Source organism: Glycine soja, chromosome 4, assembly GCF_004193775.1.
Source record: "Glycine soja cultivar W05 chromosome 4, ASM419377v2, whole genome shotgun sequence".
In the NCBI taxonomy this organism is placed as follows: domain Eukaryota; kingdom Viridiplantae; phylum Streptophyta; class Magnoliopsida; order Fabales; family Fabaceae; genus Glycine; species Glycine soja.
Genome location: NC_041005.1, coordinates 5,704,060 through 5,836,981, shown reverse-complemented (window position 1 = coordinate 5,836,981; position 132,922 = coordinate 5,704,060). Strand labels below are relative to the sequence as shown.

Genomic DNA, 132,922 nt, shown 5'->3' with positions numbered 1-132,922 from the left:
CAACAAAACTCTCCCTCAAAATTCATATGCAAAAAAAACCAACTCTCCCTCAAAATTCATATGCAAAAAAAACCAACTCTCCCTCAAAATTAATTGATGTTGAAGCAGTGAAAATATTTTTTTTTTCTTTCATTGTCTCCCCGTCTCCCTTGCAAAAAAATTAAAAATATATTTTATTTTTACTCTCCTTTTTACTCATTTTTCTTTTGTTTTGCTTTTTTTCTTTCAATCTAAACAAAAGTAAAAACATTATTATTCATGGTTATTTTTATTTCCACTCAACCAAACTTATAATTAGAGAGAGAAAAGAAGTGAAGAAAAGATAAATAATTAATATTATTAGTGATATAATTAAATTTACAAGACAAAAAGAAAAAATCGTGTAATGAATTGGAAAACTGTGTGGGTGTTGAGGAAATTATTACTGTGTAGCTCGTGTAGCTTTGTATATATCTCTATAGGCTATGTCTCTCAATCAAAGTTAGTCTAATTGATAATGAATACTAAACTATGATCGAGCCCTATTCTATTCTTAATAATTCTTTGAGGTTGACTCACCAAAACTACTATTAATATGTAAAAATAAAAAAGTTTAATTACATTTTTCATATATAAAATATAGGTTATTTTTAAATTATTATTTAATATTTATTTTTTTAATTAAGTACTTAAAAAAAATATTTTATTTTACTATATCTCGTTAGTCATTTTCCGTTAAGTGATGACGTGACAAATAAAATGATATATCATAACGCCTTGTCACAAACACTTCATTATCACGTTATCACTTTTAATGACGTGACAATGACATGTTAGTAATTGGGTGTAATGACATGACATTCTGTCTTTCACGTTATCACTCAGTAGAATAAGGAAACTAACGGCAGGTAGTAACTTGAAACATAAATTTTTTTCAAGCATATATTTAACAAAAAATGAATTTTTAGATAGTAATATGAAAATGATTTACTTTTTAGGTATGAAAAATTTATTTAAACCATATATAATTGGTGTTTTAGTGTCTATGATTAATGTATACATGTAACATGTTACGTCTTTCATCGCTCTTCTTTCATTAATCTCTGAACCCAAAATATATATCTCACCATTTGACCTTATTGGTTTTCTTTTAGTTTTGTCTAGCTATTAAATGTATGTATTTTAACTCTTTAATTTCACTTTTAATACTATCTTATTAATCTAGTTAAGTTAATTAAACAAGATAAATTGATAGATGAGTTTTGTAAATTTCAAATAGTGTTTATTTTATTCCTACCAATAAAAAATATCTTATTTATTTAATATATTTCTTATTTTGAATGAGAAATTATCTTTAAAAATAATTAGGATAAAGTTTCTTTAAGTCTATATAAAAATAAATTTCATATATGTTCATCGAATTATTTTAATTCATTTTAGTTTTTTGACAAGTTTACAAATATTTGATCAAATAAAAGTATTTGAGAAACGATTTTTTTTATTAACTTATAAGATTTATTTTTAAACATAACTTAAATTTATTATTATCATTTTTATTTTCATTTTCAATAAAACAATAAAATTTATCATTTATCGTTTTATATGAAATTAAATTATTTATCTTGATAAAACTCTTCATTATCATTTGTTAACTTAAAAATTATTTTTCAGATTGACTTAATTAAGTTTTTTATATCTAAAAAATATACCTTTTTCAAATTATTACCTATAAATTTATTTTTTGTCAAATAACTTTCTATAAAAATTTTATGTTTGAACTTATTATCTTTCTTTAGTCTCATTCCGTTAAGTGATGACGCGACAAACGGAGTATTACGTCATCACGTTCAATCACTGACATGTCATCACCTTCAATGACGTGTCAATGATTGGACGTGATGATGTTACACTCCGTCTGTCACGTCATTACTTAATGAAAGACGATTAATAACAGGTAGTAAAATAAAACTGAAATTTTTTTAGATACTTGATTGAAAAAAGAAATATTAAATAATAATCTAAAAATAATTTATATTTCAGATATGAACCCGATGTGGGACCTCACCACACACTTCTACTCCAACAATCTCCCCCTCAAGTGTGAGTCTCTTTCACATGGTAGTCTCTCCCTCGAGTGGAAGTCATTATCATCCACGAGTATAGTCATCCACATGCTTTAGCTACTTGCGGTACTTGCACCGCCGCTCCATCTGCGGGACATGTTGCCTGGACCCACCGCCAGGAAGACTTTCGATACAAGGGATACCTAAGGCCAAGATTCATTGCCGTCATTTTACTTGTCTAAGTCGGTCACCAAGTTGAACCAGGCTCTGATACCAGCTGTTGATGGGGAAATAGGCCAACACAATAACAAACTCTATAACAGAGTAATAAGTAACGAAAATAAATTCCCCAAAACTTGCAAGAACTTGTGAGGAGCACCAATAAAGTATAGAGAGCAAAATAGAAATTAAAGAAAACAGATACATAATTTATTTAACGTGGAAAACCCCTCAATGCAAGGATAAAAATCACAGGTCGTCCAGACCAAAGAAATAACTCCGCTATAATCAATGAAGATACAAGAAAACTTTTAACAAGTGCACTGAAACGTGCTACAAATAGTCAACTCAAAACAGACCTCTAATTGGTATAATAGAAAGAAGAAAATAAAACCCCAAAATATAGAGCAGATAATGTGAAATACTTATCTCTCTCCAAATATTTTTTTTCCGGTCTAACCGGATAATTTGAAATATCACGTGCGTAGAACCTATTATTCAAAAATCAGTCCGATTCAACGGTGAACGAATCCACAATTGCAATTTGACAAACACTCTCTAGTGGGTATGTGAAAATCACAATGATTTTCTCTGTTCTTCTTTCTCTGTGAATGATTTGTAACTGATTTTCCTCTCAAATAACATATGGGCCTTCTCATCCGGACCTTTACTCCATATAGGAAGGGAGTCCAAAAAACCCAACAAATGATTGGACGTCATAACGTTAAACAACATCTATCACATCATCACTTAACAAAAGACAATTAACGACAAATAGTAAAATAAAATTGAATTTTTTTTAGATACTTGATTGAAAAAAAATAAATATTAAATGATAATTTAAAAATAATTTATATTTTAAAAAATAAATATTAAATAATAATCTAAAAAATAATTTATATTTCAGATATTAAACAAATAAAATACATGGACCATGCTTAGGGGAGGGCATTGTTTTGTTTCCTCACGACGTTGAATAGTGTATACAATCTACTGAATCAAATAGAATAAAACCATCCAAAAGCAAAATATTCTAGTCTGCCACCCAACTCCAAGTTCTCTCTGTCCGAGACTCAGTACGTACTGCGATGGTAAATAGGGGAGAGAGAATGTGTGATGGGATAATAATTAACACAAGAAGCGTGCTTCGAAGGCGTGTGAATTGTGATGATGGGAATGGGATAGCATCTGTGACTGTAATGCGATCATTTTTTTAGAGAAATAATATTTTTAGACAAAGGGACAGAAAAAGGAGAAAAGATATTATAAGTATTTCATGATTATCTACAAATAATAGTTAGTTCAATTTTTTATTCATTGAAAAATTCATATACCAGCATGTAACGATTAATTATTTATTTGGTTTTTCCCGTTACTGTATATTTTGTATAATAAAGTGAAATCATTAATAATATATATTATAAATTTATGTTATGTTTTGTCTAAGGGTGTTAACAAAGTATTTTTAGGATATCACTTAAGAAACTAAAAATATATATATTTATTATAGAAATTATTTGAGGGCGTAAAAAAATTATAAATAACATAATTTTATACCTCTCATTAAAAATATTTCTTTTTAAATTTTTAAACTAATATCTTTAGGATAATAATTAATATTTGTCATTGTTTAAATATAGAGAAACCAAGTAGAAGGAAAGAGAAAAAAAATAATGAACAAATTTTTAAAGTATTTGAATTGATAAATTAAAGGTTTAATTACTTTACGAGTATCTAAATCTATCTTTTATCAATTTTTAATTAGGTCTTTAGACTTTTTTTTATATAATTTAATCTTTGAATTTGATTTTTTTTTAATTAGATCTATGCTAGGTTCAATAGAGACATGCATATTTAAAAAGAAGAATTTCTATGATGTCCTTGATAATTTTAGGGATTTTCATACTGTTAGTTTTTTAACCAATTACATTATATGTGAACTTTGTATTAATTTTTTTTTCAAATTAGTCTTGACTATTAGTTTTTAAAATTGTAACTTTTTAAAATTAAAAATATTATTAAAAATAACTTTAGAAGTCTGAACCCTAATATTTTTTTAGTTGCAATAATTTTTATAAAAAGAATATTTTGGGGTTTAGGGTTTAAAAATTTCTTATTATCGTTTCTTAAGCATGGGTTTTATATAAAGTATTGAAAGTAATTTAAAATATTTTAGGATTCAGACTTTTAAAATTATCTTTAACCATATTTTCTAATTTTAAAAAGTTACAATTTTAAAAATTTTAAAATAATAACCAAGGACTAGTTTGAAAAAATAAAAAAATAATTAATGAAAAGATGACATATAATTTAATTGGTTACAAAATTAATAATATCAAAACCTCTTAAATTATTGGGACATAATTTAAAAAATTACGAACCTCTACATACCAATATTCTCACATCTATAAGCAAGTATTTCCCCTCATGCAAATTCTAAGGTTAGTATTCATAAGTTCTTCAACCATTTTAGAACATGCAGGAATGAAAAACTGCAAAAACTCACAGTACTTATGTTCTTGAATTATTTGTTGTTTTTAAATAAGTTCCTGAATTTTTTTAAATTGAGTATCTAAACTCTTGTATTTGTTTTTTTAATTAGGTTTAAACCTAATTAAAAACTAAACACAACTGCAAGGGACTCAATTGAAAAAAAATCGTCAACTTAATTAAAAAAATGGTAAAAGTTCAGGAATCTTTAGAATAATTAAACCTAAATTAAATTCTTATTCCACCTATATATTGTGATAAAAAGAAAATAAAAATACGTTAAATAATATTTAAAATTTATATTATTATAAAATGAAAAATAAAACCAGTTATATTTCATTGAAAAATGTTATTTATATAATAATTCACACCAACAGCTTGTACAATAATATTTTGAGTCTATCTTTTTTTTGCACATAATATATTACATGTCATAACAAAAAAAATATAAGCGCAAAAAATATGTTGTATAAGTTATTATATAAATTGTTTTAAAAATTTTATTATATAAATTGTTATGTATATTATACATCTTAGTCTGAGGATAATTGATCTATTTTTTAAATATTACATGCTTTAATTCTATTAGAAACAAGTTATAATAATCAAATAGTTGAACATAAATAATTAATTTATTAAAGTTAAAACTGAATCGTTTAATAATATTTAAGTTTAATTTTTGATAAAAATATTTATTAACAAGATTTTATTTTTTTACTGAACTCCAAATTAGTAAAAAATCATTATTTTCTAATAAATTGGGGTAAAGGCAAAAAAAAAAATAACATATTTTATATTATAACTTTTTTTTTTTATCGAGATACTATGTTGGATAGAGAAAGACACGCACAATACCATGAACTATGTTTAACACGGACCATGTTAATTTTGGCATGTGTGGTTCGCATAGTCATTTGGGGTGAGTTTGAGTGTTTGACTGATGAATTGACCCTGCGTTAACGGACAACCACGAAGATTCAAAATTACAAATTCAATCGGTTTCATTATTTGATAGGTTAAGAGTAGTATAAGTGTTATTCTAAAACACCATCATGCAAATTTTTACACTATGATTAATAAATCTGCTGACACCTTAAATAGATGCCTTAATATTTTTTAATTCTTTAAACAATATATAAAAATATTTACATTGCTATTCAATATAATAATAATATAAAAAATGTGTACTACAAATATATTATAAACTAATCTCTAAATGTGACTTTATTCTACAAGCAAAGTTGGAGGAGAGCCAATTAAACTATCTTTTTTTTGTTTGTAAATTTTATTATTTTAGAAATTCCAGTTAAGTCAAAAACTTTATCCTCACATATTAATTAATTAAATTTCAAACTATATGTGTTTCCCCACACACACACGTGTGTGTATACACTCACTTTTTCTCTCTCAAATTAAAATTAAATAACTAATGAGGATGTTTTAGTTAAGATGTAATTTTCATATCAATGAAATATTTCGTTGTATTTAAACCCTAAAAATAATAATATCTTCGTAGTTTTGAAATCGAGGAGCGATTTAACTTCACATTCCTTTTTCAAACGTGCAATTAAGCTTGCGTTGGACTAAGTGATCCTGCATGTTTGAAAATAATTATTAATAATTATTTTTGTCAAAATTTTATTAAAAATTAACAAAATAAATCAAACCAGAGACAGCCCAAGTCAAATCAAGTCGCACCATGTTCCGCCAAAATAAATTTGTTAGGCTTGATTTCGTTGTTATAATCAACCATTTTACACTCACGTTTTTTATTTTAAAACTTATTATAGATCCTCAAAAAGGCAATAAAATAAGAGAAATTAGTCGATGTGATAGTACATAAAAATTTAAATTCACAAAATATAGTATAAAAAATGATAGGCAAGAATATCATGCCTCATAGAGGCATACCCATAACCTACCAGTTTGTTGTCCTTTCTTTGAACAAAGATAGCATTTCATTTACGCAACTGTTTCAAACGAAGCCAATAGGTGAAAAGTTTAGACACAAGAATGCTGCTGAACTGAAAATACAAAATTGTACATACACAAAAAAATAAAAATAAAAAACCTCTGTAAAGAGGTAGAAAAAAAAATATCCAGGACAATATTACAAGATTACGCACGTGATCCTATGTACTCTTGAGCAAGATGATGTGGGAATTACGGTATGATTTGTCCTTAACGGTCATCCATTGATCAGCGATGTCTTTAGCAATTTTTACGGCATCTGATGCAGTTCCAAGAAGACCTCTTCTCGTGAACCCCACTGTATATAATCCGTTCTCTCCCTTCCAACCCATTGGAAACGGAGTTTTCGGCATTCCGTCTTTGGTGAAAGATTCACAGCTCTGCAGTTTCACAAATAAATAAGTAAATAATTTTGAATTTAATAGGCATGTTGATTATAACAATCAATCAGAAATTATAATAATAATAATAATTTTTTTTATCATAAATGGTGATGGAGTTGTAAATTTTGTCATTTTAGTGATGGCATTGCACTGATGCACCCAAATATGGAGAGGCTTTTGCCTGACCCAGAAAAAGAAAACTCATAAACTTGTTTGGAATAACAAATTAAAGCAGAAGGAATGGTGAGAAGGAACAAATCAGATTACTGCAGTTTTTCAGCTCGATCAGAAGCATTACACATCTCGAACGACGGAAAGGAACAAAAGGGGCATTGTTTTAGGTGTAATTTTACAAGTAGCCAACGGGATATTTCACATGAAACGTCACTAGAATGAAAAAGTTTCAAATTTGTTAAGCGCAAACCCCAAAGTCTCTTTATCTTTCTTTCATTGTTGTTGCATGAAGAAAAAGAACCCCTTTGTTGGTTTCTGCTATGCAAGTCCCAACTCCAAAACCACCCACTGACTCAACAAGTGCATGTACGTTTGAAATACTAGTTATTTGTTTTTAATTAATAAAACAATTAAAACTGAATAAAATGCATATTAATGTTTGTTCACATCTTCAAAGAGTGTACTATATGCCTTCAAGAAAATAGAGAAATAACTCAAATAAGAAAAAAGAATAGTTGGAATTGCTGATACGCAAGATAGACGTAAAAATGCGGAAGGAAAGGTAATTTTTTTTTACCTTAAGCCAAGTGGGCACGTTGCTTTTGTATCCCGTTGCCAATATTATAGCGCTGAACTCCTTTTCTTGTCCATCCATAAACTTGGCACCATTTCTTGTTATCTCCTTCACACCTTCCATCACCTGCAACAAACCCTAACCAAACTTAGAAATAGACTCTAGACATGGCAAAATTGAATATATATATATATATATATATATATATATATATATAGCTGCTTAATTGGTTTTTAAAGTACATTATAATCAGCAAACGAAGCATGGTGATATAATTTGGTTGCCGTTAAATTAATGCAGACGTACCTTTATGTTACCGGATCTTATTTGAGCCACTTGTCCAACATCAAGCACAGGGGTTTTCCCGGTTACTAGTTTGAGCTCTATAGGCCCCGTTTTGGGCCTCCTAACGCCATAACGAGCGGTGTCACCCAACATTAACCTAGCCGCCGCCAAAACCAACTTGTCTACTACCTTTATTGGAAGCCATTTCAAGAGAGCCATAGCTATTCCAAACGTCGAAAACCCAAACATCTCTCTAGGCAAAACATGTACCTGTATCATAAAACCATGAGTCAACAAACACACTATTGACCATTATTTATCATATTTTAACTATATAAACTCAATTCTTTTTATTGACAAATATTTATTTGTTAGAATATCAATTTTATTAACGATATAACTTGATGTAATTTTAAGTCTGAAATTAGAGTTTGAACTTGATTATATATATATAAATTGATTTTTAATATAAATATTTATTAGTGTTGATCTTTAATGGAAACTTTTACAATAAAGATTTAAACTTTAAAGGTTTGTATTAAAGATCAATAGGAATTCCCAAAGTAAAACTAAATGTGATCGAAAAACAACACCAAAAACAATTGAGTAATTGCATCTAGGTTTTGTTGATCATATTTTAAGTAGTTACCCAAATGAGAAAAACATGCATGGGAAACAACAAGAACATAGATGTATATACTATAGTTGTAAATAGCGTTCCTCAAACGCAAATATTGACCATAGTATCAAGTTATTTTGTTTTACCACAACCTTAATTAAAAAACATGAGTATATAGTTAGTTAGTTAGTTACTTACTGTGTTTCTTGCAACCATGTAAGGGTTGGCGTTGTGGCGGCAAAGATCCAAGCTAACTTCCATACCGGAGTTGCCGCAGCCAATGACCAAGACCCTCTGGTTATTGTAATCAGAACCAGATTTGTAGACGCTGGTGTGAACAATGGGACCGTGAAACATGTCCATGCCAGAAATGGAGGGAACAACAGGCTCAGCATTCTCTCCGGTAGCAACGACGAGCCACGGGGAAATGTACTGAAAACCGTTGGTTCTGACGAGCCAAAGCTGAGAAGAAGGGTCGAACTCGGCGGTCTGAACGGATTGGTTGAACCTGGGGCGGATGTTGAAGCGAGAAGCGTAGGAGTTGAGGTAGGAGATGAACTGGTTCTTGGAGGGGTATTTTGGGAAATGGAGGGGGAAGGGCATCAGGGGGAGTTCGCAGAAGTGTTTGGGGAGGTGGAGTTTGAGACGGTCGTAGGTTCTGTGTTGCCAGAGGGAGGTGATGCAGTGGCTCCTCTCGAGAATGACGTAGGGCACTCCATGGTGGGAGAGGCACGCGGCCACGGCTAGCCCTGAGGGTCCTGCTCCTACGATGATAGGGCCCTGAACCCACACGCACTTTACTTCTTCACCCTTTAAGGACTCCATCTGAGCAAGGAATTAAGGAAACAAGAAAATGATCCTAAGCCCTCTTAATTTGCTTTTCTTTTTCCAGGCCAGCAGGGAGTGTTGCTGGAGGGGTGTGTGCGCCTTTTAAATGCATGGAAAGCACAATTCTTGAGATAGAAAGAGAAATTTTACCACACCAACCGCACAAGACACAATAGGGTCAGTAATGATAATTTTTACTTTGAGCCATATATAAATCATTCTTTATTTTAAATATGAGGGTTTATATTTAGACATTTATAACTTTTAAGCAATTAGTTGATGTTTCTCTCTTTTTATCTAATCATATTATATATATATATATATATATATATTCTTCTTTCTCTTTTTTAAGATGTCACATAATTATGAATGTCTATGTATTCTTAAATAGATCATCAATATTCCTTTTCTTATTTCTCTTCTCCTATGATATCATAATTCTGATTATATTTATATTTTTTTCTTGTACTTTTCTTTTCTCCCTAAGTATTGGATAATACATTGAGTCTATCAAACATTTTCCTAATAATTTTTATCAAGAGGTGCATTATTTTCTTTTTTAAGCATAAGTAAGAGGAACAAATGAATTACACTCAATTATACTCCTTTCTTTCGTCATCGAATATAAGAAAAAAAAAACATTAAGTTTATCTTGAAAATATTTAATTTTAATTAATTTATCTTATTTAATAATCTTTTCTTTATTTAATCAAGATTTTAATTTTAAATTTTCTCTTTTATTTTCCACATAAAGTTTTAAAGAAATGTAAACAAGAAAAAAATGGGAATAATAAGATTACATTATGGTAATTAACAAAGAATTAATGACATTAATTTTGGAGTTAGATTCACCTAAAGATTAACACATTGATCGCTATGCATTTATATTGTCAGTTAATAAAAAATATTATTCATCTAACTTTTAACATAATTATTATAAAATTCAATCAAATTATTATATACCAACTTATTTGAATAAATTTCTCTAAAAGAATGTACAGAATAACGAAAAATAAAATAAATTTTTCCATGAAAAATATCTCATACATAAATTAAAATGAATTTTTTGGACGACAAGTTAATGTAAAAAAACTCAGAGTTCCAAAAAATATATGAAATAACGTATATAAACTAGCTTGTGAAATCTTTATTTTATTTTTTTTCTTAGAAATAATGATGGACATGTTTATCTAAATAATTTCATGATAAATTATAATTAAATTACTGTATAAAATAACTTTACATTATTATTTATATAGTCTTTTATTAAGAATTAATATGCAAATACTTTTTTCTTAACAATAATTCATAAACAAATTATATAATAACACCTTTTTTATATTTTTTCATTGCATCATTTATTATATTTTATATTTTTCTGTTAATTGTATACTTTGTCATACAATTTTTTTCCCGACAAGATTAGTTCATTTCATTGCAGCATAATTGTGAATACATGTTTCCTTGGTATTGAATTATAAATTCCTAATTAACATACTAAATTTGTTATACTAGTTATTGTATAAATAACATTTATTTTTAAATACATATGAACATTTTCATAATATATACACTTAATTGATATTCTTTAGTTCTCTTTATCTATCTTCTTATTATATCATATTATTTATTATTTTCTTATTTCTTTCTCTTAATATCTCTATTAGGTTGATCGAAAGGTAAAGTAAATAAAACTTAAACTTTAGATTCACAAATAAAAAATATTTTATTAATCTCTATAAAATAAATAAAAAAACCCACATATTTTAACAAAACTGTCCAACATATAACCTTCTTAAAATACATTTAAGTATGACATAACTTTTGGTCAGTTTCATCTCTATTTATCTTTAGTTATCTAATAGCATATTGGTATTTATTTGTCATTTTTTTCAATAATTTTAAATCCTCCGTGGTATCTCATCATAAATATTTCTATTTAACAAATATTAATTAAATATTTTAAATTATTTTTAGTTAATACTTAACAAATTAATAAAGAATATATTAAAAAGATATAGCATTCCCCAATAAGTGAAAGAGCCGGAGGTAGGGGACTACTGGGACTGGGATATGCTGTAATTGACACAAAGGAAAAACTATGAAAATCTTTTAAGAAAAAAAAGATGAACCTATACTTTTTTTTCATGAGTTGAAGGAGATAGAAAGAAAAATATTAATAAATGTAATAAATTATGTGATAGAAAATAAAATAAAAAAGTGAAATGTAAATAATAATAGTAGTAGTAGTAGTAGAAGAGTTATATAATTTTTTGTACTCCTTTTTTTTATCGCAATTATTATATTAATATTTTATATCATTTATAAATTTATTATTATTATTCACAAAATAAGTGTGTGAGAATGTTTGAACTGTAGAATATTTTTAATTAATATTTTAATTTTTGTATTATATAGGATGAATGTTTATTTTTATATAACTTATAATAGATGCATATTTTAAATATATAAGTTATATTATAAATAAAATTTATAATAAATAAAATAATCTATAGTATAATTTGGAATTGGTGAAAAATTATTTAAAACTGGGTAGGAAATGATGATAACTTGAAATAAATAGACAATTTAAAAATATAAAATAAAAAGATAAAAGATTAAATGCAAATTTAAAAAAGAAAAAATATTAAAAATAAATAATTTAATAGGTTAGAAGAGTACTTGGGAGTTGTCTATTTTGTTATTAATTTATATATCTATCTAGCCATAGATATATATAAAAATCGTCCAGTTATTATAACATGTCAACAATTGGACAATTTTACATTTTTTAAACATTTTTATTTAAATAATCGTGCATTTACGTACACAGGATCCACGGCTAGTATAATAAAAATATATAATATAAAAGGAAAATGATTATTGGACACTGGTTGGATATTTACACTTTGATAGAATAGGAAGAAGAAGAAAAAAAGATGAATATGGTTTGTGATGTAACGAGTCAAGACAAAAGAAATAAAGATGAATATGAGTATTTGTAATTTGTGAACAAGTATGTATCATCGCCCAATATAAAGGTAGGTACTCATTTAGAGAACCGCAATCTCATCACACTACTGAAAGCAAGGAACTGATGAGGGATCTTTACTCGTTAGTCTTTACCATGATCAAACACATTGCTACTAAATTCAAACTCAATTAAAAACCAAAGAAAACAAAGATTCTGAGAGGTTGTCCGGCCCAAAAGGGAAGATATATAAAACCCTTTTTTTCTTTCTTCAGTTGTGTGAAAAGCCTCTCTTAGCATATCAATGCATGCATGGCTCCCTCTCTCAACCCTTCTCTTCTTGGATGCCGCTCATGATCAGCTTCGTGACAAGCCAATGCTCCAACTTACTGACCTCTGCAATGAATTATACATTCCCATTGTTGCCTTGTGTTTTATAGCCTAACCTCAATCACCACACACGTTGTTATAGCATTATGGGAAATTGTAGATAAATATGTTGTAATTGAGGAGAGCTCAAAAATCTTGATGTTGTGGTCAAAATCGTAGTCGTCGGTGGAAGGATTCCAAGCATATGTACTTTATTCACGGGCAATGCCAAGATCGACTCCATCGACCCCTCATTCTTTTCCCCTTTTTCGATCTCTTGAAGAACCATTGGGTATATAGTTCTATCTTCCTTTAAAATCCAAAGGGGACGAGAAGAAGCAATAATTGAAAGTAGAATTAATACCACCCACGTACGACGATATCGGCTTTCCAACAATAATATTTGCCGCTACTCACTCACAGTGTTCATTTTCACTATGCTTCTGCTTAACTTTCGGATATAGTTTTACGTTTTGCTTACAAAATACGCAATGCAAAAGCCTAAAGATTCAAAATTACAATTAAATTTGGATTAAATATATTTTTAATATTCGGAAATTAATATTGCTTTTTGTTTATCATACTCTCTATTTAAACTTTTTTGTTTTAAAAAATATTTTTTATGACTCATTTTTTCTCTATCTCTTATTATGTAACTTAGTTTATCTCACACTTTTTTTTCTCCTTTTCTTTATTTTCCATTTAGTTCAAAAATTTTATTAATTTTTAAAAATTATAAACAGAGCATAGAATTATAAGTCATTTTAAAAAAATACAAAATACTCATGTGTTACAAAATGAGTAAAACACGTGAATGAATGGATAGAAAAAGATAATGTAATTGTTATTTCTTTTTTAAGGAATAAAAATTTAATTTATAATATTCCTTTTTTAAGAATGCATACTCTCTGATTGAAAAAGGGTATTGAATATTGAGATGAGAAGGTAAAAAAAAGAGAGAAAGGAATTAACGGGTGGTGAATGAATCCCAGAAAAAGAAAAAGAGAGAGAGAGTAGTACAGTGTAAGAGAAATAATATTTAATAATTTGTAGAAAAAATAGACTATTCTAATAAATATTAAGACATTGTTAATAGTAATTTCTTTTAGAACACATTTTTTAATATTTAAATAACATTAAGATATTAAATATTTTAAATAAATTTTATGAATACATTTTCATTATAAAATTTATTTATTTTTATTTATTGACTTCTTAATTAGTGTCACTAAGATATTTGTTAGTAAGACTCCAAAAATATTATCTCCGTCGACTGACAAATTTGAGTGGGAGACAAAGAAAAATAAACACAAAATGGGAAACATAGTTTTGAAATTTTGTATCTGCCGTCTTTAGCACGATTTAAACAAAATATTAATTTGAAAAAAAATAAAAAAATATTAAATATTTAAATTAATATGCATAAATTTTCAATACCATGGAAATGGTATTGAGTATTGAGTTGATAAAAAAAGAAGCAAATAAGATGTACTGAATGGATCCCAGAAAAAGTGTAGTGCATGGTCTTAAACAGGAATAAAATTTAATATTTTTTCTTAAAAAATAGAGAATATTAGCTAATTAGATAATTAAGATATTGATTAAAGAATTAAAATTAATTTTATTTATGTAAAATATAATATTTAATGTAGTATTAATATATCTTCATTGTAAATTTTCAATTTTTTAATTGTTGACTTCTTAATTAGTGTCTATGAAACACTTGTCAATAAGACTCAAATATTTCTGTCGACAAATATGAATGGAAGACAAAAAAGAAAAAAAGAAACACAAAATGGGGAACATTGATTTGAAATTTTGAATATTCGTTATTTATAGTATGACTAAACTAAACAGGAATTTACCAAAAAAAACATAACATTAAATATATATTAAAATTTGTAGACATAAATTTTTCTATAAAAAGATGCCAAAACAAAAAGACATTTTTTAACAAATTAAACTGTTTTGTAATTAAGTAGTTTTAAGGATATTTGATTTTTTTTTTTGGGTAGAATAAAGGTATATACTACTCAACTAGCAAGTTGTCATCAAGTTGGAGTTGACGTTTGTGCGTGAATAAAGATTGCGTTAATAATAGACCTTTTGATCCAACCAATTAGATGTCTGCAGAAGAAACACCTAAGGAGCATTACGAAACTTGAATCAACGACGAAATGAAATCCGCATACGTGACTTTCACTGAATATATTATAGTGTTTTGATACGGGGATCTACATTAACATGCATTTTAGATTCACCTGCCAGAAAATCTCACATGGAAAAGGATTTCTGGGCACTAGGGATCGACAGGGATCTTTCATGGGATATATACTTAGTTGGACTCCATCAACTAGCTTCCTAAATTAATAACAAGTGATATTATTATTTAAACAAAAAAATTCATATAATTTTTACGTTAACTAACTTGTTAACAAGTATTTTTCAGCAAACATAAAGCATAAAAATATACATACATGTCATTTTTTATCCCTTATCCGGGCATAAGAAAAAATATATATTGAAGTTAATCTCTTAAATAAATTTTAGTATTTTAATAAATTAGTCTTTAACTTTCAGTAAAAAAAAAAAAACCCCACTAATTCATCCAAAATGTACGTCATTTATAGTTGTAACAGGCCTAGGGCATGTTGCAATTTTGCTACATATGGCACGGCACAAGAACATGTATATATGTTGAAGACGAAGTGCATGAACAGGACAAAAGATATAGAGGTTGATATTGAAGACTCTGAAGTGTAGGCTGAAAATTATAGAAAAGAAAAGAGTCAACGACGGCAAGCAGCCAAGCACCCTCTAACCCCAACAAGCTCCTCCTTGATTGGGGCATGCAAGTTGTAGTTATGGTGACATGGACTGACAAGAGAACACCTATTTCCCTTTCCGTAATCATTTATATTTGAACAGTTATATTAATTATTCCTAGATATACTTTATACTGTATCCTTCACTCTATATATATATATATTAATTACCTAAAATAACCTTATATATTGCTCCTCTTGATTTTGACAAACGTAAGCAATGATGGAAAGATGATAACAAATTAAGAGGAGGTAGAGATATAGAACCTGCATGCTTTAATTTGAAAAAAGAATTTAATGAAAGGGAATTTTGAACAGTAATGTGTGGGCTGAGACTGAGCAAAGGGAAGTTGGAGGCACAGTTTGGTCTGCCACAATGACGATAACAAGCCATCAAACATTCAATAATTAATATCATAAGTTCCCCACATCACAGCTCTACATAGCTCCAACTTGAGAGCTAGGAATCTCTCCCTCTCATGTGTGCACGAGACAGCAAGAGCGGGGGCTCTTGTTTTGTTTTGATTTGGCTGTCACTCTATCTGTGATCAGATCTTCAACGATTAAACATGTATCGAATTAACATAACATCACTTTGGGTGCACATAGTCTTGTGAAGCATATTTCAAAATTATAAACTGTTTTAGGTTGACTCCCGTAAAACATGGTTCACAACTTCACATATATATTTTTAAGTTGAATTTCAACAATTTGTTAAAAAATGGAAAGAAGCTTAGAAAAGAAAAATTAATGAATAGTCATATATATATATATATATATATGATTAAAAATAAATTAAAATTTGAACCTTGCTTTGCATTATCAGCCATAGATTTCTTTTTTCATGAAGATACACAGGAGTTCTCATAACGGGGATCGGATCCTCTCCTTTAGAAAATAAATCTTACTCCACCAAAGTGTATATCATTTCTATTTTATTTATTTTTTCAAAGCCTTATAAAATAGAAGAAATCAAGGAAAAAAGAAATATGAAGAGGATCCATTTCCCTCGCAACGATATTGATGATATGAAATACGAATCCTCGCAGGAATATCTCTACCTCTTTGAATCAGTTTTTCAATCTTTTTATTTATCCATCATTTGTTTTTTTCTTTTCATTTTGTATGTGCTTGGGCTTTTAATTTTTCTAGGTGTGGAGATGGAAAAGGATCTTTGATATGAAATGTGGATATCATTAATTAGTAGGAACACAAATTGACATGAACGAAAAAGTTATATTTGATTTGATATTGCTATCTATAACTCTCCTTACACTTCTTAACATTAATCATGCCATTTCGTACAAATAAACCTCATGAGAAAAAAATTGAACTAAATAAAATTACTTATGAGATACTGATGACCGTCTTTAGCTTTTCGTCCATACAAAATTCCCAAATATTAAAAGAAAAAGTGATAATTAATTGTTTCTTTTTATAGGTTATAATTAATGGTTTCTTGATAAACGAGCACTAAGCTTTTTTTCAACAGAAAATCAAACACGTACGCACTACATTATTAAGGGCTTAAGGTGAAGTTAGACGTACGTTTGTTCATATGGGGCCTATGACCAGTCTGCGTTGGCGCGTTACACCCCTGAAGATCGATCATGTGTTGGTGATTAGTCAATTCAATTGCCAATCCTCCTTCACTTACATATATATACATATAGGTCGTCACACATAAAAAAATGTACCTATAGGTGGTGAGAAACTAATGTTAATAATATATTTTTAACAAACGTTTTTCATTTATGTATTTGCTAAAAGTCAATTAAGTATATGAAATATTATTTATCAAGATTTGACCCAATTGATAGATTATTATATTTTTTAAGTATATTGACAAAAGTTCAATTTTGTGAGTGTACGTATAAAAAAAAACTTTATTAAAATAGACAATTGATAGTCTCATAATTTTTTTACTATAAAGATATTTTGTTTTTAAAAAGAAAAAAAAATATGAAAAGCAATCTATTTCATATTTAAATTATTGTTAAAAAATAAATATAAACAAATTACACTCACATTCCTTAATAGAAGTTAAATTAAGTGTGATATGCTTCCTTATATAAAACAAAAAGAAAGAGTGTCAAATGAGTATTTATGATACATGAATGTGTCATTATTCTTTTTTAAACGTAGGCTGGTCTATTGAGAGAGATGTATGAAGCAGGTATGATGTCATCCTTCCCATATTGCCTGTACGAACTATATATATAAAATTTTGTAATTGCAGAATGATGCAGAAGGGTTTGGAAGTGTACTTAATCGCATTGAGAGTGGATGCAGAAGCAAGTGGCTCCGCTCGTTCAATCTACTGGCTGCTTTTTGCTCTGTTATAAGAAACCACTTAGCCACTCACTGCATGGGCATGTCTTGGAATCTCTAGTGGGATATCAGTACATGCATGAGACAAAGTGGAATTGAACAAGTAAAAAGAAAATTAATGAAAGCAAGCAAGGCCACATGCCACATGCCACATGAGCGCTCAACACAACTATATATCCACGCACGGTAACGGTATTGTAGTCAGGTTCCAACTTCCAAGCCCTACTCCACTCAGAGCTTCAGACATCTAATACTAATCGCTGATCACATACCATCTAACTCTTGAAAATAATAGTAATGTTCAAATGCATTTATCATTTTCCAACTCTAAAATGCAGGTTTAATTTAATTATTTCTAGCTACACTGTGTGTAATTTATCTCTAAATTGATATATGCAGCAATACACACACACATATATTAATTCATGACCTGCTTGAATTTCAGGAAACGGTGTGGATTTTAACAAAAAACGTTAGTTTGGTTGTGTTGATTGCATATCTTCAAAAATAGGGAGATTTTCTCCATTTTTTATTGTATTAACTTTTTCTACGATGTATGGAGGGTAACAGCATATATATATTTGAAGGAGTTACTATATTAAAAATTGGAGTATACATCCATTAATTTTATTCATTTCATAAAATATATTTCTTCGTTTATTTCTGATAAGTTATTTATTGTATTTCTTTTTTGACATAAAGAGTTCATTATTAAAGAAATGTTATAATAACAAATGTTAATCATTATTATTAGAATATTAATTAAAAAATTAAAAATATTAATCTTTTTATTAAAATACACAAAATTATGATATTTATAATTTTTTTTTACCCTCGTATGATTTCTATAATATTTTTTTTAGTTTTTTAATTAATGTTCTAAGAATATTGCTTAACAAGATTTTATGATGATTATATCATTTATATATTTGTGTACTGATTGTTTATTTTTGTCATTACTCATAAGAAACATATATCAAGTCCTCCCTTGTTACTTTTTTTCTGCGCACATGGCAAACTAAGATCTTATGATGGATATTTGAATCTTGAATCATGAATCATATGAATTCCCCCTCGCACCACCCCACCGAGTCCCCACCCCATCGAAGCAAAGATGGTAGCCGACAAAAGAAACAAAATTTAGTTTCCAGGAAATTATGTATTTTGCACATATATTATGACTATAATAAGTATTTGACATATGGAATGACTATGTGAGGCAAAGGCGTGAGGCCCCCCGTGTTAAAGTTGATGCATATATTATCAATGTGATGTTGCATAAAAAGGTTCAGTAAGGACAAATTAAACTAAATATGTTGTTAATAGTTGAATTTCTGTATGAAATAAAATTATATTATAAGAAAGACAATATTTTTTTGGTGATGATGATCCTTATATTTTGAAAGAATTAGTCACCAACTCTCTGGGTTGAGAAATATCCCGGTTTAAAAGGATCACTTAGAGATGAAGAGTGATCCATGTTGCTAGTTAGCAGCATGAATTTCTAGTTATGCTATATAACTCTTCCTTGTTTCAGTGTTATTATTTGTGGCATGGCAAGTTGGCAACTTTCATATAGGGACGACAGCGTACTATCAAAAAAATTTGTTTCCCACTTGGTAGGTACGTATTGCGCACTATCTCAGTAGCTAGCTAGCTACCGATTCTTCGTGTAAACCAAAACAGAAGCTACTGATACTTGGTTCTTTTATCAGTTTGCTTTTTCATCATTTCATGCTATTTCCATATAAACAATCATGCATGTGCATCTATCAATCATTGATAATTTTGCTCTTTTTCGTTCGACTGTGTATTGTTTGGATTAGGTGACAAACACTTAAGTTTTTAAATTTTTTATCATTTAGTTAAGGAGGAAAGGAAAACAAGTAAAAATAATAATATAGCCAACAATATGCCCCATTATACATAATTGTGCATATTTAACCCAAAGTAAATAAATATGAAGAAGAAGAAGAAAGAATATCCAGAGAATTCCTTATGGGTTATACAGTAATTCCTCTTTAAAAAATTGTCTTACCATTTAGACATTGAAAGACTATCGTCACATGGTTTGTGCCATTCCCATACTTAGGCGATACAGGTGTTTGCTTCATAACGAGTTTGGCCCCATGTAATGTAGGGGCCAAATTACATATTCGAGCCATGTTGTTGAATAAAAATATAAAATATTAAATCAACAATCATAAGGCATGTGTTTCGATCTTGAATGTACTCATAATGATTCAGTGAAATTATGGAAGCAAAGAAAGTTCTGTGCAGTTACTTTTTAAATTCTTTATGTCGATTTTATTATTTAATGAGTATTAATAAATCAACTTTCTACATATACTACAGATTTGAGTTTGATTCTGAATAAATCATTATTAGGTGACTTGTAATTGTTTCCTATTAAGTTTGTTTTTTTTATTAAAAGGGATGGTTTTGGGGCAGTTACATGCGATGTGTTTTTTCACAAGTTAAAGTCGTAACCAAAATCAGATCTCTAAAACACATTTACAACTTAGAAAGAAAATATAAAGAAGTACAAAAGGATCATAAGTTATCATTTAAAATGCTAAATACCATATATATATGTCTTGTTAATTAGGTGCGATTAGTAAAGAATTTTTTTGCGGCAGTCCACCAAATAAGAAACAAAACCACTCAATGTTTGTTTGGTAGAAAAGAAGTTTTTTCATCTTTAAAAATTATGATTCCTAAAAATCATAAATCTATCAATTATGTTTTCCGTAAATGAATTAAATTTATTTGATTGACGATTAAAAAATTTTAAAATGAATTTTTTAGAAATCAAAAGAGTTACACATATTTTTATAGATTATTTATCACATTATAATAAAAAATAATAAAATATTTTTATTATAATAAAATTAAACTTGAAAAAAATAAGATTATCACATTTTCATAAAAAAAAAATTATGAAAAAACTGATTAAAAAATATTTCCAAAAAATACCATTTTCCATAAATATAATTTTTTTAAATACATATTAAATATGAGAAAATAAGTTTCCTAACATATAATTCCTAAAAAATTAACAAATTTCTCTCTTATCCGCTTAGTTTCACCTCAAATATTACATTGTGCATGTCTACTGTGGTTAATTAATTAAAGGTCCCCCGCTAGTCGCTACGTAGATAGGTAGAAACAAGTGAGGGAGATTCGAAATAAATTGGACGAATCATGGAATTGACTAGAAAAGGATACAAACAAAACCTAATGGGTGTTTGGTTTGGTTGTTTTCTGTTTTCATTTTTATTTAAAACAAAAAATGGTAATGAAAATGTGTTTGGTTTGATTTCTGAAAACAAAATGAAAACAGGAAACAACTAGAAAATGAAAATAATAAATTTTCGTTTTCACTATTTTCAGTTGAGAACAGAAATCTCATTTTAGTTAAAATGAAATTGCGGTGACAATGAATGTAGTTTTAAGCAAATCTAAAAATACAAAAAGAAAATAAGTCAATATATCATAAATTTTCAATATTTTTATTTCATGAAAATAGAAAACAAGAAATCAAACTAAACATATTTTTAGAATTCAAATCTTTTAAAAATGAAAACAATTTTCAGAAAATGGAAACAGGAAATGAAAATGCAAACCAAACACACCCTAAAATATGTAGATCTTGCCTAGTTTACATCCAAAGTCTAACACAATGATACTTTTCATTCTATCTAATCTGGAAAAAAAAATCTTTAAACATCTAAAATTAATTGAACACTTCAGAGAGATAAAGGAAAAAAAAATTAATATAATAAATAATAAAATGTGATAGAAAAAGAGAAAAAAAAATAATATTATTGAACACTTCAGTCATAGATAATTATACATTATAAGTTTGTTTATTTTTAGAATAATTATTTTGAATTTATCATAATGATTATTTTAAATTAATTGTCTGTTTAATTTATTTTTTTTGCAACAGTTAAACTCGTAACATTATCCATAACTTTTTAATTCAGTTAAACTTTTGTAAGTAACGTGTAATTCTACTTTCTTTCTTTTTCCCCATCTATTTAGCGGGTAGAAGAGTCTCCACTGATTATAAAAAAAAATTAATATAATTTCTTGAAGGATTTCTTAAGTAAAAAAAATTATTTCTTATAATTTCTTTTCTATTGGAGTAAATCTATGTGGTGAGAAGAGTTTCTTACAAATAAATATGTATTTTCTGTAAGAAATTGTTTCTTAATAATAAAAATAGTATTCATCTAACACAATAATATTATAATTAAACTATAATTAAGTGAAAATAAAAAATATAAAAATATGGGTTTTTTTAAATTTCTTAAAGTTTTTTATTTTTGGACTTTTGGAGTGAAATTGTATATAAATTTCTTATCATATCATAAAAAATAATATGAAACCTATAAAAAGTAACTTAAAAAAATTCCATTGGATATACTATTAGTATGATTAGTTGTTTAGCTTAAATAAGAAATTTAAGATATTAGATAGATAATTTTACTGATTCGACGTAATTAAATAATTAATTTGATATATATTTTCTAACTTTAATTTCATATAGATCATATTATTAACTTAATATTCGTACTCTCACTCTTATCATCTCACGTATTTTAAGAAAATGCATTTTTAACTTGGGGAAAAACCACAATTATTTTTATATTTTAAACATTTTTTAAATATTTGATCATCTTTAGTATATTTAAATAAATTCTTATAAAAATACTTTTAAAAGTATACAAAAGATTGCTTAATATTGTTGGATTCGATCAATTTAGCTTATTCTAATTGACAGAATAAGAACCTTCCCAACCACACCTGACAAACTAGTTATACAACATTTTTTTTTGTCCATAGTTATACAACCAAGTATCCATTTCAAAATGGCTTAATTATGAATTTGGTCCTCAAATTATTTTAAATTATTTAATTTGATTCCCAAAATTTTAAAAAATTTAATTTGGTCCTCAAGTTTTTAAAAAGTTTAATTTGATTCTCAAGTTTTAAAAAATGAATCAATTTAGTCTTTAAATTATTTTGAACTTTCCAATTAGGTCCTCAAGCTTTTAAAAATTTGATAATCAAATTGATTCATTTTTGAGAATTTGAAGATCAAATTAAACCTTTAAAAAATTTGAGAATCAAATTGATTCAATTTTTAGATCTTGAGGATTAAATTGAACCCTTTTAAAATTTGGAGACCAAATTGAACCATTTAAAATGATTTAAGGACCAAATTGATAATTAAGCTTTTTTAATAACTAATTACATGACATCTTTTAAAGTTTAACAAAATTGATTTAATTTTCTAACTTTTATAAATTAAGCCAAAGTAACTAACATAAATATTAGTCTTTTACTAACATAATTATTCGAGTGGTACTTAATTCAGACCTCTTGAATAAAATCTTGTGTTTAAGTATTATAGATGAAAAAATTAATTAAAATGATAGATCCTACTAAGTTATAAATTAGATTTTCTAACAAAAAAATAGTCATCAATAATATCAGTAGATATTTTGTATGAATATCATGGTATAAAAAAATATAAATTTATCTCTTAATTTTATATTTTTAGGAAACAAATCTTGATCTTTACTCGTGAACCATTACCCTATTGTCTATTGAACTGGAAGGGCTTTGTTGGGTCCAGCCAGAAAAATTAAGGACTACCAGGTTTCATGTGAGGGCGTTGGTACCAGCACCTAGCAAAATTGTTGGTACACCTAACAATTATGCGTGATTCCCATTTTGTTCTTCTGTGAAATTAATACCAATTAGACAATTCATAAGTCTCAAACAGATTTTTTAAATTTTTTTTACGGATAATTTAAAATTAATGACCCAAGCATAAAGGATAAATTGGGATTCGCACACAATTTCTTGGTATATCAGGAATTTTACAGGGTGGGCATAGCAATGCCAGTCTCGTGGTGATTGCCTCAGGCTTTAGTATCTTGATTGAGATGAGGCCAGGCCCATTTAGCCTTGTTCTAGGTATGCTCGTGTCCGACCTATATTTAGCTTAAGATTGGTGCTTTTTTTATTTTATTTTAGTGTACTTTTAGCTTTTACATTAAAGTATTAATCTCGAGCAAAAGTAATTCTTAATGTCTTAGAGTGCGGTTACATGAGATTATTTTCAAAATTATTTATCTGTCATGTGAAATAAGTTTAATATTTAAATATGCTAAGTGGAAAATAATTCTAAGATAACTTATTTCAGTTAAGTTTACTAAAATAACCCTTTTCATAGTTAAACTACAGAAAAAGAGTATGAAGTTAATTATTATTGTTAGTTTTGAATTTAAATTAATGAATAAGGAGACAAAATAGCTCTCATTGGAATGTGATTCAAGAATTACAGTGCAACACAATATTGTGTTGTATGGGAGAAATTATTAAGTTGTTTTGAACCACAATTGTTCTCTACTTTTGATCATTCGTTACATAGCACATAATTAAATGTTACTATCATAATATCCTGTGCACGGGTATTAAGTTTATAATTTATTATTTTCTTATTTTATTATATTTTTTATAATATATTTATCAATTATTTTTAAATTTTTATATATGTTAGTATATATGTATGTATGTAAAAAAAAAGATAATTATGAATATCCATATATATATATATATATATAAATATAAATATTTTCATATTATAAGTGGCTTATTGAATTTTTTTCTTAAAAAAATTGAGATCGTGCCAAGGGATGACAATGGGCGAAGCGGGCACATACAATAATAAACTTTTATCGGCCTCACCAAATAAATATTTGTCATGTACTTGTATGTTAACAGCATGATACACATTAAATTAAATGGATACCAGTGGATTTTTTTAATATCCGGAATATCCATAGATATTTTTGCCAAGATAAGAAAATAATTTATAAATATTTTAACAAACATTTTTATTGTAATTTTTAATATTTTCTTGAAAAAAAATAATTTTAATTGTTACAACTAAAATTATTCAAATATTCTACAATCTGCACAATTAAAAATGCCCATGAATAATTCTAAATAAATAAATTTAGTGTACTCCAAACAAAAATATCTAAAATTTACTCTTTAAAATATAAACTCAAACAAAAATACATCCAAATATAAGTCCAAATAAAATTATACTCCAAAACATAGGTAAAAAAAAAATATTAAGAATATTTACATATTTAAACATAGTAAAAAAATAAATAATATTTAAGTATTTTAATATTAATGGACAACACATATTTCTAGGTACAAATACCATGGTACTTGCCCCATGTCCATTAATATACAGGCAGTGAAAAAAATACATATATAATTGTACTCATTATCCGTGAGTCTTTCCTAAAGATACTCATTTAATATTTAATATGAATTTTATCAAGGAATGTCTGTGAGTATAAATTTCTTTGTTAGTTATGCATATTATTTTTAATTAAATATGAAATAATTTACTATACATTTTTTTCATAATATTTTTAACTAAATATGAAACAATTTACTATATTAAAATATATTTTTAAAATTTTATAATTAAATGGTTGACCATGAATAAAAAATTAAAAAATATTATATATTAAATTGATAATTATATAAATCTATTGATATTTTAATTTATTACAATAAGAATTTTTAAGTTATGAAAATTAAGAATTTAAGATATATATTTAATTAGAATAAATATTGATTATATATTCCTATCATGTTTTTTTTTAAATGTAAATAAAACTAAAACATAAACGAGAGAGATAAATCACATGTAGAATAAACATATTGATAAAAAAATTCTATTTGATTGAATATAGTATAAATTATTAAAATCATGGTTAATGTAATTTATTATAATAAATCTTGACTGTAAAAAATATAATAAAGTTTAAAATTAAATATATTCAATGTATCACTCGATTATCAATGTAACACAAATTTATTAGTGTTGATTATTTTTTCATATATATCAATATATTTTGCATATAACGTAACTATTAATTCTTCTAAATATTTCAACATGCTAACAATTCACGTAATGTATATTTTTCATATATGTGAATTCATAAAATGTAAAAAATCAAATTAATTTATGTATTGATAGCTGAATGATAATTAACTTATCAGTAATTAACTTATTATATTAATATATTAACATCAATCTATTGATTAATTAATTATTAACTTGAATTTATTATATTAATGTTAATTGATTGAATTTAATTTGTAATTATATTTGTTTGAATTTAAAATAAAATAATCTTATTCAATAATTTTTGGAAGGAATAAATATCCAATTATCATGGAACATCATTCCATGAAATAAAATTTTCATATATATATAATAGATTATTTTTTAAATTAAAAAAATTAAATGTATCACATAAAAATGAGTTAGAACCATAAATAGGTGATCAATGACTATCTAATAATTGCTCCATGTATTTGGAAATTAACTATTTTTTTTATAGACAATGGATTTAGAATATATGTAGCAGCAAATGAACGAGTGTTGCTAGGTGCACCCAACATTATTGTTGGTGCACCCAGCATTATTTAAAAATGATAAAATTGTCCTTGCTAATTTCTTCCCTTACGATTAAGTTGATCCGTAAGTTGATTTTTAAGAATTACGGATCAACTTGATCCATAAGTCTTTTACGGATTAAGTTGATTACGGATCAAGTTGATCCGTAAAGGATATTTCTGTCTTTTCGTGGTTAGTACTGGTGCACCAGCAACAATAATGCTGGGTGCACCTAACAGCACTCCAAATTAACGAAGAATGTGTGTCAGCGATAATGGCCTGATGAACCAATCCAATAGAAAGCGTGTAGGGCTTTAGGCCTATAAAATTAGTGGGCTTAGGAAGGCCGAACAAGAAGAAGCAGTGTAGTACAATGCTTGTGCATGGTTTAAGTTGGATAAGGAATTAGAAATCTGTACTACAATCACTAAAACTGCATAAATCCAATCGAGTACTACTATTCATTACATACAATAATTCGTTAGATATTTTTGGAGTTTTCATAAATGAAAAAAAACAAAAAAAAAACGTGACATATCAATATGATTATGAAATTAAATTTGTGTAAAAGGGCAAGCAATTAAGTTAACAATAGTTATGTACAAGTAATTGATTTGATTGCGTATTTTTCACATGGAGAAGCAGCTGCCCTTGTTGCTTTGGACTATGATCGGGGCTGAGGGCGGTGGCACAGTCTTGGTGGAGGAACGAACAGCCTCGTATCGCCGCCGTGCCGACGGCCGGGGAAGGTTCTCCGGCATGATGGTTTCGAGCGAGTTGCCTTGCCAAGGTGAGCACGTTCTTTTCTGGCTCCATTTGGCGCCACCATAAGAATTGCTATTTGATACTACTTGGTTACCAATTGGCATAGTTGTGATTTCAATTGCTTCGTGGGCCAGTGCCACTAAATTGCACATTTCTAGTCCAATTATGGATGCCACTCCCATCATAACGCATTGCCTCTTCCAACATGTTTCGTTTTTCACCCTTTACAACGCACACGGTGTCATTTAGTTGTGTTAAAATGTTAGTGACATGAGTCACGTACATGACATGTAAATTGTGACCCAACAAAAGAAAAAACATATGTAGAAAGAAACATTAAATTAAACTTACGATGAAAGTTGAGGTGGCTTTGCGGGGTTGAAAGAAGCGTTGGAGGGTTGGTTTGAAGTAAGAGGGGGAAGGCTTAGTAAGCAAGTGGTCCTCATGGTGAGAGTTGAGACAATTAAAAACCTTCCACGAACACCCTCTTACTTAAATTATAAAGTCTCTCGACTTAGAACTAAAGGAAGGAATATAGAGAGAGATACTATGAGGAAGCAGAAAAGCTTGAAATGTAAAAGGAGTAAATAGGAGAAAATGGTTAGAGTTATAGGTTGGACCCGTGAAAGAGGCAAATCCATCTTTATTTACTTTTAAATTAATTAATGGTTGAGTTTAGCATCTTGTTTTTGGTGCTTCCTATTGCTTGCCGTGTTTGCAGCAATCTCGCCTTGCATAGTAGAGGACACACTTGTCGCAGTCTCTCCATGTATCTTGGATGAAAATTTGGACTTCCTTAATGTGAGTTTCAAATAAGAGGATTCATTCATTTCCATAAGTAACGTTGTATGATTATTCTAGTTTTCAATTATTTTTTTATTAGTTTTGCAAATAATTGCCTTGAATGTCTGATTTCTGATTGGTTTTAGTATTTAAGTATGTTATTATACAAAATATTTACCAAATTTATCAATAACTTAAATCTGAATTTTTTTGTCATATTACTTTTTCAAGGGTACACATCCGAAAGAACAATTTATGAAAAATGAGTTGTTTATGAATTTTTGTGGGTCAAAATTGTCCCCCTATATTATGAAAAAAAATATAAAGATTGGCACCATTCGGATATAGTACCATGACGCGTTTAATTTCGTTTTTTCTCTTTCCTCGGCTCTTACCATCGCACCTGACCAAGTTCATTGAAAAAAAAAAAGAGCTACACGTGGATGGCGAGACAAAAATTTTAGCTTAACATCAACTACTTTTCCAAAGTACTTCTAGGGTTACATTCATTTATAGAAAGATATGGGTAATTGCTTACAAAACAAGTCAAAATTTTAGGATAACATGTGAACAAGATGCTACTTTTATAACCAATTTAACAAATTTGGAGCAAAAGACGAAGAATAAACAACTAGTATTTTTGGAATTTCGTTGCTGATAAACATGCTTGCAAGGTACTTCTTATCCAACGGAACTAATAGCTTTGTCGGCATAAAGAGAAGTAGGCTTTGACTTATTTATCATAGATAACTACCTATTTATTTATGAATAAACTCTAATAATAACAGTTTTGTTACTGGTGGTTCTAAAAAATGATGATTGAGTAATTAAAAATAAAAATAATCGTTGGAAAATATTTAAGTCCCACATCGTCTAAAAATAAAAATAAATTAGAATATATAAATAAGGAGTAACCCTCACCCTTAAACTAGTTTTTGAGGTTGAGTTAGATTTTTTATATTATTCATTATAACAATACTAAAAAAAACATAGCATTATTTTACGATATCTCTATTTTCTATTAAAAAAATACATGATATCTCTACCATGCTTTCTAATAATAAAAAAATTAAAACTAAATATTTAGATACAAATAATTAATGCGTTAAAGTTAATATTAAATTATTTGGGTATTATTTAAATTCAATCCCTGACCAAAATAATTTTTGATTTATTTATCTTTTGATTGATCTCCAGGTTAGTCAGAGTTTTTTTTTTTTTTGAACCAAAGGATTAAGATAAAAAAAATAAAATTAGCCAAAAGTAGATCATATACTTCACCAAAATAAGTAACTTTTTTCTCATGTTGGTGATGATTTGAGCTCAACTTAAAAGACAATATTAAAAGCCCTAACTCTACAAGTATATTTTTCTATCTAAGACATTTATCCAATGTTTGGTATTGTGAAGAAAAAGAAAAAAAATAATTTAATTCGAAAGAAAATAAAAAAAAAAAGATTATTTCTTTTTAGAAATCAATATTTTTCTCAAGCAAGTAAAAGAAAGCACATAATTATCTATGTTTTGTTTTCTCCCAACTAAACATATCGTATATAAATTTTGCATTGAAATAACGTAATATAGTCGTAGTTAAGGAAGCCTCAATAAAGAGATAAAAATTTTGTAGTATTTTTTTTTTCATTCACAAAAATTAAAATTTAAATCTTAAGAAAAACTAAGCTCTTTATCACTTGAATGAATAAGCTTTGGTCTAATTTTAACGGCAATTGAATGTTTTTTTTTAATGACAATTGAATATAATTCTGAAGAATTATGCTGAAAATGTTCACTTTTGGGACTTGGCTAATCTTGTTTGCATCAATTTGTGTTTTTAGAGGGAAAATATTGAACGGGTAAAACTTATTTGTTAGAATGCTTTATACAATTGGTAAATAATGTATTACTTAGATATATGTATTTATATAGGAATGGGTTACATTTACTACTCTTATTTTTTAATTTCTAATAATTTTGAATAAAAAAACATTTTACTAGTATTTTCTACATGACTATTTGATTCAACTTATCTGTGATTTTTTTTTAGAAAACAGTAAGTGAAGTAAGTGATTTTTACTATAAATAATCATGTTTGAGTCGGGGTGTAATTATCATAGACAATAATTTTTTTTTCAAAATATTTAACATATATTTACTACTCAAACTTACCAATACTTATTAAGTTGTAACAACCATATGCTAGTTCATTGGTGGTTTAGAACAATTAACTAAAGTATACTAAAAAAAGTATGGATCAATGAATATTTTAAATAATAAAAACTATTTACATAATAAATATAAAGAATTTGAATTTAAAATTGATAGAGTTCCAATAAGTCAATCCAAAGATTCTTTGTGTGATATTGAAGGTCTTATGACTAAGTCTAAAACTAAAAATACGAAGAAAACTTTATAAAATCTAATAATGAATATATAAAAAAAAGCTTAGCCCAAAGTAAATAAGATGTTTCACTGAAACAAGTCACTTGTTTCTTGTGTTGGTGATGATTTAAGCTCAACTTTTTTTTGACGATATTAAAAGCAAAAAAATTCATAGTATTAAGAAGTATTCATGGTTGTAGATAATTAGTTTTGTAATTGAATAGTAAATGAAGACTTGTTTTGTTATTTTTCATGTAATTTTCTTAATTTAGATGGGATATGTTTAGATGTTTTTTATATTTTCTAAGTCATTTTTCTTTTATCTTTTTAAAGTTTTCTAAACCATTATGATATCAATGAGACTTACTGAGTCATTGCGTTAGTTAGGGGAAATTGATTTTTAGTGAGAATTTGTTAATCAGTGCAGTGCTTATTTTGAATCCTATTTTTTGTTTGTCTACTTTTGTTTATATTTTTTTTATCATAATTTCAAATGATGCAAGTCAATAATCATGGTAGATTTAAAAAATGAAAATAGTATAGCAATAGTATCTCCTATTCTCCATAAAATGTAAGTTTTCTTATGATTTTGATTATGACACATGAATTATTTTAAATTTTTGATATTATTTTTTATTTTTATTATAAAAAAATGTTTCATGTTCGATGTTCATACGATGTTAACTCAAGAAGGGAATCATGATTGGAAAACAAATTTAATCATCATTTTAGTATATTATTATTGAAGCTTGAAAATGCATCTCATCAATCACCCCGCATTCAGATCCCCTTGAATTATATTTTCACACTCTCAAAAGGAAAGATATTTATTAATACTTTAATGTGTTATGAAAAAGACGTGCGGCTCTCTGAAAAAAAGAAGTCCCTTGCCGTTAACAAAGCTCAAAACGTTACATAGCAATACGACGTCGTCACGAACCTGCCATCGCATTTCAAAAGTTAAAACCCCACACCAACCACCGACCACCGCTTTCAGATACGACGGTGAATCTCTCTCTCTCTCTCTCTCTCTCTCTCTCCAACATTTTTTGTGCAAATCCCTTTTCACCAATCCCTGCATTTGCGATACCATGTTCCCCTTGAATCGCATAGACCGACCCACCAAACCTAACTCCAAAAAGGCCTAATTTTTGCACTCGTTACAGCTACCCAATAGCTTTTTGCAATCTGGGTCGAACCCATTTCGATTTGTGCTCGCTGGAATCTTATGGTGGAGAAGCATGGAGGAAATTGAAGGGGTGAATTGTTGCAGTGAAAGTGAAAGTAGGAGCTCCAGTGAGACTCGACCTCCCAATCCCAACCCACCTTCATATCGCCAATGCAAACTTGTTCGCCACGCTTCCCTCGTGAGTTATTCCTTCACAAAATTGCTTTTCTCCTTTAAATATGCATTTTTTTAAATTAGTCTAGTAGTGTTTGTTAGTGTCTGTGCTTATTTATTCATTTAGACAGGAAGAGGGTGATTTCTGCTTTTGTTGTTTGAACAGTTATGGGAATTTCTGAGTTTCTTAAAATGGTTATAATATCTATATTTGACAATTTTTAACACCGTTCCTCTTCCTTTCCATTGCCATTTTGATGCAGTGAGAGATTTTGGAAAGTTGTTGCAAAGGAAAGTGATCGAGTCATATGTGCAACTAGTTTTAGCTTTTGGGTTATATTTTTTTTCCTTCTTTATAAATGAAACCTAGGATTGGGATTTAGGATAGAAGGAGATTTTGTTGGGAGAAGTAATAATGTAAAACGCCGATGGTGGGGTTGGTGTAGTCAGATCGTGGAGCTAGTAAATTAAATATAATCATGTAAATAATATTGCGCTTTATTCCTTCTTGTCATTCAGATGCGTACCTCGAGTGTGCTAACATTGTGGGGCTCTTCTGAATTTGTCCATCTCGTTCGTTTATTCTATTTAGTTTTCTTGTTGATATAGTTTTCATTAGTCAGTAATTACGGCTGTTGGTATCGTTATTTCTGGAGTTCCCAGTTCCTTTCTGCACTGAAAATAAATGATTTTCTTACCCTTTTTGCCCCCCTGACTTTTATGGCCAAATCAGCAGATGAAAACAAAGTTGTCTGATGTATCTGCTGAGCCGGGGCATGTTACTGAAGATTGTCAGTCTGATTTCTTTCCAACGCTTCGTTCTGGAGCTTGCGCTGATATTGGATTCCGGTCTAATATGGAAGATGTATATGTTTGTGCTGACAATTTTATGGTGGATTATGGACTCAAGAACCATATAGATGGACCCAGTGCTTTCTATGGGGTATATATCTATTTTTGGTTCTTAACTTAATTAGTACTGATTATTGTATTAATGAATTTTAGTTTTTTCTGTGTGGTTTTTATTCATTGTCATTTTCATGCACTGTTATTTTCTTTTCTTTGTCTTCCTTCACTCTTATGTTCCACATATTTGATGAAATCTGTTTGGAATTTCTTTGCAAATCATAGTCACAATTCACCTGCGAATCTTCTCTGGTAGTAATGCATTGTTTTACCTATTGTATGGACTACTGACGAATGCATATAAAGACATTTTAGACATAATATTGCTGATCCTGGAGTTTTTACAGCTGACAAGAATAAAGAGTATTGTGTTTGTTTCATGCATTTGTTTGAAAACTGTTGTGAAAGTGAGGTAACATATTATGGTTGATGGCTTGGTCAGGTATTTGATGGACATGGTGGAAAGCATGCTGCTGACTTTGCTTGTCATCATCTGCCAAAGTTCATTGTTGATGACGAAGATTTCCCTAGAGATATTGAAAGGATAGTTGCTTCAGCATTTCTGCAAACAGACAATGCCTTTGCAGAAGCTTGCTCTCTGGATGCTGCACTTGCATCTGGCACCACTGCATTAGCTACACTTGTTATAGGAAGGTTAGGATTTTGATGTTTGATAATCTGGGTGTATATATATATATATATATATATATATATATATATAGAGAGAGAGAGAGAGAGAGAGAGAGAGAGAGAGAGGAATCAAGTTACTCCAAGAGTAACTCTAAAAGAGATATTCCTCATCCTAACCATTCATTTTCATGAAATCTAGCTACTTATTACAACCATTAGATTTCAAGAAAATGAATGGTGAGGATGAGGAGTAAGTTTCCACTGTTTATTCTTCCTAATAGTGTCAAAATTATGCTATTTATTTTTCTGAGTAAGTTTCCATTGTTTTGGAGCAAGTACAAAAGACATAAATTATGCTCAAAATAGTTGGCACAGTAGTTGGCTTCAGCCCAAAATTCCATTTTTATGCTCCTCCTTTTCCAAAGTAAAACTGACATGACATCAACTGTATACCTTTGATAAGTTGAGTGATGACCGTAGTTTCTGATTGCAGGTTGCTGGTGGTGGCAAATGCTGGAGATTGTCGAGCTGTGCTGTGCCGTCGTGGAAAAGCAATTGAAATGTCAAGAGATCATAAACCGGGTTGCAATAAAGAGAAGAAGCGTATTGAGGCATCTGGGGGGTATGTCTATGATGGATATCTCAACGGACAACTTAATGTTGCTCGTGCACTTGGTGACTGGCACATGGAAGGAATGAAGAGCAAAGACGGTGGACCACTGACTGCAGAACCTGAACTTATGACTACAAAACTGACCACCGAGGATGAATTTCTCATCATAGGTTGTGATGGGATTTGGGATGTATTTAGGAGCCAAAATGCAGTGGATTTTGCTCGGCGCAGGCTTCAGGAGCATAATGACCCGGCCATGTGTAGTAAGGATCTGGTTGATGAGGCTTTAAAGAGAAAAAGTGGAGACAATTTGGCTGCAGTTGTGGTTTGCTTCCAGCAGCAACCTCCTCCTAACTTGGTGGCACCACGCTCTAGAGTGCAACGGAGCTTCTCTGCTGAAGGTTTGAAGGAGTTGCAAAGCTTCCTGGACAGCTTGAGTAATTGACTTAGTGCAACTCCTGCTTCAATTTTCTTTTTGAGAATTAAGATTCATTTGTAATTGTAGGTGTAGGCTGAGAGAAAACTTTGACTGTAACATATGCGGCATCTAGTCGACATTTAACTTTGCATATTTAGAATTACCGTCATTGCTTTATTTGTTAGATTTTTGCATAAACAAAACCAATCATACATAGCTTCAGGGCTTGTGTGGTTCTCATTTCTGACTATGAGCCGTAAGGGGCACTTCCTTGCGGTTTTGCCTGATTAATGATGATTGCTCTTTTCTTTACTTGGTTAATTGAAGATTTTATCATGTGGGGATCTCAGATACTGCTGCCAATTATGTGATGTGATGCATTTGAACAATTTATGCCTTTGCCCAATATTTGATGTATTTGAATAATTTTATTGTAAAAGAGAATGCATTTTAGTTTAGTAATCATAGGTAATTTTTTTAACATATATTTCATGAACAATTAGTTCCAGCTACTTTTGTTTCTTATTTAAAATTAAAGTGTTTGTGCAAGTCTCTGGTACATGAGTTCAAATCTTTACCTGCTAATAATTCCGTGCCCTATTTTTTTTATAAAGAGCATGTCCTATTTGAAAAAGATAGACTTTGTAAGTTGTTAAGACTACACTTTATGCTTAGAGGATTATTTATTTATTTATTTTTATATGTAAATAAGGTTGGTGAATTTCCTTGCGAGACTTGTGTCTGTCTCTTTTATTACTAAATCCCTTCCAATAATAGTGTGTAAAAGGGGAGAATCCTAGTCGTTTGCTCACATCTTCTTGACTAGTGATATTGTCTTTCATTCTTCGGGTACACTCTTTTTTATCTGTACCAAAAGACCATACTTTTTTTCCTACTATAAAATAAAGTCACTTCCAAGATGATTTTTATTTTTTAGTTAAAGAGAATGTACGGAAAATTAAGTAGTTTTTCTTTCTTTTTTAAATCAAATATATTTCTTGCTAAAATTTCAAGGTTCCAACATAATATGATATTTTTTGTGCTTGTACTTTACAATAATTGTTTTTATATTTTTTAATTGTTGATTTTTTTTGGAAATTATATTTAGGGAGATAGTTTAATAAAATTAATTGACAGTTGTGTAATGATCTAATTTGAAGTTTAATTTAGGATTACTTGTAAGGAAATTAAAAGGCAAGAACATTAACATTACATTTGAAAGAAAAGAAAATATATGGGAGAAAGATAAAACATTAGAGTCGGTTTGGTGCTAGGACAATTTCATTATTGATTAAGACTCAAACTCAAAACTATTGGATAAGCTAAACAAAAATCTTAGGTTAAGAGATTTAAGTATTCAATAATTATTAAATTCCATTATATCATTGCAGATTAAAAAAAAAAAAGCCGACCCTCTCCCTTTTTGAGTGAAAGTGGGGAGAAGATATCCTACATTTTCTTTATATTTTTAAAGTTAAATAATTTTTAAACATAAAAAAATAAAAAAGGTAATTTCATGTTAAGAAGGAATAAGAGTAAAGGATTTACATTTTTTGAATTAAATTTGTTTTTCAATTAGTATAAATTTTTTTATGCAAATAGTTTATTTCTTTTCACTTATTATTTCACTCATTTAAATTACCAAATATAAAATTTTCTACTTTCTTATCTCTATTATTCAAATAATACATTTTTATTTTTTGTTTTTATATATTCTATTTCATTCTTTCATTAATTTTTATTTAAGATTTTCAAATGATTCTTTTTCATCAATTATTAACCGATATTTATTTTGTAACGAAAAAAATCCAATATTCAATTTTGAGTCAATTAGCACATGACGTCACTCTTGTACTAATAATAAACAGTGAGTGTGACGTAACATCGTTAATTTAGTACCTTTTCCCAAATAAATGGCACGTGGCCGTACAGTTATCATGGATCAGATTGGTTAATATGAAATCATTTTGATCAAGATGGGTAGATGTCCCATAAATTATTTTCGTTGCTTTTGTTGGCTTTCCATTTATCTCTTGGTTGAGTAAGTGTATGTTTAGAAGGAAAAAATAAAGTAATTATTTTATAAATTAAAATTAGCAGGTTTATATATAAAATAATTCTTTTTAAAAATACTAATACAAAAGAACTTCTATATATTAATTTATGCTTTACTCTTTTCACAAGCAGCAAGAGAAGTAGCGATAAGATGGATGGCAAAGAGAATGTAGCTATGGTTTCTATATATTCGTTTGTTCAACAAAATTCAGAAATGTGATCATTCATTTACAAGTTGCATAAAGTAAAGTGGTCATCTCTTTTGGAAATTGAATGCCTTGATTGAGAAGGCAAAGGTAAATCCAAAAAGCAGTGTAAACCCAACAAGCACAGCTGCAGCTACTCCTACAAAGTCATCTCTATACCCAAAATAACTCCTAACAAACTCTTCCACAGTCTCTCCAGTATCTATACGTTCCTTTATGTCACCAAATTGTGAAGTAACCAATCCATATAAGGTCCAAGACACAGGACAAATCCAAAAGTACCATCTCCACCACACTGGCATTCTCTGTCACATACAAGGATCACAATACCATTTGTGAGTTGAGTTACTAACTTACTATCTAAAAGTTACATAGTTCAGTGTTAATTAAAAAGAGGTTTAATTACTCATTCGTTATATGTTCCAACACAATCTTTACGTTTTAATACTTATACATTTACACTTAAAAATTTCTCATTTTAGGAATATATATTTTTTAATCTGTTTTAGTTCCTACAATTTTGATTTTGGACAATAGAGACTAAAACAAATCAAAAGTATGTGTACAAGTAATTTCTAGGCGTAAAGACTGCATGTATAAGAACTAAATGAGTAACTAAACCTTAATTAAAGGGACACATAAACTTACGGTTCGTGGAATGACGAATCCTGAGAAGAGGTTCCATATCATGTAGAACCCAAAGGAAACTATAGTAGCTACGTTGTGATCCGGGGTAAGACCCACAGCCATCATGCCATAAAACGTGAAGTATAAAAAGGTAAAGAACATGAAGAAGAGATACCAAAAGAACTTGCTGAACGTCCAATCAAACCCAATCATAGCATACACTATGACTCCATACACGAGGGTTTGTATGAATATGTATGGGATCTCAATAGCAACCTGAATATTTCAAATGTGGAGTGAGTTGACAATATTCATTTTCATTCAACATCATAATTAGTGTTCTAACTAAGAGAACTCTTTGTTAATTAATTGTTAATATTCTTTAGTCATTACATGAGCAATTTCATGTGTACCTGTCCAAATGCATATGGTAAAGCTGAGTACATTCCAGCAGCTCTTTCTCTATAGAAGACTGTTCTCTCAATGGCTACAACTGGTTGCACAGATGTAGCATTTTGTATCCCAATGAAGAGGACTGCAGCATACATGGATCCCATTGCATTAAATAGATCTTGTTTTCTTTGCCTGCATCAGAAGAATATATAAATAAAGGTAATAAAATGAAAGACAAAAAAAGGGAACTTAGAAACGATGCAAAGAAATTAAGGACAGTGGTTGCATGTTGGTACCTTTTGGAGCCAATATCCCAAAATATTGTCCCAAACAATAAGGCTATGATAGTTGTGAATAAAAGTCTCACTGCACTATATGGGGGATTTCGCCAGTATGATAGGTGCTGTTTCCAAAGGCAAGCCATGCATTGGGTGATGAAAGTCTGTGAGTACTTTGTGGGGAAGTACAAGTCTTTGAAACCTGTTGTAGGTGTGCTAAGTTCCCTGATCAAGGCCTTGTTTCTCCTGAATGTAATTGTGCAATATTGGTTAACCATAGAAAAGCATATTAATTAACAGCAACAAATGCTTAAAGAGCAATGATTTCATATGGGGTTTTATTTGAATTTCAAGTTGCTCCTACCTATATAGGTCAGAATTCTTGTATATTTCAGCGAAGTTAAGTCCAAGAGCTGCTTCTTGTGCTTCTGAAGTAACCTCCAACATCCAAGTAGCAGGATTATAGCCCTTTTTAATTTTTGGCACCCCATTAATTCCCTACACCAAGCACAACTTACTTGATGAACAAACTGTTTGATAAAAGTATTTACCACTAATTAGTTAGTAATTAGAGATGGTGCAGACCTCAAAGTAATTGATCAGTTGAGAACAACACTGGCCTAAAGGTCCCACATATATTTCCTCACCTCCACGCTTCAACAAAAGTAGCTGTAATATTACAATATATATGTTCAGCCTTGAGACACTGAAATTTTGTTGGTAAGTTAAGAAAAGGAAAATGGCCACTGACCTCATCAAAAGCATCAAATATATCAATGCTAGGCTGGTGGATTGTGCAGACCACAGTTCGTCCGGTATCAACTGTATTCCTCACTGTTCTCATTACTATAGCAGCAGCTCTGGCATCAAGGCCAGAGGTAGGTTCATCCATGAATATAATAGATGGATTGGCAACAAGTTCAACTGCAATTGTTAACCTCTTGCGCTGCTCCGTGGAGAGGCCATTCACTCCAGGCAATCCCACCAAGGCTTCTCTTAATGAAGTCAGCTCTACCAGCTCCATAACTTCCTCAATGAACATCTACAATCCATCAATAGGATTCGTAAGCAACTAAAATTGAATTGAACACATGGAAGAAGGTACAATACTACAATGTCATTGGTTGTGTGTGCAGTAAGCAATTCTAACATGAGCATGAGCACGAGCACAGTTCTTATGAGGCACAAGTGCACAACCAATAAAAAACTCAATTTCCACATTTCTATCAGTGATTGGATTATCCAACTTTTGTTGTCTGTTAATATACTATGTATGATCCAATTTCAAAAGTTTACCTGTCTGGTGACAGAATCAACCTCAGGGGGTAACCGAAGCCATGCAGAATAAACCAAAGACTCATAGACTGTAACATGGGGAGAGTGGATATCAGTCTGCTCACAGTATCCTGCTATGCGCGCAAACGTTTCTTGCTTTTTAGGGTACCCAGATATAGTGATTTGCCCTTGAACATAACCTGCTGTTTTTCTTCCAGATAACACATCCATTAGAGTTGTTTTACCAGCCCCACTTACACCCATTAGAGCTGTAAGAACTCCTGGCCTAAAGACTCCATTAACACCCTTCAACAGTTCAAGTCGATCTTCAAGAATGCCTTGGCTCTTCATTTCCTGCAAAACATATATATAGGTAAATCTTAATCCATTGCCAGGAAACTGTTGGAAATATATCAGGAGGGAGATTACATATGAATCTCACTTTTTTATGATTGATTTATAACCTTCATAAGCCACTATCTTATGCTATGTGCATGTAGGATGACTTATTCTAATGCTCTATTACAGAAAAGGCTACTCTATTTGAAGTCAATTATTGTACCTGTGGCATCTCCACCGAATATCTGATTTCATCAAAAGTGATGGAAAGGGGTGTGAAAGGAAGAACCATCCCTCGTTTCTTGTTGTGTTCACTTGCACCAATGCTACCCACTCTTGCTGACAGTGTTCTGGAGGACATATTTCTACGACTTTCATTCCCTCTATCTGCATTGAAATTATACACTACTTGAACAAATGCAGTTAACATAGAAAGAAAATGCGACATGTGAATGAACTTGTAACCCACCAGAAGAGCCTTTGATTCTAGATGATAATTCAATGATGTGTTCGTTTCTGCCAGCATTTCTCTCAGCTAAGGCCTCTTCGGATATTAGAGCTTGGGGTTTACCAAATGCTGCAGCAAAATGTTTCAGTTGTTAGAGCACCGTGTCAGGTTCACAAATTGAAAGGTACGTGTACTATAAGATACTTACGGTCAAGATAATGTAAAGCTAAGGGGAAAAGGAAGTTGAACAGTAACATGTATCCAATGGAAGCTCCAACTCCAATCCAATACCAGTATGCTTCAGGGAAGATCCCACGTGACTTCAAGACCTTTACTCCTAATGGTTCTGTTGAATTAGGTGGAACCTGCGCAATGCAAAAATATTCACATATTGTTATAGAAAATGATCAACACTCTTCACTAGTAACACATTTTTATTCTCGTACATGTTTCGTTCATGAGAATGTGATTTTATTGCTTACATGTGACCAACTCTTTCCAAGGAACTCATTCACAGCTAGAGCATTTTGTCCATACATCATGGGCGAGAACCAGTAACCCCACAACCACCACTTCTTCACATCAACTGGTTCAAAAAGAAGGTAGCTGTGTGAGATTTTGATATCAAAATGCCTTGGAACATGGAACATGCAACATGCATATTTTGAAACAGTTTAATTTTCATGGATTATCAATGTAAAGACTTTTACACAGATAGTGCAACACTTTCAAAGTATTACCCTGTCAACTACTTAGAAATCATCATTGTTGTGACTTTTAAAGGAAGTATTACACAAGTCAATCATATTATCATACACAATAATTTATGATAATAGCATACAAAATCTTTAGGCTTTATGGTTCTAATTAAATTTATATAAAAATAAACTGCGTTAATATTAATTAATACTTCACCTCTAGATAGGATAAATCCACCCATGACCATAACTGCAAGTAAAGCAAATGACCCAACTGTGTTTGCAACAATGATGTTCCTCCCAACTGCCCCCATAAATCGAAAAAGTCCTGATGCCATTTGGTTGATACAAACAAGTAGAAAGTATTGCTTGATGAACCTGCCATGAAGAGTTACTAGTAAGCACACTACAAAGCAAACTCTGAAGTCTATACATTAAAAAAAAGAATGTCACCTCTCAATACTAGGATCAAATCCTATAACATAGTAAGTCATCACAACCCAAATACCAACTTCCACTAAGGTGATAGGAATCTTAAGGATCCATGTAGGCAGAGAGTATGCCCAACAAGGAAAAAAGAGAAGGTCCCTTTGCTTATAGAAAACTGGGAGTTTCATGATGGACATGGATAATTCGGAGTATCCATTAAACATAATCACAATTAGTACGAAGAACAGTGCTCCCATATAGATCCCACCATCAGTTTCTGTATCCCGGTGCATCTCAGTTCTCAGGAACAATGTCATTGTTATGAACCCCGTTAAAATCAGCTGAAAATGAATGAAATCATACATGAATTAATCTAGTTGAACTAGTTAGTGCTAATGATTGAGGAAGGAAGAGAAAAATATTTCAGCGAGAACAGTACTTACTTGCCACATCTTGAAAATATAGACAAACGAATTCCTTTTCATAAGTAAGAATTCTCTGGACACACAGGCTTTCAGAAGTTCTTTCTTGCAAACACCATACTTGTTTTTTGTCAACACAGCAGGGTGGCCTTTGGACATGTCAAATGGAGTGGCAAGTTCATCACCGAGTTTTCGACCAACGTGAAACGACTGAAATGCTTCAGCAAACTCTTTAACAGTGACGAAGGAGTATGGCTCATCTTTATTTGCCCAATACTGTTCTTGGTCTTTTCTTGATGTTACCTGTCATATACATGAATAAATAGAACAACTGAGTGGTGTTTCTTTTAAGGATGAAAAGAGGAAAACAAGTACAATGAAGCTTAGAGTTACTTCTTGTAAAAAATCTGCTACTCCTTTCCTCTCTGGACATTTGAACCCCATGTATTCAAAGAACTCGAGAACATTTTCCCTTGGACCCTGATACACAATTTGCCCATCTGAGAGGAGAATTATATCATCAAATAACTCGTAAGTTTCTGGTGCTGGCTGGAGAAGAGAGATCACAGCTGTTCCATTCAGAATGTGGATAGATTGTCTTAAAGAATTAACCATTTGGAATGTGGTAGAACTGTCTAAACCAGTTGATATTTCATCCATGAGAAGTGCTCTTGCTGGTCCAACTAGCATCTCACCTATGATTCATTGGAATCAAATAATAAATCAACTTGGTAATTGGTAGTCACTTATAGAGTTTCACAAAATATAAAAATAAAATCATTTTATGTAAAACAAACAACAGTTTTTTGTTTACCAGTTGTGACTCTCTTCTTTTGTCCGCCAGAAATACCTCGAATCATGTCATCCCCTACCATGGTATCAGCACAAATTTCTAGTCCCAAAATCTGCCAAATGTTAGAAACAAGAACAACTAAGTTTCTTCTTTTTTTTTCTTAAAAAATTAAATCACCTTACAAATTTGCAAAATTTACTGTGCTACCTTCATTATATAATCTGTAACAACATTGGTTTCTTGGCCTTCTAGTGCTGCTGCCTGAAAATTCAATATGTTTAGATTAGCCACTTACATTTTTCTAACATATTCATAGTGGAATTAATTCGAAAAACTGCAAAAGAGGTTATATCAACATTTAATTTTGATCTTATGTCACCTTCATATAAATATCAAGATCAGGATCTGGCTTAATGTTTGCAGCCTTCTCTCTTCTTGACAATTCCGCCAGCATCTCTGCAAGTTACACAAATCGAAAACCGTTCAATCAAAGTTAGGTGACATAATTCCTCAAAGTCCAGACATCAAGGTTGGCAGTGTTGTTTTTGAAGGGCTAACTGACCATTACGGGTTCCAATCCCTTGACACCTTGCAGAGAAGGCCAATGTTTCTCTTACTGTCATTTCTCCTATGTGTAGATCAGTTTGACTTATGTAAGCTGATGTTCTCTGAGGTACAAATTCCTCCATCCCATGACCATTATACGAAACTCGCCCCGAAAACTGCAATTCATCAGCAATAGAATTGAATGAATCATAAGCCTTAAATGATTCTGATTCTAATTCATCAGTGAAGTTGTTGAAACAAAAGCAAATCTCATATGCCCTTACTTTTAGATCTTTACCAAGTCTTCCAGCTAGTGCCAACAACAATGTGGTCTTTCCAGAGCTTGGAGGGCCTAAAAGCAGTGACATTCTGCATAAGCCAAAACAAAAATATATTGAGAAAAAGATAGTTAAGTTCCCCAACAGTCCTACATACCAATTCCACAAAGGTCAACTCCACCCTATTACCTTTTAGGCTTGATGATTCCACTGACATCATCAAGAACTGTGAATGGCTTCTTTCGACTTGGAATAAGGTGAAGAGAATTGAGGAACCCCTTCAGAAAGAGAGAGCAAATGCACACATACATATGAATTTGTCAGTGTTCTCTGCTTCAAAAACAACTGTTGTGACAACATCCAAATCTATAGACCATTTACAATTACCTCCAACAAATTAATGCAGAAGTTAAAGATTGTAGGTAGTGCCCTGCTTCCCACATGAGCTTCTGCCTCAACATTCAAGTGCTCAAAACGGACTTCAATCGCCGGAATTTCAAGTCCAACACTGCACTTTCAACACACGTTATAAATTTCTTTATACACGATACAACAAGCACACAAGGCCTAAAAGATCCATAATTTTCTTCAACAAGTTTAAGAGCTCAAAACTAAAACACACACATGTGCACATGCATGCGCACACACATGTTAGTAGCTTACCTATCAATGCGATCCCTTAACTTGAACAAGAACTTCTCATTGTCTTGTTCTGCAATCTTGACGAGCCTCTCCACCAAGTTCTTCCTCTGAAGTGGACAGAGTTTGTTTATATCAATCTCTGTAGGTTGGCCTTCAGCCTCGGTGAGAATGCCCCTAGTCATACGTAGATAAGTGGGGAGTTTCTCAATTGCAGCCCATTTAAGCTCTTGTTCATCATCATCCCTTCTTGAAGACCCTGAAAACACATCAACGCCACCACTGCTCCTCCACACGCTGGAGCTCCCTATGCGTGCACTTGCCACTCTCAGTTCACCACTTTCCATCTCCACCTTTCCCTTTCAATTTATGCAATCAAGTTAATTCTGATATATGATTAATGTATTATAAGCTTGTCATATGCAATAAATGCAACTATTGAATGGCTTATTCCTGGTTTAAGAATGAGGTGATAAGTCACATAAATGGTTGTGTTGTGTCCTCTCTTTCTGTTGTAGCAACAGGTAGAAGAGGATTGATGGAACTTTAGGAATGGGGGCACCTACTTATATAGTGCTGGAAGGGCTCTCAGTCAATCCTACATGCAATCTTCTCTGTTGGCTCAATAATGTGCATTTCTTATTGAAGAGGACAGGTCCTCAAAATCATACCCATTTGAAACCTCTCACGTTAGTCACTAATATGTTGACAGTGGGGAAGATATAAAAATGAAATCAATGAGATTTATATAAGAGTTTAATCTTCGTGCATTAATAGATGTAAAATCCTGTTATCTAATTACAAATTATGGTTAATATAATTTTTAAAATAATTATCATAAAAATAAATAAATTTATCATATATAATAGATTATGATAAAATGACATTATAATAATGTTTCACACTTTGTAATTAACATTTTTTCTTTTTATAGGAATAATGACAAGTTTTGTTGTAGCATATTCGATTAGTTATTGAATCAATATACCTAAAAAGAAGTGTTCATATATTTAATGTCTGAGCATTAAATAGAATTGTCTCAAAAAAAAAATAGCTATCTGAATAAAAAATGAATGATTTTAATGTATATTTTCTTTCTTTTTTTTACAGGTAGATGTATTTAAAATAAATATTTTATTTTGGACATATTAAATACTAAAATTGTAATCAAGTTTAAACAAGTCCACGATTATTATTTAGCACAATCAAATGCATTCTAAATCAAATTTTCCTTCTTTTTTTTTGTTAAATAGTTTTTTTTTTCAATTATTGTTAATTTAGTAGTTAACAATCAAATCTTCTCTCTTTCATATTATTTTCTTCTATCATAATATTCGTGTAAAGTATTCATGAAATTAAAAAAAAAAAGGAATAAAAACAAAAAAAAAAGTATCAAATAAAGCTACTACTTATCTTAACTAATCTCCCTCCAACAATATGTACGACCAAATGCAACGTCAATGATTTTCTACTTTTTGATGATTCTCACATTGATATTTCACGTGATGATACTTCATTCAACATTCTTGTTGGATAGAACCTTCTGTATCTAATCCTTTTCAAGATCTCGACAATCAATCACTCTAACACTGCTTGATTGCTCCCAAGATCATTTACTTTCTCCATAAACTAATATGAGACTTTTCTGTGTGTTTTATCCTCACTCATATGCTTGGGAAACTTTTCAAAAAGTCATCCATATCATAACTACTTCAAATCAAACATACTTAATTATGAAATTTTTAAGTGATAAGTTATCGAAAAATAGATGTATTTTGTTAATATAAGTAGTATCAATTCATTTCTTTAATCTCTTATCTATATACAAGTTGGAAGTGTTACATTTAGAAAGAATTGAACATCATAAAATCATGAAATTCATCTCTTTCATTTTCAAGTTGTTGTGAATACAATTAAGTCACCTGAAAAATTATTGTTGTTTGGAATTATATGATCTTGACTAATTTCTACGACATATGTTATTAATTTTCTGAAAATATAAAAGTTGTCTCGTGTAAATATATAATGGGTGTGCTATAAAGAATGGATCCTCTTAATTGATTAATGTTCTGACTTGAACTATAAAATAAAATGTTCAACCGGAATCTATTAATCATTTTTGCTAGTAATAAAGCAATAGACGGGGATATCTACTTAGAATACAGAACCCAAGAACCCAAGAAATTTGATGGTATTTAATAAAATTTGGATTCTCTCAATTAAAAATAAAATAAAATCAACAGAAGAAAAGGAAATATTATATAGTTTTATTTTTTTTATACGAAAAAATGGATGATAAATGTTTTTAAAAGTATGGTTTTCTAGATTCGGGAAGATTGGCTTCGAAGTTTGGTCCTGCCAATAACAAGTGCAAATATCCATCTGTAAATGGAACTCCCAAATTATAAGCAGAACTAGTTTGCCGACCTCACATATTTTATTCTATAAAGAGGATGGTTGCTTAAGCAAAATACATAATATGCGGAAGCAATTAAAGAATGACTTTCTCTCAAATAATTTTAAAATTGGACCAATGATTGCATCAACGAAGATACTGATTTAAAGTTTAACAATTCAATTATAGCTGAATTGTGATTTCATCGATTTTATATTTTTAATAATAAAATAATATAGAATTATAAAAATTAGGATTAAAAAATTATAAATTAATGTAAATGAATAAATTATATGTTTCATAATATAAAAACTAATAATAGTTAAGAAAATAATTGATGCTTATGTGAAATATTTAGTATGTATTTTTATTTATCTTTAAAATATTTAAGACTACATAAAAATTAAGAAATATATATTTTTTTTATAAAGATTGGTTCAATACTGGTTCTCTATATTGGTTCAACAGTAATTTTTGTTGATTTTATATCGATTTGACTTGTTCTTGATTAATTTTTTCTAATCATGGATGTTTCGATTTTTCAAAACTCTTGGATGATAAATGTTTCGATTTTTCTAATTAACGGAATGATCTGATCTGATTTTAACATGTATGTTTCCTCCTCACACTATTATAGCAAATTTATATGTTTGGGTAATTAATTTAATTTTTAGTAATTTTTTAGTATTGATATTTAAAATTAATTTCTTAATTTTTAATTATTATATTTAAGTTATAATAGTCAAGATTCAAAGGATATCATATCATATAAGAAAAAACTCCTTTCTACTGTATCTTTGAATATGAACAGCCTAACACAAAACAGCACACGTTAACCAATCAGACAACAAAGAAGTGATAGAAGACAAATTTTGTTGCAGAGGAAAGTTGTTGGAGATCAGCAGCAGCGAATTTGCGTCATTTCTTACTTCACTTGTTATTATATCACAAAAATAAGACAATAAAATATGCTACAGTATATTCATATAATCTATATACATTTATACATTTGCAAAAATGTGATATATATTTGGTTCGAAACAAACCGGAATACATTTGACTTGACATAATTGTTAATATTTAAATGGAACAGTGTGTCCCATGACATAATATTTTCCACCTGGAAGAGAATAGCTATACATGTAATTGGCACAATGTTGTAGGATGTGGATTCAAATCATAAAGGGAAGATGAGTTGTGTGGATCTAGGATGAAAGAGATACCCATGTGTACCAAAAAACCCCATGGATCCGGAAAAGATCTTTTGGTTCATGGGTCAACGGGTATATATCATCATACTTACTATATATTACTTCTCTTAGTATTATTCTACGTATTCCCCCCACATTCATGTGCATGTGCTGGGTTGGGCTTTGCTTGACCTAAAATAATGTTAATGTGTCATGGATCACCTTCATGATTAATTTACCTCACAGATAACTAATTAATTAAAATATTTCATCAGAAGTGATGAGACGAATTACAAACGCACGCGTATTATTATATATATAGGATTAATTAATATTTAAAATATGAGATCTATCGACAAGCAAAAAGCTTTCAGTTTAGGCAATTGAAAGGGTCTGTACGAAGATAAATCCTGCAATAAAGCAACAGTACTTGAGGATCGATGTTAGTATCTTAAAAACAAATATTAGTCTCGTCCAAAAGGTGTTTAATTATTTAAATAGAGAGGCACGGGACAGTAAAAGAAAAATGTTGACATGTGGCAGTGTTGTTGGGTTATGAATCCTCATTGATTAGCACTGCAGCATAAAGATATCATACTGCACGTTTTTGGGTGGAGGGGGATGCGTGCCATTACAGTGGCATTCTTAAATCGGGGAAACAAGGCAGCATAGGTGTATTAGATGGAGATTGACTTCACTTCTGTCTCTTTTAAGTTATTCTTGTGTTATTTTTTTAAAATGGTATCGTTTTTATGATTTTTATGAAGTGAATTTATGATTAAATATTAACACAAAATAAATATTAATATAACTGTTATGCAATTTTATTTTGAATGAATAACATAAAGACAAATTAAAAAAAAGATAACAAAGAAAAATCAGATCCGTATTAGATTATAGGGGTCAATTATGTTCTTTTGTAAAAAAACAATAAAAATGGTTAAATATAGAATGATTGATTCTCTTGTAAGATTTTAAGGTATTTTATAAATTTTAATCTTTTGAACTGTAACTAATTTTTGATATTTTTTAAAAATCAAATTTATATATTTTTTTACAAACTAAATTGTTATATCGGCTGAACTATACTCATTAGGTCTCTTTCTTAATTTTATATATCCCAAGCATTTAGCAGCAAAAATACAATGTTTCTTGGACACATCTTGTGATTGACATTTCTTTATTAATTAAATGTGCCTTCCTAGCTTTAAAAAAAATAAAGAGGATTATTTTTATTAATTATATATTGTTTAAATTTAACATATACCCGCGCGTGCAAAACCTTTTTTTTATGTCATAAGTGAATAATTATCACCCAGATAAATAAATAAATAAAGTTATAAGTAAAAATAAGTTTAAATGTTTGAGTAATTCCCCAATCTAGTTTCTAAAATGGTAATAATTAATTAAATTGGTCCTTAAATTTAATAAAATTACAAAATAGTTCCTAAAGTTATAAATTGTTAATGAATTTAATTTTTAAATTATAATAGACGGTCAAATTCATCTGTAAAATTAATAATATGGAAAAATAATGTTTTGTGTATTTGCTTCATATAAGCCTCATTTTGATAAACTGCTCAACCTAAACAATCATTTGATTTGTGTATTTGATTCGGTAACTTATTACTAGACTTACATATCGATCATTTTAATATATGTATAAAGATAAATGTACGAAGATAAATGTGAAGAACTTTAAACTAGGTTAATAAATGTATACATATTATTTGATGGGTGAACATACTTCTAGTTTGGTTTAAGAATAAGCTATAATTAATAATTAAATTAGAGACAATAATTTCTTGAAGAACTTTAATCTAATTTGGTAGAGACAAAAGCAAGCTCTAGTTTATTTTCAATGTGCGGGGGATGACTGAGGAAAGATGATGTGTATTTTGTGCAGACCATATTTTGATAGAAATGTGTTAACTAGTTAGGCTAACTCTTTTTTTAAAAAAATTGGGAGGATAATACAAACTTGGGAGGAAGAGAATCCAGTTCCTTGAGTTACAAATATGCTTTTGAACTAATGAATTGTGACTAAAACAACTGATATGACATATAAGTGAGGTAAGTTACGTTGATGTTTGTCATTTTTTTAAATTAATTAAACAGCAGTTCAGATGGAAAAGTTTTGCTTTGTTTTTTTCTGTTTCCAAAAGAATTATTGTTATTGGCCACATAAAAGAGATAGTTAGCCAGGCAGATCATCAATCCCTATCATGGAAAAGAAGAGTTTGATTTTATCAAGCCATCAAGGTATTGGGCCGAAATCGGGAATTTTATGATAGCATATTCCATGCATGCGTTAGTGATTCGTTGAAAATGCTAACTAGTTTTATAAAAAAAGAAAGAAAATGCTAACTAGAACATTAGGATACAAACAAAATATGATATCATTTTAGTGGCACTAGCTAGTTAACTACTTTTGTTCCATTTTGACAATGGCTTGAGAAAGCATCAAGCAGGAGAATCAAATGCAGTATTACTGCATAAAATAAAATTAACAACTGGGTTTTAAAAAGTTAGATACTAATAATTATATAAACCATTGTTTAATAATCTGCTTAGGTCTGTTTGGATATAATAATAAAGCCGTATTTCAATTAAATGCTAACAAAATAGCGTCAGCAGTCCAACGGTTAGGATAATTAATTGCCTTCCAAGCAATATATATTAACCTATTAATACTATTATTATTTTTTTCTGTTTTTTCAAACTACTTTATAATTAAAAAACTATAAAAGTCTACTCTCTAGGTAGTGCATTTTTTCTTATTACTTTTAGTAGTAGGTACATTAACGTCCTCCAACTATATTCCCTTTTGGTTGATTCATTATAACATCTTATCACAATCATACACTTTATATACAACGTGTATATATATATATATATATATATATATATATATATACACGTTAATATTTATACCATTTTACTTTTCTTTTCAAGCAATGTTTTATCTTGGTATAAAACATAAAAGTATGCTTCCTATATATAGGTAATACATTTAATTTTCTCTTTATTCTTTTTGAGAGCAGGAACATTAACGCCCTCCAACTATATATTCCGCAAGTTGACTTATTACAATATTTTATCATCATAATCATATGAGTTATATACACAATACATGTATATATGGATTAAGAAATAGACAGCACATATACATAACTTATAAATAATACGACAGGTAAGGTGAGAAGCACAACAGAAAGAAAAAAGAAAAGAGCAGCTATGATCCTTTGTACATGGACATGGTCAACAACTTGGAAAGTTGATATAAAGATAGAAAGGGAGACACAATCAACAGGGGAAATATGAGCATTGGTAGTAAAGTACATGGCAAGCTCTGTCCCAATGCTCAATCATTTAAGATTGCGTACATGATGACAACCTCTAGCTAGCTGGGCTTTTTAGAGCTAGACCTTCCCCTCCAAGGAAATCTCACATTTCATTAGTGGCCCTCGACAAATGAGGCAAATCAATGTTTATAAAATTAGATTTTCCATTCAATCAATGAAGAAGAAGGTATTAGTTCAAGATTCAATCATTCAACTACAGTTAAATTAATAATAATTAAATCATTTTTATAATTTTAAATATAATATGTTAAACAACTGGAGTTTTATATAGTTCCATTCGATTCATGAATAAGTTTAATATATATGAAAACCAATTTTCATTGAATAACATGGCCCATTGTGTATCTTAATAAGATTTGTCGAGATATATGATGGAAATATATTTCCATCAGGTAATGCATTTAGATAAGATCTTGCGAGATATACAACATAAATATATTTCTGTTGTATATGTAGACAAATCTTGTCTAGATACACAACAAAAACTAATTATTGTGAAGGGTACTTCTGTAAGAAAAATTGAAAAAAGTTAGAGGTGAGCTTAGCAAATACGAGGAGGAAATAGCAAAACCCCCTTCGGAAAATTTTCTTTTGTTTTTGGGTCCCTGTTGTTCACAAGCCTTAAAGGGTGATGGGCTGGAAGCACCAGAAGAGTGGGCTATGGAATCTTCCAAGCCAGCACCACCTCAAGGCTTTCCCTCCATCTCTCTTTTGTTTCTTCTGTTTTGATGATTAGCCTTTCATGATACATTTTTTTTCTTTTCTCAAGGGATTTATGTACTTGTACCCTTCAGGTAGAGATTTTGCCCTTCTCAAGTCACTGTTGATGTCATTGTTGGTTCCAAGTATTCAACATGAAGTTAGTAATTACAACTTGGGATTTTGTTATGATACTGCCAACGAATGTGATCTTCATCTTGGCCAGTACCTGCATGACCGTATCATTGACATATGTTTGAACTGATTTAGTGCAATGCTTCATGATCATATGTAGGTTAGCATACAAATAATTGCAAGTAGTTGTGTAATGTCACATGCTCATAACTCCTCTCTCTTTCCAAGATTCTTGTGATTCAGGTCTTTGGTGGCGTGCTTGGAATACTTGGTTGTATTGTGGGAATTATCATGTCTGTTCAACCAACAGGCATGGTCCTCGTGTTTTTGCACTTGTAGCGATTAAAGTCTTCTAAGTTTACCCATGCTTTTACTAATGTAAAATTCTGCATATAGTTACTGGTCTTCACTGCACCTTTAGTTTGTATCGCTTACAGTTGAATTGTTACAAAGGCTTGTGTGTCTTCAGGAATCAAATATTAGAGAATATCCCAGCTACATATGGTGATTAATATCTTGATTGGAGAATATCCTTATGTAAATGTCTTAAAACCCTGATTATAATTTTGAGAAAGTGAAACGGGATGTGTTGAAAACGGAACGTGAAGTGTCCAATACGTGTGAAAGGGAATGTGATAATGATATAGGCTGAAATTAAAAACAAAAATACTAAAAAAGAAGAGTAATTAGGCAATAAGCAGTGTGATTTTGGTAGTATTTGAATGGTGTCGCTTTAGTTAGTTGCACTTGTTTGGTTTCTTGTTGGTTAGTTGGGCCATCTTTGACCCGTCTTCACACAACTAAACAGAAGAACAGCCACGTGATGTAGCTTCTGAATTGGCAGAACTGATTCTAGCACCACACAAACGTGTGCCACCGTGTTTTATCTGTCTTAGTCGCATCCAATGAGGTGATGATGAAAACAGAATCACACACCCCAGTGTCAATTAGAATCTGTCTCACGCAGCTGTTTGCATCTTTCGGCAAGCAATTGCAAACGATACAATTTTAATTTCTAGCTCATACACATATTTTGTACATACATGGTGTGCTGTGATGTAATTTCTATTAATGCCATACAATTCCCTGCAATCTAGGTTGCTCACATTCTCAGTGTTGTCAGATATCAACACGATTGAAAAAGAGTACCACGAAAAGGTAATATAAAACTTTGAAACCATTCTACAACTTTGAGCTCCAAAAGGTCAAAGGATAAGTTAAGGTTTTGATTAACCAAGGGCCAAGAGATTTTGAACCATTCTGTAGTATAAATGAATCAGACGACGCACAAGATGGTGTGTACAGTGCACAAGTATACAGATGTGAGCATAAGCATTAAAGTATGCTAGCTCCTGCAACATTCAGCAAAATATACAAGAATGTTTACATTTGATTAGCGAGGACCAATTATATACACATATTAACAGCTGAATTTCTTACATATGTACACAAATTTTACAGATTAGGATAGTAGTTGCAGGAATGCAGATCATTTCATGCTTTTGACAGTGGAACCTCACGAGCCTGATTCCTGCATTAGATGACTTTCAATATGCTAATCCACCGGCAAATGTATCCGTATCGTGAAGCAGAGACTCTGTTAACCAGTAACCATCCCAGCATCCTCCAACCTTCTGCCAGTGACAAACAAAGATGAGATACATACTTGGGTTAAATTAAATTAAATCAAACAGATAACAACAGGCAACTAATGATATATACTAAATTTATGAAATCAACAACTCAAATATCTATTAAGAAAGGTACTATCAAAATTAAACACCATTCCTGCAGCAATCCCCAGTTCACAAACTGCCTTAACTACATATCATTGTTACTTATTTTCCAAACAAATAAAAAAGGCATAATTTTTTGCAAATAAACTGAACCAAACAAACACATATTAAATGGCATGACAATTATGACTATGATATGAACTATGAAGTAGTAGAAGAAATTATGATCAAACCTGAACCATTGTAAGTTGAAATATCTCCTCTTCCTCTGGTCGACTTCCACGAATCCAAACCCGCTGCTTGTATTTGTTCTGCATGAAGTTCATCAACCCATAATTTCAGTTTAGACAACAGAGAAAAACTTGGAAAAAAGATGATGAAGAAAAACAAAACATTGTACCTCCTCGACGAACAAAGTGCTCATGATCTTTCTCTCCTTGTGACCTAGTAAGACCCGATAAGTAGAATGGTGAAAAATTCGCCTAAACCGTTCAAACTGAACACACACGAGAATAGTTGTACGGATTAGCATCAATTTCAACATTAACATATCTCAGTAACAGTATGTATCTATTAATTAATTAATAACAAATTAAAAAGAGAATATGAAGATTATGAGTACTAACCTGGCCCAAATCAAAGAAAGGGCCAAAATAGGGAGACCTTTCAAAGGGATCAAATCCAGCAAACCTGTACATAACCTCGATTCCATAGTCTGGACGAGGCTGGTCATTATACTTCAAGGCTTCAAGCTGGTAATGCACCGCATCTTCTGCACTAAACTATACCAAACATTCATTTAGCAAAACTAAAAAAGAAAAAAAGAAAAAGAGGATTGGGGTTAGTGGTTACATCTAATCGTGGTCCAAAGGGTATTTTCTTGCGCGATTCAAACCTGCAAATTGGAATGAATATATATATATATATATATATATATTAAAAAAAAGGGAGGATTGTGGTGAGGAACGGAAGAAGAATAGTTACCAATCTGCAGAGAGGAAATCGGGAACTTTGGCAGTGGCTTTGAAGCGGGAGGTTCTGTTTCTGTTGTTGTTGGACAAGAATCGAAGGGCATGCGAATGAGACAACAGAGAGGACCCAAACGACATCGTCCTGGACTTTGATACTGATACGGGAACCAAAGGGAAGGAAGAAGAATTCTATTCTAATTTGCAAATTCGGAATCGGATCAACGTTTTCTCTTCAAACCTGGTTCTGAGCACGACGTCTATGGTCTCTCTTCCTCCGTGCCCGAGCGTACCTTCTACTTTCTAAAACAATTATAATTATTAGTGACTTTCAAAACAAAAATACCAAACGATTATTTGAATCATATTCTTACATGATAATTAAAGGGGTGGTTAATTTTTTGTTCCGAAGACAAGAGAGATATGTATCATGAGGTTTTGTTTTTATTGGTAGAATTAAAGACAAGTATTGTTATAAAAATTAGATTAGTCTTTTGGGTCAATTGCAATCCATGTCTTGGATGGTCCGATTAAGGTATAAGATTGGAAATACAATGACTCAGATTGATTCAGTTAATTTTGATCAAATCCAATGATTTGAATCGAGTTAGCTCGATTTAACTTGGTTGAGATTTTTTTTCCCATTTCTTATATCATTTTAAGTTTTTAATAACTAATTATTGAATATCATATAATATGTTCCTTTAATATTTTTTTTATCTTAATAATGATATATAGTAACTAATTATTACCAAATGTATTATAATATAATTTAGTATTTATGTGTTTTTATATATTTTCAGTAGACTTGTTTATGGTTATTCGATAATTTTTGTATTTAGTCCTAGAAAATAAGAATTTTCTAAATAAATTAATGATAATACTCAATTAAATGACTATTTTATAATTTCATCATGACAATAAATTTAATTTTGGAATGTAAAAATATGGATTAATCATATTATCTTAAGTTAGGTATATAAATCATCAGGTCAATAAGTCGGCCACTACTCTAACTTAGTGCTTCTATTAAATTAATGATTGAACTGGTTTTCATAACACTGAGATTTACAATAACTCAGCTTCCTTTATATATATAATGATGATTTACAATCACTTACATATTTGTTCAATAAGTTGAATTAGATATTTAGACCCCTTGATAAATGAAAAGTGGCATTAATGTATCTTTTATTTGACTTTTTTTTTATATTAGTATAAAATATTCACCAATTTTATTAATAACTAATTATCATTCGAGCATCAAGTTAATGACTTTTAATGGGAGGTTTTCTCTCAACCACACTTTGTTGTCATTGACTCAAATTGAGACTTTGCTCAAATGATATAAACTCAGTTCCATTATCAGTTCCATTCAAGTGTGGTAATAGGTCAGATCATTTGATTGCAGCCTACGGCCAAGGTGAATAGCCTACACCAAGTCTAAGTCAGGTCAAGTTTTTTCAAAAGAAATATATGATACACATACAACAAGTTTGTACAATAATTTATATATTATATCTTATATGTATCTCTCTACTAAATCCTATCATTTATTATAATTTAAATTCAATTTTTTGTATTATCTCTTTCTCTCTTAATTGTATATTTTATTGCATCAGTATCATTGCTCTTTAAAAAAAAATAAAAATCAAGCCAATAAAGTTTTTATTAAAGCCTATTTAATTAAAAAAGATCTTGACTATTTAATTTTTTTTAGCCTAATAAGTCGACGTATTTAAAAAACATAAAATAAATATTATTATTATTACATTAAATATTTCATTTATTTGGTATCTAAAAAAGCTTACATTTATTTTATCTTTTCAAATGTTAAATATATCGATTAATCTACGAAAAAAAAATCAAACTAAAGCTTATAATTAACTTTTATTAGATAATAAGTAGTAATATCAGAATAATGAATTCTATACCCATAATAAATTATATATATATATATATATATATATATATTAGATAATAAATAGTATATATTTTTAATAAATGCCTCGACTATAAAATAAGTCATTGCTATCATGCAAAGAAGGAGAAGAAAGAAAACAACACTCAAGAAATCACGGCAATAAAGGGATGACCAAAATTAATTGAATTGAAATGATAAATGTGAATATAGAAAGGAGAAAAAACAAAAAGGAAATGTAATAAAGAGCCAACATGTGTGAAATTAATTAAGATATTTAAAGCTCAATTGTCAAATGTATAATCACACTATGTTAAAAAAAAATTATAAAAATAAAAAATAAGAAAGGAAAGTAATATACTCTGAGTGCATTAAATTCATTAATAATACGTATGTGATATTTTTACCCCGCATCATTTTGTAATTAAAGTATTATTAAAAGAATTTTTAGAACAATAATCAAAACCCAAAGTTTAAGGGTAACACAATAACAATGTAAAATAATTTAACATTATCATTCCATCATAAATCACAATTAATATGATTTTTAAAATAATTTTATAAAAGTTAATAAAATTATCATACATGAAAGTTTAATAATATAAAATTATTTAATATTCTCAATATATAACTTTACTCTCCAAAACTAAACCCTTGCTGTATATTGTCATTAATAGATTTTAGACATTTAAAATAATTTATTTTTGCATATAAAAGTGATTGTTAAACTTCGTATATATATATATATATATATATATATATATATATATATAATTTATTTCAATAAGTTTAATTTTAATAGATAAAACAACTTGCTCAAAAAAATATTAAATAATTATTTATATTATTTTAATAAATCTCATATTCAAACTTATGAACTCTTTTTGTTGTTGAATAAGAACTTGGTAAATAGTAAATACTAAGTTAATAAAATTATTAGCCTCCTAAGGGAATGAAAAATGGACTTATCGGATGTATCCGAAGGGTACGAATAAAAAATGGACTTAAGTAAACGAAGTTAATACGGCAAAGGCATTATCATGTGTGCTTGCAAGGGATACGTTGCTTTTGATGACTCGATTTTTTCTAATGGGAAAGGCTGAATTATTTGGAGTGTTACATATTTTTGCAAGTAACGTGATGGCAACGAGATTTAATTTTAAACCTATCTAAGTATATCTATCACTCCTCTCTTTAATATAGTAGCAATTTTCAATTTGCATACAAACGGCAGAAATTTTTGAATGGATTGAAACCGTGGCCATGTCAAAATCTTTTTATTTTGACTTAATTTCATTTTTGTCCACTTTATTTTTTAACAAGTTGAATACTTACATAATGTTACGTATTTTTTTCATCTCCTTTTACAAAACAAAAATATGATTCTATATAAATATGTGTATTTTTTTTTTCTCCTTTTTCACAAGGAAACTATACAACGAAAACATTTTCCTATTATAAGTGATATTTTGGAAATAATTTTTTAAGCACATGGGGCGAGGAAGGCAAAATTAGAGTTGAGAATAACAATTCTCAAAAACTTGCATTCACCTTTAACTTGTGGGTAATTACTTCCTTCATTCCCTATTTTGCTTACTACACCTCCAAAAGGACCAAAACATACAAAGCTGATTTTTTGAAGGTGCAGAAATAATTTCCTAAGACATGATGAGGTTTAAATGGGCCATTCGCGAGCCTTAATCCATATATCCAGGTGGTGTGTATACACCACCCTCTTCTACTTAACACCTTTAATATGCTTTCAATAAATTATATATGTGTACTTATTCATTTCAATTTTTTAGAATTATTATGAAATGTATTTTACTTAAAAATAAAAAATAATTTGTACATAAATTTATTAAAAAAATCAATTATTACACATGTATATAAATATATTTGTTATGTCATTCTATTTGTTTAAACTAGTTGATTATTAAATTTTATTAAACATTTATAATTTCATCATTTAGTTTATCAGCTTTCAGATTTAAGTTATAAGTAACATTTTAGTTTTCATCTAGTTATATCAAACATAGTTCTTATGATACATTTAGATACATAATTTAGTTAAACACATTTCATATTCTCTTACAATATGCAAGTTTCTTCATCAGTTAAAAAAAATGAAAGTTTCTTCATAGGCTTGACCCTGAACTTATAAAAATGCCATAAATTATCTTTATAAACTCAAATAAATTCCTCCACGTATCCTTTTAATAAGGTGAGTCACTCACTGTTTGCTTCTTCCAATGAGGTGCCAGTAAAATTTAATATCACTTATGAAAAAACTGGGTTAGAGCTGGAGGATTGGTCTTATCTAACGTGTGAAGCTAATTAATTAAGCACCAAACGATGAAATTGGCTTTTCTATCCTTTTTTCAATTATCCCGTGTTGTCACATTTTTGTGTTAATATTTAATTTTATAATTCAATTTAAAATTATATGATTTTTAAGATATCATATTAAAACCGTTGAAAAAAAAATAATAGAAAAATCAGATCCCAAATAATTACTCATTTCTTGGTGGATTCGATGATTCTAATGATGTTATCGTGGAACCACTCGGAGAACGACCACAAACAAATCAATGAAGACTTAACAACTTGCTAAATCCCTTTCTTGTGCATGGGTCTTTTCTGAATGAAAATCTGGTGGAGACTTTCAGACTATGAATAGACTGATATGATAGATAAATCGCATCATCACCATTGGCCTGAAAAGTGCACATTAACAAATAGTGCAATGCAAATAATTTTGTTATTATTAACAAATAGTGCACTACAAACACACATTTATATAGTAAACATTTATTTTTATGTATATTTTTTTTATTAATAATTCTCTCTCACACAACACATTCAACGTAAATCTTAAAGCAATCGCATTACTTTGTGACTTATAAATCACGGATTTAGTTAAAGCGATTTGTTAACACACACATTTATTTTTTAGTATGAATTAATTAGCAAGTTAGGTTATTATTGTATTTTAAAATATTTTTTAGTTATAATTTATTAATACACTTATAAGAGTATGTAAGTTAGCCAACCCTACAAACATTTACTAACACATTTATACTTAAGGATGCATATATTAACAAAATCCTTAATTAAATTATGGAATGATCTCTCTATTTATACAAGTATAACTTTATGTACGTTTATTTTTCTTTGACGCTATTAGATGAGAGTTTCTTACACTAGCTCGTCTTAATTCTAATATTTTTCTTGCTTAATGTATTCAAAGTAGAAAACTAAAGATCCCAATCCATATGACATTGACTTATGTGATTTAAGTAAAACTAATCTATTTTTTTTCAAGTTTTCTTTCTCAATAGAAAAGTTAAGTCAAATACAATAGTTATTGGATATAGGAAATGGAATTTCATTGACTAATAACCTAAAAAATCACCAGGTAGAAATAACCCACATTTAGTATATGAATGGCTTGTAATCTATTTATCAAACTTTCACTTATGTAATTTTAAAATTTTTAGACAAGTTTACTTGTCCAATTTAATATTAAATTACAAGTTTTTTTCTTCTTTTTTTCTTTCCAAAAGAAGAAGTCAGACTTTAGTTTGGAGGGAAGATTACATTGAAGATGACCAACTAAATTTAATTAAAAACATTAATTATTAATAAAATTAATAAATATTTCATTCTAATAATATAATATATTTGTTCTCTCTGTTAAATAACACTTAGGTTGTCCACGTAAAGTTTCCTTACAGTAAGTATAAATTATATTTGGGGTGTCCTTGTAAAAAATAAAAGACATTGTATAGACATTAAATTTAATATAAATAATAATAAAACACTAACACTAAAACTAAAAGTGGTGTACAAGAGTCGGCGGTTAGATTCCAGGTCGTTGTCGTCAGGGCCTGATCGCTATCAGCCTTTGCTTCGTTTTCTACCACTTTCAGTAATCCCATAATATCAAATTTTCCTCTTTTTTTTCATTTTGAAATAAAATATTTCTGGGTTCATCATTATTCATGGGAAATACTAATAGCTCCAACTTCTGGAATCAATAATCATGTGAATTTTGAAGATCTCAGTTACTAACAACACTTTCTCCATGGCTGCTACTGCTCCTTCATCTGCATACCCTTTTGGAATCCCTTTCCACTCCCACTCTCGAAGAGTGGATTGCTCAACCTCAACCTCCATGTTCCCCATTCACGCAGACCTCTCAACAATTTCTATGTGCCCACGTTCTGCTTCAAAGGTATCTCTCTCAATTATGTTGTTTCACGGATTGCAGACACCTGAATTTCAACAATTTATATTATCCATGCTTGTGTGAGAGCAGGATTTGTCTAATTAGTTAAGTTGGTTAACTCTTTTTAATATGATGAAATGTTACGTTGATTAATGAGATATGGTTTCCTTAAAGAATTGAGGTGCCATGGAACATAAAGAAAGAGGATTTGGGCAGAAGAAAGTGAGTAATGTTGACTGTTGTATTTTTTCATACAGAAGTGATTGGCTTTGTGAAGTTTCTATGCTTTCTAGTTCTTCAAAAGCATTCTTTATGTAAATGGGATAACTTGGGTGACTTAATGGGTGTTTAACACAAAAGTGCAATTGGAGGTTTCAATGCCTTATACTTCCATACTGTGTTTGATTGGATTTGGAGGGAAATGAAAGGAAGGGGAGGAATTTTTCTCTGTTTATTTATTTGGTTCAAAACTCTGGAGGGGAGGGGACAAACTTTTACATTAAGTAGCGTAAATTTTCAGTATTCTAAGTATATAGTAGTAACTTTGTTTATTTTCCCTCCCTTCCCCTCTGCATGTGAACCAACAAGTTTTCTCTCTTTCAAGAAAATTACTCCTCTCCTATCCTTTGAACCAAACTATGCACTATGTTTTATAGTAAAATGCAATGGTCTTATAGTTCTCCATATAATTGGGAATTTGGGATTACCTGGACAATTTAATCTGGTGTGGAATTAAGTGGCTCAAGAACTCAGTAGGTAGGAGTCGCAAATTGCTAAATTGGCTTTAACATTGCACTAAATGTATTTGTCTCAGATGACAGACCAAAAGAATAATCCATTACTATTAGAATCTTACTGTTCACAATTTGAATCCTATGGTTTGATACGATTCACCTACCTATCAACTCATATCATGAGATGAATCTTGAATGACTTTGTATCGTACGATACGGATACATGAATGAATCAATGTAATTTTGTATCATTGATATGAATCACACGACTCAACAATTCATGATTTTTTTTTTGTTGCTTTTCTTTCACTAATTCCCATGAAAGAAATTGAAAAGTCACATGAGCTAAAATTGTTAATGAAAAGGAATTGAAGGTACACTTCTAAACTTATCCACATCGAATGCATGCACTCTATTTGGCTATTTCATTGCTTTGTTTCCATTCTTCTAAAATAGAGACTTCATAAACCTAGATATAACTAATAAATTGGTTTTATAAGACTTCATAAATCTAGTTTGAAAGTATTACATTGAACACTATATAGCATCTATATAATATATTTGAAGTTATTTTTCATTGTTTCTCATTCTTACAATTTGATACAGAATATGATTCACGATTCAAAAATTAGCTTGGCGATTCACGATCTGAAACTCAATTTGATAACCCTTGGGTTGAATAATGATGTTGTCCACATGCTTTTTAAGTCACTTCATGCTGGACTTTGAGGATCTTGTAATATTAGAACTGAGGTTGCATTTTGAAATAATAAGACATCAAATCTTAGCTTTATAATAAAATAAAAATAAAAAATCTTAGCTTTATAATGTTATTTACCTCCCCAGTTGAATGTTGTTAATTACAGCAAAAATTTATGTGTAATTAATTACCTACTGGATGAGTGGGTAGTATCTAATGTGGTTGATGCAGGGATTAGTTGATCAAGTATATGCACAGCTTGATAATGATGATTACTACAGGGAGAAAGTTCCAACACCCATTCTTGACATGGTTGAAAACCCTCTTTGCTTGAAGAACTTATCTCTTCAGGTTAGCTGTAAGCTCGTTATCATTTTTATCATTTTAATTTTGCTTTTACATCATTTCTACTTACAATCTTGAAGTATCTTATTCCCTAAATTTTTGTCTTTGCAGGAACTGAAACAACTAGCAGTTGAAATCCGTTCAGATTTGTCTTCTATTATGTCAGGTACACAAATATCACCGAAAGCAAGTATGGCAGTGGTTGAGCTGACAGTTGCAATACATCATGTTTTCAATGCTCCAGTAGACAAAATATTGTGGGATGTTGGGGATCAAGTAAGATTTGAAGTTCTAAGCAAAAGTGCAAGAGCCCTTTTCTTGCTTTAAACTTTCCTCTCTGCCTTTGGGGGTGAAAGTTGAATGCAAATCGCAAATTGTTAAAATAATTGTTCCCTTAAGAGTTCATTTTGCAACAAACCAATGAATATTCCATTTTCTAAGAAATCAATGAATGACCTGGTTTGGATAATGTAACAACTGTTTCATTATTTGGCTGCAGACATATGCACATAAGATTCTTACAGGAAGGCGATCACTCATGACGACAATGAGAAGAAAGAATGGTCTTTCTGGTGTTACTTCCCGATTTGAGAGTGAATATGATGCATTTGGTGCAGGTCATGGATGCAGCAGTATTTCTGCTGGACTTGGTAGTTTGTAAATCCTTTTCCCTTTTTGATAATATTTGTTTCTTCCAACACTATTTGGACTTTCTTCATATTGTTTTTATTGTCATTCACTGGTCTGAGTATGTTTCTGGGTTTGATAAATTGTACCTTTTTCTGTAATGAATAAGGTTGCTTTACGTTTTCCTTTTTAGATGAATAAATAAAATTTCTAAAGGTGAAATTTAAAATGACCTTGAAGTCGTATGTAGAATATTTCATTTCAGGCATGGCAGTTGCGCGGGATATTAAGGGGAGGCGAGAACGCGTAATTGCAGTTATCAGCAATTGGACAACTATGGCTGGTCAGGCGTATGAGGCAATGAGCAATGCAGGATATTTGGACTCAAATATGGTTGTGATTTTGAATGATAGCCGTCACTCTTTACTTCCAAAAATTGAGGAGGGCCCAAAGACATTTGTCAATGCCCTATCTAGTACCCTGAGCAAGCTCCAGTCCAGTAAATCTTTCCGGAGATTTAGAGAAGCTGCTAAGGTATGCTTCTTCACCTCATCCTCTGCAAGAAAAGAATGCTAGATAGATTCAAATTATAGTCTTCTGTATTTGTTGTTTGCATGCAAGGTCCATATGATAATGTCATGTCATTCAACTTTAAAATGAACCTACTAAAAAATAGCATGTTTGAATGCTAAATAACTAATAACTTTTAGTACAAAATGGATTAAATTAGTACATTAAGAGTATTGATATTATGTATATGTGGCCTGCCAAAAATATTCATCACTTTGTTTTAATAGTGTGACAACTAAGATCTGCCTTTGTGTACATTAAGAAAGATAAATTAATGTGCAAATATGATTTCCACTCCCCCTAACGTTTGGTTGTACGTGCATCTTTTTCTAGTATTTTATATATTTCCTTCTTGTGTAGAATAATGAGTGATATGTCTAATAAGTAATAATGATGGTCCTTCTTTTAGATCCTAATTTTCAAATCTCAATGCTCTGTGCTTCATATCCAAATTACGCTAAGTGTCAATTTGTCTGCTTTATCACAGGGTGTTACGAAACGAATTGGTAGAGGTATGCATGAATTGGCAGCTAAAGTGGATGAATATGCTCGTGGTATGATGGGTCCTCTAGGTTCTACTCTTTTTGAAGAGCTTGGGTTGTACTACATAGGCCCAGTGGATGGACACAATATTGAAGATCTCATATGTGTTCTGCAAGAAGTAGCTTCCCTGGATTCAATGGGACCTGTCTTGGTACATGTGATAACTGACGAAAATCAGGGAGATGAAAACAGTCAGAAAAGTGATATATCAGATGGGCAGCAGGATGAAGGTATTTTTTTTGCTACTCTATGATAATTATATTGTATTAATTGTTTCATTGAATGTTATTTCTTTTAAAATAGCTTATCTAGTGATAATGAGTTTACACTCTAGTTATATATGTATTTGGTTTTCCACTATTTCCCCTTTGGTTGTGTGCTTATTTCAAATACTTTAGCCTTTCAGAAAATGAAATCAATCTCTTCCTATACTGATTAGCTTATAGACTCTATGCAGTAGCTTGAAGATAACTTAAATATAAAGGATATGATATACATAAACAACAAAAACAACAAACAAATGAGTCTCATCCCACTAAGTGGAATCTGCTATATGGATTAATGGACACCATTGGACTCTACCATAAACTAAAATTTCAATAAAATAATTATTTAGAGCTATTTATTTTTTTTCAAACTTTTTCTCTGCTTTCATAGTTTTTCCTGAATGTCAGGAGATTATAGTTTAGCCTCTTTATGGGATTGACCTTCTCACTATTTTGAAGTTTTGATTGATATGTGATTTGGCTTAGTTATTAATGAGTTATCTATATTTACTTTTCAGGTTCTGTTAAATCTGATTCGTTAGATAATCCTGTTCGGCCTCAAACATATGGCAATTGCTTTGTGGAGACTTTGGTTGTAGAAGCAGAGAAAGACAAAGATATTGTTGTTGTTCATGCTGGATTAACGATGGAGCCATCACTTGAACTGTTTCAGGAAAAATTTCCAGATAGGTTTTTTGATGTGGGAATGGCTGAACAACATGCAGTCACATTTGCTTCTGGTTTGGCATGTGGTGGATTGAAGCCATTTTGTGTCATAGCTTCCTCCTTTCTACAAAGAGCCTATGACCAGGTCCAACCTTATATCAGCTTAAAGCCTATGACCATCTGGATTTCTTTGAGAACAGTATTTTTTAGTTTATATAAATTATTAAATAAGTAATTATGATATTTGAAAACAGTATAATGATTTGATATAAGTAATTATGGTTTTTAACATGTTACATATCACATATAGGTGGTGCATGATGTTGATCAACAGAGAATTCCAGTGCGTTTTGTTATTACAAGTGCAGGATTGGTAGGTTCTGATGGTCCCCTTCAATGTGGAGCATTTGATATAAACTTTATGTCATGCTTACCAAACATGATTGTCATGGCCCCATCTGATGAGGTTGAACTCATGCACATGGTGGCTACTGCTACTCGCATCAATAGTCAGCCTATCTGCTTTCGGTATCCAAGGGGTGCCCTGGTTGGGAGAGGGTACACTATAAGCGATGGAATCCCCATCAAGGTAATTAGGTGGCTCTCTATTTTTTTTATACATTTGTGTGTTACTGAAACTTTGAAATGGGTAAACTGATTAACAAACCTAAGATAGTGTCCTTCATTTCTAACATCCCCAAAGATTTGTCATAATATTTTTTTAAGATATCTTCCTTCTTTAATTTTGGAGTGGCTGTAATCTATTCCTACACAGATAGGAAGAGGAAGAGTTCTTGTTGAAGGCAAAGATGTTGCTTTCCTAGGATATGGATCGATGGTTCAGAACTGCCTAAAGGCTCATTCACTCCTCGCCAAGCTTGGCATTGAGGTAACTGTTGCTGATGCAAGGTTCTGCAAGCCCCTTGACATCAAGCTTCTGAGGCAGCTTTGTAAACACCACTCTTTTCTAGTTACTGTTGAGGAAGGATCTATTGGAGGATTTGGTTCCCAGGTTGCTCAGTTTATTGCGGTTAATGGACTACTCGATGGAAGAATTCAGGTAATTAATTCAAGCTATTTGGGAAGGCTAAGTTCCATGGTTCTAAGAATATTTGGGATTATAAATGTGTTATTTGGCTTCTATTTATAATTGGCGTAAAGATATAAAATTAACAAATTTCTATACCTCTTTGAATTTCTTGGTGGAAAGACATAGATTTATCTTTTCATAACACTCAAATGTTTCTGTAAAATTTGGTGTGCCCACATGCAAGTAACTTGGCTTCCCTTTCATACAGCATATTGTTTATTTTAAGTATAGTATTGTTTTAAAGATGCCATAGTAATTTTACGTATATTCCGTTTGCTTTTTGTGGATCAACTTTTCTAGTGGCGACCAATTGTTTTACCAGACAGATATATTGAGCATGCATCACCAAATGAACAGCTTGATCAAGCAGGGTTGAGTGGACATCACATTGCTGCCACGGCATTGAGTTTACTAGGCCGTACCCGTGAAGCTCTCCTATTTATGTGTTCCTGACTTATATTTCCAGATACCATGAATGGAAGCTGGATAGCTCCATAGGAAGAAGGAGAACCAACAAAGCAAAGATGTAAAGAATGCCATTTTCTCTGTATAGAACTGATGTTAAGTAGCACAACGGAAACTAACGGGAGTTTTGTTTTTTGGACATCTAACAGTGTAAATTGTTGAGAAAGTGACTTAATTGTGAAAATACTTGAATGGAGAACTTTGCTGTCATTTTTTTAGTGGATAAGTAGTTTTATTTTATTTCATGTTTCATTGTCGGCAGCAGTTTCTTATTCTGTTATTTTCAATGCACTTAAATATACGTTTCCATGCAATAAACATATATGCTTGCAGTAACAAAATACTGAGTCACATTGCTTTCGAATATAAAGATGCACAATCAAGACCCAACAGGTCGAGAAATGAGTTGCTTATAAAAAAAACAACAAAGCCAACTCAATCTAATTATATTTTATTGGGTTGGTTCTTAAATTAAACAGAATTTCAATCAAATAATAATAATAATATATCATATGAAAATGAGTTGAAATTATGATAATCTCATTATATACTAATTTCTCTAAGAAGAGATAAATGATTGATATATAATTGATAACAAGAAAATAAAAATAAAGATGAGATGTTAATGAGATGCATGTTTGTATTAATTGGGTGAACAAAAATTAAAATTCTTTTTTTAAAAAAGACAAAAAAGATTTTATTGATGATATGTGACGGAGTGGAGTACAAGATGTGTCCACAACCAAGTCGCCCAAAATTACAAGGACATGTAAACAAGACCAATAATTAGGACTCTAACTCTCTCTCTCTCTCTCTTTCTCTCTCTCTATATACATATATATTAAATTATTGATGATAATAGATAAACAATTGCTCCAATTTCTGATTGGATCCTCACCGACAAAAACAAATGAACGTATACCAGATTGCTATTAAAAATACTAAAGTATAAATTTCATTTGAAATGTATTTTGCAAGTCTGTAGTACTAGATTTTGTTTGACTCACCAGACAAATTAGATTCGAAAAGATAAGTTTAGATTAAGATCTACAAATAGAATTTTCGATAAATTCGATCTTATAAACGTAATTTTAAAAGAAGAATTAGCAAGAAAGTGATATATGCTTTAAAATTATTGAATAATAGTGGTGGAAATTATTTTTTGGTGTATAATAATTAAGAATGAATTTTATCTTATACGTACATTCTCTCAGTATATTTTCAAACTTGCCTTAACAAATAACACGAATGTTGTTATTCTTTTTATTTTATATTTAAATTACAGTATAAAATATAAAAAAAAAATGCATGATAGTTTAGACTATTGAACAACAACATATTAAGAAGAGAATTTGATTTTATGGTTAGTGCAGAGAATTATTACACTCGTTTTATAATGTTACCAAAACATCAGTATCTAATTATAACAAATGAGATGTTGATAATTAATTAGATAGATTTGGTTTGCTTCGCCTTACACTCAATGTGCATTAATTGAAATTAAATTTTTAAAAAAAGAATCATATTTGAAAAAACTCTTGTATATGTAAAGTTAACACAAAAAGAAGATGAAAGAAAAACGCGGTTCAATGTTTTGAGGCTGCGCCGTGTGGTTCCCTGTCCCATTCAAGCATCGTAAGAAATAACTAGTTATTTACATTACATAGTAAGAACTAAACTATGGTCTTAATCATTATGGTTTTCCGAAGGGACAGATAGGCTAACATTCAAAGAATCAAAACCAAAACAACAAAAATGTGGAATGTATGAGATTTTCATGCAAAACACAAAAATCCAACTAATGCCAGCTGAGAATGTGACTCTATCAGTCATAATACCATACGCGCTTCGGTGATTGTCGCTTTTACTCATCTCTGTGTGACCCAGTTTCCGTGTTGTGCCAGCGATGCATGCAGTATCACATGCAACTCACGTTTATATAAAGAATCAATCTCTTCCAAACTTACCACAAAATTCCTTGTTTTGTGAGTATTTCTTGTCTAAATTATGGTTTGAGTACTATTCCCACTATTGGCGCAATAATGTTATTTAATTGAACAAAGCTAATGATTGCAACATAAAATATTTGAGTGGAATCGGCGTACACAAAGGCTTTGTTTGGTAGTGGGACAAGAATTTGAGGAAAGAGAAGTAGGTAGGTTGATTAGTGTAAAAAAAAAAAAAAGATATTTTTTTTTAATAAAATTAATGTTTTGAGGAAGACCACCGGCAAGGGAATGAGAATAATATTTTGACGTTTTACAACAATGATTTTTTTCTTTTATTTTCTCTCAACTCAATAAAGAAATTCTGCAACGCGTTGCCCTGTATCTTTTTTGCGAGCAACCCTGTTTACGGTACAGTCATACATAAAATGTGACTACACTTTTCTCAATTAGGATTCAAATTTTAATTCATGACTTTGTGGGAAACTATTCTCTTTATTAGATTCAATCTTGTTAATAGAAATAAAACTTTGATTATAAAAAATAATCCTGTCCAAATAAATAATAATAATAATAACTAGATTGTTAGATAAATTTTAAGTGCATTTACTGAATATATATATATATATATATAGTATAATATAATAAACTTGTTACTATTTGTTAAATTGAAACTATAAGATTATGGAGATTTAATTTAATTGGTTGAAAAAATACATTAATTATTATAAGCCCTTCAGTACCTTACTTTTGCCTTTCAAAAGAAAATTCTTTAATACTTAATTTTGATTCTCATGAATTAAAAAAGAAGCTGCTAAAGACGTTTTAAATTCCGTTCAAACTATATAAGAATATGAAGAATGTTTTTCTTATGGAAGATGATACTCTTGTTTTAAATGTTACCTAAAAAAATGTTATAAGCAATAATTTTTAAAAAATTTAATTAAGAAAAGTAAAGATGTGGAAAAGAAGTGACGCGTGTGGGCCACAGCAGAGGAACAGAAAAGTTAGTACGTCTGCAAAGCAGTCCGAAATCCTAGGACGTTAAAACGGATCTCCCTAATTTGGGCCCCACAAATCCTGGGTTTCGGTTGCTGCTGCGGTGTCCCGAGGTTGGTTTCTTTGCTGTTCCTTTCTGTTCTCCAAGAAAGTGTGGGTCCCACCAGCCAAGTCCAACCAACATCCGTGTGGACCCAGCTAGCCACCCTCCTCTCTTCCCTTCATCAAGTGCGGGTCCTCCTCCTCTTCTTCACTTCTTCAATTATCTTCATGTTTATCTTAATTAATCATCATCATTCTTAATTAATCATTCTCTTTAAGTCATGGTTTGGTTGTGGCCTTCTCAAACGCCTTATATACTTGCCATTCCCTGATCCTTCCTTCTACATTGGTGCATTTCTGTGTCTTCCGAACAAGTGAGCACCCCTTTTACATTAGTTTATGTTTAGATAAATGTTCACATATTTGATTTTTCCTTAATTTTTTTTATTCTAGTATCAAAAAGAATTTATACTGGTCTTTTAGAATAAAAACATGTGAGCATAGATCACATCGTTCAAAATCCATTTCAAACAAGATGGTTTTATAAAATCAATTTTATTCAAAGTCAATTTTATAAATGTTAACTCAAAAACACGCTAATGATGCAATGTAAAGCTGTTCATATAAAAAATAATTGCCATTTTGTATTATTCCATCTTTATTATTCAAATTATACGATATTTATTTTGTGCTGCTTTAGCCCACCGTCAAGTACTAGTAGATCGTAGTGTGTGTGAGCTTTGACCGGTCCTTCATTTTCCTAGATTACCTTAAAAACAAGAAGAAGAATTGGATTCCAAAGATTTCTTATGTTTTAAAATGTTTTTTTTTTTTTTTTTGCGGTAAACACACGCGGCAAGGCAACTCAAGAAATGCATTTTCATCACATGTATCTAACTATTGGCTGTCATTTCTTGAAGTGTCATTTTTTGTCCCTTTCTTATTGTTTTTCTCTTGTGCCTTTGACTACATTTTCCATGTCTCATTCCCTCCTTTCTTCTTTATTTAAATGCTTGCTAATAGATTTCACTAGCCAAACCAAAAAGTTCCTCACACTACATCACACTTTCTGAGTATCTTCAAACGCAATCAATTGGTATATCTAATCTGTGCTGTGCATAATTTGCTCCATCAGCTGTGGGAAACATGGGAGCACCATTTAAGGGAATAATTCAAGATTTCAAGGGAAGAGCTCAATGCTATAAACAAGATTGGATTTGTGCACTCTGTTCTGGCGTTAGGTAACTCTTGTTTATCTTGGGAAACACATTGCATGCTTACTAGGACTTTTCTTTTGTTAATCCCTAAATGCTGTGTATTTATTCTGATTCGTGTTTCTTTGATTAATGACAGCATATTGGCTCCAACTTTCTACATATTCTTTGCTTCTGCTCTTCCTGTCATTGCTTTTGGAGAACAGCTTAATAGGGATACAGGTAAAACAATCTCTTTTATGTTTTCAACACCCTCAAACCTTTGAGCTAATGGTTGTTTTCAGTTTTTGGTGGATATAATGTTTGATGTTCTGTAAATGAGCTTCAATATGGTGTTTTTTAACAGATGGAACCTTGAGCACAGTGGAAACATTGGCATCTACTGCTATTTGTGGAGTTATTCACTCAATATTAGGTGGCCAACCTTTGTTGATTTTAGGAGTTGCTGAACCAACTGTCATAATGTACACTTACCTCTACAGTTTTTGCCAAAAAACACCTGAACTGGGTGGCAAGCTCTTTCTGCCTTGGGCTGGTTGGTACGGCATTTTACATTATAATTTTGTTTCTGTTTTTCCCATTTCCTAAATCATTGTACATTACATGTATGTTTGTCTAACTCTATTGTTCACTGTGTTGCAGGGTTTGTGTTTGGACGGGAGTCTTTTTGATTCTGCTTGCAATTTTCAATGCTTGCACAATTATCACAAGGTTTACAAGAATTGCAGGGGAGTTGTTTGGCATGCTCATAACTGTTCTTTTCTTTCAAGAGGCTATAAAGGTGTTGCTTCCACTTCCTAGCAAAAAAAAAATCGATTGTAAATTTGTCGGCACTGCAGAACTCAGCATGACACTTATTTAAACCTTGAATCGCAGGGATTGATAGGCGAGTTCAACATGCCAAAGAATGAAAATCCTTCCTCAGTGGAATTTCAATTCCAGTGGCTGTATACAAATGGATTACTCGCAATCATTTTCTGTTTTGGACTACTCGTCACTGCCCTTAAAAGCAGAAGAGCTAGAACGTGGCGATATGGAACAGGTAAATAACCCCAAAAATATCTTACAAGATAGAGCTTTTATGTACACAATGTTTTTGTGTTAAGTAAATAATCTCAAATATCACTTTATATATTCTTACTCTGGCTTGCAATGCAGGGTGGCTACGAGGATTTATAGCAGATTATGGGGTTCCAATGATGGTAGTGTTATGGACTGCACTGTCTTATACTGTACCAGGCAAAGTTCCAGATGGTGTTCCTAGAAGGCTCATTTCTCCCCTTCCCTGGGATGCTGCATCTCTCTATCACTGGACAGTAGTGAAGGTACTGTTTTTATACATTGTGTACAGCTTTTTTCCATCCAAATTGCATTCTTTTGAAACAGAATTATATCAGTAGAGTTGGCTTAGTTTGCTAAGCAAAATACATTGTTTTAATGCTTGCGTTGATTCTGTCCATGCCATGTATGCGTTCTGCTTTTAGGTTAGGGTGTTGGGGTTCAACATTGTGATAACAAGCAGTGATCATTTTAGTTTAGGCAAGTCAAAATATCTATCTAATAGTTACTGCAAACTGCAGGACATGGGGAAGGTACCAGTGGTTTATATATTTGGGGCAATTATTCCAGCTCTGATGATAGCAGGCTTATACTTTTTCGATCACAGCGTAGCTTCGCAGATGGCGCAACAGAAAGAATTTAACCTTCAAAAGCCATCTGCCTACCACTATGATGTTTTGCTGCTTGGAATAATGGTATGGTATTTTGTCTCTAGCATCCTTCTTCCTAAAACTTGGCTTTATGTTATTCCTTGTTGATAAAATTGCCTGACATATCTTTATGGTCCTTAGACTTTGATTTGCGGGATCCTTGGCCTTCCTCCTTCAAATGGAGTCCTTCCACAGTCCCCCATGCATACAAAGAGTTTAGCAGTTCTTAGGAGGCGGGTAAGTATCATCTATTGCATCAAGTCTATTGGTTCTTATTTATTAGATATCAACTAAATTTAGATTCTTGTTTTACGTTATCAATTTTCAGATGATCCGAAAGAAGGTGGTGAAGAGCGCCAAGGAATGTATTAAGCAACGAAGGACCAACTCTGAATTATATGGAAAGATGCAAGAGGTGATTGTAGAAATGGATACAGACCCTACGGTAAGTATTGTTGGCTTGATACCTGTGTCATTTTGTATGCAGGCATGTCCAAGAGTAATACAATGTTGTGAAATTGATACAGGTTAAAGAATTGGAGAATTTGAAGGAGGCTGTAATGCAATCTGATAGCAAGGATGGAGCAAAGGAAAAATTTGATCCTGAGAAACACATAGATGAATATCTACCAGTGCGGGTTAATGAGCAAAGAATGACCAACTTATTGCAGTCTCTCCTGGTTGCTGTATCAATCTTAGCCATGTCAGTTATCAAAAGGATACCAACCTCAGTTCTATGGGGATATTTTGCTTACATGGCAATTGATAGTCTCCCAGGGAATCAGTTCTGGGAAAGGATATTGCTTCTCTTCGTCACCTCAAGCCGGCGTTACAAGTAAGTACAGCCTTATGTAAATTAGTTTCAATGCATAATGGTTTTGAAGTCGAGAGATTATTCACGGCTTTCAAATTTACATTTTCATCTAGGATGCAGAATTCAATTAACATTTTCACTAGGCATTTTAATATACTATAAGAAGCTAATTACATATTTTGTCATGGTTCTTGTCTGTTTGGGCAGAATTTTGGAAGGTTCTCATGCCTCTTTTGTGGAGACAGTACCATTCAAGACCATAGCTGCATTTACAGCCTTACAGTTAGTATATTTTGCGTTATGTTTCGGGGTGACTTGGATACCTATAGGTGGAATATTGTTCCCCGTACCATTCTTCCTTCTCATAATTATAAGAGAACACTTGCTTCCAAAGATGTTCAAGCCTAACCATCTTCAAGAACTAGATGCTTCTGGTTATGAGGAAATTATTGGTGCTCCACATGGTTCACTGAGGGTACGATTTATAGTTCAATTCAATTCTTGTTATGCAAGACCACGTGTTTGTACATTTGTTTGTATATTCCAAGCTTTTCAACTTATGACCTGAAAATGGTTAATCAGGATAAGGAGCCAGATACTGATACTGATGGAAGCTCGGAAGACTTTTACGATGCAGAGATATTGGATGAGATGACAACCAACAGGGGAGAGTTGAAACTTAGAACTGTAAGCAGCTTCAATGATAGAAACCACAGCTTCAGTGAAGACAGACACACTCAGGTAAATGACTTATATAGAATCCTTTAAGGTTTCAACTTACAATACATTGTCTAGTATTGACTATGTTATTTTCATGGACTTGGACAGGTTTATCCTGGAAATGCTGTCTGAATATGGTGAAATCTCACTGCACCAACCATTTTTTAGGATGCAGAAAGGATTTGGGATAATAGTATGTTCCTCTGTAAAGGAGTGCTCATAATTTTTTGTGTGGTCCGTTAAGGTTGAAGATGATCTTCTGTGGAACAAGAAAGGATTCAATCGGTGAAAGAGATGAAATGCAAAAAGAATCAGAAGTGGACAAAAAATGCATTTGAACTTTGAAATGGGCTTTCAATATTGGTAGGAAAACACACTGAAATGTTGAGATCAAGGGTTAATTCCTTCCTTAGATGGCTACAAAGTTCTCAAAATAATGAGTCAGGTTCGGGTGGAGGGAAAAGACTCGTGTTATGAGGGGGAAAAGGAAAAGGGAGGGTAAAGCAAGGAAATGAGAATACTATACAATTATTTTTTGAAGTTAAAATATAGATAGATGTCAGTAGAGTATTCTTTATTTTTTTTTTGTTAACACTCATTGTTTTCATTGGATACAGTAGAGAGTTTGTAAGGAAACTTTATCAATTCAATTGGCCTGAGTACCATGCTTAATTATTTTGTTTGTAACAATCAACAAAGGCGAAGGGTATTCCATCAGAGCATTCAACGACACTACAATGGAATAGAATTTGGTTGATATTTTTAGGCTGCATGTGAGTATGTATAAAAAATAATGATTCTTTTTAGGTGCTTTGCTTATACATTAATTTTACTGCATTTGTAAAATAGTCAGTCATGCATACACACTCCCGAGTTCAGTCAATAAATTAAATGAGCGTATGACTCATTTCCATTAATGTTATGTGCAAATCATTAAAAACTAAGCTAAAAAATAACTCTCATCTAATTATGTTTGTATTTGTTTATATTTTTTTTTGGCTGTAAGGAGGGGTACTTAAGGCCCCAAGAAAAACTAAAAAAGTAATCTACAATAGGCAGAATCAAATTTCTATAGATCAAATTGAGTTAGTCCTCAAGGCAAATTATGAGTTAATTAAGCTACTAAGTTTCATACGCAAATTATGCTTGTAGTTGATAGGGTTTTTTTTTTGTCTAGACCATGTATTTTTTACCAGATGCACTTATGTTTGAGCGGGTAGAATTATTATAACTGACAAAATTTTCCCTTTGAGTATTTATTACAGCTGTATACCAAGACTTGAAGTTCGTACTGATAGTTGATACCTACAATATTAAGAGTTCACTGTTCTCGCAATATAAGTACTTTTTGTTATTACTAAACAACATTCGACTTGGTTTTTGAGCAAAAATGGCAACTATTGTGTGGCTTTAAGCGCAAATTTGGTTGCACGGTAAGACAAAAAGCGCATAAAAAACGTGAAAAGAAAATCAGGCATACGCTGAACCTCTTTAGTTTCGAAGAAAAAAAAATAGAATTTGCATATAAAAAATTAAACATATTTCCAGCCTTGTACTTCTAAGTTCTAATGTTAACCTGCATTTAATGAAACTTCCTAGTTGGTTAAGGAAGTCAAAAAAAAATTTCCTTTTCATTTCTAAAATTAAAGAAGTTTTTACTTATTTTAGAACTTGTTAACTTGTAATTTTTTTGTGTTAAAAAGAAGTCTGCGCAATATTTTTTCGCCTCATAAATTTTTAGCCCGCAAATCATTTAACCCACATTGCTACTAATTAATATTGTTTCTTTCGATTTTCTGTTTTTTCAAACAAGATTACCAGTTTCTTCAACTGTAAACTGAACAATTCTTGCAAAACAGATTTTATAATAACATCAAAACTGTTTTTAATTATACAAATTGAAGGGGGAAAAATGCTATTTTTTTTTTGTTTATCCACTTTCCACTATAGACTAGTCTTAAATCAGCTGGAGGGGAGGGATGGAATAACTTTGTCATCTACAAGTTACAAAAAGGTACTTCGAAGAGAAAACTAAGAAGCAGAAGAAAAAAAAAGGTTAGTGACAAGATACTATTGCATTGCAATGGATACCCCATGAGAAAAAAATAATGGTATGGGAATCAATTCTTGTTTTCCTCTTCAATACAAGTACCGGCAATAATAAGATGATCACCATCTCTTAAAAGATTTATATCGTCCACTTCAGCTCCATCTATGGTCAAAATTTTGGTGGCAGATATATCAAACTTTCTGGCACCAATATCTAGCAGCTCTTCAAGGGTCTTGGGCAGCAAAACAAGTTTTCCAGCATGTTCACCCTTTTCAGGACAACTAAGTGTCACTCTGGTTAATCCATTCACGTTCCCTCTATTACTGCTACGGCCTTCAGATACCTTACCTGCATTGTTAAATCAAAACATAATCCATCAATCTGATAGCCAAAGGAAAAAAAAAAAAAAAGACTTCATATTTTTTAGTAGCATGCTTCTTCTTTTTCATGTATCCATTCTTGGATTTAAATTATGGGTCCTCCTAGCAATTATTCTCAAGATACTAGTTAAATATTAAAAAGTTGAAAGAGTTTTAATATGTTGTTAGTATAAGGATGTTTACATTGTCAACTAAATTAACTTCAGCATTACAGAAGTTTAATGATTTTCAATGATATGGTAGTTCAAGATTGGTTTACAATGTATTCCAATTAATTTTTTATTATAATATGCAAAATGTAACTCAGAACTTGCTAACTGTTTTGGGGGCATCAGAAAAGAAGTTGTTCAAGTTAAAATTCACCAAGAATAATTTTAAATCCTCCTACTGATCACTTCTTTCTTCGTATGGTTAATATTGAATATGTTTTATATTTCCATGACGTTAAATGCATTTACTTTTGTATTTAATACTTTCTTTACAAAGTTGTAGAAAGTTTTGTAGGAGGATATAACATTACTCGATCATCAATTTGTTCCAAGATATACGTACCACGATTGGCAATTGAGATCATTCCAAAAATGGAATTATCAAAAGAGCTGGAAGACCTTCTCCCATGATAAGGTAGCAGTGACATGCTTTCTTGGGTTATGGCAGGCATGCTTGGATCAATTTGAAACCTCCCACTCCTGTTGTCATTCCTTGGTATTGGAATAACACTTGGTTTTCTGCTCTCTTTGATGTTATCAAATATATTTCTAATTTCTTCGCGTCCGTGTTGTTCTGCCATAACCCTAGGAGTCCACCCATTAGCATCTGGCATGTCAATGTCTGCTCCTTGGTCTACAAGGAAGTTAATCATCTCAGTGTTTCCTTCAGCTATTGCAGTATGAAGAGCAGTGATTCCATTCTTTTTAGGTTGTGTCACATCCACGCCACATTGAATAATTTCCTTGAGCAATTCCATGTTATTTTGCTCAACAGCACTGCATGCTAGATGGCCTGCATTGGCTAAAGATATGTCTGCACCATTGTCTATGAGAATTTTCATCACAGATTCATGCCTACCCTTCATTGCTTCCCATAGTGGGACACTTCCATCCATATCTGTGTAGATAAAAAAAAAAAAAGCGATTAGAGTCTAGAGATATCACCAGTACTAGCGCATTTTGCGGTATGAAAAAGGTTGTAAGTAAATGTTCCAAACAGGGCTAAAGAGTACCTTTGCTATTGGGGTCTGCACCATATTCTAGAAGCAAATTTACACAATGCTCATTGCCTTTGGAAGCTGCAATATGCTGTTACATGAGAAAATAAAGTTTTAAGCATCTAGTGTTGTGTTTATTATACATATATACTAATGCATGTGTTCATGCGAGAGAAAATCTACAAACCAGTGTTGTCTTTCCATTCTTATCTAATTCATTTGGATCTGAACCCTTCTTAAGCAAACGATGCAATAATAGATCATCATTTCTGCTTGCTGCAAAGCATGTGGTAATGGGCATGTCCATTTTTCCCCGAGCAAGCATGGCCTCCGTTTCTGCCAAAATTGCATCCATCCCTGGATACCTTGATTCTTGCAAATGCTGCGCAACAAAGTATTAGTAATGAAGACAATGTTATACAGAAACTACAAATTGAAAGGATGTGTGTACAAAATATTGTGTGAATGAATCTAAAATGTAACTAGTTAGCAATTAGAATCATTCTAGAATATACACAAGTCATCGTTGCTCATATACCTGGAGAAAATTGTTCATGACTATTGTCCCATCTCCAATATTTGAATGAACAAGATTTAGAAATGTAGTACGGTTCAAGCGCAGAATTTGGCTCAATCGTTTGGTTCGAACTGTAAACGTCTGTGGCCTGTAACATAGAACTCCAATTTCTCCAACTATATCTCCAAATCCTACCTCACCAATGACCTGCAATTATTGCGGACCACATGCTTTATATAGAGACAAGTCTTCACAATGGCAGGGATGATTCATAAAAGTGTTAATAATGTAACCAGACTTACCTGTTCCATTCCATTCTTTCTAATGATGAGTTCCTGACAGTCAGAAGAAAATGAAGTTCAGTTTCTTTTTGGATTGGGGAAAGAACATTTCAGAAGTGCACATTCCATATGCAATAAACAGAAATTAATTAATCTTAACAAAACAAAAAACAATTGATTTTCTTATTTGCATCATGTTACACCCCTCCTACTTTTCTAGATACCACACAGAGCATATACGAAGTGAATGGAAATAAAGAGAGGGCGTAGATTCTTACTGCAGCACCAGTAACAACGATATAAAGGTCTGTTGGCGCTTCATTCTGCAAAATCACATCTTCCTTTGGAGGAAAATACTCGGCCCTCATCTCCGTGACCTTCAAATTTTCAATTTCAACAGTTCAAGATATGCACATAAAGCAATGTTATTAAACTTCTAATATACAAGGACTACCAGGAAGCCGACATACAACCTAGCTGTTCTTTGAGCTCGTATAAGTTAGATGAATCTATTTTGGATTGAATGTGAGATGTTGATTGATTAATAAACACGTGAAGAAAGAATCTCATGTTGATTACTAATTGATGTTTACACTCAAGCTTCAAACTGTCATGTTCTTAGCACCATGGTCATAGAATTATATAGCAAGACCAAAAGTCAAGAGAGTATTACCAGTTGAAAGAGTAGGTCACTTGACACTCCATGAAACAAGTACACCTTGTCCACAAGTGGATAGAATAGGTAGTGTGAGATGCTAGACCTAATAGCCTTTGGAAGGGATTCAATAATTTCTTGTTGCTGCAATCCTTCTAAATCAGTTCTGTACTTCAAAAACAAATGAGCAAGCATCTGTTCTTCCAAGCGGATAGGTAACTGATTCCGATGGGCGAAACCTGTGGCAGCTTGCACCGTGTCTCTCTGACATGCCACAAAGCAACCACCAAAAAGAAACATCAGAATATTAATGGGCCTCTTAGGAAGAAAGAAATGAAGAACCAGCATTTGTATTTTAGAACTCCAATAATAAAGATGTGATTTGTGGACTTCTTAGTTTTACCTCATTAACAAATGTATCAAGTCCTTACCATTTGTCAAGAATAAATATTGACTTGCCAAAGAGGACTCCAAAACCATTCAGGACAAGAAAATTGTGAAAGTCTTTATGATTTAAATGATGATAATGATATATACTCACATATTTCCTAGTTCTGCTTGTTCCATGAACAATCAAGTTTGTCATGTTTCCGATGAGATATGCCGTTAGTCCGAGGTTAAAGAGCATATAAAATATGTCAAACACCATCTCCCTGGTACTTACAGGATGCAAGTCACCATAACCGACTGTTGCAAGAGTCACTATGGACCAGTACATTGATGTTACGTAGCGCTTCCAAACACTGCTTTGAGCGTCTTCAGAAACCAGGCTAAGCCATGTTGAACTTGGGTCACGATCTAAAGCAAGAAAATAGAAAATGCAGGCAGCAAAATGCATTGAAAATAGAGTAACCTACAAATGCAAAGTTATAAGTTAGGTTATTGTATACTCATTAAATCACCGATATAACAAGAAAGAAATTAATGTGTAATAAAATAGTGAATTTAATTTTAATACACTGTCAACCCATTAGATAAGATTTTAGGTATGATTTTTAAAACTTATCACAAAAGTCAATGATTTTCAATAATATGACAATTCATGATTGATGTAAAAAAATCTTGATGCTAATAATTAGTCTATTCCAAGTAAATCCTTTAATAAAGGAAATACTTACACATATAAGCTTTGAACAGCGCACCCAGAAGTAGTTATAATTTCTGTCCTTTTCTAATCTGACACAGAGAAGAGAAGGAATGTCACAATCAATTTCTATGTAATCCAATAAAAAAATGTTCTGCCCCAACTCATGCCTATGAGTTTAATTTTTTGCCTTTAATTAAACTTACAAATAATAAGTTGTTACTTGTTATGAATTCAAGATAAAGAAACGTTTGAAACTTCTCTAAACATGAATTGTCCACCAACTAATATTAATTTCTATACACCGACGTGTGATAAAAAATTATAGTAGATATAACTTTTAAGGTAATTTCTGTAAAAGTCAACAACCAACCGGTATATATCAAATTATGATTTGATGGAAAAAAAAATTACAGTGTTGATGCATGAACTAGTACCTTGCAAACATGGCACTAACTCGACGGAGACGCCAAAGTCGGAGCATGTTGAACACGCCATATGACTTTAAATCAGGGGGCAACGAGTCGCGGGCAATTTCAGCAGGGATGGTGGCAATGACATCAAAGGCAAACCATGTTTTAAGATATCTCGAGGCAATGAGCTTTGGTTCATCCACGAGCAGATACGTAGTCTTGTCGAGGTAGGCAACAAAGAAGGTCAGAACAATGTCAATGGCAAAAAAACCGTTCACCACATTGTCAACAATGGAAAGAGGAAGCGATGGATCACTAAGGAATCCAAACTCAAAAGGGCAAACAAATGCAGTGTAGAAAACTAACAACACCAGAAACGTGTTCCACAATCTGCATCACCCCAATGAAGCATGAAAAGAAACATTAATTAATTAATTACGTGACATAATGTATTGTTATAAGTGATTATAGTGGGTGTATAACTAAAAAAATGTAACAAGAACCTGAAATACATAACATGGTATATGTTTTTTTATTTATTTAAGATCACTTGTGTCTTGCAGGAAAAGGCAATGTTGTTGGGACTGATACTCGTGACAAACAATACTAGGCCTACTCTCTTAGCAACAGTTTTTTTCATTAATTAGTTAGTCTAGAATTAGAGTTTACTTTAAACAAAACTAAAATCATGTATATTATTTTTGTTTGTTAACAGTATATATAAATATATAAATACTTAAACTGGGTGAATGTTAGGATGGACTTGATTCTGTGTTGTCCCAGTAAAAACCAACCTGTAATAACAGGTAAGCCAATGTTTTCAAAATTGTGATATAGTGCCTTTTTTAGGTTTTCATGAATGGGTCTGTAGACTGTAAAAATTAGGAAATGGTCACAAAATCTAAGTCGTTTCTCCTTAGTTGGGCATGTTATCACATTCCCAACTTCTTAGTAGCGGTTATACTACGGTTGTGGCTAGCAAAGCCTCGCTCACAAAATCAGCATGTGAAAACTCCACTAAGCATTGAGGAAGAGTGGCTATTTCATGTGAACCAAATTCAAAGAAAAGTCTAGTTGCCTTCCCTTTCTACAACCCTTTCCTTGTTAAAAACATTTGTTAGTAACACACTTTTTTAAACACTATTTTACTATTAATTGAAAGTTATTATAAATTTATTTTCTTATTTATCAATTCTAACTCATAATTTTACAGTTTTCAAAAAAAAAAAACCTTTAATCAACAGTAGAAAGTATTTTAGATTAAAGGTGTTAAAAAGTGACTTCTTTTAATACTTCTTTTATTATAATATCTAACCTAGCAAAAACAAAAAAGTGTTGAGTAAACAGAGAATCTCCTAAAATACGCTGCTAGCTCCACTATTCATCACATCCTAATTCATTGACCTAACACTTTTTGCCTAGAGCAATAGTTTTGGACAATCAATTTTTTCAAAATTTAACTAAAGCCTATCATTTCTGATCATCTTTTTCGTATCACATTATTTTATTTACTGTAATATCTATATTTTTTTCTCTCTTTTATGTTTTTTTTCATTAGGCGTCACATAGCATTTTATGCATCCAAATATTATATTTCTTTTGCCTCTAGGTTTCCATCCATTCTTCAACTACTGGGACCATATTGTTATTATATCTGGACTGCAATAATTTGCAGTATCAAAAACTCTATCTCTCTCTCTATACAACAACCACTACCGGTAAAACCTAAAGCATCCTAAAAAAAAATAGCATACCTGTAACGAGGGTTGTACGGCGAGACAATGTAACTCCGGAGCTTGTGTCTCCCGGAGTGGCCAGCGCTAGTGGCGCCGAGAGGCGGAAGCGGAATGCCGGTGAGGCTGTATTGGCTTCCTTCATTCGTCATTTGATCAAACTCTATGTGGTTTCTATGTCTCTCATCATCCGCAGCCTCATCATGGCAGAAACAAAACCTTGCAAACATCTTCTTCGCATGCGTCGTTGACATTGGTGAGTTTAATTTCTTGCACTTTCTTGGCCGGTCAGAGAGAAACCCTTTCTTTTTTTTGTGCCAAACTTCAAAGGTGTTCCTTTCAAACTTAGCTTCGTTGTTTATTACGTGCATGTGTTTCGGGGGTTAAAAAGGAATGGCGATAGATAGGTACACAGGTAAGATTATGCATATATGTGTTGGTTCTTCTATGTGTGGTATCGATCAAAACCCAACCAATCAAATTAAATTGCTGGTGATTTTTGTTGCATAACATAATATGATATGATATAAATGTAAATATATATATATATATATAAAGGAGAGATCAAATCATTTATATTTTAATATATTTAAAATTTTATAAAATAATATAATAATTGTGAAAATTATGTAATTTGATTCATATATATATATATATATAAGAAGTTTCGGAAATCACGTATCTTTCTATAACTGCCTCAAACTCAAATTAGAAACGTGATCACAGGCATGCATTCCGTGCTCGATAGTCTTACTTTACGTAGCATTTTCTTTTTTACCTTATCTTTGGATTCTTATTGTACCGGAATGTTTGTTTCACGGATTATAACTATTATTTTAGAGAAACTCTAATTTATATATATATATATATTAAGATATATGCTTATTTTATATAATTTATAATAAATAAATATTTTTTAATATGTAAACTATATTATATATATATGAAATACGGCTTTTGAAATTGAGGAGAAAAGCATGTGGATAAATTATTAGAATCAAGAAATTGATATAGTATGTGAAAGTCCAATAGTCAAAAATCTAACTAAAATTAGGATTAATTCATATTAGAATAATATTAAAACTTTATATATATATATATATATATATATATATATATATATATGTATGTATGATTTTTAAAAATCAACCACACTCTTTATATACTTTCTTATATTTTTAATGTCAACTAAATAGTTCAATTTATTTTTTATCTCTTTTAATTTATTATTTTTAATAATTAAAAATAAAAATATATTACAATATAAATATTTATTCATCATAAATTTAGAATATAATTTATATTTTCAAAATTAATTATTTAATACATATTTTAATTATAATATAATAAATATATTAAGAAATATTAATTTGTTATAAATTTTATTGGTACAAAATAAACATTTATTTTATGTAATGTGCAAACTAAAATATTACCGTGTGTGTATATAGGATTTTTAATGTGTGCGACATTGCTCACCATAAGAATAATTAATTACTTATTTTTATTTTATGTAGATTAATATATTACGAATGATTCTTTTAAAATAATAATTATATTTTTATATTTAGATCGATATATTTACTTTCAATCAAATCCACTGGTTAGCATCAATGCCGTGCAAATTCTTTTTAAAGTTGATGTTCCATTTTTTCATTATACTTATCCTCGATCGATAATAATATATTTTACTTTCAAATAAATAAATAACTGATCAAACGAGTATCTTTCATATCTTTCAATTTTTATTTGATACAATACATTATTTATTTGTGCGTACTCGCTCTAGAGCTAGCGTGAGCCACCGAGTCATCTAAGGTTCTATGAAAGTTATTTATTTTTTCTATCTTATAATCTTATGTTTTTCTATTTACTTTTATAATTTATGGAGTTTTAATTTATTTTATGCATGAATATATTTTTAAAAAAAATTATTCTATATATATATATATATATGAAATCAAATGCATAATATTATATTTTAATTATGAAATTATATATGAAAATTTTATTCATCATTGTATTATATATTAATCTTGAAATACATAATATGATTTATTCTCATATGATTAAGTTTTATGTCTAAGTGATCTTTATAATTTTGATTAATTATTGATTAGTCATATCATCTATAATTTGATTAAAATTATATATTAAGTTGTTTAATGATCATATAAGGAATTAGGCATAACATTATGATTAATTGTACTTTATATAATAAATTTAATTTATCTCACATGAATTTTTATCATATTTGTATAATTAATTAGGATAAAATAACATATTATTTTTTATGGTTTACCTACGGGAATTATGAGGTATGTATAATTTGTCAGTTTTATCATAAAGTAAATATTTGTGATAGAAAATCAAATTATTTTCATGTTGTACCCATAAAGCATGAAATTGAGTATGTAATTTGATTATTCTATCATAAATTTTAATTATTTCTTATTGAATTAAAAATTTAGCCCACATAAAATTTTTAAGTCACAAGATTCAATTTTCTGATATGTTTACATTAGTAAAACATACAATTAAGATTAATATGTTTCAAATTTTGACATAAGCCTTTGGATTTTTGCATCTTCTCAAACTATTAGTTTTTCTGATATTCAATATGATGTTTCCAAACTCAAAGGAGATAACTATAGGATGTGAAAAGGAGAGAATTCTTCTACAATTGGGGTGGATGGACATAGAATATGCTATAAGGAAATACGAACCGCCTGCAATCAATCACTGATGAAAGTAGTCCAATTGGTGTTGCGTTATATGAGCAGTGGGAGCAATCCAACCGACTCAGTATGATGTTCATTAAGACCAAAATTTCAGCTGGGATATGTGGTTCAATTGACCAACATGAAAAGGCTCGAGACTTGCTTAAGGTTATTAATGACCAGTTCATCACTTTAGATAAATCTTTAACAAGCACCCTGATCATGAAGTTTTCCTCTCTTCGGCTCACCAGTGTGAAAGGTGTGCGTGAGTACATAATGCAAATGTGAGATATTTCAGCTCAACTTAAGAAACAAGATGTTGATATATCTTAGTCCTTTCTGGTCCACTTCATTGTAAACACCCTTCCGTCGGAATATGACTCATTTAAGATTTCCTATAACACACATAAGGACAAATGGTCTATCAATGAATTAATGACCATATATGTCCAGGAAGAAGAAAGACTTATAATGGAGATGAATGAGAGTGCATTACTGACAACTGCTTGTCAGAAGAACAAATCAACTTAATCTCAAGCTAATCAGAAGGAGAATGGTAAAATACCACCTTAAGTTGATATTAAGAAGGTGACAAAGTGTTTCTTTTGTAAGAAGAATGGATACATGAAAAAGAATTGCCCCAAATAGAAATTCATTAGGCAATAAAACGCAAATACATTTGGACATTGTAATACCCAAACTCTCTCACTTCAAAATTGATGAGGAGTGACAAATGACAAAACTTTAGCTAGCTAGGAAACAAAACCCTGAAGCCTATTAAATCGAGTGGGTGTAACTGTATACGATTTGCTAACTGGTTATGTTGATGGTTATGTTGATGTTTAACTTAGTGTTATTGGAGTTGAAATCAAATGCTTAGGTAAGGAATGTGGCTTTAAAGAGAAAAAAAATATACTTGACTTATATTACTATATGTATATTCACCTTTATGATAGATGAGTAAATATCTCATTAGATTTGACTTTACAAAGATTGAAGCTATAAAAAAATTAATACATAGTCTTTTTTATTTAATTGCATATTTTCTTATATAAAAAGAATCTTTCTTAGATAGATGAGAATATATAAAAAAATAAAAATTAAATATGTTTATGGTTGCAATTATTGCTGCACAAGTAAATTGATTTCAACTCCAATAACACTAGGTTAAACATCAACATAACCAGTTAACAAACCGTATACAGTTACACCCACTTGATTTAATAGGCTTCAGGGTTTTGTTTCCTAGCTAGCTAAAGTTTTATCATTTGTCACTCCTCATCAATTTTGAAGTGAGAGAGTTTGGGTATTACAATATCCAAATGTATTTGCGTTTTATTGCCCAATGAATTTCTATTTGATGTTTAACAGAAGGCGGTCTAAACGCAATTGACATTGGTGGAGGTATGAAGATTATTTCCTACAACAATAATAAATAGTGCTTAATTATGCATAACATAATTTAACATTAACTAATCAATTATATGTAAAAGTCACTCATAACACGCACACAATCATTTTAGTTTTTTTTTTCTTCTTGTGTCACATAGGTTATTTTATTAAAGACGGAAGTTAATATATTTGTCATAATTTTAATCCTTTTCAAATTAAATTTTATATTTTTATCTTTCAAAAATACATTTATAAACAAATTACACATGAAAAAAATGATTATTTAACTTATTCTTATCCCTAAAGAGCCGGAAGAAAAAAAAATCAATAAAATATTATTAACAAATATGTTTGACAATGGACTAACATGGTTATTTGAAATTTGAAATTGAGATTGAATCCAAGGGTGGAGAATGCTGCGTCATGTTGACGCTGGAAGAGTCGCTCTCGCAGCTCCAAACTAGAAAACCCTTCCTTCCACTATAAAACCTTCGCTTCTTTTCACGCTCTCAAACACCATCATCTACAACGCCTCGAATCCACACAGTTCTACTCTACGCTCTAAACCCTCTCTCTCTCTCTCTCTCGATCTATCATGGTACGCTCTGTCTGTTGCGCAAACACTTTGTTTTCTAATTTTCTTGCATCTTTTGATGATTCGAATTCGATCTGTTGCGACTGTAGGCTTTGCCCAATCAGCAAACCGTGGATTACCCTAGTTTCAAACTCGTCATCGTCGGTGACGGCGGTACAGGTCAGATTCTTCTATTTTCGTTAATTGATGTACTTGTGTTTTGAAGTTTTTTCCCGTAACGATCTAGGTTGGAGCTTATTTTTGCACAGCCTTAGGAATACGAGTTTTATTATTAATTTTTGTTTTGAACACTTGCAGGAAAGACAACGTTCGTGAAAAGGCATCTTACCGGTGAATTCGAGAAAAAATACGAACGTATGATTCTTTCTTTGTTATTTGTGTTTAAGGATTTGGGTTAGATGTTCATCTCTGTTTGCGATTGTCTTATTTGTCTTCTTGATTTTTTGCTTGTTCGAAATAGCGACCATTGGAGTGGAGGTTCACCCATTGGATTTCTTCACAAACTGCGGAAAGATTCGCTTCTACTGTTGGGATACTGCTGGACAAGAGAAGTTTGGTGGCCTCAGAGATGGATATTAGTAAGTCTTTTTTGGCTACGAGACACCCCTTTTTCACTGTTGTCTAATTTTTTTGTGCGAATGATAATCATTAGTATAGATGGGCTCTGTTATTATACATAATAACATGCGTAATCATTTTATTCTAATGGTTAAAATTTAAGTTTCTTGTATCTTAGTTAATGTTTAGAATAGTGTTTGAGGACTCGGAGGGTTATTCTGTTTGCATGATGAGAGCTTTCACCTATGGTTCCTGCTTGGGTTCTTGGTACAGTGGTCTTCAGTCGTGTTCCTTTATGCATCTGTTTTACATCCTGTTGACATGGCGTCTTGTGTTGCAGTATCCATGGGCAATGTGCGATTATAATGTTTGATGTTACTGCCCGTCTAACATACAAAAATGTCCCTACCTGGCACCGGGATCTTTGCCGGTTCGTAAATCAAGTCCTTTCATCTGATAATTTAGCTCCAAGGTTTTTACATCAGATGATGGACATTTTCTGCTCAACTGATTTTTCAGGGTCTGTGAAAACATCCCAATTGTTCTTTGTGGTAACAAGGTTGATGTCAAGAACAGGCAAGTGAAGGCAAAGCAGGTTACCTTCCACAGGAAGAAGAATTTGCAGTATTATGAGATTTCAGCGAAGAGCAACTACAATTTCGAGAAGCCTTTCCTCTATTTGGCCAGGAAACTTGCAGGGTAAAGCCATTACATAATAAGTTAGAGAAAAACTTAAATATTTAATCTAACTTATGTTTTGCTATTTGTGTCAATTTTGCAGTGATCCTAACTTGCACTTTGTGGAATCTCCTGCATTGGCTCCACCAGAAGTTCAAATTGATTTAGCTGCACAGCAACAGTAAGCTATCTTCCTTGACCTGAATTAGTTCTTTCTACAGCAGGATAAAAACATAGATTGTAGAATTCATAGTTGCATTGCATTTCGAAGTTCAAACTGTTTTCTTATGTTAACTTGTTTTAGGGTGAGTTTGTTTTAACTTTAAAAAAGCAACTTTAAAATAAGTGTCTTTTATATAATCATTTTTTAAAAAAGCAGATAGTATTTGTTTCTTTAAACTTCTTAGCAGAAACAATTTAGAACAAACACTAAAAAATAGAAATTTGGTTATTTTATTAAAATAAATTCATATTTTAATAAATAAGTTTAAACAAACTAGTCCTTCGTTTTGTTAGAATGGCATATTAGTGTTTAGTTTCTTTAATGAAGTCCACAAAATTCCTTGTGTTTCATTTGTTCTTCTTCAATTGGGAATTGTTCCTATTCAATTATCAATAATTTATTTGTTGGTTGCTTTTGCAGACACGAAGCTGAGCTTCTTGCAGCTGCTAGTCAGCCCCTTCCTGACGATGATGATGAATCTTTTGAGTAAAATTGTGCTTTTTCTGAGTCGTGTTACTGCGTATGCTATGATATGTATTTTGGGGGGGTGTATTGTTGACATTTTTTGGATGCGGATTTGAGTATCAGAAATTTAATCATTTTGCTTTAATTAAAAATCTCTCCCAATAGTTTGACATATCCTTGTGGCCAAGGGCTGTAGTGCGTGTGTTTGTGTGATTTGGCTCTCTTGAACAGAGAGACACGGGGGAAAGAGCAAACAAGGCTGTTTGTGCCAAGTGCTATTTTGCTTCTCGAGTTTGTCCCTCCAACAAGAAATGATATTGGCTTATTTCCTCCTATTTAAAACGACTAGTTTGGTGAAGTCAATTTAATATTCAGTGAACAATGTCGAAAACATTACGTACATATTCGTATACATTCCATTGGCGTGAATGGTTTATGTATTTTGGCCTTTGTTTTCTTGTAAACGGTCACTTTATAACGTCATGTGGTGTCTGGAGATTTATCTAGCTTCATATTTGAGTTGTGCTTAAAACGGATTCTGACAACGATGCTTGACGTTAATGTATTCCTCTGTTTTTTTTTAACCCATGAAATAGTTTCTTTCTGAAAATCTTCCTTCCTTGGATTTTTTCTTATTACTTTGTAGTATATTTTAGAAACCCTATAGACTGAAATGTGTTAAAATTTTAGTTTTGATATCTTGTTTGAAGCAAAATTGGGTGTTCCAATCCATTCTATTTAATTCTTTTGTGAAACTTTTGAAAAAATTTCTCCATGTTTTAAGGATATGATTTGTAACTTTCAATGTTCTTTTTTTCTCTTGGAAGTAAAAATTAACGTGATTAGGTAAGTGTAAATGTTGCTGGTGATGCTTAAGAGTTTTAAAATAGCTTGATTTACGAATTTTGATCTGTAATTACTTGATGTGAAATAAAAAATCTGATAGAAAACAAAAATTAAGTTCTGACAGATTTTCTTGTGTTCTTAAGGTATTTTGCAAATAATTCTCTGTTTGCAAGTGTTAAATGAAGATGAGGATATTTTTTATTAAAAAAAAAACTAATGTGTAGTTACATGGCAAAATGTCAAGGGGTCTGTGTAATGAGGTTTATTGTAGGAATTCAAAATAGAGGGTATCATGTGCAATAAGTGCAAACTTCAAGAATGTCTTATGTAATTTACTTGAAATAGTAAGAAATAAGACTAGGGTATTGATATTGGCACTATCCCCATGGTGTCTTTTAGCTATATTCCCAAATTGTGAAAAAAATAAATCACAACGAAAATACAATTTTATTCCACAAATATACAATATAATTATGTTTTCATTGTTACTTGCAAGTACAAAGAAAAATAATGTAATGATGATACGATTCTCTTGTACATTATTTAATTGTACAATGTATAATAAAATTATATTTCTATTAAGGTTAAATTGTGTACTTAACGAAAACATAATTCTCACAACCAACACAAAACACTCACAAATACAAAACAATGCAAACACTCAAAACTTGATGGTGGCCCAAGGTTGCGTAGATCTTGATGGGGAGGATGACGTTAGCATGACATGACGGAGGTGTGGCAATTTTGGATCTGGGCTGGTGGCGCGACACAACAGAGTGGAAGTTGTAAGGAAAGGTGTCGCAAAGATTTTGGATCTGGCCATAGGGGGGTCGTGCAATGGTGTTGGAGGACGGGGATAGGGTGGCGCGGGATTTTGGTGAAGAGAAGTCTAAGGGGTGTAAAGGTTTGATGAGTGGGCAAAAGAAAAAGTTCACACTAATTTCTAGTGTCATTAGCAAAATTAGTAGTGACAATAATAGTTCTCATGAGACTAAGGAACCAGCTCATTGAACCAAGGAACCAAAATACTAGACCAATAAATAATAAAATGAAGAGGATATTGCTATAGACACTACTACTTTTGTTAATGACACTACCCACGTGAGTGCATTTCACCCATATTCTAAAACTTTCCCCTGAAAAATTAAACAATGGAATCATATTTCTATTATACAATTGAGAGGGAGGAGGGGAATACACAACAAAATTGTGTTATTGTTGTGCATCTTTTTCCTTCGTGAATTGCACGACGAAAACATGAGTCAGTTGTGTAATTTTTCATCACCCCTAGATAACACAATGAAATCATAATTTCATTGTGTTATTTGATTCCACCTCCAAATAACACAATAAAATCATGATTTTGTTTCACCCTCACTGTATAACACGAAATCATACTTTTGTTATGTTGTTTTTCAAAATAAAAAAAAATAAAACAAGGGAAGTGTGATTTTGTTGAATTCTTAGTTGAAAATCACAACAAAATCGTACTTCTATTGTGGTGTTTTCCAAAACAAAACAAAAACTACAACGAAAATGTAATTCTGTTGTGATTCTCAACCCAGAACACAATAAAATCATATTTTCACTGTATATAAAAAAACAAAAACAAAATGCAAGGAGAAGTGGAAACAGTGGTGAGAAGAATGGGGGAAGAAGGAAGGGGAAGGAGTGAGAAAAATATGCAGATAAACATTTTTGTCTATTCCTACTATTTTTTCAAAAAGTGACGGTGGAAATATCAACTCCCAAATGTGATGGTGGGAAGATTTATGTGGGCTAGGGTTGGGCCGAGCCCGGATGAATTTCAAATTGAGAAGTGAGCGTAATCAAAGGGTGGATATAGCCGCGTTAGGTTAACGCGTTCATTCAAAATACGGAACTTGAAACCCTCCCAATATAAACCCTCGCTTCGTTGTGTGCTCTCTCTTTCTTCTGCATCACTTTCCATTCTCTTCAACCTAACGCAGCATCGCTATACTCTTCATTCCATGGTACGCTCTCTCCTTTCAACACTCCTTTTTTGTTTCAGTTTTATGTTGGCCTTCGATTTATTCTTGATCTCTTGCGTTGCAGGCTTTGCCCAATCAGCAAACCGTGGATTACCCTAGTTTCAAACTCGTTATCGTCGGTGATGGTGGCACAGGTAAGTTTTTTTTTTGTATTTTTTTCCCCTTTTCTCGTTTTATTTTGAGCGATTAGCTTCTATTCTTTATTAATTCTTTTTTATAAGGGGCATGTCTCTTTTGTAAAATTCTAGGTTATTATACCTTGGCATATGATATTTATGGTGTATTGAACATTTTGCAGGAAAGACAACCTTTGTGAAAAGGCATCTCACCGGAGAATTCGAGAAGAAATATGAGCGTAAGAATAATTTATAATTAAATAAATTAAGGTTAAGGTTGTTCATATTGTTCCACCTAAACTTATTCTTTCTCTCCATTTTTGCTTTTCCAAAATAGCAACCATCGGTGTGGAGGTTCACCCATTGGATTTTTTCACAAACTGTGGAAAGATTCGATTCTACTGCTGGGATACTGCTGGACAGGAGAAGTTTGGTGGCCTCAGAGATGGATACTAGTAAGTCACCTTTTTTAGTGTATCAGATTGTGTTTGTTATGACGATTAAGATGGTTTTTCAATCTCAACTTCTTCTGCGTGGGTGATTAAATGGGGAATTCGTTACTCAGTTAACAATTGTAACTGCTTGATTCACTATGTTTATCAGTATCAGTGTTAGAGTTGTAGTTTTGCATGTCGGTTACATGGATTTGTAGTCTTTAGGATGACTAATGATTTTGTTAGATATCTAGAATTTCAGAACTGTAATGAAATTTTTAATGTTTCACTGGCAATGTCCGCTAGCTTTTTATTTAATTCTGTTGTGATGCAAACTTTTAATGCTTGTAAAATGGTGTTTTATGTTGCAGTATCCATGGGCAATGTGCTATTATAATGTTTGATGTTACTGCCCGGCTAACATACAAAAATGTTCCCACCTGGCACCGTGATCTTTGCAGGTTTGTAAATGAAGTCATTGAAAACTTTTTGAATGTTTTGTCTTAAATTATTGGCATCATGTTGTTTGTGTCATGCGTAATTTTTGCTCACATGTTTTTCAGGGTCTGTGAAAACATCCCAATTGTTCTTTGCGGTAACAAGGTTGATGTCAAGAACAGGCAAGTGAAAGCAAAGCAGGTTACTTTCCACAGGAAGAAGAATTTGCAGTACTATGAGATTTCAGCTAAGAGCAACTACAATTTCGAGAAGCCTTTCCTCTATTTGGCCAGGAAACTTGCAGGGTAGAGCCACTAGTTTCTGCATGTGAAGTTATAGAAAATTAAACTTAAATATTTAATTTTTAACTAATGTTTTGCTACTTGTGTCAATTTTTCAGTGATCCTAATTTGCACTTTGTGGAATCTCCTGCATTGGCTCCACCAGAAGTTCAAATTGATTTAGCTGCACAGCAACAGTAAGCTATCTTCCTTGACCTCAATTGAATTAATTCTTTCTACAGCAGGATAAAAACATAGATTGTAGAATTCATAGTTGCATTTTGAAGTTCAAACTGTTTTCTACTGTTAACTTGTTTTAGTTTCTTTGAATGAAGTCCACAAAATCCCTTATTTGTTTCATTTGTTCTTCTTCATTTGAGAACTGTCCTTATTCAATTATCTATAATTTATTTGTTGGTTGCTTTTGCAGGCACGAGGCTGAGCTTCTTGCAGCTGCTAGTCAGCCCCTCCCTGACGATGATGATGAATCTTTTGAGTAGAGGGCTGTTTTTCTGAGTGCGCTGGTATTTGTATGCTACTGTATGTGCTGTTGGGGGTTGTAGTGTTGACATTTTTGGATGCGAATTCGAGGATCTGAATCAATTATCATCCAGATTTGTTGCTTAAATTTAAAACCTCAGTTTAATATATCAACCATGGGCGTTAAAAAGATGAGGATTTGGTTGTTTCGACAAATTTTGGGGTCTTTTAATATACCATGCGAATTGGGGTTTAGCCGATGGAGGGTAGAGTTTGTTCCTTTTTGGGTTTTTTTTTAAAGTTAAACTCGATACTATTGATTAGAAAAATGAGGGTTTATGTTCCTTTTGTCACAGTTTATCACCCAACGTGAAGCAAATCGGTCGATTTCTATATTATTTATTTAAACTGATAGTTTAGTGAAATCGTTTTAAAATTGTGGGATTAGTTTTATAAGTCACTTGGAAATTAGAATTAGATCTAGCTACATAAATAATCAGTCGGATTGCTTGATATTTTAAAAGTAAGTTATTTTAATCTAATTTTTTGAGGTTCTAAAAAAGTAAAATGTAATTTTATGAAAAATATTTAAAGTAGCTTTAAATCTTTCTAGTCTTTGATTATTTAGAAAAAGAAAATTAAGGAGCCACGATTATTGATAAAACTGCAACTGCGAAACAAGAAAAATAATTCTAAAAAACTTGCGCTCTAATCATTTTTTTTTGCCAGTAAAAAGGTTACTTAAACAAGGGTTTTCGCGGATTTTAAAATCAGTTTTATTGGTTTTTTTATTTGTTTATCGGTTTAGAAATGAGTTAGTTTTTGAGAATAAACAAACTGCACACCACATCTGTGTCTACTCTCGATGGCTGGGATCATTTGTTCACGTTCACGATTATCATATTTAATTTTCAGCACAAAAATGTTAAAAAAATGAACATTTGTGCCGATTGAAGTTATTCAGATACTTTTAGAGATTAATGTGACAAAATGTATCTTAAGGACTAAAATAACTATTCACTTAGTCTTCATATATTATAGTATATTACACTAATTTTTAATTATAATTTTTGAATTTTATTTAATGAATGATACACACCATATGAAAAAAGTATAAACAAATTGGATAGCACAGCTAAAAAAAGTAATAATTAATTGTCATAATAAAATCACAATAATTTTGGTTTTGAAAAAATATTTTTTCTTCCCCTTCTTCCATAAATTGTATTCTCAGATGACAGTTTCTCACTGCAATCTCATAAAGATCTTTTAAATTAACTAAAATGGTAATTAGTAACAGGAAATAAAATATAGGAAGATATGTAAGAATGAGTTGGAATAAAAAAAATAAAAATAAAAATAAAGGTTAATTCCTTAGGACTTTGTATCATATTTACGTCATCAGAAATGTAAAAAAAAAAGTCAATTTTGTTGTGTAATTGTTCTCTAGGACAGCCGTAGAAATTAATTTATTGGGGTAGAAGTGAGGGGCAAAATAGAGATTAAAGTGAATTAATTATTGTTATTATTTTAATATTATTAAGGATAAAAAGGTCTAAAAATTATGGAGACAAAAAAGTTGCACAAAGTTGTATCCCTATTAGTGTGTGTATATAGAGAGAAGACGTTTCATATGAAATGACCTATGTGAGAATGAGAATGATTATTTTCATTGATTAGATTAAAATGAAAAGTCAATATTTAAATATTTTAAATTCAAGCTAAAGTCTCATTTAATCATAAAATTTTTATAAGATCTATTAAACAAAAAATCAAAATATTTTAAAGATTTAACTTACATCAAAATCGTTATCAGTGATGGTCATGTTGGTGATGATGATGGTGGTCATGGTGATGATCATGATAATGACAGTAACAACAATGATGTTAGTTTTAACCTAGTATCAGAAATGTAACAATATTTCTATCCTAAACTTTTTTGTTAAAAAATTAAAACAACAAGCGAATGTAAGTTTTTTGGTGGGACCAAATAATAATCCAAATAGAGTTATTGAATTAGAGAATAAATACTTTTGAGGTGTTTGTGTTGGAAAGAATAAAAAATGAATAATGTATTCATGTGTGGCCTAATTTAGAACCCAAATAGAGATAGTGGATTATAGATGTTCGTACTACTCATCATTGTCTTGTTAACAAATGAATATCATTTAACTATTCATTATATCTCCGGGTTTTAAAAGATGGAATTTATCTGTATGAGTTGTTTTTTTTTTGCCATTCTTTTTAGCAGATATTTGAAATCAAGTAAATTATTTACCACATATTTAAAAGACGAATAAATTAATAAATAATTTACGTATTATTATTCAATTACAAATTAGTGTGTATAATGAATTTATTGATAATATCATATATAATTGTCATATCAATTATGATTTTTAATTAGTTGATAATAATATTTTGACTTAAATATTATTTTAGTCCTTTAAATTTAGATAATTATATTTTTATTTCTTCAAAAATAATTTTTTATTAATCCTCAAATTTTTGAAAAATTATTTTTAGTCGTTTTCATTCTTTTCATTAATACTGTCATAATTTATGGCAATTTGTCACTGTCAAAAATATTTTTTTTAATTTAATTTCTTTAAAAAGTATTTTTGATAATTTTAAATAGTTAGAATATGTAAAAAATATATGACAATTTTACATCTATCTTTTTAATTTTTCTTCCTCAAAACCAACAAAATATGTAAAAAAAGTCACCAAACCATATGAATCAAATATTTTGGTGGTTTAAAATAGCTAAAAATAATTTTTTAAAATAAATAAATAAATAAATGTTTGTGATTAAAAATCTTTATAAATTGTGAAACCATAAACACATTAAACAAAGAGATTAAAAGTAGCTTTTCAAGAATTTGAGGGACTAATGAAAGTAAATTATTTTTTTTAGGACGAAAAAAATAATCACCCAAATTTAAAGGACTAAAAAAAATTTTAAGTCTAATTTTTTATTAATAGTGTATAAAAATAAAGCAAATGATAATAAGCAATCAAATTTAAGGACTTGAATCAAATAAATTTAAGCTTCAAAGGAATTTTATTTAATTTCATTAAATTACATTCAAAAGGCTAAAGCGAAAACAAATCAAAATTTCAGAAATTAAATTATTCATGTACTCAATAATACATTATACATTGGAAAAATTGTAGAATGTAGATTAAGAGACTGGCCAACAAAAAAAAAATTACTAAAAATATTTATATGTGGTAATTTCTATGTTGGGCTGTCTGTGTAATTATAACTGCAGGCCTATCTACAACCGAAAAAGCAAAGTCCAGGTGGAAGAGGTGCGTGAGGTTAACGCTAGGAGGGGCTGTCTCTAGAAACAAACGCCAACTAAAATTTTATAAACCCTTTCATTTCGTTTCGTTCCCACTATCACTTTCTTTTCTTCACCGTTCGCTCTTCCTCTCCCAGACAAACACATGGTAATGCTATTGATCTCTCTCTGTTTTTCGATTTTCTCTCCACATTCATTTCATTCTTTTGTTTTCGTCGCAGGCTTTGCCCAATCAGCAAACCGTCGATTACCCCAGCTTCAAGCTCGTCATCGTCGGTGACGGTGGCACAGGTGAATTGCCTCTTTCTTTCTCCTTTTCCGCGATCCACTTTGGGTTAGTTTAGGGTTATTTCCCAATTCGTAACGATCTAGGTTCTTTCTATGATCAAAACATTTCGGCACGGTCATACGCATTACGGATTATGAATTTAATTTTTTATTTTATTTCGTGTTGCAGGAAAGACAACCTTCGTGAAAAGGCATCTCACTGGTGAATTCGAGAAGAAATATGAACGTGAGATTCTTTCTCTATTGTTTTTATTATTACTAGCGGAAACACAGGCACGACGCTATTGTGTCAAAAATTAATATACTACAATAAATTCTAATTACAATTTCCGAATTCTGTTCAACACACACCAGGTGGAAAAGTTAAAAACAAATTGGATAGCACAACTAAAAATAAAAATTATTAATTGTCATAGAAAAACCACAATAATCTTTGTTTTGAAAAAATATTCTCCCTCCTCCTTTTTCCATAAATTGCATCCTCGTTGAAAATGACAATTTTCGACTGCATATCTTATGATGAAAGGTCTTTTAAATTAATTAAAACAGTAATTAGTAATAAACAAAGGAAATAAAATATAGAAAGATGTGTAAAAATGAGTTGGAATAAAAACAACTGGGGAAAAAGGTTAATTCCTTGGGACTTTGTAGTGTGCTTAGGCCATTGGCAATGAAAGAAAAAGTCAACTCTGCAGCTTAACCATTCCCCCACGCAGCTAATATTCTTTTTTAATTCCCATTCTCAAGTTATAAATAGATAACTGTACCGTACAAATAGTTGGGTAAATCAAAATAAAAGAGGAGATATAAATGAAATAGTGGAGAGTGGTTAGTGGGTTGTTACCTGGTTTTGGTTAGTGAGCCAGTTTTAATATGTATAATGTTGTGTTGTTGCGGTAGAAACTAAGATATTGGGATAGAAGTGAGGGGCAAAACAAAACCGCAAAAAAAAAGAGATTAAAGAGGATTAATTATTATTACTATTTCAATGTTATTAAAGATAGAATGGTCTAAAAAATGTGGAGACCAAAAACAGTTGCACAGAATTGTATCCCTTTATATATTGGTATAGATTAATCTTTTAGTTGGGTTTATCTCATTCTTTTTTGTGGTTTTTGCTGATCTGAAACAGCGACCATTGGTGTGGAGGTTCATCCGTTGGATTTTTTCACTAACTGCGGAAAGATTCGATTCTATTGTTGGGATACTGCTGGGCAAGAGAAGTTTGGCGGCCTCAGAGATGGATATTAGTAAGTCTTTTTTGTATTTAGGAGATGCAATCTTTGTTTGTGAATCAATATATGTCATGTGCGACTCTTTTATTTTAATATTTACTTGGACGTGGACCCATGTGATGATTTGTTGCACCTAATGGGGACATGTGATTTTGTTTTCTCATTGTTTAATGCTTAGAATCTATTTGTATGTTGTGAAGTTTTGCATGTCAATTACCTGGATACCTGCTTTTGTACTCTTAATTTTTATGGGATGACTTGGTTACTAGTTAGATATCTAGGGAACTGTAGCATTTATGAACTGTGTTGAGATATTTAATTTGTTCTGTTGGAAATGTTTTTGTAAGCTTTTATTTTGTCATGATGTAAATCTCCTAATCTTTATTTACTCTGTACATCTGTTTTGCTCCCTATCTAGTGCTTTTAACTTGGTGTCTTATATGGCAGTATCCATGGGCAATGTGCGATTATCATGTTTGATGTTACTGCCCGTCTAACATACAAGAATGTCCCTACCTGGCACCGTGATCTTTGCAGGTTCGTAAATCAAGTCTTCAAAACCTGTTTTTCAGTTTGATCTCTAATTATTTTGCACCAAGTTCCTTACATCAGATTATGGAGATTTTCTGCCCAACTGATTTTTCAGGGTCTGTGAAAACATCCCAATTGTTCTTTGCGGTAACAAGGTTGATGTCAAGAACAGGCAAGTGAAGGCAAAGCAGGTTACTTTCCACAGGAAGAAGAATTTGCAGTACTACGAGATATCTGCTAAGAGCAACTACAATTTTGAAAAGCCATTTTTGTACTTGGCCAGGAAACTTGCAGGGTAGGGTAAATACTGCTAATTTTTACTTTCTACATTAATAAGTAAGAAATTTACAAACTTCTAAATGCATTTCAACTCATTTTGTTGTGTCAAATTTGCAGCGATACTAACTTGCACTTTGTAGAATCTCCTGCATTGGCTCCACCAGAAGTTCAAATTGATTTAGCTGCGCAACAACAGTAAGTTGCCTGTCATTAACTGAATTAGTTCTTTATCCAGCAACATTAGTTCTTAGTCTGGACCTCCATCATGATAAAAACAGAGATCATAGAATTGCATCTTGAAATGTTCTAACTGTGAATCTCCATTCACCACAATCAAGATGGATGATGGGTTTTTAGACTGTTGTGTTATTTTAAACATGGCTATCAGACTGAAAATATTGTTGTTCTTGGTCAATTGAAATTGTTCGTTTTAGATATCTTATAATGTATGTATTGGTGGCTTTTGCAGGCACGAGGCTGAGCTTCTTGCAGCTGCTAGTCAGCCCCTTCCTGACGACGATGATGATCAATTTGAGTAGGAATTGTGCGTCTGTGGACCATGTTACTTAGTTAATGGTTTTTGTGTATGCTACAAAATATGTTTTTGGGGTTGTATTATTGACATTTTTTGACGTGGATTTGAGGATTTAAATTTAATCATTGAGGTGTTTTGCTCATGTTTGGTTATTGCCTTGTTTAGTGTCTCTGGTGCATTCCCACACGAAACATTGTGATATCTCATATAAGAGGAATGTATCTTATATGAGTGTGAAGATTAAATCTGAAATGTATAATCAAAATTTATTGTCACCTGATCACTTAAAAAATTCTATGATTTTTATATTAAATTTTAATTATTTATATATGATTATACAATTTAGATTTAATTTTTCAGACTTATATAAGATTTGTTTTATCATATGATATGTTATCTATGGATATGGATAGGTTTGTCTTCAGAACAACTAACAAGAAGACATTTGGTTGTTTCTCTATCCTTTTTGAAATGAGATTCCGGCAAGATCACTTGATACTTTAACTTTTTATAAAATAAAGAAATGCTAGTAACATTTTTTTATATAAATTTATTTGTTTGAAGGAGTATGTTAGAATGCCTTGATACTTGGTAGCACTCTAGTAAATACCATTAGTATATATAACATTGTGGTCCATTTTTGTGAGCCGGTGTGGATAAACTGTTAACATGCACTGGTAAGAATTGTGGTCCGTTTCTTTGAGCAGGAGTGGATAGAGTGATAGACTGTGAAATTTAAAGACTGAAATATATTTTATTTCATGCACTGTTAATATTTGTTTTACAAGTGTAACGATATAAGCATTCCTTTTTTCATTTAGCACTTGAGAAATAAAATATTTAGTTGAAAAGAAGTTAGAAGTTTAAGTTGGGTGTTTTTCTTGGTCATTCCAGTGGTCTAATTGTGGTTCTCCATTTTTAGACATTCTAAAGTAGGCGGCGGACACCTCTCATTAGGTCACTGAACACCCACAAATTATTTGATTCGGTGTTTAATATACAATGGAACTACTACGGGTATCTTCAATACTAATTGAAGACGTGACGATTGCTACTTAGTACGAAACCTTACACGAATTGCACGAACCCAATTTTAAACCAATTCAGGCATCCTGTTAGATTTGACAAAAATTCACTCTTTATTGGTTCTACATCCTCTCCAACTTTTTCTTACTAGAGTTTGTTTGTAAATTGTCGTCACCAATCAACAGGGTTCGTGTGCCTTTTTATGAAAACTTTTTTGTATCAACGAGTATTTTCCTTAAGATATTATTATTTTTTTATTATTATTATTGGAGATGTACGTGTCATGATGGATTGTTTAAAATTATGCTTTGGTTATTTTTATAAGCAATGTTTACTTGTGTTTTTTTTATAAAAAAAATTGAGTTATGTAAGGATACTTAAAACGATACTGTTAGAATAAAATAAGTACGAGTTGTTTAATTGTGATGAGATACCACCGAAACCAATTAATAGGAGATAAAAAAATTAAAATGGATTGCTTAAATTATACCCATTTGAAGTGCTCTAATTTCTTTTATCTGAAAATAACTTTGTTTGAACACAGTAAATATCTTAGCATAAATTACTAAAGTCAGTAAAGTGTGTTGCATTTATCTCAATTTTTATGTTATTAACAATGAATTTTTTTTGGGTTGGGTTGGGCTTATAGTTCAATCCACCTAACAGGCAATTATCGGCCTAAACAACGGATCAGATAAACTCACTACGGGTTATTGTTTTCTGCACCTTTGAGTTGTTTCCAACACCTCCTTTATGGCTTCCGGAATGTAAAATTACATTATAGAATGTACCCCTTTTTTGACTTCTAGAATGACCAATCCAGAAGGTATAAAAAAGATTTTGGAAAGGGTGCAGGAAGCAACTTGGAGGTGCAGGAAGTAACAGCCTCATTATGTGTTGATTGAAGTTAACCTATACTGATAGAATAAAATAAGTAAGGATACTTAAAAATATACTTGTGTTTAAAAAAAATGAGTTATGTAAGGATACTTAAAACTATACTGTTAGAATAAAATATGTACGAGTTGTTTAATTATGACGGGATACCGCCGAAACTAATTAATAGGAGATAAAAAAATTAAAATGGATTGCTTAAATTTTACCCATTTGAAGTGCTCTAATTTCTTTTATCTGAAAATAACTTTGCTTGAACACACAAAGTAAATACCTTAGCATAAATTACTAGTGTGTTGCATTTATCTCAATTTTATGTTATTAACAATGAAATTTTCTTGGGTTGGGTTGGGCTTATAGTTCAATCCACTTAACAGGCAATTATAGGCCTAAACAGCGGATCAGATCAACTCACTATGGGCTATTGTTTCCTGCACCTCCTAAGTTGCTTCCAGCATCTCCTTTATGGCTTATGTAATGATCAATCCAGAATGCAAAACTACATTACAGAATGCACCCCTTTTTTGGCTTCCGGAATGACCAATCCAAAAGGTAAAAAAACATTACATTCCGAAAGGGTGCAGGAAGTAACAGCCGTCACTATGTGTTAATTGAAGTTAACCTAACACCAGGCCAAAGATACTTACAATGCAACTGTAAATTTTTGCCATTATACCAAAACAAGATGATATTACCATTGTGAGGACCTGGGCATCATGTAAGGGAATTCAGTTCATCTTTATGTGTTTGAGTGTCTGTTGCTGTTGCAAGTACTCACTCCCTGTTCATGATAGCTCGATCATGTCAAAGTGCAATGTTGCTATCAGAACATTATAGAACTCAATATGTAAGAAGCACAATTCAATCAAAGTAACTCAGAGTTCAGTTAAAGTCAAAAGTTCAAACTTGAATACAACATTGTCGCCATTTTGAGAAACTATAAACCCAATTCCCACCCTTGTATCTGGGGGAGATGAACTCAGCTTAAGACTTCCATATCGTTCTAGCTCCATCTTATCCCCTCTCACATATGTTGTTAGGCCTGAACAGAGCCAGTTAAGAATGGTGCCTAGTTGTGTGAATGACTTCAAACAATTTTATACATTGTCCCAAAATCAAGTAGAGGATTAACAAAGTCGACCTTGCTAAGAGGAACAGATAAGAAATCAAGCTTACTACATAATTTATAAAATTTTACAAGTATCTCAACAGGAACATATAAGAAATACAGACTTAAGGCAAGCTACTCCTACCTACGTACATTTCCAAATACCGGGCGGTTATACTTTTGAAATTATTTTCGTATAATCTCAAGAATTAACAGTTATTAGTCATAATATATTTTTTACTCAAAGAGTATATACATCACACGGGTATCAAACAAACATTTCCCAGTTTTAAGAATATTTTTAACAGACTTTGATCAATAAATTTTTTATTGTTGGTCTAAATTTATTAGGAATCATAAAATTATGACCAATAATCATTGAATAAAAAGTTAGTGATCCAAAGAAATTTTGTGAACATTCCTTTTGAGTTCTGATTCACTATGTTTTAGGATGATTAATTCTAACGTTAGTTTATCCCCGTTATTTGCATGAACGTGAATGGTTAAGATTTGATACTGAGAGGGAGAGATGCAGAAATTCTAATACATGAACGTTTCAGATCCTTCCACAATGCTCAACCACATTCACATGCATCCTTTTCTCCATAACAATCCCCTGCATCGACCTTTCTCTCTTCTTCTCCAGAAACTTCTTCACTCGTCCTTACCAAACATTTTCCCTCGATCGGTAAATGTGTTATACCTGTATGAAAAAATTATTCTTTTAATGTTAAAATATCATTTTTTATATTAGAAATGATTCTGAAGAGTGAAGGAGCGCATCATGCTACATGAATTTGCTCAAGTATACGGTTTCTTTAACGTTAAACATCTTGGAAAGAAATCATTGAAGATATTCTTAATGGTCGATGTCAAAAAGTAGCAAAGATGCCAAGCTTCACATACTGCGTATCCGTACCCTTAGATGATTATTCTGATAAACCCTTAAAGAAAGGCACAATACCCAAGAGAATGAACTTGAAATTTAACTCAAAGAAAGGAATCGAGTAATATCTTGTTCCATAATTCCCTGCTACGACAAGGCGACATAGGTTTCTTTATTTCGTTGCCCGTTTTCATTTCACTTCAATAATAACTAGAATGACGAACCACGATGATATTAAGGCCATACTGGAGGGGGCAGAGGCACCAGTAACTGACAAGTGTTGCATCTACAGAGTCCCCTTTCATATCCGCAAGTTCAACGATGATGCATACACACCAAAGGTTGTTTCTATTGGCCCTTTTCATCATAAAAGCCATCCTCGCCTCCAAAATATGGAAAGACACAAACTACTTTATTGCAAAGCATTTCTGGAACGAACCCAAACAAGTTTGGACAGTTGGATCCGCTACATAGAAGAGGTGGAGCCCGATTTTCGTCGCTGTTACTCAGACACCCTTGAATTCAGCAAGAAGGAACTGGTGGATATCATCCTTGTAGATTCCGGTTTTATAATTGAGCTCTTTTGTAGAATCATTTCTGGTACATGGTCACGCGACGACAGGTTTCTTGCAACACCTTTGTTGTTCACCAATATAGTCCAAGACTTGTGTTTACTCGAAAACCAACTTCCTTTTTTTGTTCTTGAGGGTCTCTTCAATCTGTCATTTGCCTCTACATCTAGCGGCATTTCATTTCTTGAGCTTACCCTTTTCTATTTTGACAATTACAATAGATCCAACTTGGTTTTTAATAATAATACTAACATTAGACACTTCACGGATCTTATTAGAACTTTTCACTTGCAACATCCTCTAAACAGACGACCCTCTAGGACTGATACATACGTGAAACATTTTCCTAGTGCTACTGAGTTATTAGAAGCAGGGGTGAGCTTTAAGGTAAACATCCACAGTAAATGCTTACTAGACTTGAGATTTTCAGAAGGGGTTCTTCAAATCCCGCAGTTGGAAGTGGAAGATTCCACTGAAATTTTGTTACGCAATATGATAGCTTTGGAGTTGTGTCACTATCCATACAAATCCTACATTACAGACTACGCTAAAGTTTTGGATCTCCTTATAAACACCAGCAGAGATGTGGATGTGCTGGTTCGAAAGAATGTGCTCGTTAACTGGCAAGAGGATAATGCTTCTGTGGCTAACTTGTTTAATGGTCTTTTGAAAAATGTTATTAGAGGAAATGACAATTCCCATTACCTTACTATCTGCCAAGACCTTAATGCTTTTTGTAAGAACCCTTGGAATAATTCCAAGTCCACTCTGAGGCAGGATTATTGTAAAAGTCCTTGGCAAACTGCTGCTACCATTGCTGGAATTGTTCTCCTTATTCTCTCTATAATTCAAACAGTTTGTTCTGTCTTGCAAGTAATACAACAATAGAATGCTTTTTCCCTTCCCCTAAAGACAAGGTCAATTCTGAATTTTTTTTTTCTTATTCTTTTCTTCAATTGCCACTGCATTTGTTTTCTCTAAAAAATGTTTCATTGACTTCCTTATTTCAGGTGTTGTAACAAATTAATTATTCCTTTTCCAAAACTTCATATCTGGACGGAATTATAGGTATGCATGAAGTTCGATGCTGCTCTTGAAGTCTATGCTGCAATGTAACATGTTTTTAAGGTTTAATAGTTTGAAAAAAAATTACTATCGACAGATTAATTGAGTACTTTCATTTTTCTTGGTTTGCATATTTCTAGGTTCTTCTTGGTTTGTATAATTCTAGGATCTGTCACTGACAATAAAATAAAAAGAATTTCAAAAATCCAAAAATAGATTTTTGACCTTTCATTACATAATGAGAAGACAAACTACAAAAATTATTCTCGTATCATTAAAAGAAACAAGCTAATATGTTAAATTCAAGTTTTATAATTATAACATTCATGATTTATAAAGGTGTTTATTTTTTTTTACACGTATGTTTCTAGCCATTAATCTAAACTTTGACCGATCAAAGTTGTTGAACTATTTTTTTTATTTATTTATCACTATTTGTCGGGTTAACATCAATTGTTCCGTGACAGAGCCCCAATTGAATCACCTCTTAAAGTCATTACACTCAAGTAACATGTTAACGGAATCTAATGAAATAAATAGTAATTAATCTCTCATAAACTAGTCTTTTGACAAATGAAGTAAAAAAAATACTATAAAAATTGGCAGCCCCCTTAATGATGCAACATTTGACAAGTCACTCAACATAATTGCTACATCATCAAATAATACTACCTGAATGCAGAGACTAAAAGTAATGACAAAAAAAAAAAACTTAAAACCCAATTTTAATTATTAGGTTTTACTCTTCCAGTTTCGGCCAAAATCGTTTGGGTCAAGAGTAATATGGCAGAAGGCTACCCCCCAATCCAAAGCAATAAGGGCTGAAGCCCACACGAGTAATCTGCTTTGTTGACAGAAATAGTAACTATAGAGTAAGGAAAAATATGAAGCAGTTATCCCCTCCTTGAGACTCATGCAGACACAAAGATTTGTTGGACGAACTCCAATCAGCCTTGTCTCAACTCCTTATTGTGTAAGTTGAAACCTTTTAAGCCCCATATTAAGCAAAGCTAAAATAAATAAATAAATAAATAAATAAATAAAATTAAAAAAAGGCTACTAAATTAACTAACTGCTCCGTTTGCTTCGCAAACAATGCATAAAAGCAGTACGTAAATTTGACGTTATTTTTAACAAATGAAGCTAAAATGTTTAAGATAAAATTAAAATCACTTTTACCCCAATACAAAACTGACAGTACATAGCATCCGATATTTAACTGCTCCATAGAAATTTCCTGTATACAGACGTCAAATGATTCTAAAAATCCCAATTGTCTACAATGAACAACAAAACTGCACTATCGTTGAAAATGTTTGGTAAACAAACATGGATGAAGAAGACCTGGTACGTTATTCAATTGCATAAAAGAAAATATGAAACAGAGCAAAATAGATAATACAAACTCAACTTACAAGCCAGAAATTGGAAATGTGAAAAATAATAGTTAAATCAGAACCACTAATGGTGTCACATGCTTGGCAACTATCGAAATAGAAAGTCTGCACCAAATAATAAGGTCGATCTTGCGCTGAATTTCTGATTAAGGCCAACTATCAGCATCGGATAAGTTCATTACTGAAAGCAAAGTGTAGAGATTATGTTGTGATTGATACAACAGCACATTAATTTAAACATTCAGTTTTACGTACACGACTAAAATTGATTATTTGCATCGTAACATGATCAGAAAGAATTCAAATACGGAAAACAAGTCAGACTTTACACACGCAGATACAGGCAAACTACATCAGAGTTGCTTATTCGCATCATCTTCTCAGGTACTTACTTTCCACAAGCGTTTTGATATGCAAGTCAACAGATTAATCAGCCCAGCAATAGTAGCAATATAATGAGACACAGTATCCACGACCAAAACTGTACACAGCCAGAAGCCTAAATGAATTTAACAATAAAAAAAATAAACAGCATTGGATTAAAATAGAGGGAACTATGTTTTTTAATAGACAAGATATTTACTCATCCATATAACATTTCAAAATAGGCTGTTAAGAATCACAATGATAATAAGGTTGCAAGGTTTACACAATGTCATCAACGGATCTTATTAGCAATCAGTAGACATTCCTGTAAACCCTACAAAGTGGAGACGAAATCAATAAAACAAGAGATTAAAAAAACATAAATTTAGCCTCAATGAGAACTGATATAAAAATGATGCTCCATGTCAAAGCAATCAATGGAAGTTCAACACTTTTCTTGATAAAAATAAATAAATAAAAGTACACTATTGTGTCATATAAGAACTCAAATTAAGATAATAATAGTCATTTGTATGTTTGATAATAGAGTGGCTAAGGAGAGATGTCACACATTTTGAACTTATGACAAGACACCTGCATGCACTGAAACAGCTCAAGCAAGAAAAGAAAAAAGGAGCTGATTGAGTAAAATGGGTGCATGCCTATTCCCATGTTTCTTTATAAATTCTTAGATACAGTAAAAGTTTCAGCACAAAATTATTCTCTATTGAAGTAATTTCCACCCAAGAACTGCGAGCCATGTCCTATATGCCAATTTCAAATATGTCAGGAGAGGAGATTCCAAAAGAAAGCAGGCACTTTAACAACGGAGACAAACAAATGAGTAAGCAATGTTGATAAAACTAATTTAAATTCTAAAGATCCAAGCCAAACAAAGTGATGAATAACTAGAGACACCATGTGACCAATTGAAAAAACGATATAACAAGGCACCAAATAATGTGATAATCGGTATAACAAAAATTATGTACATTAAAAATAAGTAATTTGTAGTGCATATTTGCCGTATATTTAAGGCATAATTACCTAGTCAATTGCAGTAGGACAGCAAAGTGCAAAAATACACACAGAATAAGAAAAGAAATACTGAAATGAACAGTGGTGTTCATTTTTAAGGCAGAACAGAGGAGGGCATGGATCTGTGAAAACAGAAGACTGAAATGGAAATTGCACAATACATCACGCACACAAGAACAAGGCAGGACAGCTGGCAGGCACTGATGGACTGGAATTGGAGAGTGGAGAGAACATTACACAAATTGACCAAAAGACCTTAAAATAACTAGGTAAATGATGCAAAAATGGAGGCAATTCAAGACTTTTACCGGTCTGGAGTAATGGCTACAAAGCACTATTGCAGCTGCAATTTGCTGCCATGTCAACACACCACACATCTGCTTATGCATCATGGGGAGGCCATGTGACAGAAATCCAGTGCGATTAACTACCCTGATATAACACATACTGAAACATCCTAGCATCACTTATTTTTTCAATTGACAGGATAACATATTCAAGTAACACTGAAGATAATCCACATGGCATGCAAATAAATGAATTAAATTGCCATTATCTGTATTGTACTATGAGAAGATCTTCCATGAGAGGATTATGTCCACAGCTAATAAGAAAGTTCATGTTCTGGCATGAATGACAATGAGAAAACAGTGGTCAGAAATTTCTTATCTCTGAAAGAAAATTATTGGTCGGCATCACCAATTAGTTTGCAGAGAGAGAAGAAGCAAACCTAGCATCATACTTGGCCATTGGAAGCAAGGCATGCAAGCCTCCTAAACTGGCCCTGGAAAATGTAGTTGTTTCGTCAATGATAATCAAATGGTGGAAAAGCTGGTCTCAAAAAATAGATAGCTAATAAATTCTATCCAAATTGAGCAAGATTTTAGATCGATAATAGTATAATCAAGGTGTCCAAGTAAATCCACGAGGTCATTAATCATTACGTGGAAATTAAATATACACGAGCATAAGGTAGTTAAAGAAACAATTAGACGAATCTCACATCCGCAAATCATTGCATGTGTAGAAACTAAGAAATTGTAACATTGAAAAGGACATTAGAGAGAGAGTACGACAAATAAATAAAGAGCGTCATAACTTGATATATTCATAATGAGTATAGCAACATAATTTCCCGAAAATAGAAATATTAAAGAAAAAATAATTATTCAAAACTATGCACTCTAGTTCAGAATCAAATAAGGCTGTACAAATGATGAATTCATATTGTAAACATTTAAAAATTCTGACCAGATGAAACTAAGTTCTTTATCTCCATCAAATGTTCATCATTTGAAATATGGAGTGAAATACGAAGGTTAGTCAACAATTCTTCATGTTCCCAACTTAAAGGACCAGAAGCATACAAAACTTCAAGGGTACTGTGATAGGCATGCAACTCTAACCTATGAATAATTTCTGCTACAACCTCTTTGGGAGAAGTGGAGCCTCCTTTATCCACATCTCCAACATCTAGAGATTCTGCATCACTGTAAAGGGTATCTTCTTCCTGGCAAGGACCTGCTAAAGTATCACTGGAAAATTTATTTGAGTTACTACTTATCACACTACAACTGCCAACTGAACTCAGATCACTACAAGAATAATCAGGTTCTTCAATTCTCTCAAAAAAGTGTGTTGAAACATTACAAGGATTCACCTTTCCTGTTTCATAACATTGGTTGGTACCATTAGTAAAGGAAGTATGCATGCATTTTTCACCCATAATATTTTGTGGGTAAGCAACAGCATCTACCTTTTGCAGCAAGGGGGCTGTGGTTACAGCTTTGAACCTTTCACACTCACCCATATTCTCAACCGCCCTTAATTTTCTGGGATAAGCCTCAATAACAGAGGAGTAAGGGGACATTCTCTTCAATGTTGAAGATGAGGCCAGACGAGATTCCTGGAGACCACTGGCATCTAATCCTGGGGAAAAAATATTTCTGCACTGATTTTCAGGTTGATCCTTGTAACTGTTTGAAATCAAACACCAGCTAGACTTGCCTGATCCCTGGAACAAGCATGAACCACATATAAGGACAAGGCATGGCAACAAATTTCAGAGTAGTCATGAAAAATAAGAAGTGTCACAATTCTCAAACAATATCAATACTAACTTAAAGGGTAAAAATATTCAAATTGACCATATTCTCTAACACTAAGCAAATAGCTCAAACTTTGAGAATACTGGCTAAAATAAAAAATGAAATCAGAAGCTAAGTTGTACTATATTGAGTAAATAGAAATTCACCTTTGGCACGACAACCCATTGACCATTTTGCCAAGATTGACGTGGCCTCATGTTTACTTTGCGAACCTTTAACTCCTTGCAAGATACCCACAACCTTACCAAGTAGAAGTCTCCACCAATAACTTTCAAGACAGTGGCTACTCTCCAAGAACCAGCATTGTAAACCTCCACATGATCATTTGCTGCCTGACTCTCAATACCTTTAATAAGAGGGGGGCATGGTCTGATGGCCTTCCTTGAAACTCTCTCAGTGCTAGCCCCGCTTGTTGTGCTAGAACAGTCATACTGGACACTGTAGGTGTGCCCATCACCAGAAATTATACGAGCACAACGCCATTCCACAGTAAGCCCATCAGCATTGCCACGGATCTCCACTTTATTTCCCTTTCTCAATCTCATGGTGATGACACTTCTTCAATTCAGACACGAACCAGTGACGTTTCACAAATAAATGTTACTATCACAGAAGAAAATCGCAAAATTATTGATAATAGATACCCTAAAGGATTAGAGATTATTTTCGTGTTCCACTCAAAGAAAATATTGAACAACATTTGTCAACTATGAAAAAACAATCCTGCCAAGTGCCAAGGTTTCAAAAAAAGGTCAGCGACAGTCAAATAACCGCATCACAACCGTAATTGTGGCCCATGATTGCAGCTGTATCGTGATCACAAGTGTCTGCAATTTCCCACAATAAATAAACAAGACAAAACCGCAACCGCAGTTTAAAACATTAAGCTCACTAATTACTAATCAGTCTAGGTGCGTTAATCGAATTAATTTAAAATTCAAAAATGTTTATTAGTCGAGACAATAATTTTTCCTCCGACATATGTTCCAATCAAAAAACACAAATTCCAAATGAAAATTGGCTACGCGATTAATTGAAAAGTGATCATAAATTTAAAATAGCTACGATACACAAAAGCATACAACATAAAATAAACCAAGGGGTCTGAAAAGAGGTAACAAAATCAAAATTCGCGCAGGCAGATATCACAAATCGAAGCAGCAACGTCGAAATTGAAAAAGATGACATGAACCGAAACAACTCTAATAAAAAATGAAGAAGATGAATACTGACCTTTATCAATGATTCACGATGTAAGATCGCTTACAATCTTTGAACTAAACGCTGCACCTGCGAGCACCTTTTGATTTTTCCAAGGAAGAGAGTATTGAAACAACGACGAAATTAGGGTTTCTAAGAATCAAATTTCAAAAATGGCACAAATGTGCAATTTATGGGCGCAGCGGAGACAAAAATAGGTTGAGAGAAATATGACGGTGGAATACGGTAGATGGGCCAAACGGGATTGAGTCAATTTCTCATGGGCCATTTGCAGGCCAGGTACGGTAAAATTTTTATTGTTGTACGAACAGTAATTTTAATCCATTTACTATCTAAGAAAATAAAGTTTATGTTTACTATTTTTTCTAAAGAAAAAGTAATTTTAATCTTTTTACTATATAAGATCTATTTAGAAAAAGTGATTTTAATCTATTTACTATATAAGAAAAAAAAAAGTTTATGTTGACTATATTTTCTAAGCAGAAAGTAATTTGAAACTTTTTTATTAGAAGTAATTTGAAACTATTTATTATATAAGATGTATTTAGAAAACAAAATTTACTATATAAGAAAAAAGAATTTTATGTTGACTGTATTTTCTAAATAAATTTTTTAATATATTTACTGTATAAGGTCTATTTAAAAAATAAAGTTCATGTCAATATTATGGAACAATTTTTTAAAATCAACTTACGTCCGAGTTTCGAATTCACATGAACTTTGGTTATATTTAAAGTGATGCAAAAACTAGTTTGAGGGTAAACGAAAAAGAGAAGAAAATAAACAAATAAACAATAGTTTAAATGCTGAGAGATGAATTCATAATACAAATATGTTGGGCTTAACATGTCAAAACTACTTGTGATGTAATGTTAATAATTTTCTCTATCTAATGATACCTTGATTTCACCCACATCTACTAAGACACTCTATCTTCGCATGAAGAGCCTAATTTAACTATTTTTCTCTCCCAAATTTTTTTGTAAAGATAAAAATAATAAATCGCAATAAGATTAAAAATACATGAAATAGGCTAAACGAATATCAATTTATTTCTAACAATAGTTTCATTTAGATACCCTTTCCCATTTCCTTGGAAAATAATCATTTTTCAATGTATTATCCCCTAAACACTATATGGATAATTAGACCATAATAAACAGATCGACACATAAAAGAGAAATGAAAATAGAATTGCATTAAATAGATAATAAGAAAGAGTTACATTACAAGAATTGACATCTCAGCTCCCAATCATGGAGTTTAGCCTCTCATTGACATGAAAGAGACTCATGTGGATAGAAGAAAGGAAGGGATGAATAAAGAAAGAGAAGGGGATAATGGACATAGAAATACGGTTTCCCTAGTTGAAATACTCAGGGTTTATGATGTATTCATTAGATAGCTTTGAGTCTCAATGTTTTTTTTCTCCTTTGTTTCCTACTCCTTTTATAGGCATAATGCAGCTTAAATTCACGCGACCTCATGCTAAGTGCTGGGATTAGCGAGTACGACAGTGATCACATACTTAGCACAGGATTTGCGTTAAGCGCGCCTTTGGACTTCTTCGTGAACCTTCGCGCTAAACATGAGCTAGCCGTCAAGCGAAAAAAATGTGTTGAGTCTGTCTTATACGTTAAACGAGTTATCTCAGTCTTCCAATTTTTCTTTAAGTTTTTGCATCAATTTTCATCCAAAGCACTTGAAATTTTCTTTTTTTGAATCCTGCTGGTCAAATATTACAATGATATTAAATTCTTCATTATTTTATTAAAAACAATAGTAAAATAGAGAAATTTTAATCATTCTTGATCAAAATTGACTATCAATTAAACCCAAATTTTGCAATTATCAATTGTCAATTTTAATTGGCTAATAATATAATTTTTTATGCTAACAATAGATAAAAAATCATGTCAAACATTATTTTTTATAATATTTTGTCAACTATAATGAATTTCATGTTATTTTTTTAGCTTCGTTATTTTGTTATTAGCATGAAAAAAAATACTCATACTCATCTCCATACTTAGCAATTTTAATTCTCATCAATTACTTATATACTCATACTCGCACCCATTATTTGCATTTTACTTACTTATAAAGTCAATAAATAAATTAATTAAAAATTATCAAGAGTAAATTGGAAATTTATTCTTAAATTATCCAAATTCTAAACATACCATTAAAAATAACCAAACATAACCTCAAATTATTCAAACATGAATCATACTAAACATTATAAACGTAACCTTCTATTATAATCATTCAAATCATTCAAACATGAATCATACTAAACATTATAAACGTAACCTTCTATTATAATCATTCTGAAATTTAATTTTACAATCATCAAAACATAGAATGTTGCACTTTGTAAAAAAAAAAAAATGTTGTATAGATTCATCAAATATTTCAGTGTATATTTCTTCAAAATTTTCCAAGAGATCAGTTTGCTTCTACCAATGTTATAAATTGTATCTAACTATCTATATAGTATATGTAAAGGAGGCTTGAAAGTTTTAGTAGGCTATTAAAACAGGTCAACCCAATCCATACGAGTTGACCCACCACGGACTGAGCCAGTCTGACTTACTTTTAAATAAAACATGAAAATACCAACTCGGTCCAACCCACCATGGGTTGGTAGATTAGGTGGGTTGATTCACTAAATTTTTTTATAATAAAAGAATCTAAAACAATATTTTTTTTAAAAATTTAAATGCATTTTCTCTCTATTTTTTTAATTAGAAACTTTTGATTTGGGACAAATAGAGTCTGCAACATGACGATTGGTGAGCACGAAGCAGTGGTGACGGAGCAGTGACACGCACAAGGGTCGCATGACTGCATGTGCAAGCACGATGATGGTGGTGGCAGATCAATTGTGCTATTGGTGGCTTGGTGGTGCTATGATGGAGTAGGGTTCACCGTTCATGTTCACGAGATTACTAGTGGAGACACATTTTGAGTTGAGTCTAAGAGAGAAATTAATCAAAATTAAAAACTCTTTTCTCCTTCTATTATTAATTTATTATCATTATTGTATTGTTTTTAATGTAAGTGGGTTGGTGGGCCAATCTGACTCAGTCCAGCTAGAACCCACTCACCTGCAAGTTAAGTAAATCAGGATTGTTTTTTATAAGTATTGTAAAAATTTTGTTTTTTCCGAGTCCGATCTGAGATGGACTCATGGTGAATTGGGTTTAGGCTCACTTTCACATTTTTAAGTTTTAGAGTCATTGGATCAAAATTCTAATGTGATAATTGTTGTTGAATTGTTAAGAAACTTAAAGATTTAAGCTTTGGATCAAAATTCTAATTTCCCAATTGCTATTCATTTTATATACTATAATTAAAATCACTTTTTCCTATCATATTATTTTAAATTGATTTATAATATACCCACACACAGGTAAGTCATTTTTTTATAATTTTATTGTTTAAAAATATATTTCATAAATGATAATATTTTTTTTTGTTTTTAACATTAATGATAAAAATAAGGATCTTATAATTAAAAATATATACTTTATAATTCATGAAAATTATATTATAATATATATTTATAAATTATCTTTCAAAATATGTAATTCCATTCTTTTATTATTGATGAAAATATAGTGTAATATATATTTATAAATGATAAATAATTTTATGAATATGTAATTAAATTTAATATTATTTATAATTAACTATCATAACATAAAATATATTTCATGAATAATGATTTTTTTACGAAAATTTAATAGTATAAAAAAATGGTGCGAAAAGTTAATATAGAAAAAGTATAATAGAAAGTTTGTGTATGCACCATTTGAAAACAATTAATAAATAACATCAGGGTGTATGTTAAGAAAACGTTTTCATCACACTTTTTTTTTTAACTCTCGCTTGTTATCCTTTAACAAAGTTGCACTACATATTTAATTAGTAACTTTAATATTGTGTAATTGTCATACTTTTCATTTAATATTGCATCACTAAGGCTTCTCATCTATCTCATTCTCATAGTGGTACGTTCTTTTCCTTCCATGCACATTGCTTAAAGTTTTTTTCTTCTTTTATAATTACTAAGTTATCTATTTTAATAACAATTGGAATCTTTCTCATTTCATTTTCATTTTGATGCACACAAATGTTCTTTGCTTTAAAACAAATTGAATCTTTTTCGGTTGCCTCTTTATGTTCAGTTTTCATTATGTTCATTCTATTCCAGGGTTATTGATTTGTTGTTTTAGTTGTTTCAGTAATGAGTATGCTTGACAATTTTAGTATTGAGAATGTATGGTTAGTTTTTATTTCCTTTCTCTCTCATTTTTCTTATCTTTGTATTATCCCATGTTTTCTGAATGTTTATTAACATTATGATTTATAGACATATTGCTTGCGTCCATTCCATATGAATCATTTGAATCAAATTGGACAAAAGATTTTATATATAGGAGTATGAAGTTTAACAAAGCATCTTTTGTTGAGGAACCAAAGAAAAGAAAAATAACTATACGAATATTGTCAAATGTTTTGTTTATTCCTTAAGTTATTCCCATCAACAACATGACATATATTTTTTGTTTGCTTATTAATTAATTTCAATTTTTAAATTAAACTTTTTATCACAAACACAAAAAATAAATAAATATCTTCACCAAAAATCCATATATTGATATGGAACAAACTTTTATTTCTTTGATATCTACAAATAAATCGCACACAATGCTAACTTTTTTCGGTATTAAACAAATTCCAAATAACGACAACTACTTCATACATTTGAAATTGTTTTTAACATGTTTGAGTTTTGTTATTTTTAATTAGTATATTTGTAGTGACACATTTGAAATATATCTATTTCAGAAAAGATGAAATCACATCGGTGTAATTTTGGTAACTATTACATTATTTTATAACTTTCAAATGTTTTCTTAAAACTCAATGTTAGATTGAAAGTCTTTGTCACATAGATTATATATGCAAAATTTTATATTAATACAAAATCATTCGTTACCTCATTCATGCATATAGATTAAAATCGATGTAATATAAACGTTTCAAAATATACTAAAATATGAATCGTTTGATTACTGATAAACCATTTTTTGAGTGGTATTTTGTGTGAGTTTTTGTGCTATTTTGCATGTATTTTTTTTTATAAAACACATGTTTGGACACTAGTTTTATATTGCAAAAGTACAATTACTTAATTAAGTGAAAGAGTTGAAAATACACAAATTTATGAAGATTCGAAGACTCTACACTTAATAACAACCATGGTAATTAGCACGACCATGGTCAGATGATAACAATCCTCCTAGAATAGCATCAAAGATCTGATAATGGTCATGGTCAGCTCATCACGGTCGTGGTCAATCCATAACAGCCTAAGGCTTAAGCACCATCCACCACAGCTATACTTGACCTTTTGTGAAATATTTTTATGAAACTATATATAGAAGTCTCTATCTTCGTAAAAGGGAATCAAGTCTTATTTTTATCTTTTTAAAAATTTGAGAGAACCTTGAGTGTTTTTAAAAGTTAAATAGAACACTACTAGTACGAAATGTGATCATGCCTATTGGTATATCTATGTTTACTTTTATATAAGATTGTTAGTTTTTCTCTGATCATGAGTTGGCTAGTCCATTCTGAGCTAATGATGTAACTATCTAAATGTACTCCTCTTCTTGTTCTCAATAGAATTCTTCATTATTTTTATGTTAATTAATTCTCTTAATTACTTTAATGTTTATTTGGAACCAATCATTCTAATACTCAATCAATAACATAATAGTGATCATTTGCATATAATTGATAGATTTAGGAAGATAATGTTTTGCATCATATTGCATGATCAAACAGTTTGAGTAATACCCGATAGATTTGTTAATCTTTAATTAATCATCTTTATACTTGTTCTTATCCTTTGACTTAAATGGATAGATTTATGATTATTGGGTATTGATTTAATGCAAAGAACATATTATTGTAGGCTTTAGTTGATTTTGGGAATAAGTATTTAATTGGGGAAAAAATTTCATTAAGATTAGGATTAGGGAAAATTATACTAGTGAGTCATAACCCATGATCATTATTATCATCACTTGAACCTCTCTATATATTCATTTAATTGTTTTATTATAAAAACCAAAACCATAAAAATATTTAAATCTTATTTTGAATCTAGTCTACTATTAGTTTAATAAGTTTAAATAATCGGAAATACAACTGATTTTCTAGATTCAATATATGAACTTTTGAGTCCATTGTGTAAGGTACACTTGTTCTTGTGCAAGTCTAACATATTTTATGCATCAATTATCTTATTATTGTTTAATTTTGACAAAATTTTACACAAATGATATTAATAATATGTCGATATAATTCAATCGCTGTATCAATAAAAATCATATTTTATATCAAGTTATAAAAATGGAATAATAGTGTCAAAGTCACACCTGTAATTTGATTCCTCCTCTTTATACATAATTTTTTTCAAATTTATCATTTTATTTATTTATTATTTAAATAAATATTTTCAAATAATTATTTTACATGTAAAAATAATACTTTTTTTCCCAAAGTATATGCCTACACAAATTAGTACCAAAAATATTAGGACTAACAAGTATTTATGAAGGTTCTATTCCCCTTTCTTTGCTACGTTTTCTGTTGGCGGTGGTAAGGTTTTTCCCAAGTCAATTAGTGCTTGCGACCAGTAGGGTAGCGAGTCCCTTCCCATGGAGCGTGGTAAACAAATCCTTTTACAGGATGAAAACGAACCAATTATCTCAATACCTGAAGTGGGAGAGTTGCGACAGGGGGAGTTGCGAGGAATCATGGTTAGTTGGAAGAGTGGTGACAAATGAGCGTTTCAACTCAAAAGCCTTCAAAACGATGATGGTTCAGACATGGAAAGCGAAAAAAGGTGTAAATATTCACGACGTTGGAAATAACCTCTTCTCTTTTAGATTTTTCAAGGTAAGAGATAAGGATCTGGAAAAGGATGTCCCTAGAATTTTGATTTCAGGTTAGTGGTCCTCAATGAGATCAAGGCAGGTCAAACACTAAAGGAAGTTGATCTCTCTAATTCCCCTTTTTGGGTGAAGGTATATGATGTCCCAATAGGTTTCAGAACAAAAGCCATAGCAAGGAGGATTGGAGGTGCATCGGGAAATTACTTAACCTGGGATAGTAATGAGGTGAATAGATTATGGTGCTTTCTCAAAATTAGAATAGCAATTGACATCTCTAAACCCCTGAAGAGAGTGATCTGAGTTAGGATTGGGGAAAAGGATGCGAGAAGACTAACTCTTAAGTATGGAAGATTGAGAAATTTTTGTTACGCTTGTGGAAGGCTAGATCATTTGCTAAGAGTTTGTGACGAAAAGGGGGGGGGGGGGGGGGGATTGGAAAAGGATGTAGGCAATTTCCCTTTTGGACCTGATTTGAGGGCTTTGATGGCGAGACAAAACATGGTAGTAGGGAACCATCAACAAGTCTCTTATAGGAGAGTTTGGGAGAGGACTAGACAAGAAAAAAAAAACACTACTGAGGTGGAAAGCAGGGCGATAGACTTGGATGTAGGTGATTGTGGCGTTCCAGCTCAAAAGACCAGAGAAGATGAAGTTTTAGAGTCCAATGTGCCTCTATCCTTGGAACATATTAGGTTGTTGTCGTCAAACATTCAAGGTACCATTTCTCAAACTGATTCACTGAAATTAAAAGCAAATGATATTGGGGCTAATATATTTGAACAGAAGGCTAATAAATGTAAGAAAAATGGGGAAACTACTGAGACAAAGAATGGGAATGGGGGAATTTCAAAGGAATATGAATTAGATAGGTAGAAGGAAAATTTGGATGGACCCAAAGTAGATACCCAGACAAAGTTTATAAGGAAGTGGAAAAGAATTGCTAGAGAGAATACTGAAAGAGGAAATCGGGAAAGCTTAAAGCAAGGAGGGAAACGAATAGTGGAGATGATTTGGAGTGATTCAGCTATGGAAACTGAAGGAGGGAAGCGGTTCAAGAAAAAAATTTGGTTGGTTTTCAGCCCGCCGAGATCAATGAAGGTGCTTAGTTGGAACTATCATGGGCTTGGGAACACACGGGCAGTTAGAGCGCTAAGGAAGCTCGTGCAACAATAAGGTCTCTATCTGATCTTTGTAATGGAAACCAAGAAGAAGTTAGTAGAGGTGCAAGGTATGAAAGGAATGGATAATTTATATAATTTGTTTGATGTTCATTGCATAGGAAGTGGAAAAGATAAAGTTGGGGGACTTCTAATTTTGTGGAGGAATTGTGATTTTGGATATTTCATCTTTTTCTAAAAATCACAAAACAATAAATTTCAAGTCTAAATCAAAAGGAGATTAGGGGTTGATCACTTTCTTTTATGGTTATCTAGAGAGAAGAAATAAGGCTTTATCTTGGGAATTATTAAGGAAGAAGAAGTCGATAGAAAATATACCTTGGGTTTGTTTGCTTGACTTCAACCAAATCTTGTCCCAAGATAAGAAGATGGGGGGTAATCCAATTGATCTTTTTCACATGATGGGATTTTATAGAGCTCTTATGGATTGTAATTTGTTTGATTTGGGATGCATAAGATACAATTTTACCAGGTCTAATATGAGGAATTCCCTCATAATTTCCATGAGAGATTAGATCAAGTGCTAGCAAATGAAGAATGGAGAGTTAAATGGCCTAATATTGTCATGATCACACTTTCCAGATATAGGTTCGACCATAATCCAATTCTCATGGAGTCTTTTGATGAGCCTCAGAGAAAAAGGAGGAGGAAATGAAGGGCAAAGTTGTATCGGTTTGAAAGGTTATGGCTGAAGAAGGCCGAGGAGTGTAAAGATGTAGTGGCTCACTCTTGGATTTTGGGTGATGATGTTATGCATCACTTGACTAGAGTGGGCTCAAACCTTAATTCTTGGGGAAAAGCTGCCTTTGGTTAGATTCCTAAAAGGATTAAACAACTGTAGCAACGCCTTGAGGAGCTTCAACAAAAGCTGCAAACTGGTGAAGTGCTGAAAGAGATTCATAAAATTGAGATTGATCTAGATGAGATTCTAAAACTAGAGAAAATTATTTGGGCCCATCGTCTGAGAGCCACTTGGCTAAAACATGGGGATAGAAATATAAGTTTTTTCACCAAAAAGCCTCACATAGACAGAAACTAAACTCCACAGACAAAATCACGAATGAAGAAGGAATGCTGATCAAAGATGAGGAAGACATATAAGTTGTTATTTTAGAGTTTTTTGAAGACTTATTCATGACGTCTATTCCTCAAGATACTGACTTAGTTGCACAACTGGTTGGAGGGAGGATAATAAATGATTTAAGAAATGTGTTGAATGGTGATTTCACAAAGGAAGAGGCGTTTGAAGCTCTGAACCAAATGCATCCTTTGAAGGCCCCTAGTCTAGATGGGACCCCTGCTGTTTTCTACCATAAGTTTTAGCCCCTGATCGGAGGAGATGTCACTTGAACTGTATTGAATATCCTTAACAATGGTGTTAATCCTTCAAATTTGAACAAAACATTATTGTTCTCATTCCAAAGGGTAAGAATCCAATTCATCTGAGTGATTTTCGGCCCATAAGTCCTTGTAACTTATCGTTTATATCGTTACAAATACCATAGCTAATAGATTAAAGATCATCCTTCCTTTTATTGTATCAAAAAATCAGAGTGCATTTGTTCCAGAAAGACTCATAACTGATAATGCACTTGTGGCATTCAAATGCTTTCACCATATGAGGACTAGATAGTCAGGAAGAAAAAGATCAATGACATTGAAGCTTGACATGTCAAAGGCTTATGATAGGGTTGAATGGAAATTTTTGGAGTCAGTCTTAATTTTTATAGGCTTTCCGGAGAAGTGGAAAAACCTGATCCTTCACTGTGTTTCGATTGTATCCTTCTCTACTCTTATTAATGGCCAACCTGGCGGGGAATTGAGATCACAAAGGGGATTGAGATAGGGGGATCCCTTGTCCTCCTATCTCTTTATTCTTTGTGCAGAAGTGTTCTCAGTGCTTATCTCCCAATCAGTTTCAAGACAGTTGTTGCATGGTGTTAAAATTTGCCCCAGGGCACCTCCTATTACTCATCTATTTTTTTCAAATGACAACATTTTGTTTGTCAGAGCGGATGTTCGAGAAGCAAATCATGTTTTTGAAGTGATTCATGCATGTGAAAGGGTGTTGGGACAGAGGATAAATCTCAACAAACCCGAGATCTCCTTCAGCCAAAATGTTTCGACTTTCAGATCAAATGAGCTAGAGATGCTTCTAAAGTTAAAGGTAGTTGGGGATCACAAGAAATATTTGGGTATTTTGGTCCTAGTTGGAAAGTCAAAAAAGCAAGTGTTTCAATTCATTAAGGACATAGTTTGGAAAAAATAAATAAAGGTTAGAAAGAAAGGGCTCTATCCAAAACAGGGAGGGAAACTATGTCAATTGTCTAGGCTATTCCTACATATGTGATGAGCTATTTCAAACTCCCGATTTCTTTGTGTCAGGAAATAGAATAGATGTTTGCAAGGTTCTATTAGGTTGGTAATGTTGAAAAAAAGAAATTGCATTGGCTCTCATAGGAAAAACTCATTGAACCAAAAGCTAGACAAGGTCAGGGCTTTAGAAGGCTCCAATAGTTCAACCAATCCTTATTGTCAAAACAAATGTGGAGGCTTTTGACCATTGAGAGCAGCCTGGCAATAAGGGTGTTAAGTGTCAAGTATTTTCCTCACTCTTTTCTTTGCAGGAAAGGAAATCATTAAAGCCAAGCTACACTTGGACAAGCATTTATTCTTCCAGGAAATTAATTCTAGAGGGAGCCATTTAGACTTCCACTCGAGGGGGAGACTACCATGTGGAAGAGACTCACACTTGAGGGGGAGATGTATTGGGTTACAAGTGTGAGGTGAAGTCCCACATCGGATAGAAGTGGAAAGGTTGAGCACCATATAAGTGAGGAGAAGACCCATAAACCTGAGCCTTAAGGTTTTGGGTTAGAGTGTGGTGTCAGGTCTCCTTATGTGGTGGCTTGTGGTCCACAGGTGTACTCCTCGAATCTCCCCAACAGGTGGATTGGAAGGGGTATTCAATCCTTGTCAAGTCAGATAGATGGCTACCAAGCTCAAAAGTTGCGTAAGTGGGATGTTCAAAAAGTTCAATCAATTTTCTCTCCGGAGGTCAGTCAATTTTTTTTATCTATACCTTTATGCAATACCATTACCCAGGATAACCTTATATGGAAAATTTCTGTTGATGGAAATTATTCAGTAAAGTCTGAGTGTCATCAATTTTGTAATGCTTTTCTTCTCTTGCAGGGGTCCTTTAGTTATATTCAAGGAGATTTTTGGAAAAAGCTATGGAAGATTAAAGCCATTCCAAAGTGTGTCCATTTGCTCTAGAGGGCATGTAAGGACATTTTGCTGGTGATGACAAATTTGAAAAGAAAAAAAAGATTAGAAGTTGACAGTATTTGTCCTAGATGCAGTGTGGGGAATCAAACAGTGGTCCACACTCTCCTTTTTATGTGAGGAAGTTACCAGAATATGTTTTGCATAAAGCTTAGGTGGTAGGATTCAGGCTCAATAGGAGTCCTCTTTTGTTGTATGAGTTGGGAGTTGTATACAGGTTGGTGATGCTATTTTTTTGGGAGAATTTGTGAACTTGTTTGGGTTATTTGGTATGAAAGGGATCAATGGGTTTTTAATAGAAGGAAATTCCTCTTTAGTATACTCTGGAAAAGGCTTAGTCCTTTTTAGATCCTCTTTATCAAATTGATTGAAGGCCTAGACAGTTATCTGAATCTTGGAGAAGGCCCCTAAAGGGAATCATTAAGGCTAGTTTTGATGCTTCCCCAAAGCAAAATAGAGGAACGGGTCTTGGGGTCATTTTTAGGGATCACGGTGGGAAAGTTCTGGTTGCGGGTTCTTTGTTAATACCGTTTTGTTATGAACCCCATATAGCTGAAGCTATTGCATTTAAGTGGGCGACAGCTCAAAACTTATCTTTTCAATGTGTTAAGTATGAATTCAATTGCACGAGGCTAGTTAAGGAATGGCATGAAAGGAGCAACAATAGGAGGAGTTATTTTGTTGGTCTTATACTTATACTTATAATCTTGTTTAACCTCAAAATTTACACATTTTTGTTTCTGCACATATAAACACGAATAGAACTGCTCACCCTTTAACACAATTAACTTTTGTTATGAAGGAAAAGTACTGGATTAAGGAAACTCTTCCCCAACTGATTTCCATTTTATGTAATGATGTAAGGTTGTTGCCTGTTGTTGATTAAATGATAAAAGTTTTTCATAAAAAAACAAGTACACTAGAAAAAATATTAGGACTAATTTATGTATGTCCATTTTGTGTACATATTTATTATTTTGATTAATAATATAGTTAATTAAAATTGAAATGCCTCAAGAGTCAAGATCATCAGTTATGTTGTGTATGCAATATTTGCTCAATTAAAAATACAATTAATATAATCTTCTTCAATTTTAATGTAATTATATAATGCATATTTAAAATGCTACAAAATATTGAAAACTAAATACCATATATGTACGTATAAAATAATAAATATAACATAAGTAACTATAATTTTAAGTTTTTAATGAAGCGTGCGAAGGACGAGTTTGAAATCTATTTAAATCATTAATTCAATTAATAAATAATTATTTGAAATCGATACATATGTATATTTACATGTTAATAAAAAGTGTAACATTTTTTAACACATTCATACACTATTAGAAAATTATTTTTTTCAAGACATTTTAATAGAAGGAATGATAATGGGTAAGGTCGAACACAAGTAGAGGCTACACGCCTTTTGGAGAAAACCTATGACTATTGTCCGTCTATCTACCCGTTGGATATCTATGGATACTTCAAATTCAATTTTTTTTAAAGTTGATTTTTAACATCAAACAAAAATAGTGAGTTAAAAACCAAGAGCAAAAAAGAAACAACACAAAAGAATTAAACTTGAAATAAGTATATCTTAAGGATAAGTAAACATAAATCTAAAGTACACGTAAAAATAAAATTATAGCATCTCAAAAGCATAAGTTCAAAGAAAAACTCCATGGTTGAAGAAGAGAAGAACAAAAAGTGAGATGCTAAGAGGGGTGAGGGTGTGAGATCATATGGAAATTAGATTTTGGGTTTTGTCATTGATAATATATATATATATATATATATATATATATATATATATATATATATAATGATACTTTTGTAACTTTATAGATAATAGGTATTCACAGGTGCAAATACTATAATGCCCACACCCGACTCATTAACAAGTGAGTAAAAAACATATCTATACTCGTGGGTAATGGGTATCTATTTTAACTATCCATCATCCAATCATTGTGGATTTTATTCGTAGGTGATTATTTTTTTGTCATGCCTAGACATAATTGGCACACATGTATGAAATCTAGAATTTTTGTTCTTTTCAAAATTTGTGATGTTTTATAACACATATAAGGATAACTCATAGATTATACCAATTAAATTACTTTTTTTTTTACCTTCTAATGTAAATAAAAATGTCAACGAAAATAAAAATAACATTATTAGAAAAAATAGATTTTTAGACCATAAAAAACGAATGTATTGAATTGGATAAGGATTGACAAAAGAAAAAATATTCTACAATGTAAAACTAAAATATCTTCACTTTTACAATCAGGAAATACAAAAGAAAGTTTACTAAAATTAATTGATTAAATATAGATTCCTACATCCCTTAATCAAGATCTGGAGTTTGATTTTCGATTTTGGTATGGAGTTGCAAGTGAAGGTATCACTTTAACCTAAAATGGGTCGACCCAATGGAGAAAATTAATTGGTTGCCAAAAAAGAAGCTTCATATACCTCTGGTATAAAAAAAATATAGATCCCAACCTTTACCAAGTCTCCCAAAAGTAATCTACTATGTAAAACTCAAAAATTTGCAACTATTTATCTACTTTTCTTTTTAGCATAATATCGCTGCTAGATAAGGATTTTGCACACTAACTTCTATTAAAATCTTCATTGTGTTTAATGTATTTGCATACATACCTTGTGCCACCATGACATCATTATATAATAATAATATCTATCAATTTTTTGGGTAAATAGTCATTTCTATATCTGAATGCGTAGATCACTAATAAATTCATCTTTGAAAGATAAAAATTTAAATTTTAGTCTCCAAAAGTGAAAAAAAAATGCGACAAATTTATCAATCTGTTAACATTACTATTAATGAAAGAGCATATGTGGCATAGAGGAACGAAAATGTCACCAAAATGATTGCTAACATGACTGCTAAACAGATTGGATCAAAATATCAGTAAGTTTCTATTGGATTAATTTGTTAGACCCCAGTTTTTTTTCATTTAAGTGTAAAATATAATTTAATCTTCATTTTTTTTATTGTTGCAAGCATAACATTATAATAAACACTTAAAAAATAGGAAAACAAATATAGGTTAGACCAAACATAATAATAAACATAATATCGATTAATAAACATAGTTTGTTTGTTGCTCTAAAATTTTTAATGTGACTGTACCTTATCTAAAATATGAGACTCAAACAAAAATGCACAAAGTTAATTTTTACAAAAAAAAAACATTGTAACAAAAAATGCACAATCAATATTATGCTTATTGCTATGTTTGTTTTAACTTATACTTGCTTCTCTATTTTTTAAGTATTATACTTGCAACGATAAAAAAAAATGAGGGAAGATGAAAATTAAATTATATTTCACCTTTGAATGAAACAAAATTTGGAGTCAAACAAATTAGTTCAATGAACACTTATTGACATTTTGGTCCAAAATGAAAATTTATTAACATTTTGGTTAAATCTATTCAGCAGTCATATTGACACTTATTTTTGTGACATTTTGTTCATTTTGTGTCACATAAACTATTTTATTAATAACAACAAACGAAAATTAATGAATAAATGAATTTGTTACACTTTTTTTATTTTTAGAGACTAAAATTTAAATTTTTATTTTTCAAAAATAATTATTTTTTTAATAAATACCTGAGACCCATCTCCAAATAGTGAATATTTACTCTATTCATTTGTGAATTTTTTTTTTCTGAAATATGAGTATATTTTGTCACCTCAATAAAAGTCCAATTTTTCTCCCATTACTTAAGTCCATTAAAAGAGAGACAAACACAGGATTTGAGACTGGTGGGTCCCACAGACCCCAACCAGATCCCATGTGTTTATCTCTCTCCCCGGCTAAACCCTCTAGTAAATGGAGAGAATATTTCCCCCACGTGAGGGAGGGATATATTTGTCCATTGGGCATTTGTTCTTTGCTGAATCCTCAACGTAATCCGTCAACTCGTTCAAGAGAGCAGGGACATTGCGGTAACTTCACTTTCCAATGGAAGCAGCTAGGCTCGGCTCTTTTACAAGCCACGCCTTTATATATAAGCTAGCCTATGAGCCTTCTTTCATCATCTCGAATGAATCCTTTCCGTGGTTATCGACTCGGGTAAGAGCCTAGGGTTCTTTTTCTCTTCTGCTCTCACTCCTTGCAAATCTCGCGTAACGCATGCGTTTCTTCACTCAATCGGAGCCCAGCACTGATCTATTTGGAACTCTTCGAGGTTTTTCCGGGAACTAGGGTTTAACTTTTGCCGATCAATTTGATGCTCTTTGCTATATCCATGCTGTTAGTTCTGTCTTCCTTGGTTTATGTTTGACTCTTGGTTTTGTATTCGCTAATTGGTATGATTGCGTGTATAACGTTCTTTAGCCGATCTGGATTTCTCAACCCTACCGAGGTTTTAGTGGAATCTGTCACGGTTTATCTTCGCGATTTCATCATTAGCAGTTGGTGATTGCTGCGATATGTTTGGATTGGATTTGATTTTTGAGATTGATACGAACCGAATCGGTTATTGTTTTCAAAGCTCTTTTTTTGCGATGACTCTGCTGGCTTTACTTGAACACTGTTTGTGTACTTATAATGGGAGAAAATTGATGTGTATAGAAGTGTAGTGATGATACCGCAGCGCAATTCTTAACTTGCTACTACGTTTTGTGTGTGGATGGATACCAACAACTTCGTGTTATCATTGTTCGATTGGGTCCCCATTTTCCTGTCTTAAAATTTGACGTGAAATGATGTAGATTTGGTTAATTTATTTTGACAAGCTCAAAACTTTAGTTCTGTATTCTTGACATGTAACTAGAATTAGTGTTTGTTCCCCGTTGATGCATTGTTACTTAAAATCAATGAATAACTAGGTGTTTGTTTAATAATGCTATGTTACTTCAGGTCTGTGGTTTTACTGTACTCAATTTGATAAATTAAGGCAAAGACGATGACCAAGAAGAAGAATCCCCTGGTGTTTATGGATGTGTCCATCGATGGGGATCCTGTTGAAAGGATGGTTTTTGAGGTACTTTTTGTTCTTGTTCTTATGTTTACTATTTATGCCGCAACTTTTGCAATGTTCAATCTAATGAACATTTCCTCTCACAGCTTTTCTATGATGTTGCTCCCAAGACTGCAGAAAACTTTCGTGCATTATGTACAGGTATTATAAATTTGATTTGCACGGGAAATTTCATCATTAACTTTTGTTTATTGGACATTTTCTACCATCACAGTTACTTAACAATCAAATATGTACTTAGACATGCTTGTGCGCTTGGCTTGCATGTGCTTTTGGTTGAGAGTGGATCATTTGCTGAAGATTGTCGTTTATCTGATCAACGAGTCACTAATTCCGCCCTTGTTGTATTTGTATCAAATTTTCATTTTCATTCTGTATTCAGGAGAAAAAGGTATCAGTCCAAATACTGGAAAATCACTGCACTACAAGGGTTCTTTCTTCCATCAGATCATAAAAGGTTCCATTGTGCAGGTATGTTGTTCTATTTATACTTGTATTGGTTGCTATATGGTAGTTCTACTTCTATATAAAATGTCTTGTTGTGGTTGAACGTGGCTTAGTAGTGGTCCCCGTTACCCTTGTTTATGCTGTAGGATACACTGGGCTGATGGTCTCGACTGCTTTTCTTGTGATATAGTTTTAAGGTTGTACTTACTAAGTTGTTCATCCGCTTAATTCTAATAAGCTTCATGAAACCCAAGCCCATTTTCTATGCCTTGTTATTGTAGTGTGATTATGCGTATTAATGGCTGGTTTTGCTTTTACAGGGTGGAGATTTTGTCAATCGAAATGGTATGTATTTTATTGATACATTGCATGTCATTGAGTTACCTTACCTATCCCTTTTTTGAAGGTTGCAATTTGATACTATATATGTAGTCACTTTCTTTATGTTTTTATTATTTGCTCATTCAGTTGTCCGGGTTGCCAGCCTTGTTCCATTTGCATGTTTCCTGTGACAATGGTAATTTCTTTTCTAAGTCAATTAGGAACATGACTAACAAAGTTCCTTTACAACACAGTTTGACCTGATATTGAGTGGGGTGTTACAGCTATGAAAGATTTTTGATTTGTTAATTTTGGATTATTTTCTGGTATTATCCCTGTTAATATCAATACGTTTATGAATATGTAATTCACATTAGTCGTTGGGTTGAAAGTATTGTAGGATGCACTGGGCTTTCAACAATTAACCACAGTGAATGATACCAAAATATCACGCATTCCTTATTTTTTTGGAGTTGAAAGTATTGTAGCTGATAAAATAGTATACTTTCCGAATATCAATCTCCGTTGGTGTTTCCTAATTCCATATTATTGCTTGGTAGTTTAGTCCAGGTTCATGTGCATTTTTTTCTTCATAAATTTCCTCAATGTCTTGATTTCCCACCCTCTGGCATCATTCTTTACTTTCCTGTAATGATTGCATGATATTTTCCATGTTTTGCAGGAACTGCTGGAGAAAGCATATATGGTTCGAAGTTCCCAGGTTAAAATGCCATGCCACACTCTCAAGATCATATTTTGCATTATGAATTGTTTATACTACAGTAGTGTTGTATTTTATAATAATGTAATATGTATCTATGATTTGTTTTAGATGAGTCACCTAAGCTAAAGCATGATGCTACCGGACTTTTATCAATGGCAATTGCAGACCGTGACACACTTGGTTCTCATTTTATTATCACTTTGAAAGCTGATCATCATCTTGATAGGTTTGTGTATCTGGTTAATTGTTGGCAGCATTTTACTTCTTACATGGATGTTCTATTTTGATTTTTGATTGTGGGGGTTGGCAAGGTAATGCCTGACTGTACAGTTATGTGGCCATTTTGCAGGAAGCATGTAGTCTTTGGGAAGCTTGTCCAAGGGCCTAACGTATTGAAGAAAATTGAAGAAGTGGGTGATGAAGAAGGGCATCCAACTGTAACAGTTAAAATCATTAATTGTGGTGAATATAGCGAGGGTGAGAATTACTTTTTCTATCTTTAGAATACTTAGACTTTATTCTTAATAAGTATGGTGAAGATTAAATCCCAAATTATTTTGCTGAGAGTTCTGTCTCCAAGTCTGTAAATGCCGATCATAAAGAATTGTGTTTATTTTTCCTCTTCAATTGAATGTGTGATGTTCTGGTTCAGTATTTCACTTTTAAATATATTTGATCTCTTGATTTGAATCCTTATACTTGCAGATGGAAAGAAGGTAAATAAATCAAAAATGGGAAAGAATAAAAAATCTTCAAAAGACAGAAGGAAAAGGAGAAAATACTACTCATCCAAATCAGGAAGCTCTTCAGATTCTGATACAGAATCTTCGGAAACTGATAGTGATTCTGAGTCAGATATGTCCTCATCGTCTTACATAAGTTCTTCCAGTGATGACAGGCGAAGGAAGAGAAAGAGATCTAAGAAAGATAAATATAGACGGGAAAAAAGAAGAGATAAACGTCGTGACAAGAAGCGAAGGAAAAAGGACAAGAGATCAAAGCGTAAATCAAAAAGGTATTGAACACTTAATACTTAATATTTGATTAAATCTTGGGTTAAGATTTATGAATTTCAGATTTCATTCATCTATCCTTGTTGCTTTTGTGTTTGTGATGAACTTAAAATAGCCATTATTAGGTCAAGAAGGCTGGATTGTGTTTATTGTGTAATATTGTTTCATGTGAATACACTATGAACGAGGTAGGTTATTTCTCACGTACATGAATGTTGTAGTTACTATACGCATTTAGCTGTTCTCATTGCTCTTGACATGGATTTGTGTGCTTTAACAATCAGGAGTAGACTCTTTTCCTGGTTTCATTGTGAATGATTTTTTTTTTTCTTGTCGGTAAGAATCATCTCGTTATGTGGTATTCTTTTAAAAAAATATTATTGTTGTGAACTTTTTCACACATGGTCATACTCATTTTTCATTGTTGGTACTGAATCTGCTGGATGTTGTTAGGGAATCCGGTAGTGACTCAGATAGTGAGAGTAACAGTGACAGTAGCTCTGAAGGTGAAGGTATTGGTGCTCAACATAAAGGGCTGAAGCTTAAAGATCATTCTCAGAAAAATGGTAATTTTTTAAATTTATTTAATTGTTTCAAATAAATCTGTCTGTAACCTTTTTTTTTTTTTGTATTCAATGAAACAAAGTGAAATATTTTGCAAGATTTTATCGTTTTTGTTTTCTGCTTGATTCCTTGGTTGTGTACAACAATTTTTTGAAACTTCCTCCTTCCGTACTTTGTGGCAGCTGAAACAAGGTCTGCCTTGGTTGCTGAGAAAGATTTGCCTCCTGCGCATCATGAAAAGGAGGAAGTGGGTATGCTAGAAAATGAGGAAAAATTCTCAAAGGAAAACGGAGAGCAACGCAGCAATGGCATTGGAGGAGCTGACTATGGATCTGACAGAAGTGAAGAGAGGCAGCCTGACGTTATGGATGATCATTCAGGCAAAACTAGGTCTACTTTCTTCTTTAGTCACACCTCAGTTATTTCTTATGCTTACCATTTCTTCCAGATCTGGTATTTTATTGAAAGTTGATGAGCAGGAGTCGAAGTGTGAGTCCTAAGCGACCCATCAGTAAGAGTATGAGTATTAGTCCCAGGAGGAGTGCGAGATTGAGCAAGAGCCCAAGTGTTACTCCAAAAAGGAGATTGAGCAAGAGCCCAAGTGTTACTCCAAAAAGGAGATTGAGCAAAAGTCCAAGTGTTAGAAGCCCTCCTCCATCACAGAGGAGTTTGAGCAGAAGTCCCGCCAGAAGCATCAGCAGGAGTCCAAGCAGAAGCATCAGTAGAAGCCCAGTGAGAGGCAGGAATGGGAGAAGTGTCAGTAGAAGCCCTGTGAGAGGCAGGAATGGGAGAAGTGTCAGTAGAAGCCCTGTGAGAGTCAGGAATGGGAGAAGTGTCAGTAGAAGCTCAGTAAGAGTCAGGAATGGGAGAAGTGTCAGTAGAAGCCCAGTAAGAGTCAGGAATGGGAGAAGTGTCAGTAGAAGCCCAGTGAGAGGCAGGAATTGGAGAAGTGTCAGTAGAAGCCCAGTGAGAGGCAGGAATGGTAGAAGTGTCAGTAGAAGCCCTGCGAGAACTCGTTCTCTTAGAAGTGTCAGCAAGAGCCCTGTAAGATCCCATTCTCGAAGTCACCGGAGCAGGAGTTCTCCTAGAGCACCATCAGGAAAAATTATCAGCAAAAGCCCTGTAAGAGTATTGAGAAAGAGTTTAAGCCGCAGTCCAGTTAGATCACCTGCAAGAAGTTTAAGCCGAAGCTCTGGCAGGGTTCCTTCAAAGAAAAGCATCAGCCGAAGCCCGGTCAGAGCACCTAGTAGAAGCAATCGCCGCAGTTATTCTAGGAGTCCTAGCCCTGTTCATAGGACAAGGACTCCTCGTGGGAGGAGTGTGTCAAGGAGTGTATCACCTGATGCTTCACCAAAGCGTATCAGAAGGGGAAGAGGTTTCAGTGAAAGATACTCTTATGCAAGAAGGTATAGAACCCCCTCTCGGTCTCCTGTGAGGTCATACCGCTACAATGGAAGAAATGACCGGGACAGGTAATATTTTGTTTACTTTCTAGTATTTTTTTTGCCCTAAAATGTTATTGAGATTCAAGAATTGAATGTCAGAATAAGCATTTTAACATTTTGTCCTCAGATATTCTACTTACAGAAGGTTTTCCCCTAGGCGTTTCAGGAGCCCACCACCACGTGGAAGAACTCCCCCAAGGTTTTGTTTTCCTGGCATCATAATATTTGCTTTTTATAAGTTATATTACTGTATCTTATTTTATTTGTATCTTTCTTAATTCTTATCATGAATTTTTTCATTGGAGATTTTTAATGCCATTTTAGTTCTCTGTCATTGTGTTCTCGATAATGTTAGCAGCATGATTATTTGAAAACCTGTATGTAGGTATCGAAGCAGGAGGAGCAGGACGCCATCTGTTTCACGCAGTCCACGATATCGAGCCCGACGATATAGCCGAAGTAGGAGCCCGGTTCGCAGTCGTTCCCTAGTTGATAGATCCCGCCCCTCTCGTGTGGAGAGGCATGCATCTTCTTCTCGGAGCAGGAGTCCATCAAAATCCCGGTCTAGGTCCAGGTCATCCGTGGAG

General features: G+C 31.6%; 14 protein-coding genes and 1 long non-coding RNA gene across 52 annotated transcripts in view; 9 read left to right on the top strand and 6 right to left on the bottom strand.

The window, feature by feature from the left end:
* Positions 1-6,619: 6,619 nt before the first annotated feature.
* LOC114408999 (probable indole-3-pyruvate monooxygenase YUCCA4) lies at positions 6,620-9,656 on the bottom strand. Its single transcript, XM_028372262.1, has 4 exons — positions 8,956-9,656; positions 8,160-8,408; positions 7,857-7,979; positions 6,620-7,102 (listed from the first exon to the last, which is right to left on the bottom strand). The coding sequence occupies exons 1-4, from the start codon at positions 9,580-9,582 to the stop codon at positions 6,884-6,886; spliced, it is 1,218 nt and encodes a 405-aa protein (XP_028228063.1). The 5' UTR covers positions 9,583-9,656; the 3' UTR covers positions 6,620-6,883.
* A 17,350-nt stretch (positions 9,657-27,006) lies between these two features.
* LOC114408998 lies at positions 27,007-27,959 on the bottom strand. Its single transcript, XM_028372261.1, has 2 exons — positions 27,704-27,959; positions 27,007-27,574 (listed from the first exon to the last, which is right to left on the bottom strand). The coding sequence occupies exons 1-2, from the start codon at positions 27,796-27,798 to the stop codon at positions 27,217-27,219; spliced, it is 453 nt and encodes a 150-aa protein (XP_028228062.1). The 5' UTR covers positions 27,799-27,959; the 3' UTR covers positions 27,007-27,216.
* A 3,405-nt stretch (positions 27,960-31,364) lies between these two features.
* LOC114408997 (probable protein phosphatase 2C 22) lies at positions 31,365-34,749 on the top strand. 3 transcript variants are annotated; one of them, XM_028372259.1, is made up of 5 exons: positions 31,365-31,519; positions 31,681-31,881; positions 32,590-32,799; positions 33,205-33,416; positions 33,886-34,744. In XM_028372259.1, the coding sequence occupies exons 2-5, from the start codon at positions 31,756-31,758 to the stop codon at positions 34,448-34,450; spliced, it is 1,113 nt and encodes a 370-aa protein (XP_028228060.1). In that variant the 5' UTR covers positions 31,365-31,519; positions 31,681-31,755; the 3' UTR covers positions 34,451-34,744. The 3 variants fall into 3 exon arrangements, with proteins under 3 accessions (XP_028228060.1, XP_028228059.1, XP_028228061.1); XM_028372258.1 differs by having other exon boundaries at positions 31,365-31,881; XM_028372260.1 differs by having other exon boundaries at positions 31,366-31,881; positions 32,593-32,799; positions 33,886-34,749.
* Positions 34,750-36,630: 1,881 nt separating this feature from the next.
* Positions 36,631-44,196, bottom strand: LOC114408996 (pleiotropic drug resistance protein 1-like). The gene is made up of 24 exons (XM_028372257.1): positions 43,874-44,196; positions 43,598-43,718; positions 43,400-43,488; positions 43,217-43,301; positions 42,949-43,108; positions 42,766-42,842; positions 42,594-42,647; positions 42,408-42,498; positions 41,987-42,288; positions 41,615-41,896; positions 41,196-41,512; positions 40,960-41,120; positions 40,527-40,630; positions 40,253-40,409; positions 40,066-40,173; positions 39,820-39,983; positions 39,279-39,611; positions 38,734-39,024; positions 38,568-38,651; positions 38,347-38,480; positions 38,001-38,228; positions 37,725-37,896; positions 37,333-37,587; positions 36,631-36,989 (listed from the first exon to the last, which is right to left on the bottom strand). Exons 1-24 carry the CDS (start codon positions 44,194-44,196, stop codon positions 36,732-36,734), a joined length of 4,350 nt encoding a protein of 1,449 aa, XP_028228058.1. The 3' UTR covers positions 36,631-36,731.
* An 8,642-nt stretch (positions 44,197-52,838) lies between these two features.
* Positions 52,839-54,668, bottom strand: LOC114408995. 4 transcript variants are annotated; one of them, XM_028372253.1, is made up of 6 exons: positions 54,354-54,668; positions 54,222-54,264; positions 53,996-54,151; positions 53,770-53,865; positions 53,603-53,680; positions 52,839-53,264 (listed from the first exon to the last, which is right to left on the bottom strand). In XM_028372253.1, the coding sequence occupies exons 1-6, from the start codon at positions 54,476-54,478 to the stop codon at positions 53,181-53,183; spliced, it is 582 nt and encodes a 193-aa protein (XP_028228054.1). In that variant the 5' UTR covers positions 54,479-54,668; the 3' UTR covers positions 52,839-53,180. The 4 variants fall into 4 exon arrangements, with proteins under 4 accessions (XP_028228054.1, XP_028228053.1, XP_028228055.1 ...); XM_028372252.1 differs by having other exon boundaries at positions 52,839-53,267; positions 54,354-54,664; XM_028372254.1 differs by lacking the exon at positions 54,222-54,264 and having other exon boundaries at positions 52,839-53,267; positions 53,996-54,146; positions 54,354-54,666.
* A 5,444-nt stretch (positions 54,669-60,112) lies between these two features.
* Positions 60,113-66,740, top strand: LOC114408993 (probable 1-deoxy-D-xylulose-5-phosphate synthase, chloroplastic). Of its 3 annotated transcripts, none has more exons than XM_028372250.1 (10): positions 60,113-60,495; positions 62,155-62,274; positions 62,380-62,544; positions 62,768-62,918; positions 63,161-63,429; positions 63,953-64,238; positions 64,793-65,085; positions 65,251-65,529; positions 65,716-66,000; positions 66,331-66,740. In XM_028372250.1, exons 1-10 carry the CDS (start codon positions 60,346-60,348, stop codon positions 66,481-66,483), a joined length of 2,151 nt encoding a protein of 716 aa, XP_028228051.1. In that variant the 5' UTR covers positions 60,113-60,345; the 3' UTR covers positions 66,484-66,740. The 3 variants fall into 3 exon arrangements, with proteins under 3 accessions (XP_028228051.1, XP_028228050.1, XP_028228052.1); XM_028372249.1 differs by having other exon boundaries at positions 63,146-63,429; XM_028372251.1 differs by lacking the exon at positions 66,331-66,740 and having other exon boundaries at positions 63,146-63,429; positions 65,720-65,911.
* A 3,003-nt stretch (positions 66,741-69,743) lies between these two features.
* LOC114408992 (boron transporter 4-like) lies at positions 69,744-74,745 on the top strand. 2 transcript variants are annotated; one of them, XM_028372248.1, is made up of 14 exons: positions 69,744-69,856; positions 70,618-70,723; positions 70,836-70,918; positions 71,043-71,235; positions 71,339-71,477; positions 71,573-71,738; positions 71,855-72,021; positions 72,277-72,450; positions 72,547-72,642; positions 72,734-72,850; positions 72,933-73,240; positions 73,427-73,694; positions 73,802-73,960; positions 74,048-74,745. In XM_028372248.1, the coding sequence occupies exons 2-14, from the start codon at positions 70,629-70,631 to the stop codon at positions 74,069-74,071; spliced, it is 1,989 nt and encodes a 662-aa protein (XP_028228049.1). In that variant the 5' UTR covers positions 69,744-69,856; positions 70,618-70,628; the 3' UTR covers positions 74,072-74,745. The 2 variants fall into 2 exon arrangements, with proteins under 2 accessions (XP_028228049.1, XP_028228048.1); XM_028372247.1 differs by having other exon boundaries at positions 69,759-69,856; positions 70,506-70,723.
* Positions 74,746-75,995: 1,250 nt separating this feature from the next.
* LOC114408991 (potassium channel AKT1-like) lies at positions 75,996-82,549 on the bottom strand. Its single transcript, XM_028372246.1, has 12 exons — positions 82,281-82,549; positions 80,551-80,916; positions 80,148-80,205; positions 79,571-79,882; positions 79,048-79,293; positions 78,653-78,751; positions 78,396-78,428; positions 78,115-78,300; positions 77,764-77,958; positions 77,592-77,667; positions 76,922-77,476; positions 75,996-76,337 (listed from the first exon to the last, which is right to left on the bottom strand). Exons 1-12 carry the CDS (start codon positions 82,511-82,513, stop codon positions 76,060-76,062), a joined length of 2,637 nt encoding a protein of 878 aa, XP_028228047.1. The 5' UTR covers positions 82,514-82,549; the 3' UTR covers positions 75,996-76,059.
* Positions 82,550-86,809: 4,260 nt separating this feature from the next.
* LOC114408988 (GTP-binding nuclear protein Ran-3-like) lies at positions 86,810-89,330 on the top strand. Its single transcript, XM_028372242.1, has 8 exons — positions 86,810-86,969; positions 87,056-87,125; positions 87,264-87,320; positions 87,427-87,544; positions 87,865-87,954; positions 88,044-88,223; positions 88,306-88,383; positions 88,846-89,330. Exons 1-8 carry the CDS (start codon positions 86,967-86,969, stop codon positions 88,913-88,915), a joined length of 666 nt encoding a protein of 221 aa, XP_028228043.1. The 5' UTR covers positions 86,810-86,966; the 3' UTR covers positions 88,916-89,330.
* Positions 89,331-91,565: 2,235 nt separating this feature from the next.
* LOC114408990 (GTP-binding nuclear protein Ran-3-like) lies at positions 91,566-93,850 on the top strand. Its single transcript, XM_028372245.1, has 8 exons — positions 91,566-91,730; positions 91,813-91,882; positions 92,047-92,103; positions 92,202-92,319; positions 92,670-92,759; positions 92,862-93,041; positions 93,137-93,214; positions 93,448-93,850. Exons 1-8 carry the CDS (start codon positions 91,728-91,730, stop codon positions 93,515-93,517), a joined length of 666 nt encoding a protein of 221 aa, XP_028228046.1. The 5' UTR covers positions 91,566-91,727; the 3' UTR covers positions 93,518-93,850.
* A 2,919-nt stretch (positions 93,851-96,769) lies between these two features.
* On the top strand, positions 96,770-99,825 carry LOC114408989 (GTP-binding nuclear protein Ran-3-like). The gene is made up of 8 exons (XM_028372244.1): positions 96,770-96,953; positions 97,027-97,096; positions 97,263-97,319; positions 98,226-98,343; positions 98,776-98,865; positions 98,975-99,154; positions 99,256-99,333; positions 99,608-99,825. Exons 1-8 carry the CDS (start codon positions 96,951-96,953, stop codon positions 99,675-99,677), a joined length of 666 nt encoding a protein of 221 aa, XP_028228045.1. The 5' UTR covers positions 96,770-96,950; the 3' UTR covers positions 99,678-99,825.
* A 3,908-nt stretch (positions 99,826-103,733) lies between these two features.
* On the top strand, positions 103,734-105,373 carry LOC114408987 (UPF0481 protein At3g47200-like). The gene is made up of 2 exons (XM_028372241.1): positions 103,734-105,076; positions 105,170-105,373. The coding sequence occupies exon 1, from the start codon at positions 103,803-103,805 to the stop codon at positions 105,045-105,047; it is 1,245 nt and encodes a 414-aa protein (XP_028228042.1). The 5' UTR covers positions 103,734-103,802; the 3' UTR covers positions 105,048-105,076; positions 105,170-105,373.
* A 1,002-nt stretch (positions 105,374-106,375) lies between these two features.
* On the bottom strand, positions 106,376-111,589 carry LOC114408985. 26 transcript variants are annotated; one of them, XR_003665972.1, is made up of 7 exons: positions 111,367-111,587; positions 110,280-110,736; positions 109,432-110,039; positions 108,035-108,809; positions 107,205-107,321; positions 107,014-107,102; positions 106,439-106,802 (listed from the first exon to the last, which is right to left on the bottom strand). XR_003665972.1 is itself a non-coding variant. In XM_028372240.1 (5 exons), exons 2-5 carry the CDS (start codon positions 110,676-110,678, stop codon positions 109,263-109,265), a joined length of 960 nt encoding a protein of 319 aa, XP_028228041.1. In that variant the 5' UTR covers positions 110,679-110,736; positions 111,367-111,586; the 3' UTR covers positions 109,103-109,262. The 26 variants fall into 26 exon arrangements, 5 of the variants coding, with proteins under 5 accessions (XP_028228039.1, XP_028228041.1, XP_028228038.1 ...); XR_003665970.1 differs by having other exon boundaries at positions 107,271-107,321; XR_003665975.1 differs by having other exon boundaries at positions 108,334-108,809.
* Positions 111,590-118,747: 7,158 nt separating this feature from the next.
* LOC114408984 lies at positions 118,748-123,490 on the top strand. Its single transcript, XR_003665962.1, has 2 exons — positions 118,748-122,563; positions 122,702-123,490. It is a non-coding gene; the product is annotated as an uncharacterized LOC114408984 (long non-coding RNA).
* Positions 123,491-126,866: 3,376 nt separating this feature from the next.
* The window catches only part of LOC114408983 (peptidyl-prolyl cis-trans isomerase CYP95-like), a 6,519-nt gene continuing 463 nt past the window's right edge, over positions 126,867-132,922 (top strand). The window contains exons 1-15 of one of the 5 annotated variants that reach the window (XM_028372232.1): positions 127,795-127,824; positions 127,908-127,962; positions 128,204-128,292; positions 128,415-128,465; positions 128,589-128,613; positions 128,737-128,785; positions 129,272-129,310; positions 129,422-129,539; positions 129,663-129,790; positions 130,019-130,328; positions 130,780-130,892; positions 131,073-131,280; positions 131,370-132,362; positions 132,463-132,534; positions 132,721-132,922. The exon at positions 132,721-132,922 is cut by the window's right edge and continues 463 nt beyond it. In XM_028372232.1, the coding sequence (XP_028228033.1) occupies positions 128,611-128,613; positions 128,737-128,785; positions 129,272-129,310; positions 129,422-129,539; positions 129,663-129,790; positions 130,019-130,328; positions 130,780-130,892; positions 131,073-131,280; positions 131,370-132,362; positions 132,463-132,534; positions 132,721-132,922 (2,235 nt within the window). In that variant the 5' untranslated portion in view covers positions 127,795-127,824; positions 127,908-127,962; positions 128,204-128,292; positions 128,415-128,465; positions 128,589-128,610. Of the gene's footprint in view, positions 127,092-127,700; positions 127,825-127,907; positions 127,963-128,203; positions 128,293-128,414; positions 128,466-128,588; positions 128,614-128,736; positions 128,786-129,271; positions 129,311-129,421; positions 129,540-129,662; positions 129,791-130,018; positions 130,329-130,779; positions 130,893-131,072; positions 131,281-131,369; positions 132,363-132,462; positions 132,535-132,720 lie in introns of those variants that run through there. The other 4 variants (XM_028372229.1, XM_028372231.1, XM_028372234.1 and 1 more) reach the window with 4 other exon arrangements.

Bases quoted from the DNA above. Each gene is read 5' to 3' on its own strand.
- LOC114408999 (XM_028372262.1), bottom strand. From the start codon at position 9,582: ATGGAGTCCTTAAAGGGTGAAGAAGTAAAGTGCGTGTGGGTTCAGGGC. The intron at 8,409-8,955 runs GTAAGTAACTAA...TTTATGATACAG, and splicing joins ACATGGTTGCAAGAAACACA to GTACATGTTTTGCCTAGAGA. The intron at 7,980-8,159 runs GTACGTCTGCAT...GGTTTGTTGCAG, and splicing joins TAAGATCCGGTAACATAAAG to GTGATGGAAGGTGTGAAGGA.
- LOC114408998 (XM_028372261.1), bottom strand. From the start codon at position 27,798: ATGAGGACCACTTGCTTACTAAGCCTTCCCCCTCTTACTTCAAACCAA. The intron at 27,575-27,703 runs GTAAGTTTAATT...TGCGTTGTAAAG, and splicing joins AAGCCACCTCAACTTTCATC to GGTGAAAAACGAAACATGTT.
- LOC114408997 (XM_028372259.1), top strand. From the start codon at position 31,756: ATGGAGGAAATTGAAGGGGTGAATTGTTGCAGTGAAAGTGAAAGTAGG. The intron at 31,882-32,589 runs GTGAGTTATTCC...TGGCCAAATCAG, and splicing joins TTGTTCGCCACGCTTCCCTC to CAGATGAAAACAAAGTTGTC. The intron at 33,417-33,885 runs GTTAGGATTTTG...TTCTGATTGCAG, and splicing joins GCTACACTTGTTATAGGAAG to GTTGCTGGTGGTGGCAAATG.
- LOC114408996 (XM_028372257.1), bottom strand. From the start codon at position 44,196: ATGGAAAGTGGTGAACTGAGAGTGGCAAGTGCACGCATAGGGAGCTCC. The intron at 41,897-41,986 runs GTAACTCTAAGC...TGTATATGACAG, and splicing joins TAGCAGATTTTTTACAAGAA to GTAACATCAAGAAAAGACCA. The intron at 41,121-41,195 runs GTGACATTCTTT...TCTTCATGGCAG, and splicing joins TTTGATCCTAGTATTGAGAG to GTTCATCAAGCAATACTTTC.
- LOC114408995 (XM_028372252.1), bottom strand. From the start codon at position 54,478: ATGTCGTTTGGGTCCTCTCTGTTGTCTCATTCGCATGCCCTTCGATTC. The intron at 54,265-54,353 runs GTAACTATTCTT...TCCAATTTGCAG, and splicing joins GATTTCCTCTCTGCAGATTG to GTTTGAATCGCGCAAGAAAA. The intron at 53,268-53,602 runs GTTTGATCATAA...TGTCACTGGCAG, and splicing joins TTCAACTTACAATGGTTCAG to AAGGTTGGAGGATGCTGGGA.
- LOC114408993 (XM_028372249.1), top strand. From the start codon at position 60,346: ATGGCTGCTACTGCTCCTTCATCTGCATACCCTTTTGGAATCCCTTTC. The intron at 62,545-62,767 runs GTAAGATTTGAA...ATTTGGCTGCAG, and splicing joins TGTGGGATGTTGGGGATCAA to ACATATGCACATAAGATTCT. The intron at 62,919-63,145 runs GTAGTTTGTAAA...AGTCGTATGTAG, and splicing joins CAGTATTTCTGCTGGACTTG to AATATTTCATTTCAGGCATG.
- LOC114408992 (XM_028372248.1), top strand. From the start codon at position 70,629: ATGGGAGCACCATTTAAGGGAATAATTCAAGATTTCAAGGGAAGAGCT. The intron at 72,643-72,733 runs GTAAGTATCATC...ATCAATTTTCAG, and splicing joins TAGCAGTTCTTAGGAGGCGG to ATGATCCGAAAGAAGGTGGT. The intron at 72,851-72,932 runs GTAAGTATTGTT...AAATTGATACAG, and splicing joins AAATGGATACAGACCCTACG to GTTAAAGAATTGGAGAATTT.
- LOC114408991 (XM_028372246.1), bottom strand. From the start codon at position 82,513: ATGTCAACGACGCATGCGAAGAAGATGTTTGCAAGGTTTTGTTTCTGC. The intron at 79,883-80,147 runs GTAAGTATTTCC...TTGCATTTGTAG, and splicing joins GCTGTTCAAAGCTTATATGT to GTTACTCTATTTTCAATGCA. The intron at 77,477-77,591 runs GTACTCTTTAGC...TTATCTACACAG, and splicing joins TGCAGACCCCAATAGCAAAG to ATATGGATGGAAGTGTCCCA.
- LOC114408988 (XM_028372242.1), top strand. The intron at 87,126-87,263 runs GTCAGATTCTTC...GAACACTTGCAG, and splicing joins CGTCGGTGACGGCGGTACAG to GAAAGACAACGTTCGTGAAA. The intron at 88,384-88,845 runs GTAAGCTATCTT...TTGCTTTTGCAG, and splicing joins GATTTAGCTGCACAGCAACA to ACACGAAGCTGAGCTTCTTG.
- LOC114408990 (XM_028372245.1), top strand. The intron at 92,760-92,861 runs GTTTGTAAATGA...CATGTTTTTCAG, and splicing joins TGGCACCGTGATCTTTGCAG to GGTCTGTGAAAACATCCCAA. The intron at 93,042-93,136 runs GTAGAGCCACTA...TCAATTTTTCAG, and splicing joins TTGGCCAGGAAACTTGCAGG to TGATCCTAATTTGCACTTTG.
- LOC114408989 (XM_028372244.1), top strand. The intron at 97,097-97,262 runs GTGAATTGCCTC...TTCGTGTTGCAG, and splicing joins CGTCGGTGACGGTGGCACAG to GAAAGACAACCTTCGTGAAA. The intron at 98,344-98,775 runs GTAAGTCTTTTT...CTTATATGGCAG, and splicing joins GGCCTCAGAGATGGATATTA to TATCCATGGGCAATGTGCGA.
- LOC114408987 (XM_028372241.1), top strand. From the start codon at position 103,803: ATGACGAACCACGATGATATTAAGGCCATACTGGAGGGGGCAGAGGCA.
- LOC114408985 (XM_028372237.1), bottom strand. From the start codon at position 110,678: ATGAGATTGAGAAAGGGAAATAAAGTGGAGATCCGTGGCAATGCTGAT. The intron at 110,040-110,279 runs GTGAATTTCTAT...TGCTTGTTCCAG, and splicing joins AATGGGTTGTCGTGCCAAAG to GGATCAGGCAAGTCTAGCTG.